This window comes from Diospyros lotus, chromosome 4 (assembly GCF_014633365.1).
Source record: "Diospyros lotus cultivar Yz01 chromosome 4, ASM1463336v1, whole genome shotgun sequence".
Taxonomy (NCBI): domain Eukaryota; kingdom Viridiplantae; phylum Streptophyta; class Magnoliopsida; order Ericales; family Ebenaceae; genus Diospyros; species Diospyros lotus.
This window is the reverse complement of record NC_068341.1, coordinates 34583512-34727690: the sequence shown is the minus strand read 5'-3', so window position 1 is coordinate 34727690 and position 144179 is coordinate 34583512. Positions and strand designations below refer to the sequence as shown.

The window sequence follows — 144179 nt, the reverse complement described above, 5'->3', positions numbered from 1 at the left end:
TAAATTTATTTTTATCCAATGGTTTAGTGAAGATATCATCTATTCGGTGATTTGTATCTATAAATTCAAGTTTTATATCTCCTTTTTGGACATGGTCTCCAATAAAATGATACTTAATTTCAATGTGTTTGGTCCTAGCATGGAAGACGAGATTTTTAATTAAAGTAATAGCACTCGTATCATCACATTTTATGGATATGTTGTCAAGTTTAATGCCATATTTTTTCTATTTGATGTTTAATCCAAAGAATTTGAGCATAACAACTACTATCAGCCACATATTTGGCTTTAGTAGATGATAGTGTAAAAGGTGTTTTGCTTCTTATTAAACCGAGATACTAAGCAATTTCCTAAGAATTGACATGAACTAGAAGTGTTTTTTCTATCTATTTTACATTCTTCATAATCTGCATCTGTGTAAGAATTAGATCCAAAATATTGAATTTTGGAAAATATAGCTCAATATTGGGTGAAGATTTCAAATATCTGAAGATTCTCTTTACAGCTTTAAGATGAGATTCTTTAGGATTGAATTGAAATCTAGCACACAAGCAAACACTAAACATGATGTCCGATTTAGTTGTGGTCAAATAGAGAAAAGCTCAAATCATACTTCTATACAATTTAATATCCACAGATTTTTCTAGTTCATCTTTGTTAAGATAAGATGAACTACTCATTGGTGTAGCAATAGGCTTGCAATCTTGCATTTCAAATCTTTTTACAAGATATTTGGTATATTTTTGTTGACTTATGAATATGTCTTTATGTTTCAAAGGATGAGGAAGACCAACTTCTGCCTCCTCCTCCTTTTTTTCATTCGAGTTGCCTCGATCCCCATTGCCTGTTCCATCATCTCAGCCCTTGGATAACTCTTTGCAGCATCAAAATGATCTTCAACTCCTCCTGCACGACATGGTAGACCTCAAGTCTAAGGTCAACAATCTTCAATGAGAAATTAGGGATATTTGCAGCCGGCAAGATGAGATGTCGGCTCAAATAGTGCAATTCATAACATCCATTCTATCTCGCCTGCCACTACCTGTATCATCCTCTTCTCCACAGCCGCCAGCTGAGTCTTAGATATTTGCTCAATTACATGTTCACACATTTTGTACCATTGCATGTTCTTGCTTTTTGATGGTTGTGTTTCTTATGTATTACTCTCGTGACTCATGTATTGGACTCATGTTGTTTCGAATTACATTGCCTTGTTCATCTCTTATCCACAAATGTTTGTTTATTTGTATTTTTAAGGACAAGTCATATTAAGAGGAAGTTTATATTAAGGGGGAGTTTTGGTAGTATTCTTTTTTTTTAAAGGCGCCATTTCTTTTAAATCTTTTTTGAATCATGACAAAAAATGGGAGAAATTGATGTGTTGATAACTTTTATCATCATCAAAAAGGAGAAGATTGTTATTTTTCTCTTTGATATTGTTTTGATGATGAAAAAGCTCATTTGATATTATGCGTCAATCTTTTATAGGTACAACTATATTATTTTATTAAACACCATACAGAAAATTATTCAATGCCAAAATACGTTTTCAATATCCTTGATGGCATTTTGAAAAACAAGTTTTTATTATTAAAAAAATCTTTTACATTTGATTTATCAAACTTAGCCATAGAGCGCACTTGAACATTAAAACCATGTTTTTAAAATTGAATGCCAAATTGTCGATCATTTTTCTTCATTAATGATATTTTAACATGAGGGATTTTCTTCCTTATGCTCTAAGGAGAGTTTTTCAAGATTTTGATTTAACTCATCATTGCATTCTTCATTTGGCTTTGGTAGACATATAGTAGTTTAAATCATCAACAACACATGGATTGATTCTTCTACTACTAATATTCTTTTGTTAAATGCTCTATAAGCCTTACTTTGAGAGGAATAACCTAGAAAGATGTCTTCATCACTCTTGGCATCAAATTTTTCTAAGACATCTTTTCTATTGTTTAAAATAAAATAATTGCTTCCAAAGATGTGAAAATAGGTTATGTTTGGTCTTTTATTTTTGTATAACTCGTAGGGGGTTTTCTTTAAAATAGGTCTTATGGAAACCCTATTTAGAATATAACAAAATGTATTTACGACTTCTGCACAAAAATATTTAGGAAGATTTTTGTCAACAAGTATGGTCCTAGCCATTTCTTATAATGATCTATTTTTCCTTTCAACAATCCCATTTTACTGAGGTGTTCTAACACATGAGGAATTGTGTTCCAGACTATTTTCTTCACAAAAACATTTGAATTGTTCATTTTCAAACTCTCCTCCATAATCACTTCTAATTTTGGAAATAGTTAGACCTTTATCATTTTGAACTGTTTTGAAAAAAAAAATGATTTAAATGTTTCACTCTTACAAGCAAGAAATATCACCCAAGTGAACCTAGTGTAATAATCTCCTATAACAATTACATATTGTTTGTCACCTAGACTTTGAGTTCTCATCGAACAAAAAAGATCTAAATGAAGTAGTGTTAGTGGCTTAGTGGTGTATGAAGATAAATATTTGCTGACGGGATCCATTGGTCTTTGGCATGATGTGAACATCCTATGCGGTCTCAGTTAGCTATGCCATGGTGTGCACGATCAAAAATGAGTTCTGATGTGTTATCTTGATAACACCATATTGGATCTTGGCATAGCTATCAAGTCTTATGAGTTTGATCAGTCCATGACTCTCACTTAGTCAGGATATTAGTTAGTGGATGAATTATAGTGTACAGTAATCGAAAGCCTTTATAGGTTTACTTGAAATATTGACTTCATTGCCATTAGGATCGTCCTGACATTATGCTAGAGGTCATTTAGGACCTTCCAGGGTGTTATGAGAAAATAAAGAGTTTCTCATAGTAAATCAAAGTGTTTGATCAGTATCAAAGAGTTTAATGTGTCTTGATTGTTATATGGTTGTGAACCTAGAAGTTCACACACAAAATACGTAATGCATTAAATTACTGATTTCTAGTTGTCTTATGTTCTCAATCATCATTAAGAGTTAATGGTGATAATGGATGTTTTTGTTAAGAGTTAACAAATGGATCAACAAATTGTTAAAAGTTAACAGATGAAGAGCATTAAGAGTGTTGAGTAATCTGTTAATTTGTTAAAGTTTTTATTTGATGAGGAAATAAGAAAATTTATGTTAAGTGATGATGATCAAAACAATGTACTAAACTTAATGAACGATTGTAAAAATAATCGAGTAGTATATAAAGATCAATCAAGTAAATCACGGTTCTTAATTGAGTACTAATGTGTGTTACTCGACTAATAAAGACATATCTCATATTATGTCAGAATATTGGTTCTTTTAATTGAGTAAATTGCTTTATGTAATCGAATAATTCTATGATCTAATTTTTGTATTTGAGTAAAAATCTTTTATACCCGAATAATTTTCTTATTAGAAAAGACTTAAGACTAATTCAAAGTGGGCATATTATTTTAATTGAGTATATCTTGTGCGTAATCTAGTAAGCATAAACTATATAATAGATAATCAATTATAAATCTTAATATATGCGAGTAAAGATCAAATATATTCAACTAAATAGGCATTTGTATTCAAGTAAACAATACATGTTTCTAGCAATGCAAAATTAATTGAGTATTTAGTTTGTGTAATTAAGTAATGATTCATTTACTATCAAGTAAATATTTTTTGTAATCGAGTATATATTCTCAAAGAATTTGTCAAGTTTTTGGATCATTTTTGTAATCAAGTACTTAACATCATTCTTTTAATCAAGTACATATTTATGAGAAATATGCCAAGTCTTTGGACCATTAATATAATCGAGTACTAAAATTTTTAATTGAGTAAAGATCTTAGTGTACTCGAGTAAATATAGCTTTCTAATTGAGTGTGTATTAATTTTTTTTGTGCTAAAAATTTAATCGAGTAAAAGGCAGTTTATAATCGAGTAAGTAATAAAAATAGTCGATTACAAAACATATCTATTCGAATAAAAATTAAACTTAATCGATTAAACACCATTTTGTACTTGAGTAATACTCTATAGAATTTGAAAATTATAACCGTTACAAAGCATTAAATGCAATCTGTTTTTAATTTTCAGAACATTAAATACTTTTAGACAAATTGTATATGGATTTTTATGTTTAATTCTAACTGAATTTTGAAATATTGTAGAGACAAAAAGTAGCATTTAAAACATAAAGAACATTCTCTCACCTTAGTAGATAGGTTCACAGATGCATTAAGTGACAGAAAAATACATAAAGGGGCTAAAGCCTAAAGAACAAGAAGAATGCTATGAACCTAAAATCTCGAGTATTCAAAAGCTTTCAAGAAATGCCCTACTGTTCACATTCATCAAAAAAAAAAAAAAAAACGATTGAGCTTACTCTTTTACATTCTTTCATCTCTTTGTAAACACAAGAGAAGAGTTTGTAAATCATGTTCATTCTATACCTTCTCTTATATCCCTTATTCACATTTTATTGTGATCTTGCAAAGGTTAAACCTGATCCTATTAAAAGACATTGGTTGTGACTAATCCTATTGAAAAATCCATTGGTTGTAAATGTTTGTAGCTGAGTTTGTTTCAAAAGCTACTCAAAGTAAGTTTGTTGAACAAAATCCTTAATGAAGAGCAAAGGTAGTGGAGTAGGCATAGCCAAACCACTGTATATCTTGTGTGTATCTTGTGTGTTGTATTGTTTCAGTTTTTTTTTACTTTAAGCTTCAAGTTATTTATTTTTTAAGGGTGAAAAAACTTAATTCACCCCCTCTTAAATTAACAAGTTCCATAAAGAGTTAATGATAAGAGTTAACGGGCATGCCATTAAGAGTTATTAGCCAGCCTTGATGCAATGAAAGGCATGAAACAATCGACAGACTTCTTGAACAGTCGACCATTTAGTTGAAATGGCCGATCGATTGTCTCAAAAAGTCGACGATTTCTTTGAGTGAGATTTGATTTCGCATTCCATTCTTCCATCGTTTTCAACGATAGAGCATTAAATGCTCTACTGGGGGTGTAATCATGAGTCTCTTAAACTCATTTATGAAGAAGAAAGAAAAGGAAAACAAAAAGGGTGGAAGAATTGCTTGCTCCATTCCTTCTTTCATATGTCCCCAAGCAAATAAGAAAAATAGAGGCTCTCTGCTCCTTTTTGTTCTTCATCTTCTTCCTCCTGCTCCATACCACTTCTCCTTTCATTGCTTCATTTTACTTGTTAATCTAAAGGTTGTGAGACGACCATCTTCATCTGAGGAAAACTAAGCATAACTTGGCGTCACCTTCAACCTCGCTTGTCTAGCACGTGGGTGAGGTAAAGGGTTCCATTGTAGCCTAAGTGTGGACTACCTTGGCCTCTTATAGCTATGGAGGTTGGCGTAGTCAGCCAAAGAGCAGGTATTGGAGCTAATGAGACTTGGAGCAAACTTGTTTGTGGGAGCTTGTTCGTGACCGAAGGTTTTGGGTCCAGGTGCATTAGTAAAGCAACCAGTAACATCTTAATGGCATGAGGCCACTGTTACTTCTGTGCTTTTCATTTTAATGCTTTATATTTGCATATGGCTATCAAAATCGAGTCTTGCAAAGGTCGTTTTTGTTCCATTTCCACTATGCTTAATGTGTGTTTTTTGAAAAAGTTTTGAAAATTACCCTAACCCCTTACTTGATACACTAAACATTGGTGCATTCTAATAACTAGGTTGTGTTTAACCACTATAAATCTTATGTGTTATTTGTTTTAATTCTCTTATATTTAATTTTCACATTTCAAGTACTTTCGTTTTATATTCACAACATTATTTTCAAAGCTATCAAAAAGCAAACAACAGTTTTTGTGCAAAACTTACATCAAACATAAAAGTTTTGAAATACTCAATTCACCCCTCTCTTAATTGTATACTCTTATATTACAGTTTCATCTATGATGCATCAAAATATATTTTTGGCATTGGGCATGATTATATTTAGCAAATGTACATCATATGTTGTTATTAAGTCATGATGGGGATAGGTAAAGCCTTGGAAGGTCATTGCATGAGAATTTTTCCCATAATGAATAGGACTACCAAGTGTAACTTGCATCTCAAACAAGCTTTGAAACAGGTCATTTAAGGAATTCATGCCTGACAATTTGACCTTTAGGCCTAAGATGATCATATTCATGCATTATGCAAGAAAAACATTTTGAACCCTCACTAAATGGGTTTAACACCTATCGGGTATTCAACATGTCAGGCAACTCAAGCACTAATAGGGGAAAAGAAAAGGTGTTTGATTAGACTTCTCGTGATATTACTTAGTTATTTTGGAATGCCTTGATGATCTGTAATAATTCTTTTATTGTATGTGAAACATTTCAAGGCCTAATTTTTTATTTTATGTTATTTTAAAAGATGTGATGTATTAGATCGCTATTTTTTTATTATGTGAAAATATATTGCTTAGGTTAGGATCAACTTTATTTTGATTATACAAAAAATATGTATATATATATATATATTGTTGTGATCATGAAATTGAGAAGGGTAAAAAGGAAAATTTGGATCCAAGACAAAAAAAAATCATAATTCTACTATAGTAACACGCTCTCAAAGGACTAGGGTATTGACTTGATTTTGATGTATATCTTAACACAAAATTTTAAAAAGTGTTGATGATATTAGACTTAAAGGTTTTGGATTTGAAGGTTTTGATCTTAAACAACTTTTTAAAATAGTTTTAAACTAATCTTTTAAATCAATTAAATCTCAAAAATTCTAAGATATAATTGAAGTTTTAAAAGTTAAAGAAAGTAGCCTCAAAATAGAAGAAAAAATCATCTAAACAATTAATTTAGTAGCAAAATTGTCAACTTATTTTCTAAGATTGTCAAGTGATTTTTCAGAGTTAACATAAATTGTTAACTTTTTTTCTAAGATTATCGACTAGTTAAAAAAAACTGTGGACTACTTCCAAAATCAAGTCGATTGATTTAGTGCATACCATTTACATCAATGTTTCAACGTTAAAACTGTTAACTAGTTTTTCAAATTTTAAAACAAAATATCGTCAATTTTAGTTCGAGAAATTATTAACAACTACATTTTTGCAAACTAATTTTTTGCAATACTAATGGTTAGAAATTGGTAAGAGATGTTCCAATTTATAAATACAAGCTAATATGATGCTCAAAGGCATTCAAGAAGAGTGAAAAGAAAGACATTGAGCTTACAAAGTCTTTGATTTCTTTATTCTAGAAAATGATCAAAGAGATTTCTCACTTTCTTCTTAAAGGATCAAAGAGATTTCTATTATTGAGAGTTGCATATCTCACTTTTTTTTTTATTTTTATATCTTGTAAATTTTCTAATGAGTGTGTTAGAAGGATAGCGTGCATTGCTAGCAAATGTATTTTTTGAATTTATTTTTAATGGATTTGAAAATCTTTAATAAGGAATTATAATAGTAGATATAGGTTCAAGATAGTCGAACCACTCTAGAATATTCTTGTCCTATGCTTTTACTTTTCATTAAATTACACTTTAAACACAAAATTTTCAACATTCATATTACTCATTATTTTTTCAAAAACACTTTTCAAATAGATTTTTAAAATACCTAATTTACTTCACTATTGGGTGTGTAGTGCCATACAAGTAAAAGTTGTCTAATAATATATAATATATAATATATAATATTTGATTTAAATATATAAATAAAATCAATTATATATTTGTTGTTACCTAATTACAACAATTGAATTTATTTATCTTAAAAATAACTAGAGTAGAGTTCTTTGAGAAAATTGAGGGGGCTGCCAAGGTTCACAGAGCCTGGTGACCCGATTAGAGGACTGAGAGAACGAAGGCTTCGGGGTCCCCGAAGGGTCTTAAGAGTATTCGGAGGAGATCGATCCTAAGAGTCCTCGGGTATTAGCCTCCAAAATGGTTCGGAAAATCTTTGGGATATAGTCTTCTGGGTCTTCAGGGATATATGCCTCACAAAAATAGTCAAAAGGCACACAAGGATCCTCCCCATACAAGTCCTTCGATGCCTAAGTTAAATGCTGATATCTAAAAAATAGGATGCAGATATATATATATGTACGTAGTGTTCCCGATTTGGGTTTTCATGGGAGTAGGCTCTCACTGAGTCAAGGTATAATATTAAGTTTCCAAGACAGAGAGAAGACTCAAGAGAAGATTTGGGAAAAAAGTCACCCAAAAAGGTCTTTAATATGTTCTAAGAGGTTCGAGAGATCTGAAAAATGTCTCAAAGGAATCCATTTGCCTTGCAGCAAGCTGGTATTTATAGACACTTGGTGAGATCCACAGACAAAAGTCTCAAGACTTTTTTAGGAGAATGCATCGGGTGAGGCTAGAAGTCCTGAAGGTTTTTTTGGGGTAAGACACCCCGATGGGTATCCTCTAGGTGGGTTTAAAGACTTTTTGGACCCACCGGGTGAATTGGGCTAGGAAGATTCTGAAGGAGTCTTCGAACTATGCAATGCTAAGTCTCGACCTCCCATAGACTCTTCGAGCTCATCCAAGTCTTATGCGAAATATTTTTCAAAACTTAAGAGCTTGTTCTTTTTGTTGTTTTGGGGTTATTTTCTGTTTTCAGTTTTTTAAAACATTTAAAATTGATTTACTTACCCATTTTCAAAAATGCATTTTTCAAAATACAAAAAAAAAAAAAAAAATTACACACAAAACTCAAAACACCAAAAATGCGTTTTGGTCATTTTCAGCCAAAACACGTTAAAACTCAAAACACAAAAAACACCCCTGCTTTTTCTATATTCTCTTCTCTCTCTTTCTCTGTATCTCTTCTGTATTCTCTTATCATCTTCTAGATAACACCATCATCGTTGACCAGCAACTGAGACCAACCCTTTCTGATCACCACCTTTCATCCTTCTTCAGCCATAATCAGTGTTCGTCTTCCACACCTACCACGCCCAAATCTGCCATCATGCCCGCCACCTCTGGTCGTTTCTTCCTTCTACCCTTCTACCATTCTACCATTTTTTTCTTTTGCCATTTCTTCATTCAACCATCGCCTTCTCTTCATGCTCAAATTGAATATGTAATATAGTTTTTTAATTAATATTTTTTTCAATGATATTTTTAAAATTTTGGATAAATCAATATTTTGTTATTTTATGATTTATAATTTTTTAATATTCATGTTGTGAGTAATCTAAATCTCAAAATTAATGTCAGATTTCAATTTGTAGGTAAAAACAAATTTATCATGGAATTAATAGTTGAGTCAAATTAAAAATAGTTTTAGAAAGCACTTTTTAATTTAATGTATTATATACGGTTAGATTATCAATTATCTCATGTATTATATTTTTAATTATTTGAATTAAATTTATAATTTATTAATAAATATTTACAACTTTGAATCAAATTTATTGAATAAAATATTATAAAATAATTTTTCTAAAATTTTAAAGTAAACAAATTTTTTAATTTTCTATTTTGAGAAATAATTCTCCAGAATGATAAAAAAATATATATTTTTAATAATCTCAAAACAGATACTCAAAACAAAAAATTGAAAATGAATTCAAAACTTAAAAATGAAAGTTGAAATATAAAGAGAACACCATCTAAGATTTTTAAAATTTGTTAGGGCACTCCACAACAATATCATTTTTTTTTTGTCATTGAATGAATTTTTATTCAATTATATTAAATTATATATATTTTTTAGCTCTATGAAAATAAAAGTTTTCAATAATTAGTGAACCTTTTGAGTTAAATAACAATAAAAATATTATTTATTCACACCTAATAAAACAGAAGATTTTATTGTTTTTATAGAATAAAAATATTTTCATCATTTGATTATTTTTTTTTCTATTTCTTCAAAAGTATTGCATACTAAACATAAAATAAAATGAAAAAGATATTTTCTTTATTAATTATACCGAATATGATAATAAAATAAAATGATTGTTGCATTTAATTTCGTGTTTCTTTAAAAATCATTCAACAATAACTTAAAAATTTAACAACTAAAGTTAGAGACAAGAGGAATGGTTGGGAGGGAAAAAATAAAATGAAATAAAAAAACACAAAAACAATTATTTATTTTAATTTTTAGATTTTATAAAATTTTAAAATGTATTTTGTTTTCAAAATAAGAAAAAAAAAAAAAAAGGGAAATCAAATAAAACCAAAGCAAGATGTGGGCCGCGGACTGAACCTGAGGCCCGTAAAGAAACCCCCAATAAGAGAAATCCAAGTCCAACCCTAAAACGCCGTGGAAAAGGAATTCACAGAGAGACGAGACGACGTTTCACTTCGAACGCGTGGGGGCTGCGCCGCACGTGTTGCTTGGTGGCGGTGGAGCGTTCGGCTGATACGAAACCCCCCTCCCCTTCGCCACCTCGTTCCCAACACACGCCATTTCGCTGGAAGCTAGGGTTTGCGCCTCTCGTGTGTTCTCATACTGTATGCTTCTCTCATCAACTCATATCCTTTACTGATTGTTTTTTTCCTGTTCTAATTTCGTCTTTGTTTTTGTTTTGCTTCGTCTGATTTCGTCTTTGCTTGATGCAGGAAGGGAGGGGTCTAGGCTTTATTTGTTTGGCTGCGATTCGATCTTATATTTTAAGTGTCGAGGCAAGGAGTGGGAGAGAAGGGGAGAGATGGCGGATCGATTGACGCGTATAGCAATTGTCAGCTCCGACCGTTGCAAGCCCAAAAAGTGCCGTCAGGAATGCAAAAAGAGCTGTCCAGTTGTCAAAACCGGTAAGTCTTTTAAGACAAGTTTGCCTGATTTCGGTTTTCTATGGCTTCTCGGACATTCTTGTTGATCCATTTATTCTCATAGTTTGGATGCGTCCCTCTCCTGTTAATGGACCTTTTATGAACTTAATTTTTGGTGTCCTTTTGGTTTGCAATTGCTTAATTTCCTCAACTTGTTGTAAACTTGAAGGGTGGTAGACGGCTCAACTAAATCTTTTCCAAACTGTTAAGGGGTCAAAGTAGATGCCTCCTTTTTCATTATTTTTTGAAGTAAGGTTGCTATGCATAAATTGTTTGATTATCATACCCTACAACTGGATTTTCATCTTGAAACATGCACTTTTGGTGGCAGTGTCTGATTTTGTATACGGTAACTAATTTCAGCTAAACCTGTTTCCAATTACGCCCCTATTTCAGATCTATCCGTAGTTGTCAAAGGTGCACATCACTGAGGCAGAGCACCATGCTTGAGGCGCTGCCTAGGTGGGCTCCTCATGCAAGTCCCAAGGGCTCATGAGACACACGCCTTGTATATATATGTGTATTGAAACCCTATAATTCTTGTCCGTTTGTCATCTTGGATCTTATTTCTTGTTGATTTGATTGCATATTCTTGTATATCAGTGATAAGTGAACCTAGGCGTGTAAGCTGGAGGTGTGCTGGATCTCCCACTCGCTGGAATCCTTTAGCAGTGATGACTCACTAGAGAACTAGTTTCACGTCTGCATTCTGCTTTATTTTTCTTTCTTTCTTCTAGTTTCTTTTGCAATTTAGAAGAAACTAATTATTTGTTGTAATTGTTTTTCGCTGTGTGCTTTACTCTATTTTTTTTTACTTCTAATTTTTGTTGCAATTTGGAAGAAACTAATTGCAAAGAAACAAATGCTTTTCATTGTGTGCTCTAGTGATTTTTTTCTTTGCTCTCATCTAATTTCTTTTGCAATTTAAAAGAAACTAATTGTTTTTCTATAACTGTTTTTGTTGTGTGTTCTGCTATAATTTTTTTCTTTCTTCTAATTGCAAAAGAAATTAGAAAAAACTAGTTGTTTTCTTATAATTGTTTTTGCAGTGTGTTCTGCTATATTTTTTCTTTCCTCTAATCTCTTTTGCAGTTAGAAGAAACTAATTGCAAAAGAAACTATTTTTTTTCTGCAATAATATTAGTTGTTATTATATGGTTGGTTATTTGTCATTTATGATGAGTTGCAATAGGTACATATTGAAAAGAATAATGTATAAGTATCTTATAAGCATTTTGAATAAATGTGTGCCTCATGTGCATGAGGCTCACGCTTCTACTTGCTTCTAACGCCTGGGCCCCAAACACTAATTTGTGCCTCAGTGCACCTCGTGCCTTTGAAAAATATGGATCCATCCCTCAAACATGGGCTTTTTTACAAGTTATACGTCTCTATCACTGTGAAGTAATACTATGGTGTTTCAGGTTTACCTTTTTTGCAAAATTGGTCATTGTACTCTGGCTCACAACCTATCCATAGGTGTGCGCTGCAGGGAATGGGGATTGGCCAATTTTATTTCTCTTGGGGGGACATTATCATTTTGTAATGGCAGTGACAATTGTTGCATCATGCACCTCATGTAGTACACTGAAGTAAGGTAGTCTTGTTTAAGCCAGAGGCTGCTCTTGTAATTTCACGTGTCCATGCTGTATTTATCTGGTCATTCTCTTGTTTTGTTCAATTTATTATGAGGTTTTTGTGATAATCATCTCTTATATATCTGTTGATACATTTATGTTGAATTAATTTGAAACCATGATTTGTGGCATACCACCTTATCCTATCATCATATGAGTCAGAAGCTATATTAAATGATGAGCCTTTCGAAATCCCCACCTTTTGACAACAAATAAGTTGGTTATCTACTTTGTTTATGTTCCTTGCACAAACAATCCAATTTGGAATAATTTTTCCTCACAAGCTATCTTCTTGCTTGGGAAAAGATAGTTTTTACTTTGAACATTTTTAATCAATTATTTTTAGAATCTAAGAGAACCTAAAGGACATCTGTAAGCGTGTTTTTTCTCCCCTCCATTCATAAAATAATTTGGTTGAGTTGGTGATAGAAGTTCATGATGCAGGTGGTTGCATGATATTTGAATTTTATTTAATTATTGTCATATATAATGCATGTATTTGATCAAGTTGTGTGAAGATGGGAATGGTTAAAAATTCTAATCACATATGTGCTTTTTGGCTTATCTCATTTTGTAACTCGATTTGAGTATGTTTGTATGTTGCTTGAGATATGACTGGTTTTCAATTCTGTTGCCAACTCTTCTGGAATGAAAAAGTCAACATGTGACCTTTTTTGTGATTTAGAAATTTCATCTAATTTTTAAGTGTGTTAATAGAGCTTGCTTCCAGGCCTTAGCTTCTACAAGTCTCACATTTTCCTCATTTTCACCTCATTGCTCTATAGGATAAGTTTCTATGTAATCTTCAAGTTATTGCCAAAAAAGATCTTTTACATTTTTTTCAATTTCTATTTTTTAAGTAACTACAAGATAATAAAAGGAACATCCGAAGAGTGGTGAACCTTTTGCATATAGAAGGGTATTAAATTTGTTGGTGGTCATCACCATTTTATGCCCTTCGAATCTCTTTTTGTGACTTTCCATCACTTGTACATAGTTTGGACATTCTCATCATGGTAATCATGCTTGGCATTGTCTACCATGTGAAGTAATTGTCACTTCAATTTTGTCGGTATGCTTTGTCATGTCTCTAGGAGGATTAGAAGGGTAATATTGTGATAGGGATATAATAAAGGGGTAATATTGTAATAGGCTTATATTAGTTTGTTAGGAGATATTTGGTTGTTTGTTAGGAACACATGGGTGTGTCATGAACCTAGGGTTCATAACAGGTTTAAGGGTAATTGGGGAGGAATTGGGGAAGTTAGATCGGAAGAGATATGAGGGAAGTTAGGGAAGAATAGAACAAAGAGGGAAAGAACGAGAGTGATTAGAGAGAAATTGGAGGGAGATTGAGAGATTTCAATTATCAATTCAAAGATGATTCTTCTCCTACAGCAGTGGCTTATTTATAGCCTCACAACCATTGCACCCATGTGCAATACAACCACCCATGTGCAATATAATTGTAATCCTAGCAAGTATTATATCTTTGTTGCCCTCTATTGCCCTAGGAACATGACAGGGTGCTGTTAGAAATTAGTTAAGAAGCTAGTTATGCTTATAAAAAGGCCCATTGTAAGAGGAGATGGATATGTTTGATTTAATTAATGAAACTCTCATTCTCTCTTTAAGAATTCTCTCTCAAATCTCCCTCTCATTTCTCTCTACTGCTCTCCCTCAATTCTCTCTAATTTCTCCCCCATTTCTGCCCCATCTCCTTCTTGAATCATTCTGTTTCAGTCCTATTCAATCGGATCCTTCCGATTCCCAATTCCAACCTTGTTATGAACCCTAGTTTCATGACATGCGTACAAAACAATATAACCTAAATATGTATCTATTGGCTACAATTGGAAATGGACCTGGATGAACTTCTCAAAGTTAAAAATTGAAAAAATTGATGTTGAAATATGTTTATGCAATTTTCAGAAATAATAGTTTCAAGTTGTTAGAATTGGGAGCACTGACAGCCTTGTAATTCTCACAAGAAATCGATCAAACACCACTGAACACACTCTCAACTCATCTTGCCAACATACAACCAACACAACAGTCAATAAAGAACAGAAATAAAAGCATAAACAGAACAAGAAATACAATCAAACCACATAAGGAGACACCAGTTTTTATCTTGGTTCATGCCACGTAAATGGCACTACCTCCAGCCTTAGAACCACCTTTGAGAGCAGTCTTTATTTACAACAATTTGATCAATACACAGTGGCCCTTTTCTCCTTTCTATTCAGAGCACCCCAATTGTTTTCCCCCAAGATTACAAAGCTAACAACACCTAGCCTTCCTCTTAGAAACAATCAGCATTCGCAAACCATAGAATGAGAAAAGTCTATTGCACACACATCCCTTGCCCTCTATTTATAGAGTAGGGCGGATATTCCAATGAAGACATAAATATATTTACAATTTAACCCCCCAACTATCACTAATTACAGATTGGGGTATAAACTTCTATTTAATTCTTCATTGGCCCTCAAGTGCACTGCTTTCACTAATCTTCTTATCCTATACTTGAGACAACACTTTAACACAAGCCTTGAGTTGTGCTCTTAAATTATGCCTTCAAATGAAGAAAAAGAAAAAATAATAGAAAAATCAAACATAAATGTAGTTCAAGAAAATCTTCCCACACAACCCAAAATAAGCCATTGCATGCATACATAAATTATTGGAATTTACTTGGTCTCCTCGGAGAATGTTACAAGAACCTTAGCTTAGCTAATAATCGCTTCATAAACAAGTAACCATTGTTGTCAAAAGGTACACCTAGGCTGAAAGCTCTACTAAAGGCAACTCACTCCATGAGGCATGTGCCTAGGCTATATAAGGTCCTGAGGAGCAAGCTGCATGCCTTTTGCACCTTTATCATATATATATATTTTTAATTTTTGATGGACTTGCTAAAATCTAACCAATATAACTAGGGAAAAAATGAAGGTTGCGTTTGGATGTAGGTATTTCAAATCATGTCATTTGAAATTATGTTATTAGATATAGTGTTATTAAAGGCCCTAGACACACTAAGGCGCAAAAGGGTGTTAGAGCCTGAAGCGCAAGGCAAGGTGCACGCTTGGTGGAACTAGGCGCGCGCTAATTAAAAATAAATACAAATATGTATTTTAGTTGAAGAATAAGGTGTAAAATAGGTCCTAACTCTTAATAACATATTCATAAGCATGTTATCAAGAAAATTAAAAAATTCAACATATACTAACTAAAAAAAATATTAAAACAAGTTATATACCTGAAAATTTCAACAAAGCACATCCTATCGTATTTCAGCAACCCGCATATAAGCATCACAAAAGTTAAAAACCTTTTAAGAAATTTTAAAATCTATTGTTGGCATATATATATATAAAGAAAAGAACAATAAAAAATGTCAAAAGATGCAATTTAAATTTTTTTAAATCAAATTAAATTAAATCTTAAACATTTTATAGGTCTTAAATCTTAATTAAGATTAACTAAATATGCATTGTAAATAATCTAAAAATCATCTCGATCATCAAGATTAAACATTTTCATATTTTCATCATTAGAAGTATCATCTCCAATATCCTCTTCTTCCACATCATCTCTCTCTGTATCTTCATCAAGTTCAAATTCAATTGGAGCATTTGAAGTAATAGCCCTTTTACTCATTGTCAAATTTGGAGTTGGAGCAATAAGTATAAACCCTAAACAGTAACAAATTAAATAAAGTAATAAATAGTAAAATATAAACCCTAAAAACAATTAAAAAAGCCAGGCACGCCTAAGCCTAAGGTTGTGCGTCAGGGCCTAGCGTGCCTGCTTGGGAGCATTCCAGGCATCAAAGGTGCGCCTAGGTGTGCTTTGCACCTAGGTGCGCCTTTAATAACACTGTTTGAATAACTATTATTATACTTGAGAATTTCAAATTCAATCATTCTAATATATATGTATATATGTAAATACATTTGCACGAACATATGCAATACATTTGCATACATATAGTATATAGTTATAATATGTCTATATATATGTGTACTTATGTAAATATATATCTATATATAAAATAGTACATATATATACTAATATGTATGCATCGCAGATATATATACGTACATAAGTTTATAAATATGTACATATGTAAATATATATACATAATGCATATGTGCTTATATATATGTCTATATATACCTACATGTATAAATATATATATACATATACATGCATACGTATAATTATATGTATATGCATATGCAAATATGTTCATAAATATTTTATAATTAGCGTGTAACGAAATATTTTAGTTCAAATAAGCCCCCTTGTGGAGTCCTTTGAAATTCTCCCATTTTAAGTCCAAATCAATGATAGATTTGGAGCAAATCCAAATTCTTCCTATCAAATGGTAGCCAAACAGTAGATTTGGGATTTGAATCCCAAATTCCAAATGATGGGGTCAAATGACCACATCCAACGCAACTTAAAAAAATTTGAGAGCACAATAAAAACCACTCTATTCACTATCTATAAATGTGCACCTCACCATAGTTCTGAAAGGCGCGAGGCGCAAAGGGTCCTGAAGCCTGAGACGCAAGGCGCATGAGGCAAGGCTCGCCTTTGCGAAGCAAGGGGCACCTTTTAGAAAAAAAAACTCAAAATATTGTAAAATCATAAACAACTATCAAATTATCAATAATAACACATGCATATCATTCATGATTCATCATCTTCAAATTCTAAACTAACAACATCAAAGTTGATTCATTCATCATGTAAATTCTAAACTAAAAATATCATTAAAGTTCAAACTCAAACAAGTACCAATTATCATGCAAAGTTCTAAACAAACACATAAACACTACAAGTCCACAATTAATAAACATTACAAGTCCACAATCAAGAAAATGTTTTCATTTTGAAAAATACTATTTTTCTAAGTCTGAAAGATTAGCGCATTATAAGCACACATATAAGAAAATATTTTTCATTTTGAAAAACCATCTTCCGGTATTTTGATAGTTGATATTCATTGTTGTTAAAATGATTTTTAATGAATTTTTCAAAAAATAGTAGGTATTTATTTTGGGGGTGGTAAAATTGCTAAATCCTGAGTTTGTACTAAAATCAAAATTCTATTTTCTTATTTGAGAGGATTTTGATTTTTTAGATATTTTTATTGAATTCAAATGGGGGGTAATTTCTTATTTACATGTATGTATTAAAGTAAATGTCCACATTTTCTTTAAATGGAAGGTAAAATATAAATTAAAGAAAATATGGACATTTACTTAAATTAAAGAAATGTAAATATGTTGTAATGTAAAGGGGAGGCTAGAGAAGAGAGGATGCAGGCGTGGCTGGAGTCGGGAAGAAGATGGAGTGAGGAGCGAATTGGGCTGCCCAAGTTTTAATTAAAACCTAGGTTTCATGAGGCGCGCCTCTCTCCTCCGCGTCTCACCGTGCAAGGCGAGGGTCTCACTGAAATTGTCTCGCCTCACTTAGGCGAGGTGCTGAACTTGTGCCTTAAGGTGCCTTGTGCCTAGGCGCGCCTTTAACAACTATGCACCTCACATCTGAAAGGCTTGTGCCTAGGCTTCAATCACTCATGTGCCTCTATGCACCTTGAGTCTTTGACAACTATGCAAGTAACTTATTCCTCAAATAACATAGCAATTATTTGAGAGTCTAAATTAAACATATAGTCCCACATTGGAAGAAAATATATGGATGCTTGTCTCATCCTTGACTTGACAAAAATGAATAAAAAGTTCAAACTTAAATGTGCTAAGCTACAATAAATCATTTCTCCCCCTAGTCAAAAGAAGCTTTTTTTTTTTTTTTGGTGTGCTCGCAAAACATAATTCCTTTGGATTGAGTGTATTTCATCTTGTTAATGAAAGTGAAGTCTCTTATTTTATGCATGTGAAACAGCAATTATTGATGCCTATATGTAAAGACAGTTGGTTTGCATATGCTATGGTTAATTATAGCATTACTTTTCATGTATTTGTTTCTCTTTTTATATGTAGGGTTGTTTTTTTTTATTTTTTGATGATTTGGAATCTGAAGGTGTTTCTTGTTTATTGGCTTCTTATAGTTACTGGAGTTCTCATTGTACTTGTATGTTTTTTTTAGACATAAGAGCTTAGAGTTATGAGCAGGTTAATAATTTTCAAATGACACTAGTACCCATCTATCAAATGTAAATCACAGGAAGTAGGTAAACAAAAAATGTATTGAAGTATGCAACATCTTTTTATGCAGTATTTTTTCATACTGTATGTCTTTCTGGAAGTAGGGTTAGTTTTTCTGATCATATATGAATATGATTACTTGAAGCAACATACTACAATATCATTCAATGGAGGAGAATTGCATGATTGGCATATTTTTTATTGGTGCCTTGCAAGAACTTTGGGTAATACGTATGATATTGTATGGTTGTAGTGAGGTTTAGACAGCTGGTGCTTCTACTTAAGTAATACTATCTTTACTTATCAAAAATACTGTTAAAAGACTTTATCATGGGGTGCTTCTAGTGCTCATGATCTAGATTGAGTTTTAAAATATCTGTATACTGTATGTGCAAGTTTACCAATTATTTTCTTTACCCTCTTCCATCCTCTCATGAAATTCGTTTTCCCCAGATATATAAAAAGGGGGGGGGGGGGGGGGACATTTTTAGTAGTCAATGGGCCTCTGTTTGTGGTTCTATCTTCATGTAGAAGGTTCCTTTTGTTTTATTGCAACTCTTCTGCAATGTAATTATGTGAGGCTTCACTCTTTTTGTGTATTGGTATAAGTATTTATTTATGGTTAACTATATTTTTTTTTCTATGCAGGTAAACTGTGTATCGAGGTCACTCCTGCATCCAAAATTGCGTTCATATCTGAGGAGTTGTGTATTGGATGTGGTATCTGTGTTAAAGTATGTAACTTAAAAATATGCAATTATGATGAATGTTCTATGGCTTATTATTTTTCCGTCCAAAAAATATTATGTGGCTTATTCTTAACTTCTTGCATTATCCCATCTTTTTTATCTGGTCATGCAGAAATGCCCATTTGAAGCAATTCAAATTATCAATCTACCAAAAGATTTGGATAAAGATACAACACATCGTTATGGCCCCAATACTTTTAAATTACACAGGTTAGTGAACCATTGCAATTCCTGTTGGTTAATGGTTTCTTCTTGTTTTTAGTTTGAGCAAATTTTAAATTTCAATTACAGGTTGCCAGTCCCAAGGCCAGGGCAAGTTCTTGGCTTGGTTGGAACAAATGGCATTGGGAAGTCAACTGCTCTTAAAGTTTTGGCTGGGAAATTGAAGCCTAATTTGGGCCGTTTCAATGTAAGTGCATGTTTATATTTTTGTATTTCTATTTTTACATACTTTGGATCATGTTCTTTACCTCTTGAATTCTCCTTTTGCAGAATCCTCCAGATTGGCAAGAAATCTTGACATATTTTCGAGGTTCTGAGCTGCAGAATTACTTCACCCGTATTTTGGAAGATAATTTAAAGGTCTCACTTTAATTAGAATGCCCTTTGGCATATGTTTTGCAGTTTTCTGTTTTTGTCTGCTTGAGCTGCTAATTTAATCTGTCTGAGCAGAAGTCATATTTAGGCTAGCAAACAAAATTGGTGTACTCATGTCCACCAGTTATGACAAGAGTTAGTGTATGAGCTACGTGTTTGGCACCCTACCCAATTGAGCACTTGGATCCTTAAGTTCATATTCATACTGAAGAAAGATTTCAAAACCCTATCATTGGAAGTTATGTAAATTTCATTTTACCTTTCAAGTTTCTGTTTGAATTATACTCCTAGACAATAATGTTATTTTATTTTAAGAAATTATTCAATGAAACTTAAATTCAATTGTTTGTAACTTGTGCACATACCCTAATCCAACTTCTGGATATGTATCTTAATATTCTAGCAATAAGGATTTAACAAGTTTTGATGTTTGGACATGTGCCTGGACATGATACTTTCTGGAGGCAATTTAATATATATATCGTTGGAACTCTTTCTGCATACTGTGTCTTGTTCATTAATTTATGTTTATGAAGTCATTGAATTTGTACAAAATTGGTCTTGTTTTCTTTTGTTTCTTAGACATCCTGATTATGGTTTTTATAGGCCATCATCAAGCCCCAATACGTTGATCACATTCCAAAAGCAGTGCAAGGCAATGTGGGGCAAGTGCTTGATCAGAAAGATGAGAGAGAGATGAAAGCTGAATTGTGTGCTGATCTGGAACTGAATCAGGTTCTGGATCGTAATGTTGGGGATTTATCTGGTGGAGAGCTTCAGAGATTTGCCATTGCTGTTGTTGCGATACAAAATGCAGAGATATATATGTTTGATGAACCATCAAGTTATCTTGATGTTAAACAGAGGCTTAAAGCTGCCCAAGTGGTCCGATCCCTACTCAGGCCTAACAGGTTTATTTTGTGTCCTTGTCTAATTGATATGGCCTTTCATAATTTTTCTTTCTTTTAGCTGAGGCTTAAAAGTAAAAATGCTGCACTTTTTACACTTCAAATTTCAGTTATGTAATCGTCGTGGAGCATGACCTTAGTGTCCTAGATTACCTATCAGATTTCATTTGCTGCCTGTATGGGAAGCCTGGTGCATATGGAGTTGTTACCCTTCCCTTCTCTGTCAGAGAAGGGATTAACATATTTTTGGCAGGATTTGTCCCCACAGAAAATCTACGTTTTCGGGATGAATCTCTTACTTTTAAGGTAAATTAGTCAGATTGTGGTGTTTTCGTGCCCTTAACATAGTAGCAGTTGTTTTACTCTGTTTATGTTTCAACAGGTTGCTGAGACTCCACAAGAAAGTGCTGAGGAAATTGAGACGTATGCGCGTTACAAGTATCCAACAATGAGTAAGACTCAGGGTAATTTCAAGCTTCGTGTGCTTGAGGGTGAGTTTACAGATTCTCAAATTATTGTTATGCTGGGTGAGAATGGTACCGGGAAGACAACATTCATCCGCATGCTGGTAAAACTTTGTTTCTGTTAGTTTGGTTATGTAATATATATGTCATGATAGGTTGTCTGACAAGTAATAAATGCAGGCTGGCTTGTTGAAACCTGATACTGTAGAAGATTCTGATGTGGAGATACCTGAGTTCAATGTCTCTTACAAACCTCAGAAGATCAGCCCAAAATTCCAATCTACTGTTAGGCACTTGCTGCATCAAAGGATACGTGATTCATATATGCATCCCCAGTTTGTGTCAGATGTGATGAAGCCTCTTCTGATTGAGCAACTAATGGACCAAGAAGTTGTCAATCTTTCTGGTGGAGAGTTGCAAAGAGTCGCGTTGTGTCTGTGCCTTGGGAAGGTAGATATTTCTCACTGTATAGGCTTCATTGCACTTGTATCTTTGTTCCATTATCTGTGGTTTATCTTCCATTTCTCCTTATTTATATTTAATTATTTATTATATCTATCTATTTACATATAGAGAAAGTTCGTGTGTTTGTTTTTATTGTTTTGAATTTTGCCAAGCAAGAATCATCCCTTGGGTAGCATTTTCATCTTTGGGTCTGTTTGGCATTGACATTTTTTAGCCTTTTTTTTTTTTGCCCGGGGGGGAGGCTTAAAAGGAGTTAAGAAAGTTGTTTGGTTGCTAGCTTTTTTTGCTTAATAAAGAAAGACTTTTGAACAACATATCACTGTAAACTCAAAAGTGAAAAAGCGCAAGCAATGATGCTCTTTCTTTATCCTTTTCACTATATTGAAAGAAATGTGACATATTTAATTACATGAAATACAATATTTTACTTTATTTGGGGGGTATTATTATTGTTTTATATGTTATTTTACCATATAACAATGGCTAACAGAAGGCAGCTTTGAAAAGCAGATGCTAAATACTTTATCGTAATTTTCCTTTACAACAACAACATATCTAGCTTTTTTCTTTTGGTTTTCTCAAGTCAGATTTTTTCACAGAAAAAGTTGATGTTTAGTGTCCATTTAGCCCTTTTTATCTATTTTTGTTTTGCTTGAAGAAAGCTAAAAAGCAAGGAACAGAAAACAAAAGCCATGAAGAATGATGATTCTATTTTTGCTATCGCTACACTGAAAAAGATTAAATATATTTCCATCACTATTTTTTGGTAAGGCGAACATTCTTTTCATACTAAGGGTGTTATTATGTTAAAATCATGTTAATGCTAAATTGTCTAATGAAAATGGCTTTTATAAGTGTTTTCTAAGCACTTCGTTGTAGTGTTTTTTGAGCTACTTTTTTAAGTTGTATTTTTAAGCTAGTTAGTTTCATCTTGACTCCCTGAGATTTTTCATATTAGCATCTAAGAGCTAAGATGCTATTTGGGAGAGAATAATGTAATGGGAAAAAAAGGTAGAATGAAATGCAAAATTTTTCCTTCTTTTGGAGAGTAGGGAATGGAAAATCATGTAAAATGCTGAGTGAAAATGGATGGAAAGAAAAAGAAGAAACAATAAATGATGATTAGACCTTAATAAATATATATAGTTCTGTTATCTCAAGAGAAAATTTTGAACTTTTATATAAACGTGAATGAAGTTTAATACATAAAAATAAAGTTTTTTGGTCCATTTTTAGTTTGTACATTCTTCCCAATTCAGGAGAGAAAAAATAAGGCTTTGGAGAAAAATGAATCAAAAGTATTGCTATCCATCTCCATTCTGTTCCATTATGGAAGTCTGTTCCAAAGAGAGAAATCTGTTTCACCTATTTTCAGTCCATCCCCTTCTCTGATGCCCTTGGCTACGAACAAAGACTACGCTTCTTGAACTAGACCTAATTTGATCACACTTAAGGGCTTAGAAAATAGGTGGAGTCCTCTGTCAAAGTTTAATCTATTGGCAGAGAGACAGCCTGCCATCAATGCCAATTTAACATTCCATATGCAACTGTGTTTTGACATTGTTGCCCATCATTTAAATAAAAATGATTTCTTAACACCTAAACCAATTTAAACAAGTTGTGTTCCACTTTAAAATTGAATATTTTTCAATAGGCCATTTAAGATTAGTCATGTTCCCAAAAAATGTTACAACTCCTACGGACACATAAACATGACCCTCACACTTCATTTCTCCAATGCATAAACGATTTAGGAAATTCTATTTACCCAAAATTTAAAATTTTGTCCTATTAACTCTTATTTCACATCATCTAAAAAAACTCAGACCCTAAGAAAATAAAAAGTGAACTGCTTTGATTAATCCTTTTTTGTTTTGTACTACATTCCAAAAACTCAAATCTCTAATAATTTTGCATGTTATTTGATAGAACCTTCAAGATTAGGGTTCAACAAAATTGGTTCACTGTTGGCCAGTAATCAGCCCTAAGCAGAAAAAGGAGGAAAAGAAATTCTCAGCAGGGAAGAGATGGAGGGAAAAAACTGGAATTTGATTCCATATTTCAAAAGTTAATACGACAACATTTAATTCTAGAATTTTGGAGGGAACTCTCCAACTAATTCCAACTATCGACTATTCTCCAACTAACCAACAGATTCTTTTCAACATTCAACAAATCAACAAACAGTTAACAACAATAGTTCATCTACAAAGAACTAACATAACTACTACAATGGCTAGGCATCTCTGCAAAAGTTATTTGTCACCTTGCTGCAATTCTTCCTTTTATTACAAATGCTTCTTGGTACTCCTGTAGCATTTGTATTGTTTCTGTTCTCTTCCAAAAATGACCCTTGCCGTCAAGGTTTAAGCTAGGATAGAGTTGAGAAAACTGCTGAAAATCTTTCCATGTTGCTTGTTCCATGGGTAAGCCTACCCACTGCACCAATACTTGCCTTTTGGAGGAACCCTTTTAGCCTCTAGTATCCTGTTGCTGAGAGTGGCTAATGGTGTGAGGGCTGATTTATTATTGACGCTCAGGATGGATGTGGAGTGTGAATTGCTTGCTGATCATACCTTTTATATGCATGAGCTGGGAAACATGTAAAACTGGGTGGTTCCAACTACTTTTTAGCAGTTTCAAGTTGTAAGCACAGTTGCAATCTGCGGTAGAGCTCTATAAGGCCCATAAGATCTTTAACGTAGTTTTTCAAACCTCTTATTTGAGACTCTTGGCTGTCTATATGGTTGTAATTTGAGCCATATTGAAATGTGGGTCTCTTCTACACAAATCAGCTTTACATTCTATCGCCAGCATCTTGTGAATTCTTCTTGAGCAGCTGAATAAGTTGATTCCTGTTTGTCAGCTTCTGTTCAGCAGGCCTCTGGAACCCATTGGGGAGTTTCTGGTGTCTTCTGGAGGAGGGGTAAAGAAGAAAAATGTAAAAACATCTTTTTTATTGTTTCATTTGTTCAGTAAGTTTAAAAAATTTTGAAAACAAAAGCAATCAATTGAATGTCATCTCATACTTTTTTTCCCAAATAAAGAAAACAGATAGAAGATTGAAAATGAAAGGTCTGTCAAATTGTCCCTAAACTTTCGGAATCTAGGTACCAATAAGGGAAATCTTAGGGGGAATTGAGTGAAGTGCACTTATGTGTAAAAGGTAATGTGCTATACAACTGTACATAATATCTAAATACCTTTATTCCCTCATATTATAATGGTTGTCAAGAAAGCTATTGGTAGGAGAATTCAGTTCCTGTAAGGATATTTTAGGTGAAATTAACCCCCCCCCCCCCCCCTCTCCCTCTCTCTCGGTAATAGGAGCTGGTAGAAAAGAGATCCTTAATAAAATTGTGCTACTTAGAATATCTTTATTTATTTTTTTATTATTTTTTTTGTAGAAATATGGATTTGATTATGTGCAATTCCATAAATGTACAAATCTTAAAATATCTTATAGGCTTGTACATCTAGACATAAGTGAGTTTGTGATTTTTGACATTTTGGCACATCTAGATACCAGCGTCTATATCACAATTCAAATAAAAGTGTGGCAGCTCCATGAATGGAAATATTGGATGATGATTAAGGAGCTGGTTTAGTAATATATTTGACATGGAATATTGGGATAATTCGGTATTTATGGACAGTATTTTTTCAGATGTCTTGGATAGGATAAATGGTAATCCTTGAATAGGAAAGAATAATTATCTTCTAAATAAAGAAAAAAAAATATGATGGTGATGATAATGGTCATCGCCATGTTACTGTAAATAATTTATGTTCACCATTCTTTTGATAGCTCCCCTTGTTTGTATGAGAGAGAAATTGTGTATCTTCCAGTGTGGCCTCAGACAGATGTCTGAATTCAAAACGTTACCAATGGTCATAGAGGCAGTATTTGAAGTCTCAAATGTGATGGAGTTGCAACAGATGCTATACCAATAGAACTGTTTTCCTTTTAGTTCTCATCTTTGTTTATCCTGTCACAGCTGACCATTTTTCAGAAATCATACCTTCACTCCCCTAGTCCACTGTCATCCTTGTCATATTTGCTCACTGCCATTACTTTTATTTCCTTGCTCCATCAGTTGATTGTAGACTAGTCATCAAGGCGCCCCCCCCGCCGCGCCCCCTGGGGTGTGGGGGCCTATTTTCTCCCTGTTTGCATCTTTAAAATCTACCCATCAGCACAGCCTAAACTCACTGCCATCACTGTCTTATTTTTTTGGCCAATTTTTTCTTTGCCCGCTGCCATGTCTATTATCTCTCTATTAAAGCATACTTTCTATCAAACAGTAATCTCAAGACTTTAGTGCCTGTTTGGTATTGCTATTAAATTTCTGTTCTTGTTTGAATTACTTCTGTAAAAATCACTTTTAAGGAAAAGCAGTTTAGAGTTTGGCCTGATCCAAGACATGTTTTTAATGTTGTGTTATCTTATATTTGTTTGGCCAATGATAGTGTTTTTAACAAAAAAATTACCCAAAAAAAAGGTATATACTATGTGATGAATGCAACATTTGCAATTTTAAATGTTGATTGGTGATAGTTTTGTCAAAAATATATTTTTTTTTTTACTTTACAACAAAAAAATAATTTTTGTTGTCAGTAAAAACACTATTATAATTTTGGCGAAACACCATAAAAAAACTCACAAAAGTGCTTTTGTTTTTTTTTTCCTTCTCACGATGTGGCCAGGCCAAAGAGGTCATTAATCCCACTTGCTAAACGAATTTTACATCTCTATCTATAACCATGTTCCTTATAAGGAAATTATATCCCTATGCTATGTCTAAGAGTTCTCTGCCAAATTTCCTTTGATCTCCATCTTCATTTTCTTCATTCCATCCACTTGCCTCACATGTACACTTATCGGTCTTCTCACATACTTAATTGTGACTCCCCCATTTTATCTTCAGTAGGTGCTACTCCAACCTCATTATGTACGATCATGTTTCTTATTTTATCTTCTCTTTACATAATTGATGCATCCACCATAACATTCTGATCTTTGCTATACTCATGTTTTGCACATCTTACTGTTTAATTGCCGAACATTTTAAGTCATACTATAGTTTTATAGTTGTCCAATGAAACTTGCCTTTTAGCTTTGAAGGGATTTTATGATCGCATCAAATGTTGGATGGACTTCTCCATTTTTAACCATTCTATCTTGATTCTGTGAGGAATATCATCAATATTCTCTCTTTAAACAATTGATCCAAGATATTGACATTGATCTTTTTTTTATGATAACTTTGATGTAGGAGGATCTAAAAAGAAATCTAGGACAAAGAAGTCTCTGTACCTGGGAGATTTAGTTTAATGTTTTAGAGTTTTGAACAATTTGTCTTAAGCCTTTAGTCTATTTAGTTTTACCATGGTTAGTGAGTTGTTATTTAATTTACGCTTTTTTTCTTGAATAGTCATGCAACATTTAAACAAGGTTGAAGGGTATAGATTAAATAACATCCTAATAGATCAAAGGTTGGGATTGTAGGGGTTTTGTAGCCCTAATATAAATTTATTCTAGGGTTCCCTATAAATGCCATTTTATGATTATTGTGTATTACAAATGTAATCCAAACCATAATTTCTTGCTAATAATTATTCCTAAGGATGACATAAAACTTGATCTTCAAATTTTAGAATAATAATTGGGGGGGGTGGGGGGGCACATTAATCCACTCAATTTTATTATTCACACCTCCTTTTGTCTCATCCATCAAGATAATATCATTCACAAGTGACATACTCACAAGGCACTTCTTGGTTGTGTTTTGTGAGTTCATCCATAACAAGAACACAGAGGCAAGGCCTTGTCTCGTTCCAAGGGTAGTATTTGTAATTTTCTTTTCCTTTTTGTATAGATATTTACCCTTAGCTATAGGTGGTTATGATTACAATTGTATTGCACATGGATGCATTGGTTGTGAGGCCAAATGATTGTACTACACATGGGTGCATCGGCTGTGAGGCTATAAATAAGCCACAACTATAGGAGGGCATGTGAAGGAATGAATTGAATATTTCTCTTATTTCTCTCTCAGCCTCTGTTATCTTTCTCTCCCTCTCTCTCGAATATTCTTCCTCTTCTTGTTGTTCCTTTCTCTTTCATCTAAACTCTCCCTCCAAATTCTTCTCACAATCTTCCCAATTCCCTTTCCATACCCTACCTAACTCTAGGATGTGACAATTGGTATCAGAGCCAGTGGTACTCTGACCATTGGACGGTGATTGGGTGAGATGAAGGTGTTGATTCCAACAAGAAAGGAAGTAGGTCTGGGGGTGGTGGTTGAACCATAGCGATCGCAAACAGAATCCGAGCGATCAAATCAACGGCAAGCAACAAATCTATTTGACGTTATTCAAAGCCAGGTGAACCCTGGCCATTTAGTTTTGAGTACTTCCAGCGAGCAACAAACTCCAAGCGATTGGAATTCAAAGCCATCACAATTGAAAATATCCACCGATCAAGTTTGGTGAGCTGGAGGTTGACTAAGCGAAGATTATCGAAAATTTTCATAAGTCCGATCAGATATCACCATTGATTGACTTAAACGAGTTGGGTGGCCAAGTGATCAAAGGTAACAGGTGAATCTAGTGATGGCAGAAGGGTCAAGGATGAAGGAACTAGAGATGGGCCTCCAACAGAATCAGGAGCAGATAGAGAGGTTGGAACTCAGCCTCCGTCAAACTCAAGAGGAAGTGAGTCGAGGCAGAGCTGAGAATATGGCAATGGAGAGAAATCTAAGAGAAGACTTCTCTACTCTCTGAGAAGAATTCTCTGGTTTTAGATAGCAGCTAAGCGCAGTTCTAAGTATGTTCTTCAGAATTCCTAACGCGAGCATGTTGGCAGACTTCCCTCCAAGGCCCACCTCAACTCCAATTCTGACTGAAATCAAGAATCTGGCAACATGCTCCTAATCCTCTAGAAGCTGAGGAATGACCGGAATTTGTACCGGGAAATTCCACTAGGGGAACAAATGCGAATTAGTATCACACCCGAATGCCGAGGCTAGACATTCTGGTATTCAAAGGAGACAAGCCAAGATGGTGTATAAAGACGTGTGAATGATTCTTTATCAATATAGAGTGGCAGAAGGGCAGAAGGTGAATTTTGCAGCCGCTTATCTCAATGACATAGCGGATGTATGGTTCCAAGGGTGTAGTAGGAGGAGAAGGGATTTGAGTTGGCTGGAGTTTGTGGAAGATTCTGTATGCAATTCGGGGAAAAAACTAGGACGGATGTCATCGAAGAATTCAATAAGCTAAGGTAGGAAGGTTTGGTAGAAGAGTATCAAACCAGGTTTGAGGAGCTGAAATCATTAGTGATCATATCTTATCCAACCTTGAATGGAGCATATTTTGTGTCTGGTTTCGTAAGTGGGTTGAATGACAAATTAAAACCAACTGTGAAGATGATGCAGCTTGTAACAGTGCAACAGGCAACAGGCAACTGAGAAAGTGAGAATGCAGGAGCTTGCATTGGAAGCTATTTTTAAAAGGCACAGAACTCTTACAAAAGGTTATCCTCTGAGCAGTCAGGAGGTGGGAGAAAATGCTTGGACAGCAACCTCAGGTCGGACTCAGGGAAAAGAACATCCTAATGCAGCCAAACCTCCTATTATAGAGCCAAGGAGAAGACTCGGATTATGCTTTAAATGTGGGGACAATTTCAGTCCGGGCTGCCAATGCAGAAAACGGTTGCTGAATCTGGAAGGCTTAGAGGAAAGAAAACAAAGTAGGAGAGCCAGCTGGAATTGGATAAAGGAACAATGGATTGACGGTAATAAGTGGTAATAAGTTTCTTGGGGACAAGAAACATTTCAGGCGGGGAAATTTGTTACATTCTAAGGGTAGTATTTGTAATTTTCTTTTCCTTTTTGTTATAGACATTTACCCTATAGGTGGTTATGATTACAGTTGTACTGCACATAGGTGCATGGGTTGTGAGGCCAAACAGTTGTACTGCACATGGGTGCATCAGCTGTGAGGCTATAAATAAGCCACAGCTATAGGATGGGAGGGCATGTGAAGGAATGAATTGAATATTTCTGTTATTTCTCTCTCTCTCTGTATTATCTTTCTCTCGAATATTCTTCCTCTTCTTGCTGTTCCTCTCTGTTTCATCTAAACTCTCCCTCCAAATTCTTCTCATAATCTTCCCAATTCCCTTTTCATACCCTAGCTCAACCCTAGGGTGTGACAGGCCTCACTACAGATTCTTGATGTAATCTGATGGTAATGGGGAAAGTCTTAGTATTTTCTCTTTATACTAGCGCTCATTTCTACTTGATGATGGATATACTTAATAATTTGTATACAAGCAATATGAATTCATTTCTTCTCAAACTTCTTCCATGAGAGTTCTCTAGGTGCTCTTTTATAGGCCTTTTCCAATTCTGTAAGTGCCATATGCAGATCTTCTTGTTTATCATTGGACCTTTCTGTTAGGCGATGTAATAAAGTAGATTGCTTCTATCATTAACTTTCCAGGCATAAAACCAAATTGGTTTTCAGGGCTCATTAGCTTGCTCGCTCTATAATCTTCATAGCTTTGAACTTACCTTCACTCTTATTAATAGGAACTAGATTGTTATTTCTCTACTCGTCTGATGTCGTTTTTGATTTAAGATCACATTAAATAATTTCATTAACCAAGAAACGCCTCCTTCTCTCCTACATTTCCATGCTTAGATTGAGATATTATCTGGTCCTACTGTTTTATTATTCATCATCATTTTCAGTGCTTCATTTATTTCGTTTGGACAAATAAGTGTATAGAAAATGTAATTCCTGTCTTCTTTAGAGTTACTAAAAGTTCCATATGTTATTGCTTTTTATTCCAGTCTCGGTAAGTACTTTATCGGCCCTGCCTACTCATGTCATCAGCCTTACTAGAGGTACCTTATTAGCCTTGCCTACTTTCTCTTATCGTTTTGTATTCCAGTCTTGGTAAGCAAGATATGGAGAAGGTCCAAAGAGATATTCTTTTGTCATTTTATGTACCATCATTAATTGTGTCTTTTGTTGGAACAAGGTAGCTTAGGTATTAGTTTGAGGATGTTCTTCAAGATCCAAAGAGATTTTTCTCCATTATTAGGAGGTAGATTCAATAACAGCCCTTTTTTGAATTCTCTGTGGACATTCTCCTAAGTAGATTGAAGATTGATTTATTCGGAGGCCCTCTCATGGAGAGTGTTCTTAGTTTTCCTATGGATTCTCTGTGATGGTGAACTTTTTCCTGCCCGTTAAAAAAAAAAAAGTTGATTTGGCGAATGTAGATCCCCCAAAATTGCTTTCTATGTTTGGTCAAATTATCATAGCTTATCTCACAATTGATAACCTGAGGAGATGTCAGTGCTTGGTAAAGTGGCTCTCCTAGTGCAAGATTTGTGAGATTATTCATAATTTGCTTCTGCATTGTTCGTTAGTCCTTTAGATTTGGTGTCTTTTTGCCATCAATTGAAGTTCAGATTCCACACATTTGGTTCAGTGACTTTTTTCAGTTCTTAATCATTTGGAGAGAGGGACGGTATAGCCTTTAAATGGTGGAGCACTCTATTCCCACTTTCAAGGATTCTATTCTTATTTCGCTTTTCCTTTTATGTGCCGGTTCAATTTTTTCTGTGTTCTTTTGCTTGTTTCCTTGATTAGCTTTTTTAGTTTTTAGTCCTTTTTGGGGTTTTGCTTGGTATTGGTACATGCCACCATTCTGGTGGTGGCTTCTGATTGCTTTTATGCTATACATGCTTGTTTCCATGATTTTAGCCTTTTGACTTCATAACCACCTGCCCCCATCCTTTTCAGATTGATGCTGTTTACTTCTCTTTCCCCTGCCCTCCATCACCTTTTTTACATTGTTGTTCTTTTTGAATGGAAATTTATTCTTAGTTCTAAAGTAAAAGACACATCTTATTTGCATGGCCGTACACTCATTCAATTTTCTACATTGCCCTTTTTGAGACGGTTTTTATTTTGCTTGCATTAAAAAAAAGTGGAAGAGTGGAAATTGCAAAAGCTGACCATTCTTTGTTTGTATGGAACAAAAGGAAGTTTTATTAACCTTCTTTGTTTGTATGCAACAAAAGGGAGTTTTTATTTAGCATCTTGTAACTGTGATTTGATCAGAATTAGTTAATCAGAAAGCTTATGCCTCGAATCCTAGTGTTAGGTTTTTCTATATGCTCTTGCTGAATATATTAATATATTTTGACTTGTGTTATGTTGGACCCTCGCAGCCTGCAGACATTTATCTGATAGATGAACCGAGTGCATATCTTGACTCCGAGCAGCGAATTGTTGCCTCAAAAGTTATAAAGAGATTCATCCTTCACGCAAAGAAAACTGCATTTGTGGTTGAGCATGATTTTATAATGGCAACTTATCTGGCAGACAGGGTCATTGTTTATGAGGGGAAGCCGTCTGTGGATTGTACTGCAAATGCTCCTCAGTCACTGTTGACTGGGATGAACCTTTTCTTATCGGTAAGCCTCACATATATATTGATTATTCATCATTGCTATTGGACAATTATACAGGAGAAAAATTTAAGTTTACTTTACACTGCAGAGTTAAGTAAATACCATAGAATGATGGGAACTGAGTAATCACATTTATAGTATTTTTGGTTGGGTTTGGGGGTACTAGAGAGAGCCTGAAGAAAAAAGGGGTGGCCTGGATGCATAATCAATCATCCCTTTTTGAGATTGTTTGCCATCAGACTATTTTGTGCTTGTCGTTTTGAGATTTGTTCCACAACTGGTCTCACACGCGCATTCTGTCTTGCACTTGGTGCAGCATCTGGACATCACTTTTAGGAGGGATCCAACGAATTTTCGCCCAAGAATCAACAAATTGGACTCTACCAAGGACAGAGAGCAAAAATCTGCCGGATCCTATTATTACCTGGATGACTAATTTATTAACACAGGTCGTGCTCTTCTCTCCCTCCCCGTGTATGTGTTTAGGGTTTAGGGTTAACACAATTTGTTTACTTTGCAGCTGGTGATTATTGAAGAGAAACGGGCGCAAACATCTGCTAGCTTTGGCCTGTGATTTTGATGATGTAATCAGAAAGACGCCCTCCGCATACCGCTAGTGTTGAGTGGAAGCAGAAGCAGATGAGATGTGCCTGGGAGTACTTTATTGATTTTTGCTCTCGTGTTTTTAGGCCCCCCTTCTTCCCCCACATTATTATTATGTTCTCTTTGACCCGTTTTGCCTGTCGAAAAGTTTCTTGATTTGATCCCCTTTTTTATATATACATCAGTTGTGTGGTAATGTTCAGCTATAGATTCATAAAAACCAGAAAGCAGGTAGGAACGTTGAAATAATTTGTTTGCTGGACAAGGCTTTCTATAGAGGATTCAAGTAAATCGGTCTCCATTTTTTATATTACCCTTAGCTGGTGCTGAGGATAAACTGTGTTTCCTTTCTGCATTCATAATGCTCCTTGTATACCTAATTGTGATGATTTTCTTATCTAATCTTCTTGTGGGGTGCTTGGAAAATCGAACAATGATTACAATTGTGTAAGTTGCTATTATCATATCAGGTAACATTAAAATGAGTAATATAAAATTGTACGAAGATAAGATTAGAATGTTTTTCAATCAAGATATGAAATGGTTATGATAAAGTTGAGAAATATTTTAAGATTTTTATTAAATTTTTTAAAATAAATTGATGGACATATGTTTTATTTTTATTTTTTTTTAGTTGTAAGATTCAACATATACTTATGTAAAAGTAAAAAGAGAGATAAGTATATTTGAAAAATATCGGATCAGAAGTTACATCATTTATTTTATAGAATTATCAAAAAAAATTAACAAATATATTAAAAATGATAAAAATTTAAAATATTTTTTTATATTTTAATTTTTGTTGTTCAATATCTTAGTTAAGAAAGAAAATGTGTTATCTGGTCTGGAAAATGGTAAAACAAGAAATTTAAGTTTGCCCCTGTAATTTGAAGGTTACAAGAAATTCAAGTTTAAGCGCCCCCTGTAATTTGAAAGTTACCATCTAAAGTTGTGTTTGTTCCATATTACTAGTGAGATAAGCATTTGTGAATGCCTTAAAACTTCCATTTTCATGGTATGGTATGGTATGGTGCCGGCTGTAGGGTAGATAATAATTAAGTATTTGGTTGGTAGTGTCATTATTATTATTGGAGACCTTAAAACATTACAATAGATGTACAGATAAAAATGTGAATGTATGAATTTATATGCTTTAATCTATACGTAATTTCATTCCCCACACTTAAAAAAGAAATTCATAAAATTTAGAATAAAGTGTGAAATTAGTCATTGCACTTAAAAAAGGGCCAAATAAACTTATTTTCAATTTTCTGGACATGTTAGGTATTAGAGCAAATGCCGAATTGGTTGTTTCATTTTGGCTTAGGGTTTAAATTGAGTTTTGTATTGTGAAAGGAGACAATTAAGCTTGTTATTATTTAGATATAACAATTAATTTGTAATTGGGAAGAGTATTTGTTTCGAGTTTTTAGTTTTTGAGAAATGAGAAATAGAAAATCAAGGAAGTGAGGTCATATAAAAATAATAGAAATATAGTTCAAATGGAACTATGGTCATCTTTTAATTATAGAAATCACTCTCTATTTATAAAGATCTAGATTGTCCAAGCATATAAGCATCCTAGTCTTTTGGGATTATTTATTGTAAATCTCTAAGAGAAAATCCTAAAGGCTAGTTAATGCATTCTTGTACTTTGGAAAAGTTCTCAAAAGGGTCTCCCAGGGTATCCAAGAATGGCCTCCGAGAGAGTTTACCAGGAATTGTTAAGGCCTGTACTCTTTGCCGTTTTCAATTTTCAGTTTTTCAAAACACTAAAAACACGTCTCTTTCTTGTTTTTAAAAACGCATTTTCGAAAACAAAGAAAAAATTTATAAAGAAAACCCAAACAAAAAATCAAAACACGGAAAACGCACACAGCGCCTCACCCCTAGCCTCCAATCTCGCATCTCGTCTCTCTCTTTCTCCTCTCTCAAGCCTCGACCAAACATCGCACGGTGCCATCTTCGTCGACCTCATCCACCATCGTCGAAAGCCGCCATCTCCGTCGTTGGTAGACCCCATCTCTTTTCTCTCTTTCCTCTCTTCTCTGAGTTCACTCCAAAACACCCAAAATCGCAAAAGCGAAAACACAACACCGCCTCTGCCATCGTCGTCAACCGCATCCGTCACTGCCATCACGACCACCGCTATCGACCGTGCCCGCCACCGGCCGTGCGAGCTCAGTCGATCGCCCACCGTCGCTCCCATTGCATCGCGTCAAAAATCATCGTCTTCTCTCTGTTCGACTACCGAACGACCAACCATCGCGCTCGCCACCACCCACCGCCGTCGCTTACTACCGTCAACCGACCACCCCAACCACTGTTGTCGTTCGAATCGTGGCTCCCCTTCACCGATCTTCATCTTCCTTTTGCTCATCATCTTCTCTGTGTTTGTCTTTTCTGTATTCATTTTTCATTTTAATACTAAATTTATTTTGATGCCTAATTTTCATTTTACTTCCTTCTTTGAATAGTAAATTTGATTTTTTATTTCTTTTTTTTTTGGATTTATAATTTATTAATAACTTATATAAATTACTTTAAATGAATTTTTTTAAATAAAATATCATAAAATAGCATTTTACAAAATTTTAAAGTAAATACGTTTTCTAGTTTTCTGTTTTAAGAAATAATTTTTCAGAATGACAAAAAGAACGCGTTTTCAAAAATTTCAAAATAGACACTCAAAACACAAAACTCAAAATGAATTCAAAACTCAAAATTCAAAACTGAAACACAAAGAGAATACCACCTTAGTCTCTCGAGCTTTCCTCTTTGGGCTTTCTCCTTTTGAGCCTATCTTGGGTTTAGACCCACTTTTTTTGATACAACAAAGCTATTTTTGTAACGACCCGTTAGTGGGTCTAGGTGTTATGGGTATTTTAGTTTGCACATTAGAGTTGTTGCCTTTATTAATTAATTGTTAAAAATATTATATGAGTTGGTAATGGGGGTAAATTAATGAAAATAATATTTGGTGTGAAAAAGTCTCAAAGTTGTGGGCTAAATGGGTTTGGGCCTTATTTGAATTAGACCATTGATAAATAATTAAATCTTAAGTGTAAATGAATTGGGTTGAACCCAAATCTCAAGAAAAGTGCATTGGGCCTTAAATTGGATTGGGCCATATATTTTGACTTGGGCTTGGGCTATATATTTTGACTTGGGCTTGGGCCATGGGCATAGAGAATGGTATCTTAATTAAAAAGAAAAAAAGATTAAGAAAATGGTAAAATGACCAAAATGGGTAAGGGATATGTGAATTGTGTGTGTTAGTATGAAGGGCAAATTAGAGAAAATTAAAAGGGAGATGGATTGAAAGGAGTTGGGAGACAAGTCTCCCACATTTTTTCCCTCCTTTTCTTCTTCTTACTTTCTTGTTCCCTTCTTCTTCTCCCTCTCCCGATTGTCTCTTCTTCCTCCATTGTTCTTCTTCATTGAAGCTTTAAGTGGAGACTATGGAATTTTCAATTTCAAGGGGGTGTCTTCATCTCTTTGGATTTGCAATCATCTAAGGCAAGTTCCCTTCCTTCTTGTTTCAAATTCAAGATCTTCTTCTTCTTCTTCTCCTTATGATTGTGTAAGTTCTTCTTCTCTTGATTATATTTTAATGCAAGTTCTTCAACCTTGTTTCCATCTTAGAAGGCTTGTTTCCTTCATTTTTAAGTTGTTGCTCTTAAATTCTTATTCTCGGATTCACTGACCATGTTATGTTCTTTGGTCTATAACTCCTTGTGTTTATATCCAAATTGAGATCCGTTTGTTGGGTTGTAAACTAGACATCTTAAGATTCATTCTAGACATAAGAATCGAATTTTTTGACTAAGATTTGATCATGTTATAGCCTTGTAAATCCCTGCTAAGATCTGGAAATTTTACTGCTTTCGAGTAAACTGACCTTGTTGTACTCTTTAGGGTATAACTCTCTGTGGTTATATCCGATTCAAGATCCGTTTGTTTCTGTATAAACTAGACTTGATAATCTTCATTTGGTAAATTTTTTAGAATTTTTGGCTGTGTTTTGAGCCTACAGTATCCTTGTAAATTCTTGCCCAGAATCTGGAAATTTTCTGCTCTGTTTTTGAATAATCTGTTCTTGCTTCGGTTTTTGGGGTATAATGCTCTGTGGTTATATCCAAATTGTGATCCATTTATTTTTTATATAAAATAGACTTCATGGGCTTCGATTCGGTATAAGATTTGAAATTTTTGGTTATGATTTGTACCCATAACAACCTTGTTGAATTCTATGTAGAATTCTGTAAATTACTGTTACAAATTCTGCCTTGTTTCAGTTTTTGTGGAATATCTCCTTGTGGTTATTTCCGATTTCAAATCCAGTTGATGTTCCAGAAACTAGACTCATTAGGCTTTGATTTGGTATATCGTTTGTGGTATTTGACCAAATATTGAGCCCAGATTGGATTTTTGAAAATATGCTTGAAATCTGGAAATTTCTGAAATATGTTGTTATTCAACTCTTCCTATGTAGTCTATCCTTCCTACGTTTAAAATTATGATTTTTGTATAGTTCTTCCATTGTTTTTTTGAATTATTCTTGATAACCCTCATTTTTGGATAAAAGGGTTTTATTTTCCTTATTTCGATAAATCTTGCAATATTAATTCGTTTTCTTGTTGAACATTGCAAAAATCTAAACAGGGTTTTGTGTCACCCTACATTTCTTAAGGAATGACATTTATTCATTAGGGTCTAGTGTCATGCAAGATTTAATGTTTCTTGCATGTATAAATTTTGATTCCTTGCGATTATCATTGGGGTAAAAATATACCGTAAATATTGGTTTGGGCATTTCTATAAGTATGAGTCAATAAATGTATTAAAATTTACCCTGTGATCATAAGATAGTGCACACTTTAATTTATGTAATTGTGCATGTTAAGCATGATTTGAGATTTTTCTTAATCATTGAGGATTGACATGAAATGGGGATATGCATATGTGATGCATGATTATACTGATTTGCGCACCTATTATTTTGCGCGACGGCTAAGTCCGTGGATGAGAAAGGATATCCTATGAGCGCTTGACGCGGGTGAGGTGGCCATCAACCCAGAAGGCGTGGCTCAAATTGTTATCATTTGTTGATGTATTTTCATGATGCATATATATTCATGAATGGATATATATATATATATAGGCCGTGAGAGCCTTGAGAATTATGCAGAAAAAAAATTCCCTACTATTGGTGCATATGCATGAGCATGGGAACGAGTGCATAATATATGTAATAATCACGGCATAGGAAATTAATGTAAACCGAGAACTTATGAGTCGCGTTATACTAATATCTCCTCATAGAGTTGTTTATTCTATCTTGATTATCCCTGCCTTTGATTCTATATCTCCATGCTTTATAAATACACTTGCTGAGCCTTGTGGCTCACCTTGTTTACTCTCATGTCATTCCAGGTACAAGTAGAGCAGTGGTTGAGGGCGAGCCCAGTGGGGCTAAAGCCCAGGGTTAGAAGTGTACAGAGACCTTCCAAATTAGATGGTCTATGTTAGCATTTGTGATGAGGGCAAGTGTGAGGAAATTTTATGTTGTAAAATTTGTTAGTGCCCTTGTATTTCATTTTGTTTAGACTATGGTCTAAGATGTTGTAAACCTTTATGTTAGCTTCCGCTGAGTTGATCTAAGGATAGTATTATGGTGTTGTATGTTATTGTTCTATATCACACTTGTGATGACCTCCTTTCGGATATCCTATGCTAGCGGGACTATCCGGTAGTGGGCCACTACAATTTTATTTTTAGTCTCAAAATTACGTTAGTTATTATAGTAAATATTGTCTTGATATCATTAGGTTACATTTAAATTATACAAATGATATTAACTATATCTCTAATTAATCCCTAATATAGAAATTACTTTGAAGATCACGTTCCAAACATTTGTGATTGCAATATAGAGTAATTATATTGTAAAGCAATTAAAATTATGATATTTTTCAAATATCGATTTAGGCTTTCATTTAATCACTTTACTCTTATTTGCTCTGAATATTAAAATAGTCACTCTTATCTCTCATTTTGTGGCTTACAATCTAATCACATCACAACCGCAATAACTTTAGATCACAATTACAAAAATTTAGAATGTGATTTTTTGTGTAATTTTTTAATTAGAATTTAATCGAGACTATAGTTGATATCACTAATAGCATTAAAATATCATCCAATGACATAAAAAAGCATCTACTACTTTGAAAAAATAGTAGTTTATTTGGCATTGAATTAAAATACATCGACCAATTTGGCATTTTACCTCAACGAAATTAAAACGTAGTTCAATCACATCAAAACGACATATATCATAATGATTAATATAGTTTTTAATCTAAAAGTACAATTGTTTATTTAATCCATTTTGTACAAAGACCAAATTGACTCCTGACCAAAATATACTAACACTTTGTCCTAAAATTTATTTTATATATATATATATATATGTATACATATCCCAACTTATAGCCTATTGGTTTAGGTTATTTAAGGTTTAGGGTATGTAATGTTAATTTGATTTTGATGATATTTTAATTATGAATATCTTAGAATAAAATTTTAATAAGTGTTGCTTAAATGATTGTAAAATAAGTGATGTGGGATTAAAGGCTTTGAACTTCAAGAATTTGGACACCAAACTTCGAGGTTTTGAACTTATAATATTTTGAATAATTATTAAAAATAGTTTTGAGTTTATCTTTTAAATCAATGAAATCTTATGAATTCTAAAATATTGTCAAAGTTTTAAAAGAAGAAGAAAATAACTCTAAAATAGAAGAAAAATTATTTAAATATTGAATCTAGTAAAAAAAAATTGTCAAACTTCTTTTTTAAAACTATTGATTGATTTTTCAAAGTTGAGACAAATTGTCGACTATGTCCCAAAATAAATAGACTAGTTTATTGCATACTTTCTAAATCAATGTTTCAAGATTAAATAGTTATTTTTTTTTTCAAACCTAGAAAACTTATCGATTGCTTTTTCAAATTTCAAAATAAATTGTCGACTGCCTATTAAAATTGTTAACAGTTTTTGTTTGAAAAATTATTAACTATTATTTTTCTACGTACTGATTCTTTGCCATTTTTGTCCACTAAGAGCTAGAAATCTACAAAGAACATTCAAAGCTATAATTACAAGTCATTTTAAAGATCAAATGAGCTATTGAAATGGTGGGCTTGTACATTTTTAAAGATCAAATGTTCATATTTCTTTTGAGCTTTATTGTTTCAATATTTTCTTTTTCAATACTTGTTCATATTCTGGAAAATCATTTTAGTCTTGTTGAAATAAGATTTCGTGTTGAGATTCTTGTGTTAAAAGTTGTGTTTCTTATACTTCTTTATAAGAGTTCCCTAGTAAGAATTGCTAACAGGCCAACACGATAGCTAGCGGTTATATTGAACTATAGTTTGTAGTTCAGATTTTATTTAGTAGATTTGAAAATCTCTAGCTGGATACTAGAGTATTAGATGTAGGCTAGAAAAGGCCTAACCACTATACATTTTTTATGTTTTTTGTGCATTCACTCTTTTCAAGCATTGCATATAACTTTTATTCAAAAACTCTTTTACATAATATTACACCTTGTTTATCATTTCAAAAATATTTTTAAGATCATTTAAATTTTTAATCATTCAATTCACCCATCTTAAATGTATGGTACCATACATATCAATGTTTGCCTAGATGTAAATCAATAGATTGTTATTAAAAATATAAACATTTATTCAGTCCATAAAAGGATAAATTAAAGCTAGTAGGTATATCGAGATCCTAGTAAGTTGCAATTAATTATTGTCAAGTTTGCAATTAAATTGTTTTTTATAAAGCATTAAAAAGCAATTTTTGAATAAAGAATTTAAGCATTTGTACTTTGTAACAATGTATAATATATTATCAATAATATATAATGAATTTGATATTTAAATTATAAATATTTGAAGCTATATATAAATCTATTTTTGTATATGGAAAATATATCAATACATATACAATTGCCTTTGTGGGATTATTGTAAACCCCATTGTGGGTGACCTAGTTCCCTTACTAGTGTGTTTGTTGATTAGAAAGAGAGGGATAGGTAAAATAGTGAGATTAGGAAAGATAAATGAGATGCATTAATAACAGGTAAAGGCCAATTAACGGTGAGTAGATGGGAGAGATAATCGCAAGTCTCACCTTAACTCGGAGGATTCCCTTAGGGGGATTCCTTCGGTGCCCATCTAATAGTTGCCATTGCCATGTCTTGACACGTGGCCATTACAAGATTCTCAAGGCTCACATATATAAATACATCACCTCTTGATAGTGAAAATGATCTTTCCACTTATGGGGCGTTTGGTACGGGAGAAGTTTTTAAATTTCTGGGATTCATGATTCTTGGGAATGCTCTTGGAAATCTTTGATTCCCAAGATTTATGCAATTCTATGTTTGGATAGATTTAAACATTCTCAAGAATGTTGAGTATTCTTTTCTAAGAATCTTACATTCTTATGTTTGGTTTAAATGTAACATTATTGGGAATTCATGTTCTTTTTCCAAAATTACCCTTATTTAATTTTTTATTTAAAAATGATAAATTTCATCTACTATATAAAATATTGGGACCCATAATATCTTTAGAAAATAAAAAAAATATTATTTTTTTACACATTATGTATATATATGCATGTGTATATATATATAATATATATACATAATATATATATGTTTGTATGAATATCTACTTTAATATATATAATATTTTATAATAAATAATATAAATATATTATAATATATTTTTATATTTAATATATAATATGTTTGTATGGGGTTATAAAAGGGTAAAGGGTGTTTTAGTCTTTTTATTTATTAAAAACATTCCCAAGTCCATAGGAAACTTGGATTCCCAACCCCCATGGAAATCTTTTTGTGGGAAAGTTGATTAAAAATCATTCCCGGGAATCCTATTTCTCAGGATTCTTTTTATAAAAAAGTTGTACCAAACATGAGAATACAAATTCCCAACCTAACATTCCCATGAATCTTAAAATTTCTCCTGTACCAAACGCCCCCTTAAGATAAACTGACCTTACTCACACTAAGTACAATCCACTACTTACTTCACATACTTTGCACACATTTCACTCGGAGGGATCTTAGTGTCCACTCGGAGTAATATCTTTCTCCCAATGCTAACTTAAGCATCAAAGGGCATACACGGGTAAGGAATCCCTTCATGCTTTCTAACATGTGTTTGTGATTTCAATTTCCACCCAAAAGATCCAAATCCCAACTTAGCAAAGGCCTCGCAAACCCTATCGGAGCCACATTTCTCCTAGAGTACCCATACTCCTAAAGTCGCTTTCCTCCTGAGCCACATTCTTCCTCGAGTACCCATCCTCCCGAAGTCACTTTCTTCCTGGGGCACCCATCCTCCAAGAGCCGCTTTCCTTATGAAGGACCCTTCATCTCAGAGTAATATTCCTCCTAGGAGACCCTTCCTCCCAATGCCGCTTTCCTCTTGGGGACCTTTCTTCCTGGAGCACTCTCCCTGAGCGAATCTAAAGGTTAGCACCAGACCTAGTCATAACCCAGTAGGTAGAAACAAGAGGCCTGATCATACGCTCTGCAAAGGTTTGGACACTTCTTCACTTCAAATATTAATTATTGTATTTTAGCAACAACAATTTGACACCGTATGTGAAAAACTGACAAAAGGTTAAACGCAATGGTGAGATTGACTAGGTCTACCTGCATGGGTAATCCACTCAACAATCCGTAAAGAAGCACAAGAACCAGAGCCATAGCTATCGGGTAGCATAACCGTGCCATCCTTCTGGAACACCACATTTCAAAGGTCAATGCCTATGAAAGAATCCCCTCAGGAATACCCCCTATGCAGAAGGAAATATAGCGATTGGAAGAGGAAGCACCAGAGTTGGGGGACCGTCTAAGCAAGGGGAAGTTCCCCCCGGAGGTGCTAAGGGACTTATCTATCCAATAAGCTAGATACCGCGAAGGTCATATGCAGAATCGCAACATGCAAAAAAATATAACCCTTCAGTGTCCCTCTTGAAGCGATGTCCTATTCCTCAAGACTACCTTACTCAACCTTGGCTCCGCTTGAAATAAACTCACATGGACAGTCTTTGGGCCCAAGGGGAAATCCTACAGTCACCCTAGGCCACTCCAATCATTCCATAAATGCACCACATATCATCTTGTTAGCCGAGTATGAACGACTCAAACAGAGTTATGATGACTTGAGGAAAAGTAACTACAAATTGAGAAGGAACAACGAGGAGAATGCCAGGGCAGTGCGGGGCCTGATCTCCTTACTCTAGGACCTAATACTTGATATTGAGTTGCCTTATACCAGGGTCCAGCCACTCGAGGGAAAAGGGTGGCCACCTCACCCCAAGAGACTCAGGACATAAAGACTTCTTTGCCCCATGCTCGAACACTAGCCCTGGAGAAGTCATTGGCCAAGCTTTGGATAAGAACTGGGAAAGCGGTAGCATATGAAGAGATCGTCGAAGTACCCCGATGAGGGGAAATGAGCGGCCAAATCAGGCCTTTTGCTTGTGCCCACTTTTGATGGAGATCACCACTCCAAATCCAATTAGGGCCATAAACGTTAAAATGATTATTGAAGAGGTTTTGGAATAGAAAAAAATGTTGATAGCCCGTAAGGAAGTACAAAGAAAGGGGTTCCCACTTTCCAATGAATTACTTAAACAACTAGTATAACCATGGTTCAAACTCCCCCAATTGTTGATGTACTTCGGGAGAAAGGACCTAGATCAATATGCGCAGTGGTCTAAGGTCGTTACCCTATATGTGCCAAGCGTTTCCCATCACCCTAGCTAAGCAAGCACACCAATGGTTCAATGAGTTGCCCGATGGACACATTAACTTTTTCAACCAAATGCAAAGGGAGTTTATAGTTGCATTCGCAATAAACGTCCTCAAAAAGAAAGACCCAACATACTTGCTAAGTATTCGACAAAAGTTGAACTAATCCTTGAAACAATACGTTGAACATTTTTGGAGTGCTACCCTAGAGGTACAAGATTTGCAAACCATCATAGCAATGGTTGCATTACTACAAGAGATAACATTTACTCCACTAAGAGAGTCTCTGACCTTTAATTAACCATCTTCTCTAGCAGATCTATTATCCCGAGTAAACAAATATGTTATGCAGATGGAGATATTGAATACCCTTGAAGCAAATAAAAGATAAAGACAATCATACGAGGAACCTAATAGACCTGAGAATGTGGCCCACCACGAGAAGGATTACCACAAGTTGCAGTTCAAAAATTACACACCCTTTCCTAAATCACATGTGGTTATCCTCTTATCCATAGCACATACTAGGTTGATCAACTGCCTACCTCGTTTGAACTAGCCTTTGGGGAAAGACCTCAAAACCTTCTGCAAATTCCATGAATGCCCAAGGCACTCCATTGAGTAGTGTAAGGAGCTGCACAACCAAATCGGACAATTGATTTGGGAGGGTAAATTGGATCGTTTCATATTGGAAAAGCCAAGATCGCAGCTTGATCAGCAATAGGGGCATAGACATGAAAATAAAGGACGTCCTTCTAAGCCTAGTCAAGGTAACTAGAAAGGTTGGGATAATCAACACTAGATGGGAAGAAAAGAACATATGAGCTAGAGAATAGATGAGATAGTTGTGATACCCAATAGAAATGATAATGAACCTACCATGGAAAAGATCCACATGATTTTGGGGGGCGAGACAATAGTAGGAGATTCCTCGGCAACCCAAAAAGCCTATGCCCACTAGAGGACCGAGGGGATATGCTAATACCCGATGATGACCTACGAGTGATATCGGTAGTGATCGCCAACACCTTATAAATCCTGATGGACAACGGTAGCTCGATCAACCTCTTGTATTGGAATTGATTTGAGAAGATGCATATTGCTCATGACCATCTAAAAACTGTCTCTTCCCCTTTTTAATATTTTATTGGCAAGACAGTGCTCGTAGTCGGGTTAGTATAATTGGCAATAGCCTTGGGAACACACCATCAAAGTGTCATTTGATAATTTAATCATAGTTGTCCAAACACACTCCCCCGCCTACAATGTGATCTTGGGAAGGTCCCTCATTAACAACATGAGGGCGGTAATCACGCCTTGGTATTTGTTGATGAAGTTCCCTACCCCCTAGGGAGTTGGACAAGTTAGAAGGGATCAAAAAAAGGCTTGGGTATGTTATGTAACCTCGATGAAGAGTGCCAAAGGCAAGGAGAAAGCAACCTCAAAGGAAACACTAATGATTAGCAGCTAAACCTTAGGCACCGCCAAACCTCAGCCTGTTAAAACCCTCAAGGCAGTGCAATTGAATGAAAATGACGGTGAAAGGCTAGTGTATGTGAGAAGCTAGCTAACACCGCAAGAAAAAGACGAGATCAGCAAGTGCCTTTGTTCTCAAGTAGATATTTTTGCATGGTCGCCTGTTGACAAGCCCGGAATAGACCTGAGAATTATCTTACACCACCTGAATGTCCAAGTGGATGTATGCCCTCCGCAAGAATGCCATTCATAAGGTGTGAACATGTGATAAATGCCAAAGACATGCCCTTTTTTTCACGATGCTGCCTTCGATTGTAAGGATCCCTAACCAGGCAACCCTCAGGCCAAGGAAGCCAAGGTGGAGTCCCCAAGAAAGAGATAAAAACATACTGAAACATAGTGGAAGCATAATATACATAGATAAGTTGTTAAGTACGGAGAAGACTATACACAATAAAAACCACTACCCAATCGCTAGGGTACTACCATACACAACGATAAAAAGAACAAAACGACATCCTTCTACACCAAAGAACAACAACCATTCTCCCAAGGGTCTTCGGTTGGGATTTCCTTATACACACTCTACTTTGTCGGATTAGACACTGCCCTCGATCTTCGCTTTTCCTCTACCTGGAATAATGGAGAGCAAGAGTGAGTCACAAAACTCAACAAGCATAAGGAAACAAAAAGGCTAGAGACTACCTTGCACTCATTCAGCACATATACCTTGCCATGAACCAAAACTCAAGTTACACAATAACACATGTAACAATGCACAAATAATGAACCGAGGGCCTACACATAAGACACATACCAGCATCCAATGTTCCATACAAATATGCATGTAACCATGAACTGGCTAGCATATCTCGAGCCCAAACCTCCCACAACAACCGAGCCGAAGCTCCCTCAGGATAGTCTTCCTGTCACTCGAGCCTGTGGATGTACATCCCATGGACAAATTTGTCACGTGCAATGGTAACCATGCAATGCAACATATAATGATGCAAGGCTATTGCAACATTAATGATGATACATAACTCCCATAAGCCACACATCAAGCTATGCTACGCCCACATAAGAATACGGATGCCATGTAGATGCTTCCTAAACGCACACCCTTGACACACTAGCATGCTCATGCCTTTGCATATTCAACACATGAACCCCCAAATGCCAACCACCCATAACCATGCAACAATAAAATAAAGCGCATACAAACACTACCCTAATACCATATAGGAACCTATTCCCGCATGGTTAAGCATCATTCCACAAAAGAATTATAAGACGATACAAACCCTATAAAATTAAGCAAGTGTCCAAGGATAAGGATTTTTAAGCATAAATCACAGATCGACTAAGAACCAATTGGTCAAAAAACAGAGAGTATAAGAACTTGCATGGAAAGAATGAGAACTTGTATAAAAGGATAAAGAGCTTGCCAAATGGAAAGAGGGTGATAGGAACTTGCAAGAAAAATAAAAGAACTTGCTTCTTAAGAGGAAAGATGAAGTAGAACTTGCCTTAGATATTTGCCTTTAAATTTCTCACAAAACCCGAGTTGCCGACGTCAAAGCACAAGGCTCTTCTAGCAAAATTTAAGCATAATAAGTAAGAAAAACTATTACAAAATAAGTGTTAGGCAATCGATTCCAACCCAACAACAAACCTTTATTATTTACCTTAAATCCTCAAACTTCCAACAAGCACGTAACCCCTTAAACCTTATTCAATTTCCTCAAATAATTCCATAGGCCAATTTGAAGCTTTGAGGGGCTTTTATACAAAAGAAAAATGCAGGCAGGGTGCTAAAATCGCAAGGTGGTAGCAAAGACACGTGGCAGTAGCTAGTGGTGGTAGATGGCAGTGGGTGGCAATCGCGTGGTGCGACAGGGTCACATAAGGCAACACGTGGCACAGTAAGGCCGCGCGAACAACACGTATGAAGCGCACCTGGCGCCTGCTTGAAACCACGCTATTTTGGCACCTAATGGATGGAAATAATTCCAACAAAAATCCACTCCCGTGCGCACCCTAGGCTCGAACCCGTGAACTATGAAGCACGAAAATGGCTCAGAGGCACCGTTTCGGCATTTCCGAACTGTTTCCCATTTCAGAAATGCGAAGACAGCTCAAGACGGTGTTCGAGTTGTTTATGTAAATTGCGAAACGTTCCCAGAGGGGTTTCGCAATTTATAGAAACATGTGGGAAATGCGTTTCCAGCGACCATAGTCGCCTGTAATGAGGAAGGTCACCAAGAGGCGAGGCGAGATATGGAGTGTTTGGTGGCGGCGAGGCGAGATATGGAGTGTTTGGCGATGGTCGACGGTGATGCGAGAGATGAAGTGTACTGCGATGGTTTGGCGATGAGAGTGAGAAGGGAACGATGGTGGTAGAGACATGTCAATTGTGATAGAGGCGAGATCGAAGGTGAGGGTGAGGGTAAGAAAGTCGTCGATGGCGAGAGAGGCGAGTGATAGTGGCAGAGACGCGTCAATTGTGAGAGAGGCGAGATCGAAGGCAAGGGTGAGGGCAAGAGACTCGTCGATAGCAAGAGAGGCAACGACGATGGCAGAGACGTGTCGACTGTGAGAGACGAGATCTACGACGAGGGTGAGGGAAAGAGATGTGTCGACGGCAAGAGAAGAAGTGACAGCGTTAAAGACGGATGAAGCGACGGTGGTCGGCCATTGATAATGAGTGGCGAGACAAGGCGACAGCGATGGTTTGCCATTGACAACGAACACTCATGCAATTTAGGGTTTACAAAATTAAACTTAATATTATTTATAGTATATAAATTATAAATTCATTTCACATACACCCCTATATTTTTTAAAATTATAGTTTACCCCTCATTTTCATTTCCTAACTTTTTTGAAAAATACCGTTTCCACATTTCCGTTTCGTATCAGAAATGTTTCCCGTTTTCATTTCCGTGCAACATAGCTCGCGACCACTGCCATGCCCTTGTACGCATGTGCCACCCAATCTATCAGCTTCCTAAACTAATAAGGTGCATATTTTATTTTTAAAATGATTCTACTACCAGTTTTAGAAATTATGCTTAGATCCCAAATTCTTTCAAAAATTAATAATTAGCTCATCACCACAAATATCATAAATTTCATTTTCCCCCATTAAATTCCCTAAAGCCACCAATCTTTAGTAAATCACCTTTAAAAAAAAAAATCACATTCTAATTACTAACCAATTTTTAAGAAAATATGACAAATTTGATATCTTCCCATAAATTCTTTAAATCAAATCCTCAAGTACCCAATAAATCATAGATAATCGGGTTGTTACATCGACTATCCAACCTATATTTTAAGCACTCTCATTCGTCTAATGGGGGCCAGACATCCATGAACCCTTCTCTTTAGCCTCAGCTTAATGAAAGTTTCTGTTAGTGGCCATCGATTATTTCGCCAAATTGATCAAAGTTGAGCCTCTAGCAACAATCATTGAGAGAAAAGTGGAAAACATGATTTGGAAGGACATAATATGTCGTTTCAACATCCCCCGCATCCTTAAATATTGATCACGACATGCAGTTTAACTCTAGGACATTCTGTGCATTCTGTCAACGGTGGGGGATTAGTCTCAAAATAACATTAGTGGCATATCCGCAAACAAATGGACAAGTTGAGGCCAACAATAAGACCATTCTATATGGATTAAAAACTTGGTTAGAGAAAGCCAAGGGCACCTAGGTCGATGAATTCCCAAGTATTTTGTGGGCATACAGCACTACCAGTCTGGTGTCAATTTGAGAAACTTCGTTTAATCATGTCTAAGGGATTGAGGCACTTATCCTTATTGAGGTAGACCTCCAATCCCCAAGAGTGATGACCTTTTAGGAACATGCTAACCTCAACAAGCTATGTGAGAATCTGGATTTGATCGACAAGTTGAGAGATAAGGTGTCTATGCAACTGGTGGCATATCAAGAAAAAATCTCTAGTTACTACAACTAATGAGTCCACAATAAGTCGTTATAGGAAAAAGACCTTGTTCTTAATAAATCAGTAGTAACCACAGTCCTTTGAGAAGAGGGGAGACATAGGTTAAATTGGGAGGGGCCTTGCAAGATCCAACATATGTTGGGGTTGAACACATGCATGCTATAAACACTACAAGGAAAGACTTTGGGCAAGACTTGGAATAAGATGTAGTTCAAGACATATTTTTTGTTTTCTTTTAATTGTAATTGTTGTTTTTGGACGTACTGCCCCCCATGAAATAAAAGTGTACGCACCATTTGGATTCCTATGGATGTAGGCAAAAATAAGCTAAACCACGTAAAAAAACTCTAGCATAATAGTTGATGGTGTGTGTGTGGGGGGGGGATGTGATGCTTCAGGTATGCATATGTTTTGTGTAGGAAATGTGTCTTGTGTAGACCATGAGATAAGGCACTACAATAGATCCCTCAGACTTTTAATAGATAAAAAAATAAAAAAAGGAAAGAAAAAAAATGGAGAAGAAAAAATGAATTGAGCAATACAATCTGTAAGACCGGCAACCTGTAAGATCGACAAATTATAAGACCGTCAGCCCAATCTTGTTTGGAAGTCACCTTGTAGCAATTTAGTGCCAAGCCTTTGGGCTAACCCGGATTCCCCATGACGATTTGGTGCCATGTCTCACGGCAAAGCTGGATCCCCTACAATAATCTAGTGTTAGGCCTGTAAGCTAACTTGGATTCCTTGTGATGATCCGGTGTTAAGCCTCCAGATAAACTTGGATCTATGGTCGTAATTCGGTGCTAAGCCCCCAGACCAACTTAGATTCTCTATGGCGACCAAGTTTGGGGTAAGATAAAAAGGGAAAAAAAGAAAGAAAAAGCTCGTTTATGTGTTACTTTGTAGCAATCTGGCACTAAGCCTTCAGGCTAACTTGGATTCCCTGTGATGATCTAGTGCCATGCCTTGAGTCAAACATGGATCTCTTGTAGTAATTCGATGCTAAGCTCTTAAGCTAACCCAAATTCCTTATGATGATCCAGTGCTAAGCCTCATGGCAAACCTGAATCCCTTGTCATAATCCGATGCTAAGCCTTCAAGCAAACTTAAATTCTCTATGGTGGCCAAATTTGAGATAGAGTTAGACACTATTTGAGCCATGAATTACAAGCCTTCACTCAGGGTTACCCTTGGATCCTATAGCCCAAAGCCAAGCTGAAGTTTGGGATATACCTGCAAGTAGCTAGCCCATATCTATCTAGAAGATACTGTGTAGCAGTAACACATCTGCGACAATAGGAGTGAGTTTGTATTTGCATTGCCCACGCCCCCTTAGTTGTTAGCATCGAGGCTAGCACTTGTATAGACTCAAGATCCAACACCTTTATAGGTGTATTAGTGTCGAGGGCACCATAAACTATCAAAGGTTAAAGAGCAATAGGTGCATGAAAGCAAGAGTCTTCTATTGCTCCTTGACAAACACGTAAAAAGAACCTTACACGCCCTTATTTCTACATGCCAAGAGAATGATTGTTATTTTGGTTTTTTTACTTGGTCTTCCTATGTACATTACATCCTTAGATGAATTAGATGTTTTTTGAGTTTATATATATATATATATGTCATCCTTAGATGAATTAGATGTTTTTTGAGTTTATATATATATATATATATATGACATATTAGATGAAACTCAGCATGGTTAGAAGTATATTAAAGATGTCAAATGCTTTTTTATCCTTGTCACACATGTTTCATCTTTTCAGATTGCTAAATGTTTGCATGTGTGTTTAATATTTACTAAAATATTGGATATTGACTGTTTATATAGTTGTTCTTTTCTAGATTGATGATTGTTAATATATTTGAACACGTTTTGTTTGAAAAGGCTATTAATTGTGAATACGTGTTTGGAGGATGTTTACATATTTTGTTCTAGGCTTAAGAAAAATCATTGTTGGTAGTAGCACATGCAAATTAATGTTATTGCCATGAACGAATTTGCCTCGCACGAGTAAGACAAATGAGTCGAGCAGGTATCGTTTTTGACAGTAGAAATACTCTACTAGTGAGATTGGCTTGACCAAGTTCCATGCAACAATCGTATTCTAACAAGGACTAATGAATTGAAACGTTTACAGTATTACGGTAACTAGTTTTAAAAGTGTATTATTTTTAAAATTTACTTTAAAAATTATAATATTTTCAAAATAAAATTCCCCTTAGCATTATACTTGTTGCATTAGAATGTCCCTAGGGCACGAGCTGATGGTAATGCTTCAAAATTCAAATTGGGCGCTTCAACCGCGAAAAAGGAAGCCCGAGACCAACCCCGAATCCATTTGATTGCTGTATTAATACAAGAAGTCGACAACAAAGAATTGATCAAACCCAGTTCGTGAGTTACCTTTTCTTCACATTTCGGCAAAGCTGTCAAGAATAGGGTTTTGCAGAAACTCGCTGCTGCAGCAACCATGGCGGACAAGAAGACGATACAACAGCCGATGAGTCTCAACGAGCGCCACAATCGCTTCCTCCAACAAACCGCTTCTGCATCCCAAACTCGCCTCGATGCCAAAAACCCTCCTCCTTCTGGTACATACATTACCCCCCCCCCCCCCCCCCCCCCCCCTCGTTTTCTTCCTCTCTCTATCCCTATGTATATATACGTGCGCGTAACAGTAAGGATTGCTGTATTTGAATGTCCCTGGAATGAATGTGTTGAATGGTTTTTGCGGAGGTAGTTGAGGAGTCGAAGATGAAGCTGATGGAAGGCCGAAGCCGTCTCTGCAAAGCTTCGTCTGGACGTAGCGGCGATGACCACGATGATGTTCCTTCATTCGGAATTGCTGATTTTGATTCTCCTTCACCTGGTATTGTGTTTATTCTTTTCTTCCTCCCCCCTAGAGTCTGTTTTTCCTTCTATTTGTCAATTTTGGTTTCTTTGTACTCGAGGGGTTAATCTTCGTCGATTTTCAGTTCAAATGAAGGCATCCAACTTCGACCTTGAAGGTAGTGCGGAAGTTTTCGCCAAGGGAGAGGATGACGATTCTGAAAACAGAAATGCACTTCAGGAACCCTATTTTTCTGGAATCAATTATTTCAAGTTTGATCCTGCTGGTCATTAGCCCTTACCCTCCCGCTCTCTCTCCTCCCTATATTATGTTTGATTTTTTGGGCTAATAGATGGACGTTGATTGTTTTGACTGCAGTAAAAGAAAAGCCACTGGCTATTGACATTGAGGGAAAATTTTATTCTAGAAATTATGTTGATTGTGAGGTGCACAGAGGCTGTCCAATTGACATACCAGAGACTCTTGGAACTACAACATCTAATTCTCATCTTGGTAATATTTCTTTTTCTTTTCATCCCAGAGTCTAGATTTTCTAACACTTAGATTTCTCTTATATGTATTAATCAATGGCCTGATGATTATTATAGAGAAAAAGAAACAATTGAAAATTAAGATGGCAGGAAGGCGTCGTCTCTGCAAAGTGTCATCCAAAGTCAATAAGGATGACCACCTTAAGAGTGTAACTGCAAATGATGATGCAGTATTTGCCGGACTTGTGGATTATGATTCACCTCCTCCATTAAAAAATGCTGTCGAGAGGGATTCTGGTGGAGGCAATGAAATTAGGGATATACTAAATGATTTAAGCTCTAGACTTGAGTATCTCTCGATTGAGAAAAAACGCCCCCTGAAAAAGGTTGATCCGAAACAGGAATCGGTTTTAATTGAAGATGAAGCATGTAGTCAAGAAATGGGAGAAGATTTGCCTGAGTTTGCAAGTGCAGCCTCTTCCCTGGCATCTGATCCATCCAATTCCTCTTTTGATGCGATTACTCAGTCTGGTTCAGGACATAGTTCTGTAAGAGGGTTAGATGAGTACCAGGAGAAATTTGATCTGGAAAATGAGCTTGACTGTGCTGCTGATGATTGTGAGATTCTGAGCGACCAAAAAATGGTTGAAGACATGGAGAGTCAACATGGTCAGTTCCAAGAAAGCTATGACAATTCTGATATTGTTAATATTGTGGACGACCACAGTGATGACTCTATTTCAGAGGATGATATTATTACTTTAAAGGGACCAAAAGCGACGTATGTGTTACCTGGTAATATAGCAAAAATGCTGTATCCTCATCAGCGAGATGGTTTGAAGTGGCTCTGGTCTCTTCATTGTCAGAGTAAGGGAGGCATCTTGGGAGATGATATGGGTTTGGGCAAAACAATGCAGGTAAAAGAAGGATAAATTCATGCTACTGAGATGTGCTTTTATTGCCCATAATGTTTGACTCTTGTAGGATGATTGATTGCTTTTCCTTCCCCAATCCCTTTTGTAGATCTGTGGCTTTTTGTCTGGATTATTCCATTCACGTTTGATAAAGAGGGCACTTGTTGTTGCTCCGAAGACACTGATACCCCATTGGATCAAAGAACTGTCGGTTGTAGGGCTCTCTGAGAAGACAAGAGAGTGGGGCCTTTTTGGCTTGTATTTTTGTAGTATTTGTGTTATGTGAAGCAAGATAAACCAAAATTAATCACATGGCATCTTATGTACAGATATTTTGGGACTTGCATCAAGACAAGACAGTATGAACTACAATATGTACTTCAGGTTTGAATCCTTTGATTTTTATTATCCATGCATCTTATTTGGAGTAGAAACAGAAAATTTACTCTCTCTCTCTCTCTCTCTCTCTCTCTCTCTCTCTCTCTGTTATTTGATTTTTATTATCTATGCATCTTACTGAATCCTTTGATTTTATCTATGAATCTTATTTGGAGTAGAAACAGTAAAATTTACTCTCCCCCCCCCCCCCCCCCCCCCTCTGTTATTTAAGTTTACTTGGCATGTGCTTTTGTGCTTAGCTACTAAATTATTTATTGATTTTTATTCTTTTCTATGCATCTTATTTGGAATAGAAACAGAAAAATTTACTTTCTTTCTCTCTCTGTTATTTGTGTTGACCTGGCATGTGCTTTTATGCTTAGCTTATGTAAGCACATTAGCACTTTTCAAAAGTAACTGAGCATATTTATGTTCATAATGAAATATCAATAGCAAGCAAAATGACAATTGGGCATAAAAGTTTATTCCTCATTTGAATTTAATTTTGTAAATAAGAAGCAGATTGTTTGTGCAAGTTCAAAGTTAAAATATTATTTGACTTGAGGATGATATCAAAATACTGCTCGTGTTCAATTATGGTGCTGTGGAAATTGGATTTTCCTTTATAAACATAATATCATGCATATAATAGCATTATATGGGCTTCTTTTGTGAACTAAATTTTGGATGAAGTGGTGGTATGTGGATATGAATAGTTCACTATTTTATTTTGCAGGTTAGTTCATCATTTCTACCGATCAAGATTTATTAGTGGTATGTTTGTTCACAATATTCATCTTTGTTGCAGGACAAAGGTGTTCTTCTCACAACTTATGACATTGTCCGAAACAATGTCAAATCTTTACGTGGGGACAATTACCTTCATAATGTGAGAAATGAGGATGACATGACATGGGATTATATGATACTTGATGAGGTACAAGGGCCAGTTAGATGTGGTTGTATGGATTTTCTTACCTGGAGCAATGCTATGCGGTTATTGTTCTCTGTTTCCATGCAGTTGTATGGACTTCAATTACCTTTGTGAACCATGAATATGTTTGTTTTTTGGTGACTTTACATAAAATTCTTTTAAGTGTTATCCTTGTTACAAAATGGGACTCTGAGGAAATGATTTCACACTAGCAAAATAAGTTTCTTGACCATTTTGATTGGATTTTATGTTATTTTATAGGCTAGTTCATTGAGATTAGACATGCTTACAAAGGTGTAAAAATTAAAGCAACCCTTGCTTAGATTGCCAATCATGTTCTTTTTTTCAAATTACTCTGCTAAATTTACCAAGTTGATCAAAGATTATACTATTTTGCAAAGGTTGGCAGTTATTACCTTTTGTCAAACTTCTTTCTCCTGAGGGTTTTCCATCTGATTCTTCATAGTCCTTCCATACCTAGAGTCTGTGAAGTTTCCAAATTTCAAAGAATGAAGCACCTAAGTAGTGGCCTGGAATCTAACTTGAGTTAGGGGGAACTCCCAAATTGATACTTATGAAGCATTTGTTTGATTTATACCTGCTGAAAAAAAAAAAAAAAAAAGAAGGAAAAGGAGAATGTGTCATGAAAGAAGTTGGCAGACTACAGTAGCTGACCTATAACAAATCTAAAACTGATGAGTGTTGAAACTGTTATTTCTTCTTCACGTCCTTCTTTTCTTAGCACTTATTGTTTGCCTTTTCTCCTGTCTTTTCTTTTCTAAGTTACGTTAGAGGTCAAATGCAGAATACTGAGGTAATGCATTATATTGTGACTTAAATAACTACCGTAGATGAATGACCTATTTGCTGAATAACATTTCAAGAAAGGTGTTGTTGAAGGAAATATATGGACAACATCTAGGGGTTGTTTAGTTATAGGAAATATTTCAGTTCTATTTCTTTTCCAATTTAACAAAAAAATTTGAAAAATGTTTTCAATTTTAATATAATGCCATAACTTGTTATTAATAATAATAATATTAAAATATTGATAATGATTTCTATCAATACAATATGATCATGATATTTCTAATAATTTTAGTGATAATAATTAGTTAGTAATATAATAATATTAAAAATATGAATTGGTTAAACTGATAATATTAATAGTATAATATCTGCGATATGCTAATACTATAATATTAATTATAAATTTTAATAATTTTCTACAATCTTAGAAATTATAATGATTCTTAAATTGTTGTTATTAATATTTTTACTATTTATTATTGAGCAATTTTACTATTTATTAATAATTTTGGTATTTATAACAGTAATATTGATGAAGTTAATTCTATAATTTTTTTGTTTCTAGTAAATTTTTAAAGTACAAAATTATTTATTATTAGTCAATTTTGGTATTAATCTTTTACCATTTACAATACTAATATTGTTGATGTTTATATTGTACTATTATTTATCATTAGTAAATTTTAAAATTAGTATTTTAACTATTTATGTTGACTTTAATATAAGTAAAATTAATATTGATTTTGTTTTGTGTTGAAATTCATGTTTTCTATTTGGAAAACACAAGGAACATGCCTGTCTTTTGTGAAGAAAATAGTGAAACAACCTAGAGATGTTTTTGTTTGGAAAATTAGAAAAGTTTCCTGCTTTCTAGTTTGCAAATTTTTTTCATTTGAACATGTTTTCCAGTTTTTTTTCACAGAAAAATTTGATAGAAAATTGATCTTGTTTTCCCCAACTGAACTCCCTATTAAACAAAATAATTGTAGCATGACTTGCATTGATCACATGCAATGTTATCTCCATACGAGTTATAGTGTTTGAGTTGCTGCTAGATTTTGACACTTGAACAGGAAGCTGCTCCTTATTAGAAGGTTTAGTACTCCTGCACCATTTTACTACCTTTTGAATTGAATTACTTGAATTACTAATGAAAATTAGAAGTTGCAGTTGCAAAAGATAGAATTCAGGTAATATCTAGATGTTTTATATTTTTCAATTAGAAAGTGCTTGTACCAGAGATGAAATGTGATCTAAGTGGGGAATGGTGTCATGTAGAATGTATTTAACTGTATTGATGGAATTTTTTCATATCACCAAATGTAATTATTGAATGTCGTTAGTTAAAATAAACTTCCTTTTGGAAAATTGCTAGAAGCAAACTGAGTGATGCAGTCTGAGCTGTTCCACAGGCCTTAGTTGGGAAGGAGTTTGCCTAACTGCACTGCCTGCCTTTTTGAGTTCAAACTTGAATTTTTTTACTAACCTTCTGTTCTCTTGACATTTTTAGTTTGATAAGTTTTCTCTTGTTCTTGTTCTTTTTTCTTTCTTTTTCCCCCCCCCCCTAAATATCTCTTGTTCTTTTGATTATACCCATTTTTCTGTTTATTTCCCAACAATACATAGTGATTGGTCAGTTTAGTGATTGAAAATTTTAGTTCCTTCTTGAAATTTTCCAGTTAGTGCACTTGTTTTTATAATGTAAAGTTAATATTGTTTAAGCTTCAAATATAATAAACTCTTTTCCTTTTTAGTCATGATTAGTTCAGTTTCCTTTTGTGCTTCCTATGCCTAGCACATAATTGCAAGTGGGGATTCTTGTTAAACACCATAAATTGCGTTAATTGGATTGATGGATTGTTCATTGTCCTTGTGAGATATTACAGTTTTCCTTTTTTGTTATCAATAAATTACCACTTTAGGGACATCTCATCAAGAATCCTGGTACACAAAGGGCCAAAAGTTTGCTTGAGATACCATCTGCTCATCGTATTATTATCAGTGGCACGCCAATACAAAACAATCTTAAGGTATTGTTTGTGTTCTCTCTGGCTTATTGTTTTCTCTGCATTTTCTGTACTTACTCCAGTTTTATTGCATGTGTAGCAAGTATTTGTTATATAGTGCTGCTTTTGGTTTCTTTCCCTATTACTTCTAAACAGGAATTGTGGGCCTTGTTCAACTTTTGCTATCCTGAGCTCTTGGGTGAAAAGAACTGGTAACAGCTACCTTTTGACTCTGTTTCACTTTGTTAGTGTCATTGACTCTTGATGATTTAATCTATGAGCTTTTCTCCAGGTTCAAGGAAAAATATGAGTCTGCCATTCTTCGTGGCAATGAGAAAAATGCATCTGATAGGGAAAAACGCATCGGTTCCACAGCTGCAAAGGTGATCATTTCTTACCAAGTAATTTTAGTTCTGCACATACATCAAGACACTGAAAAGTGAAAACATTTTGATGAGTCCTCTATACCTTGTTTGTAGTATTCCTTTATACCTTACTAGATTAGAAATGCTTCCTGGTGCCCTCATCTCTACGTAAATCATCTTGGTTGCTATAGCTTTCTTGTTCAAGTTGTAGGACCCGTATTGGCAACACATTGTCTTGGACCTGCCAATCACAAACATATGCTCATAATTGACTATTGCCAGCCTAGAAATTATTGTTGTTAAATGCTCTATATATTTTAGATACTTGGACAAAACTTGTTCTACTCTAACAAAAAATAATCATGCAAGTATAGTAAAATTGTTACGTAAGAGATTTTTTAGTGAATTTCTGTATGTAATGAATCAAATGCATAGCTACCAGGAACTATGTTGCACGGAAACGGAAACGGGAAACGTTTCCGATAGGAAACGGAAACGTAGAAACAAACGTTTTTATAAAAAAATAGACATAAATAGGGTCCGAAACGGGAATAAGAAACGTTTCCGAAACGTTTCAGAAATGGGAAAACGGCACCTCTAAGGTATTTCCGTGCAACATAGACCAGGAATGTGGTACAGTCTTGGTTGTGATATGGGACCAAGTGTGGCGTATGTTAGTATGTTAATTTTGTGTTATGGAAAGGGTAGGCTTAATTGGTTAGTTATTTTAGGCCATGGTACATTTAAAGTTGTACTCGAGTAAAAAATAGTTGAATTGATACTTTCCTATTATATAAGTTGGTCTCTTTTGTTTTATTTTGAATTCTTTTCCATGTTCTTGTACAACCTATGTGTCGTGAATCAAGACTATGATTGTGTGTGTGATTGGTCAAATATTTAAAGGCTGTAACAATCCCACAATTTATGGGATTGATTACCAATTCCAATTAATCCCTCAATCTATGGGATTGATTATAATCAATCTTATCTCACAATCTATGGGATTGATTATAATCAACTTTAACTGTTGGAATTTATTGATTAATGTAAATTAGTTATTGATGTAATTATGATTCTTTTTTTTTCCCCCTTAGTTATATGGATTTGATTGATTTCTTTTTCCTATATATATTGTGATCTAGTGAAAGCAGAAAATTATAACCAAACAAGACAATATGGAATACGATGATATCTTCACACACAATCTAATCTACATACAACATCTTATATACACACCAAAAGATAGAAAAGAAAAAACCATAAAACATGGATACATGTAACCCATGAAACATGGATACATGTTTCCTCAATTTGTGGGATCCCATAAAGTATGGATCCATTTTCCCAATTTCCTACATTTTTACACTCTCTCTCAAGTTGGCTTGAAGATATCTTCCATGGCAAGCTTGTTCACTAATTTTTCAAATTGATTTTTGTGTAACCCCTTTGTAAGAACATTGGCGACTTGATCAACTGTTGGAATGTAAGGCATATAAATTACCCCATTATCAATCTTCTCCTTAATAAAGTGTTTATTCACCTCTACATGTTTTGTCCTATCACGGAGTACTGGATTATGGATAATGGAAATTGCAGCTTTATTATCACAGTAAACCTTAGCTGGTAAGGGAGTGGAGACCTTTAAGTCCTCTAGAAATCTCTTTATCCACATGACCTCACAAATCCTGTGGGCAACTGAACAAAATTCAGCTTCAGCACTACTTCTGGCCACCACGTTTTGTTTATTGCTCCTCCAAGTGACGAGATTATCTCCCACAAAGGTGCAGTATCCTGATGTAGATCTTTTATCAATAACACTGCCTGCCCAGTCTACATCTGTATAAGTCTCTATGTGAAGATGTCCATGTTTTTTTGAAGAGCAAACCTTTCCCAGGAGCTCTCTTTAGGTACCTTAGAATTCTGTAGACAGCTTCAAAATGTTGTGAACCTGGTGAGTGCATAACTTGACTTACTACACTTACTGCAAATGCTATATCAGGTCGAGTGTGAGACAAATAGATGAGTTTGCCCACAAGCCTTTGATATTTCTCCCTTTCTACCACATCTTTTGCTTCGACAGGTTGTAGCTTCAAATTAGGTTCGATGGGAGTTTCAGCTATCTTACACCCGAGCATTCCTGTTTCAGTGAGTAAATCCAGGACATACTTACGTTTGTTGACAAAGATTTCATCCTTATATCTTGCAAACTCCATCCTAAGGAAGTACTTTAGGGGTCCCAAGTCTTTGGTCTCAAACTCATATGTTAGTTTCCTCTTAAGTTCTTCAATCTCTCCCTTGTCATCACCAATCATTATTATATCATCCACATAGACAATTAAAATAGCTTTCTTACCGTCACTAGAGTGCTTGAAGAACATTGTGTGCTCCACTTGGCTTTGAGTATAACCATAGCTTTTTACTGCCTTTCCAAACCTCACTCTTGGAGACTGTTTCAGACCATACAAGGATTTTTTTTAGATTGCATACCTTGTTGGTACCAAGGCTCTTCTCAAGTCCAAGTGGGAGGTCCATATACACACTTCTTCCTCCAAATCGCCATTTAGGAAGACATTCTTTACATCGAGTTGGTGTAGAGGCCAATATTGGGCCACTGCGAGAGGGAGGACTCAAATAGAGTTTATTTTTGCCACTGGATCAAATGTCTTTTGATAGTCGATGCCATATGTTTGGGTGAACCCCTTGGCAACAGGTCTTGCCTTATACCTCTCTATGCTTCCATCTGCCTTATATTTTACAGTTAAGACCCATTTACAACCTACAATTGTCTTGCCTTTTAGTAGCACCACAATCTCCCAAGTCCCATTCTTTTTAAGAGCATTCATCTCTTCCTTTACAGCTAGCTTTCAATTCGGATCACCTAGAGCATCCTAAATTGTTCTTGGTACATGCAAGTTAGAAATATTTGAAAGAAATGCCTTGTGGCTTTTGGACAGTTTTTGATAGGACAAGTATTTGGCAATAGGATGTTTAGTACAAGATCTTACTCGTTTTCTAGTGGCAATGGAGACATCAAGATTAGACAAATCAATTGAGGAAGAATTTAAATGATTTAAGTTTAGAATTATCCTGAGTGGAAGAAGGACCATCATTCGAAGATGCCAACTGCTCAGTTACTGGAAGGATATTTGGATCAATAGCATTTCTCTGAGATTTTTTTTTAATATAAAACTAAAACTTAGGTTTTAGATTGCTTTGATCCGTTTGTAGTAATTCTCCCCCTGGTTCTGACTCCATTATGCTTGGCACCTATGAACTAGACGCATCTTGTTTTTTATTGTTTTGAGCGCTAGTTTCCTTGGATCATTTATCAAAGTGGAGTCGAGTGGAGTGTTAATAATATCAAACATATTTGGAAGAGATTTAGAAATTTGTAAAAATTATCTTCTTCTACAAGTTTAAAAAAATTATATTTTGCTACAATATTCTCCCCTTGAAGATGATCTTTGATAAAATAGGGTTGATTCTCCATGAAAGACACATCCATGCTTATGTGAGTTTTTTTGGTCAAAGGATTAAAGTATTTGTACCCTTTTTTTCTGGGAGTATAACCAACAAAAACACATTTTTCATCCGTTGGATCTAATTTGGATCGAAAAATTTATGGAATGTAAACAAAGGAAATGCATCCAAAAATTTTTAAAGGTAGCTCAGAGTACAACCCGCACATAGGAAAAGTATTTTTTATGGAATTTAAAGGTGTCTCAAAGTTTAAGACTCAAGTGGGCATCCTATTGATTAAATAGCAAGCAGTTAAAACAGCATCTCCCCAGAGATATTTTGGGACATTCATAAAAAACATAATAGCTTTAGTTACCTCAAGTAAATATCTATTTTTTTCGTTCAACTATGCTATTCTGCTGAGGAGTTTCACGACATGTTGATTGATGTAAAATACCTTTCTCTTTCAAAAAACCCCCTAAATATTCATTGAAGTATTTTGTTTCATTATCAGATCGAAGAATACAAATTTTTGTTTAAAATTGGGCTTTGATCATGTAAAATAAATCTTTGAAAACACTTGCTTCATCGGATTTTTTATTAAGCAAGTAAACCCAATATAGTCTAGTATGATCATCGATAAAAGTTATAAATCATCTTTTACCAGATAAAGTGGTAACTTTTGAGGGTCTCCAAACATCGCTGTGAATTAAATAAAATGGTTTTGAAGGTCGATAAAGTTTGGGAACAAATTTAACACGATGATCTTTAGACAAATGACAGCTTTCACATTGAAACTTAGAACAATCCACCCCTTTAAACAATTTAGGAAATAAGTGTCTTAAATAAGGAAAACTAGGATGGCCTAGCCTGAGATGTAATTGCATTATTGAATCAGAAATAGAGATTGAACTATTACCACTTAATTCGTGAGTTTTTTTATTACTGAAGAAATCTTCATTGAAGTAGTAAAGTTCGTTTATCTCTCTATCACTACCAATTGTTTTCCCTGAGTTTTGGTCCTGAAATAGACAATAAGAATCAAAGAAAGTAATGCAACAGTTAGAATCTTTTGAGAGTTTATTGATAGATAAAAGATTACAAGTAAGTTTAGGAACATGAAGTACTGATTAAAGATCAATACTTTCAGAGATTTTAATGAGGCCTTTGCCAGCAATAGAAGAAAAATTGCCATCTGTTATCCTTACTTTTTCACTACCTGAACAAGGAGTATATGAATCGAAAAGATTGGGCAAGCTGGTCATGTGATCAGATGCCCCCGAATCAATGATCCATGGAGCAGATTTAAAGGAACTTGACAGAGCTAAAGTAGTTCTACCTTAATGCACCAAAGAACCATTAGGTATACCAGGTAACAAATTGGACAGTAACAATGTTGAGAGTTGATTGAACTGCTCTTTGTTGAAGGAACCAGATGTGGAGGGAATGTCCGGTATGGTGGCGGTAGGGATCGATGATCTATTGACTAATAAGTGATTGCAAATTGCAAATCCAATCATCCTTCGCCTTTTAATTTGAGTTGGTTGGGTTTGCTGGATTTGTTTGGTTGATCTGGTAGTTTGATTTGACCTAATGAGTCAACTCTAGTTGACCAAATCTGAAGCGGGTAGTTATTGGGCGGGTTGAATCTGACCCAGATTTGACAAGGATTTGGATTTGCTTAAAAGGTGGCCAGTATCAATGGAGAAATCCCACTAGCAGTCACGGTGGCTAGGCTCCGGGGTTTGGCCAATCAGAGGTCAACGACGGCGATGGCTATGCGAACTGACGACAACTCCCTTGAGAGAGCCTTTTCAGTTTAGTGAGATTGTTGATTCGAAGATCATCAACAATCGAGAGACTAGCAGATCCAGGGGCTTTGGGTTCGTAACATTCAAGGATCATCACTTAATGAAGGATGCCACCGTCAACAGGGCACAATCGCGCAGGAGTGGCGGTCGGGGGGGGGGGGGGGGGGTCTACAGCTGCGGTTGTTACAACTGTGGAGGCGGTGGTTATGGTGGTTTTGCTAGGCGAGGCTGACGATTGAGAGAGGACGAAGTTGTACAGTGGGTGACGGTGGTTGCACTAGGTCGGAAAGATGACAAGCGCTGGAACTTCTTTGTTCCTGACGTTTTGACAACAACAGTGGAACTTCTTTGTTCTTGGCATTTTGACACCAACAATTGACTTGTTTGTTAGAAGAATTGCAAATCGAAAGCAGCTGAGGGTGGCTTTGATACCATATAACCAAACAAGACAATATGGAATACAATGATATCTTCACACAATTTAATCTACATACAACATTTTATACACACACCAAAAGATAGAAAAGAAAAAACCATAAAACATGGATACATGTAACCCATGAAACATGGATACATGTTTCCTCAATTTGTGGGATCTCATAAAGTATGGATCCATTTTCCCCATTCCTTACATTTCTACAAAAATATACCAAGTTTTCAGTTTTCTTCTACATGGTATCAGAGCCTAAGAAACCCTAGTACTCTTATTTCCGAGCCTTCATCACTGACTATTCTTCTGTTGCTATCGATAGCCTATCACCAGCAACCTTCATTGTTGCTCAGCCTTATCCGTTACTACAACCATCACGAGTAGCCTTCATTGTTGTAATAGTACGTTATTTCCTATTCCTCCCTTGGCCCTTCTCATTAATTGGAGATGTTAGCCACCACTGATGAAGCTAGTTCCCATGATACTAGGGAAACACTGACACCCATGCTGCTTCAGCTGTTAGGAGAACTGCAACAAATCAATGGTGCCTGTTGGTTGGATAGAAAGAATTATCTTAAATGGTCCTAGTTGATTCGAACCATTTTGAAAAGGAAAGAGAAGATTAACCATATTATAGGAATCAGACCAAAGAAAAGAGATCCAGCCTATGCGGCATGGGGTGAAGAAGATTCCATGATCATTGCATGCCTATGGAGTTCCATGGTTCTCGAAATTAGTGATACTTGCATGTTTTTGTCAACAACAAAGGAGGTTTGGGAGTCTATCCAACAAACCTACTTGAGGGTGAAGGATGCAACCCAGATCTACGAGTTGAAGACCAAAATAGCTGCAACAAAGCAAGATAATAAAACTATCACCGAGTATACCAATTTCTTAAAGGGACTATGGCAAGAAATGGATCACTACAGGGTAATTGAGATGAAGAATAGTGATGATGTAGCCACCTTAAAGGCTTTTATAGACAAAGATCGCACCTACGATTTTCTTGCATGCCTTAATGTGGAGTATGATCAGGTGAGGGTTCAAATCCTAGGCAAAGATGACTTACCTTCACTTAATGAAGTGATTTCAATTATTATAGCTGAGGAAAGCAGGAAGGGTGTCATGTTGGACCCCAAACTAGTTGAGGCCTCAGCAATGGTGGCAAAAGGAGGAAATCGTGGGTTTAAGAAGGACCAATTGCTTGGAGAAAATGGAAAAACAGGTCTCAAATCCATAGGAAATGACAATCGTGAGAATATGTGGTGTTCTTTTTGTAAGAAACCATGACATACTAGGGAGATGTGCTAGAAGCTACATGGAAAGCCACCAAATAAGGAATGGGGAAATAAAGGTGGACAACATCAACATAGGTGCTAGGGGCAAGTTAATATCGCAACTCCACAGGAGGAAAAACAATCCCATGAACCAAAAGAAGTCAACAAGGAGGAGATTGAAAGGCTACGGTACTTTTTAAGTACCCTTGAGGCATCATCCTCTTCGGGTACATGCTCACTGCAATAATTAGGTAAAACCCCAATTTCACATGCTTTAAATGCCTTTGATACATCCCTTAAAGATTCATGAATTATTGACTTCGGAACCATAGACCATATGACTCCTTCTTCCTAGTTTTTTCTTTTATACTCACCCTATTCTAGCAATCGGAAAATTGCTACAGATGATGGTTCTTTGATCACAGTAGCTGGAATAGGAGAGATCAAAATCAGCCCTTCCTTGATCCTCAAAAATGTCTTTCATGTGCCTAAACTATCCACTAACTTAATCTCAATATCCAAGCTATCCTATGACACTAATTGCAAAGTGTTTTTTCTTCCTTCTTATTGTTGGTTTTAGGACTCGAGACTGATGATTGGACATGCTAAGGAACGAGATGGCCTATACCATCTTGAGAAGCCTGAGAAATTACTTGTTGGTAGGCGGAAACAACCCTTAACATGTCTTTAAGAACCACATAACCCCCCCCAAGGACACTATTTGGCTACATCATTACAGGCTGTGACACCCTATTTTTTCTACTCTTAAAATTTTGTTCCCTTCAATGTTTCAAAATCTTGATATTAGAGAATTTCATTGTGATGTCTGTGAGTTTGCTAAACATTGATGTGTTGTTTTTCCAACTAGTAATAACAGATATTTTACTCCTTTTGAATTGATTTATAGTGATATTTGGGGTTCATCAACCATTCCAAATGTTTCTGGGGCACGTTGGTTTGTTTCGTTCATTGATGATTGCACAAGGTTTACGTGGGTTTTTTTCTTAAATCTAAATCTGATGTGAGTGATATTCTTCCCAATTTATTTTCTATGATCCACAATCAATTTGGGGCACAAATCAAATGGTTTCGATCAGATAATGCAAGGGATTTTTTCACCCAAACCCTTTCCCACTATTTCCTTCAACGAAGAGTTATTCATGAATCCTCATGTGTTTCTACCCCTCAACAGAATGAGATTGCAGAACGAAAAAACAGCCATCTCCTAGATACTATTAGGGCATTGTTGTTTCACAAAAATGTTCCTAAACATTTTTTGGGAGAAGCTATCCTCACAACCACTTATATCATAAATTGATTACCCTCTCGATTGTTACATTTTCAAACTCTTATGGCAGTCTTATCCTGCTTCTATTATGCTCTTCCTATCACAAATCAGCTTAGTCTTAAAGTATTCGAGTGTGTTTCATTTGTTCATGTTCACAACCCTCATTGGGGAAAATTGGATTCTAGAGCTCTTAAGTGTGTCTTTGTGGGCTATTCTTCTACACAAAAAGGGTACAAATGCTATTATCATCCGACTAAAATTTTCTTTAGTTTCTACAGATGTTACCTTTGTTGAAATTGAACCCCATTTTACTCACCCTTCTCTTTATAGGGAAACTTCAAGTGTGGAAGATAAGGATGAGTTGCTCCTTCCTAACTTTCTACTGCTAGCTCTAGCTCCAGCTCCTAAACCTCTACTTGAACAACCTGCATTTGACTCTACCTCACAAGCTCATGAACCTAAATCCTTCCTCCAACATGTTATCCAAATTGTCGGGGAGGAGACCACCACTGACAAACGGTTTCTCCAAATTTACTCAAGAATAAATAATCCAGAACCTGAACCAAGGCTGCACCTATCATTAGTTCCAATGTCTGGAAATGAGGTAACATCTATTGACTCACCTTCTAATGTTGATTCCATGGTTGATATTAACATTCCTATAGCACCTAGGAAAGGAATTAGAGAGTGCACAAAATGTCCCTCATATCCACTCTCTCACTTTGTAAACTTTAAAAGATGCTCTCCATCTCATAGAAGCTTTCTTACAAACATAGACACAACATCCATTCCTACCACATTATCAGAGGCTTTAAATTCTAAAAATTGGAGGAATGTCACGAATGTTGAAATGCAGGCTCTTGAGAGAAATAACACATGGGAGATTGTGGATTTACCAAAAGGGAAGAAACTTGTTTGGTGTAAATGGGTCTTCACAATCAAGTATAAAGCAGATGTGATACTTGAAAGATACAAGGTTAGGTTGGTAGCTGAGGGTTATACCCAAACATATGGAATAGACTACCAAGAAACTTTTGCTCCGGTAGCCAAAATAAACGCAATGAGAATTCTTGTAATACCCAGGAAATTATTAAGGGTATAAACGGTATTTGATAAAGGATACAAGTGGAATTCTCGAAAAAACAAGACTATATGGTACACTAACGCAACTTTAGGCAACCGAATCAGTCGGAGGGAGTACCCCGAACCCTAGATAGCCAAGGAAAATGGTATAGTAACGACCAGTGATTCGAATTATGATTTTTAGTGGTGAAAGAAATTGGATCGAGAACAGTTTTCGGTACAACTGTTGATCGGGCTAAGAAAATCGAATCGATGTAGGAGACGTCTGAAAGGTTAACGAAGCATGCTAAGAACTAACATTTTATGTGTAGAACAACCCTTAAGCGAATTCGGGTTAAAACGAAGAGATTTAAGGTCAAAATGATCAACCGGGCCTAAGTGCAATTTTCTAAATTTCCTGAGGGAGGTCAAAACGGCAATTTTTTAGAAATTTTGAGGGTCAAATGAGATGTACTAAACTTGTGGGACTTAGTGGTATATTTGGATAGTTCGGGGTCACAAGGAAAATGGATGAAATGACAAAGGAAGAAGCAAAGGGGATATAATGCAATTTAACCAAACTTCATAGTGTGAACGCGAAGGAGAAGTCGGCCGCCGCAATCCATCACACATGGGGGCTTTTTCTGGCGATGGGACGGCCAAGGCAGACTTGGGGAAGGTGCTATACTGCTTGGGCTTGCTTGGGGGCCAAGCTCGGTCGGTGATTGGCCGAGAAATGGCCGGAATTCGGGTATAAATAGAAGCAAAGGGGTCGAGGGTTTTTGCAAAAATGGAGCTTCAAATCCCAAATGGAGACTTAGGGGAGAAAAACTATTGGATCGTAAAGACAAAATCCCTACTTGGAGATTTGGGGGATTGTCGGTTGAGGTCTTTAAGGTTATTAATTGGAGAATACTAGACCTTGCTAGGTGATAGAACGTCGGGTTGACTTAGCTATGAGAGATAGAGCCAACGATGTGGTTCGAATGTTAGATTGGTTCAATAAACCATAAACTGAGGATCCATGAGATTTGAAAAGTATAAATTGGAGATCATTAGGCAAAATTCTTTTTTGCTAAATGTTGAGATCTCTGGTGATTATTAAGAGTGAGCAAGTTATTGATGGTTCAACAATTGCTCCTAGGAATAAAATTGTGGAGTTTAGAAATCTGAAGTTAATGATGGGGATATTGAGACAAAGAATGCAGAATTGATGACAAAGGAAATAAGGAAAGATTATCTTAAGGGAATGGTAAGTGTTGGGTTTCATATGTTATTCAAGGGTAAAGAGGGTCAGGGTGTAGCCTTGAGTCTTGTGGGAATTTTAGGTAATGATAAAAGAAAGAACTGTATCGAGGATATTAGTTTAGGATCAGACGAGGAAATCAAATCAGGATTAATTAAGGATCGAATTCTTGTTTGAGGTGTTCTAGAAGTTTTTCTCGGTAGTAGTTGGTTTGAATAAAATGCTTTAGGTAATAGTGAGAATTTTCCTTTTGAGTGAAATCTTGGAGATTAGAAGGATTTTCGAATTTCGAACAGTGACTACGAGACAAAGAGGGAACGATCGTAAATTAGCTATTGTTAAGGTCAAGATGCAACCGAAAACCACTAGGTTACGAAACGTGAAGTTCGCATGTTTGGAGATTAGAATTTTCCCTTGGAAATTTAAAAGAATCTTTTGGCTTATAGAGGATTTACAAAATAAAACTTTACTTGATGATCTTGAGATTGTAAGGAACAATGATAGATTAGAGATTCGTGATTTAGGGCGAACCTTGGAAATTAGAAAATTTTGGGATAAGAAAAGTACGAATTTGATTTTGATGTTTCTATAGGAAATTTACGCGTACTATATACACTTGGAGATAATAAGATATTTCAACTTATGGAGACAATGCTATTTTAAGCTTGAAATGACCCTAGTCGATTTAGGAAGGTTCAAACTCAGAGGAAAATAATTGGCAAGGTGTGCGGTAGCCGGATCAAAAATTATATGCACTAAAGGTCGTATGAAAAGATAAGTTCTCATAAGTCACATAGTTAGCACGATAATTGTCAAGGACCAAGAGGTAATCATAAAAGTCTTGGCTTGAGTTGTAAGGCATCAAGCAATGAGATAGGACTTGCTAGAGTTTGGTTAAGCTCATAAAGATATCTTGGGACATGATTAGACCTTAACAAGTTGAAGTTGATCCTAATGGATTCAAGGAAAGAAATAGGATTGGTGATTCAAAAAGTGAGGTGTTAAGTTGAAATAGGATGTTAGAAACATATACATGAGGGCAGAGCTTTTAGAACTAGATTTGTGATAAACGAAGCACATGATTGCGACATAAGGAGTATAACTTTCTGATATGATAGTAGTGCTGGATGGATTTCAAGTAATTACGGAGGAAATGACTATTGTGCCTATGATGGTAACAACAAGGAGGTGAGGTTCCATTAGATACGAGGTACTGGGAATGGTAAGGACAAGGGTGCACCACTCAATTGAGTGATAATTTTGGAAAAGAAAATTAAGGAATCCAAGAGATCGTGGATTTGGACTAGTATTAACCACTATAGCTCTTGGTGATGGAACAAGGAGTTCTAGCATAGCGATAACACCATCGGTGTTTGGTTTGTAACAATGGATCTGAGCCTAGGGACCAAGGCAAAGGATTGGTGGTTGGCTCGCGGTTTGGGGTGTGATACCTACGAGTCGGAGCAACACAGTGAACTGTGGAGACGGTCAGGTGCCAAAGTTTGGGCAACACTGAGGATGTTATGTGTGGTTTAGAATCCAGGTTCCAAAGGATCGGAGCATCTTGGCAGGATCCCTAATCATTATGGAGAGGGGTAAAAGCTTAGAAGGTGACCTAAGCGGGATAATTGCTATGTGGATTACGATAGTCGATAGATAGAAGAAAGTTGAGCGATGAAATAATGTTTAGTGAGCTGTTACTAGAGATTTGTGAAGGATTCTTCTAGGATAATTGCACCCACAACAGAAATTCGTGAAATTAAGGTTACTAAGAAGTAATGAGTGCGCTCGGGAAATTCAGGAGTTGTGGTGAAATAGTAATTGTGTTCATAGGTCGAGGCAGGTCATAAGCAGGGATGGAATGAACCCTGATACAGGTGTGTGTTACGAACTTGTGTAGGAAAAAGTGTTTCCCGGATGTGGCATTTGGAAGAAATTTAACTCTAGTTATTGACTTAACTTTTAGTTTCGTGTGTCTATTAATACACATCCCAGAAATTGTGAGCAATTGACTTTGATTAAATTTTTTAATCTTATCTTTGGTGATATAAAAAGGTTAGAGCAATAGTAAGTATATCTTGGTACTCTCAAGAACATGAGTTGATCTTTAGAATGTGACGAAAATTAACATAAAGATGTAGTAAGCTATAAGTCGATAAGGAAACGAAAGTGTTGCTCTTTTCGAGAAACGTGTTATGATTTAAGAAAACATGTAATGAGATGCTATAAAGGAAAACGAGAGTTTCTAGTTCCACTATGGAAATTTTATTTGGGTTGTAAGATAGTAGGCTAAGCTATGAAAGTTATGCTAGAGACCCGGTAAGAATCAATAGTTGTTCAATAAGGTTTTCATTTAAGGAAAGTAGATTACCTAAGAAGGAATGAGATTAAATCTATTCCAAGAATTGAGGATAATAGGGATCTTGTTTAACTCAATAGAGAAACTGTTTCTCATGTGGAAGAATATAGAAAGCATCGTTTAGTTGAAATAAAGCATTTAGCGGTACTAGGTTGAGGAGTCACAAATGATGGACATGTATAAGAATGGAATGTTGTCGATAAATTGAAACAACACGAGAGTTTTGTGTTAAGATAAATTGATCTGATTGATGGATAGTGTTTGGAAGAGAAATAGTAACATGTCAGGATGTTAGGTTGCTGTAAGAGAAATTGTGCTTTTGAGAGACCTAAATGGATAATTTGCATGACCAGCCGTAAGAGGCTAAGAAATTATCTTTAAAGCTAATATGCAACCAAGGTATTGATAATTGAGAAAGATACATCGAGTAACATAAGCATGATCATGACATACGCATTATCAATTTCTGTGCAAACATGGCAGTCAAGTTAGTTCAATCTTTGCATGATCATGACATACGCATTAACATAAGTGTGGGTTGGGAGAATTACTAATCAAATAAAATGAGTTTTGAGGGCACGATTAGAAGTAATATTGGGTTTTATAAATTATTTTGGGATCCGTGTAGCCGTCGATATAAAGCTACAACGGGATATTCTGGAAAGAAGGAATGTGTCTGGTAAGCTTGGGCCATATAGAAACGTAAATGATTGCCAAGAATTAGGAATGATACATTTGAGACTTTTCAAATTAGGAGTCAGTAGCAATAGTAGTGATTCAATTATCACGAGCCAAATTTCGAGGACGAAATTTATTAAGGGGGGGAGAATGTAATACTTAGGAAATTATTAAGGGTATAAACGGTATTTGATAAAGGATACAAGTGGAATTCTCGGAAAAACGAGACTATAGGGTACACTAACGCAACTTTAGGCAACCGAATCAGTCGGAGGGAGTACCCTGAACCCTAGATAGGCAATGAAAATGGTATAGTATCGACAAGTGATTCGAATTATGATTTTTAGTGGTGAAAGAAATTGGATCGAGAACAGTTTTCGGTACAGCTGCCGACCAAGCTAAGAAAACTGAATCGACATAGGAGACGTCCAAAAGGTCAACGAAACATGCTAAGAACTAACATTTTATGTGTAGAACAACTCTTAAGCAAATTCGTGTTAAAACGAAGAGATTTAAGGTCAAAATGGTCAACCGGGCCTAAGTGTAATTTTCTAAATTTGCCCAAGGGGGGTCAAAACGGTAATTTTTCAGGAATTTCGAGGGTCAAATGAGATGTACTAAACTTGTGGGACTTAGTGGTATATTTGGATAGTTCGGGGGCACAAGGAAAATGGATGAAATGACAAAGGAAGAAGCAAGGGGGCTATAATGCAATTTAACAAAACTTCATAGTGTGAACGCGAAGGAGAAATCGGTGGCCGCAATCCGTCGCACATGGGGTTTTTTTCGGCGATGGGATGGCCAAGGCGGACCTAGGGAAGGTGCTATACGGCTTGGGCTTGCTTGGGGGCCAAGCTCGGCCGGTGATTGGCCGAGAAATGGCCGAAATTCGGGTATAAATAGAAGCAAAGGGGCTGAGGGTTTTTGCAAAAATGGAGCTTCAAATCGGAGGGGTTAGAGGTCGAATCGAAGAGAGTGAATAAGGGGCTATTGATCTTTGTATCACGGGGAAGGTATCTGGAGCGTTTGGAGAATTTTTAGCAACGTTTGAAGGCCGTTTGAAGCTCGGTCGAAGGTTTGAAGCGGTTCGCCTTGTCGGACCTGCAACTAGCCGTTTGGGCCACTTTCTGGTGGCCTTTCGGCCCGAAACCAATGCCATCCGGATCGAATTGCAAAGGGTTTCAAGGGGGTGCCCTTATTTCGGCCATCAGAGGAGTCGGCGGCGGCCGGATCTAAGGAAGAAGACGGTGGCATGTGGCTGCATGCGCCAGCTTCCACACGCACCCACGCGCCAGGCGCGTGAGGGTGCATGACAGGGGCATTTTTGGTATTTTCTTTTCCAGAATTTTTGTTGATTTATTTTAGGATTTATCATGTTGAAACATTTTGGAAAATGTCCGAGGAGATAATTATTTTTAAATTATCGAGGTGAAAAATGGGAGAAAAATAGAGGGAATTATGAAAAAATTGAGAAAATGGATTTTAATGCTTCCTTAATTAAATATGGTGTTTAGGAAGTGTAGTGACTCGAGGTTGAGTGTAAGTTCAAGTGATTACGGCTTGGCACGCAAATTGAGGCAGTGCGCGAGGATTGAGGCGATCCGAATACGTTTGAGGTGTGTGGTCTGGCTCTAGTTTTACCCTTGTTTTAGAAATGTTTTGGTGTAAGTGTAGTGAGTTCAGGTGAGCGGTCTTACCGAAACTTAGGATGCTATGTTTAAGCGTTTTATTTATGTATATATGGCATTGTTTGCATATTGATCATGTGGTATATTGCATCAACTGTTTTTACTTGCAAAAGAGTCTGTGCATGGCGTGTGATTTTCATATCATCGGGGTATTGGTTTTTGTGTCGTTGTTTGGTCCGTATGGGATGGGGTCTACTTGAGAATGAGATAAGATTAATCCAAGTGAACGAGTGACACGGTAGGGCACTCGAGAGATTAAGTATGTCGCAGCAAGGTCAACCTCAACGGTGTGTGGAATGGATTTTCCACGAGAGGTTGAGTATGTTAGGGAGATTTATCAAGTTAGACGTGTTGCATGTTGTCGTTTTGTCTGTATAAGCCATGCTCGTATGTCTTCATGCATTATTGTAAACTGTTTCATGCCATCACTTAGATGTTTTTTGATCTAACTTGGGTTATGCCCCTGGAACATTCAAACGTTCCAGCCATGGACTGTTGCGAGGACGAGGATGTGGCAAGTTGAGAGCAACGGTGTTTAACTTGCTAGTTATTGTATCATTTGGATGTGTATGAACAGTAGTATGATAATATTGTTATCATTTGGTAGTCTTGTAATAAGTGTTTCGGTGTTGGAACACCTTGTATAGAACTTGTGGTAGGCCACGGTATTAATGTTATTGTTTCCGCTGCATTATGATATGTCTCGTTTAGTTGTTAAGATTATTGATCTTGTCAGTTAAACGGGCAAGGCTGGGGTTTTCGGGATTCGTTATCTACATGTGAAGATTGTTTTTGAAATCATTGTGCGCGTGATGAACTTGAAAAAAAAAAAAAATGATTCCCGGAAATACCATTATAGTGACACGCCTGGCGAGGCGGGGTGTTACAATTCTCTTACTCCAAACAGTTAATTTTGATTGGCTTTTGTTACAGTTTGATGTGAAGAATGCTTTTTTGGACGGATACCTTGAAGAGGAAGTTTATATGGACATACCCCCAGGATTCAACAAAAACAAACTCGGGACTAAGGTTTGTAGACTTAAGAAGGCATTATATGGCCTAAAATAGTCACCTAGAGCTTGGTTTGAGAGATTTTCCAAAATAATGCAGGCCATGGGTTACAAATCGAGTCAAGGGGATCACACTCTATTCACAAAACACTCAAGTTTAGGTCTTGTCATAGCTCTTATTGTTTTTGTTGATAATATTATAGTAATGGGAAATGATGAAAATGAGCGGCAGAACTTGGGCAAATGTTTGGCTAAGGAGTTTGAGATCAAGGAATTAGAAAATTTGAAGTATTTCCTAGGTATTGATGTGGCACGGTCTAGACTGGGGATGTTTATATCCCAACACAAGTATGTCTTGGATCTTTTTATGAGACACAGGGAAAATGGCTTGCAAACCATCTAGCATTCCAATTGACCCTAATCCCAAACTTAGTGAAGCTAAGGGAGATAGAGACACAAACAAAGAGGCATATCAAAGGTTAGTTGGTAGGCTAATTTACCTTTCTCACACACTGCTAGATATAGCCTATGTTGTAAGTATAGTGAGTCAATTCATGCATGAATCCAAAGAACTTCACCTGCAAGCAGTCTATAAAATCTTACATTACCTCAAGGGTACTCTAGGAAAGGGAATTCTGTTCAAAAAAGGGGGCAAACTCACTCTAGAGGCCTATACTGATGCAGATTATGCAAGCTCAGTGATTGATAGAAAATCTAAGACTCAAGTGGGAAGGTCTTATGAAGCTCTATTGTGACAATAAGTCTGCCATCAGCATTTCACACAATCTTGTGCATCATGATCGGATAAAACACATTGAAGCGGATTGACATTTTATTAAAGAAAAATTAGATAGTGGTCTTATCCGCACGCCTTATATACCAAGTGAATCACAATTAATTGATGTTGTAACTAAGAGACTCAAGCTTATAGCCAAATTGAGAATAGACAATGTCTATTCACCAGGTTGAGAGGGAGTGTCGTGAATCAAGGCTGTGATTATGTGTGTGATTGATCAAATAGTTAACGACTGTAACAATCCCACAATCTATGGGATTGATTATAATCAATCTTAATTGTTGGGATTGATTGATTGATGTAAATTAGTAATTGATATAATTATGATTCTTTCTTTTTTCCTTAGTTATAGGGATTTGATTGATTTCTTTCTCTTATATATATTGTAATCAAGTGGAAGTGGAAAATATACCAAGTTTTCAGTTTTCTTCTACATTTTCAGTTTTCTTCTACACTATGGAATGAAAAATCCTATGCAAATGAAGTTAGATTTGGATATAACTCAAAATATAATAGAATATACAAGAAAGTGAGTTAGGCATGCTTCTAGTTCTCTAATTTTCTTCAGAAATTGTTCTAACTTTAAGTTTCTTCCCTATATTTAATTGTTTTAACTAAACTCATGCACCAAGATTTGGAATGTGTGAGCCAGATTGCGTTCTAGGGGGTAGGAGGGAACCTGGTAACTATGACGAGATATGTTTTATTCTTTGAAGTTTCAATCATCGTATTTTCACTCTCAAGCAACATTGAGATAGACGCCCCTACATTTCAATGGCCATGTAGTCTATGCTCTCAAACTTAATAGCTACAGACACAGCTACAGAGACAGTGGCTGCAGATTACAGGTTGATGTTGATGTTATCATTATACAACAGCATACTTAAGCTGGCATTTCTTACTTTTTTGTCTTCATGAAACTCTTGCACACTTTTGTGTAGGCTTTTCAAGGAAATGTGATACCATAACAGACTTGACTTAAGCTACTCTTGGATTTGTGTTGCGTATGATGCTGTTGATTCCTGAAAGCAGTAGAATTAATTTCAGATTGTTGGCCATTTTTTATATACAAAATCATATAATAGGACTTACAAGATTAGGGTATCTGAATTTGGGTTTAAGGTTAGGGCTACAGTGATATGGGTTCAAGGTTTTAGGGTTTCAAGGCTAGTGTTCAAAGAGTTGGTCACTGCTGGACGGGGATCAGCCCTAAACAGAATGAGGGAGGGAGAGAAATTCATGAGAGGAGAAAGAGATAGAAAGGAAACTGAAATCTGACTTCCTTTATTCCAGGAAAATGAATGTAGCAGTTTTTATACTAGGATATTGGAGGGATCTCTTTTAACGAATTCTTCAATTAACTATCTTTCAGGTAGATAAAAATAAAGTTGTTAAAATCGAGATTTTAAGTGGGATCGAAAAAGGGTCCATAAAATTGAATTGTAAACTCGGATTGTAAAATCATAACATTTTAAAAACAATTAAAAATACTCGTTAATTTATTTAAATATATGTTTATAATGACATAATTTTATAAAAAATGAATTAATATTACTTAATAACATAATTATTATAACCTTATTTCTTATTATGAATGAAACACATGTACCTATTTCAAAATAACTTCATCTATCAATTTCAAAAATACTAAATAATATGAAATTTCTAAATATTAAGTCCATTTATCATCATTCATCCATCCATAATAAAATTTCCGAATATGAGTTCATATAATGTAAATTCTCGTAAGTCATATAAGTCATAACCTAATATAAATGAAAACAATACACATTGTTAAACTTCTACATTACAATGACAAAATACAAACTAAAATAAATAATTAGTAGAAATATTTAAATCTTCATCCAAGTCCAAGCTATGACCACCTTCATCATCACCATCTTCTAAATCAATGTCATCTTCTAGTTCAAAATCACCAATATTAGTAAAAATATCAATACCACCCAATTCTGAACCCTCTAAAGGCTCTGATGGTCTTCACCATCATTGTTGTCTCGGTCATGATCCACATTATCTTCACCTTCATCTTCACGACTTTCCAAATCTTCACTAACTTCTTCATTTTCCCCACTTTCCATCCTTGTTGCACCATAAAAAATATCTAAACTATTTCCATTGGAGGAATCAATAAGGCTATACTCTATTATCCATTTATCATTTGAGGATAGCTCATCAAGGCCAAATAATGCTTCATCTCTTATGGATTGTCTATTTCTCAACTTTAAATTATACATTAAAAAAATCGAGTCATTCATCTTCTTTTGATGTAAACGATTTCTTCACTTTGTGTGAACTTGAAGCATAATTTATAAAGTTATCACAAATCAATTGTTAGTTTGCATAATTTATAAAGTTATCACAAACCTCTTGAATTGGTTTACTCAGACTTATGAGGTCCTTCTCCTACTTTGTCCATTGAAGGACATCAATATTATATCATTTTTGTAGATGCCTATACAAGATATACATGGCTATACCCCTTGAAACTCAAATTAGATGTCTTGTCCACTTTTGTAACATTTCACAAACTTTACAGGCTTTACAAACAGACAATGGGGGATAGTTTAAGGCATTTTACCCTATCTTCATAGCTGTGGCATTCAACCACGATTCACTTGTCTTTATAGTCATCAGCAACACGGTTTTGCTGAAAGGAAACATAGGCATATAGCCAAAATGGTGCTTACTTTGTTATCTCATGCTAACATGCCATTAGAATTTTGGGTTGAAGCCTTCCGGACAACTGTTCATATTATTAATTTGCTTCCCTCATCTTCTCTCAAATTTAAAATACCTTTTGAACTCCTCTACCACAAGCAGCCTAATTATATGCTGCTGCAACCTTTTGGCTATGCTTGCTTTCCTTTCCTACGTTCTTATAATGAGCACAAATTTGCTTTTTATTCAACCAAATGTATCTTCATTGGGTATAGTCATGTACATTCAAGTTATAAATGTTTGCATCCTTCTGGTCGGGTTTATATCTCTCGCTATGTGCAATTTAATCTAGATGAATTTCCTTTTAATCGATTATTTTCTTCTCCTGCTAGATCTCAGTCCTCTTCAAATGGATTTTCTACACTTTTCTTTGAGTCTCTTTCAGCTCCTACTTCCTTTAAAGTAGTACTCCTTGTGTCCTCCTTATCAAACACTACAACTTCCTCACACTCTCTAGATTCTTTTCCTATTAATTCTTCTACTCTGTCACCTGCTGCACTTGTTCCTTAGCCTTGTTCTAAACCTGTAGCACGTAACCCTAAGCATACTGTCGGACCTTTTCCTTCAATTCATCCTATGCTTACCAGGTCCAAGGCCAAGCAACTTCAATTTACTTCTCCTCATGCTCTAACCAGTTCCTTAGTGCCTAGTTTTGTGCATGAGGCATTTTTAGACTCACAATGGGTTAAAGCTATGGAGGAAGAGTTTATAGCTTTGCAGCAAAATCAAACTTGGGACTTAGTTTCCTTTTCTACAGACATGAACCTTATTGGCTACAAGTGGGTGTATCAAATAAATTATAATCTTGATGGAACAATTCTTAAACACAAGGCTAGGTTGGTAGCCAAGGGTTTTCTTCAAACATCGAGAGTTGATTATGCTGAAACTTTTAGTTCAGTTGTTAAGGCTTCAACTATTCAAGTTTTATTTACCTTGGTTGTTACATTTGGATGGGACATACAACAAGTAGACATTAATAATGCCTTTTTAAATGGAGATTTGACCAAGGATGTTTATGTCTCAACTTGAAGGGTTTATTGATTCTTGGTTTCCCTCTCATGTTTGTAAGCTCAGGAAATCTCTCTATGGCTTTAAATAGGCACCTTGGGCATGGTACACTAATTTGAGAGTTGTTTTGTAGTCATGGGGATTTATAAGAGCTGTTTCTGATGCCTCACTGTTCATTAAAAGAACATCTCAGTTTGTATTGTTTGCCCTGGTATATGTTGATGATATATTGATCACTGGTTCTAATTCAACTGCTCTTGGGGATTTTATTCGTGATTTAGACACAAACTTTGCTCTAAAAACTCTAGGATCGATTCATTATTTTCCCGGCTTTGAAGCTCATAGAAATAAAGTTGGAATTTATCTTACACAATCTAAATATGCTTTGGATTTATTGAAGAAAGCTGATATGCACGATTGTAAATCATGTGACACTCCTATGAATTTTGTTATGTCACTAATTGATGAAGGTGATTCTTTTGAAAATCCATCTCTATATCGTACAATCATTGGCTCTTTACAATACTTAACTTACACCAGACCAAATATCTCTTTTGTTGTCAATAAGCTTAGTCAATTCTTATCCTCTCCAAAACCACAGCATTGGACAGCTTGTCAGCGGTTGCTTAGATATCTAAAGGGCACTCTTGGTCTAGGTCTCTTTTTCTCACCAACACCTCTTGATTTATTGTTGGTTGTATATACTGATGCAGATTACGCCAAATGTAAAGTTAGCAGACGCTCTAGTAGTGGTGTTTGTGTATTTCTTGGGCACAATTTAATAGTTTGGAGTTCAAGAAAGCAATCAGTGGTTGCTCGATCAGTTGGAGAGGCTGAATATAGAGCTGTTGCACAAGGGGTGACTGAAATATTATGGCTGAAATCTCTATTTTCAGAGCTGGGTTATAAGAGTAAGAGATGGTTCAAAACCTATAGTGTGGAGTGATAACATGGCTGCAAAAAGTATTGCTGAAAATCCGGTATTTCATTTTCGTACTAAACATATTCAGATTGATGTCCATTTTGTGCGAGAAAAGGTTGAAAATGGTGAGGTTGAAATTTGGTATGTGCCTACTTTACATCAATTAGCTGATATTTTCACTAAGAGTTTGCCAAGAAGCAGGTTTCGGTTTTTGTGTGACAAAATCAGTTTAAAAGAATCACCTATTCAAGCAGCCTCAGCGTCCCAAGGTTTTACAGGAAAGCAGTTGGTTAGAAGGGAGTCTCAATTGAGGGGGAATGTGAAAGAAAATATTACATAAGCTGTGTTTGATGTTTCTGTTATTTAATTATATTGTGTATGTTGCTGTATGTTGTAGCAATTAGTTTTGAGCTTGCACTCATGACTGTTGCGTTTTATTATGTCGGTAGTTTAGGCTTTGGCTGAGTATATAATCAGCTTAGCCTTATTTTTCTGTAATTCATTCATTTCTTTCATCTATCGAGAAATACAGAACACTTTCCTCCTCATCATCTGTGTTCTACTTTCTGCCCTAATTCAATCATTACAGTTCTCACTTATCTTCCTCTGGTAAGTATGGCCATCTTCCTCCTTGCTCCTTGCTGCTTGCTGCGCCATCTTCGTCTTTGCTCGTTGTTGTGGTTTGCTGCAAGCAGCAGCGAGCAAGGACTTGCACCAACGAGCAAGGATGCTTGCTGTAGCAACAAGGAGGAAGTCCTTGCTCGTTGCTGCTTGCTGCAAGCAGCAAGCCAACTTCCTCCTTGGCAAGTGGCAAGTTACAATACTCAAAAAAAAAAAAAAAAAAAAAAAAAAAAAAGAAGAAGAAGAAAAAAATTGTTGTTCAGTACTCAGCAAGCAGCAAGTAAACAAATTTGTACATGTTTAATTTACATCAAAATGTTAAAATTAAAAAAGAAAAAAAAATTTCCGAGGTGTTAGGCCCCCATTTGGCGCCCGACTAGCGCTTAGTGCGTTTTAGAACACTGATCTGAGGACCTAAGACAAGTTAGCCAAGAATGCAGTGAAATTGTTACGATATGCACATAAGACTCTTTATACTAGTATTCCAGTTTCCAAGTTAGTTCAGGCATTTGTTCAATTTAAACTAACAGTGGCTGCTAGGTCTTTTATGAGTTCTCCTTTTATTGGTACTCATGGTATGATATGTGGTGAACCTTCCCTATGTACATTTTTTTGTCTATATTTGGTAAAGGTACTTGTATAACAACCATTATATACTGTATATTTACTTTCAGGCTTCTACACTTGTCTCTTGCTTGCCTTTGTTGTTGTGATTGCAAGAAGTAAGCTCCTTCAGAAAATGTAAATGCATTAATGTACACTTCTTTACTTAATGCAACAGGAGCTAAGAGAACGAATTCAACCATACTTCCTACGTCGCTTAAAAAGTGAGGTATTTGATGAAAATGATACCACGAAGACTGCAAAACTTTCTAAAAAGAATGAGATTATTGTGTGGCTCAGATTGACCAGATGCCAGGTGTAAATTTTCACTCATTCTACATTACTTTTTCATTAAAATTTTGGTTGAAGTAAATGGTTACATTGTGCTTTTTTATTTGATTGGTGCAGCGGCAACTCTATGAAGCTTTTTTGAAAAGTGAGCTGGTTCTTTCAGCTTTTGATGGGTCACCTCTCGCTGCATTAACGGTATAATTCATTATGAAGTTTTTTTTTCCCTCTTTCAATGGCTAGGTCTTTATGCATGTGCTATATATATATATATTATTTTTTTTGGCAAGAATTCTGAATTTTATTTGGATAATATATGTCCAGATACTTCATCATAAGATTTATATGTTCTTTTTTTTTTTCCCTTCTGTTCCCATGGGAAGGTTTGTGGTCTCAATGGTGATAGACAGCAAGATGTTAACTAAGAACTGTTTTCTTCTAATCTACTGCAAGTGTTAACAATTTTTTCCCCTCTTAATTGTATAAATAATCGCTAAAGAATTAAATTGTTTAAAATTGGGAAATTAGTCATAATTTACTTGTAGATGCCATAAAAGTTTTTGACAACTATCTTATATCTTCCTGTGATTACTAGAAAAATTCAAGCTTTAGTCCCACTAGGTAGGGTCAATTGCATGGATTCTAGCTTGCCAATCGTCTTTATGGCCACATCTTATATGAGGCCATTATAACTCATTTCATGCCTAAGAGTTTCCTACAAAGATTTTGTTCGTCTTCCTCTACCACCTCTTTTGCTAAAACTTATTCTATTTCATCACTCTTGCATTATATCAGTGTATCACTTGGGCATTTTCTTATTTTACTTATTGAGGTAGATAGGTGCTATGTGTTTGTTTGGCAAGAATACAATGTTCACATTGAAGAACTAGCTTTTCTTTATTGATAAATAAACTTGAATACAAACTTCTTAGATATGAAAAGCTTGGATGGCCAAGGCATTTGTGCCACTACAAAATTTTAGAATTAGAACTAACAGTAGCAAAAGAAGACTTATGTAGTAATTGATCTGTAGTAGAAGCCTTGTTCTCTAAAACCCAATAGAGCCCATCCTTTTCCTCAGCATTGCCAATCACCTTCCCCGGAGACCGGTCCTGAAAAACACAATGAGAGGAGGAAAATATTATGCTGCAATTCATGTCCTTGGTTAATTTGCTAACTAACAACAAATTACACTTTAAATTTGGCACATATAAGACAGATTTAAGTTGCAAACCAGAGACATATACATCCCCTTTCCGCCTAACTGAAGCCATAGTACCATCTGCCATTAGAACTTTCAACTCCTTATCATCGAGTTGGAGTTGATTGAACGTGGTTGTAGACCCGGTCATATGATCGGATGCACCTGTGTCTATCACCCAACAACTTCCCTTTAGTTTCTTAGACCACAAAGAGTATGCTAGATTACCTTTTTGGGCCACTGATGTTGTAGAGTTGTTGGCTGAGGTATCTAACTCTTTTGCAATCTGGGAATTGCTTAGAAGATTCTGCAAAAAAATCCACTTGTTCAGTAGTTAGGTTTAGATTTATACTTTTATTCATGTTAGGGGCTATTGCTAAGACATAAGTTGGTTTTTCCTTCTCCCTTTTACTCCTTGGCTTCCAGTTTGGTGGCTTCCCATGCAATTTCCAGCATTTATCTTTAGTGTGGTAGGGCCTATTACAGTGTTCACACCACTATTTTTCCTTATGAGGATCTTCACGTTTGGTTGAAATCAGTGCTGAACTTGCCCCTGGTTCAACTGCTGCCAGGAGCATCACTCACTTCCTGCTTTCCTCCCTTCGAACTTCAGCAAACACTTTCTGGAGAGATGGAAGTGGTTTAGTACCTAGTAATTGGCCTCAGACTTCATCTAGGTTAGCATTAAGGCCTTGGAGGAGGTCAAAAATCCTCTCCTTTTCCAGCATCTTGTTGTATTTTAGGTTGTCTGTAGAACATGCCCAACTTGGATCATAGAAGAGATCCATCTCTTGCCATAATTCCATCAATGCATAGTATTTAGTAACCCCAAGAGTACCTTGTTTAGTGATCCTTATGGCTGATCTGATCTCAAAACACTGGGCTGTGTTTTTAAGATCAGAATAAATCTCTTGAACAACATCCCATATTTCCTTGGCAGTCTGGTAGAATAGATAAGTGCGACCAATCTTTGACTCCATCGAGTTTATAAGCCATGCCATGATGATTGAGTTTTCTGCCTCTGATCTTTGATATTCAACCATATCTTTTCGTGGAGAAGAAATGTCCCCTGATAGATAGCCAAACTTACCTTTGCCTTTAATCACAGGGTTAACAGATTGAAACGATTCTCGGAAGTTTCTTCCATTCAATCTGTGTTGTGTGATTTGCAGGTTGTGACTATTGGTTGATAGAGGAATAGCTGAAATTGTTGTTGCAGCTGGAACTGCTACAGGTTGTGGGTTTGGAGTAAGGGAGGATTCTGCAGTTGCATGAACTGCATCCTTAGGATTGGAAGAAGCCATAATATCTTAATTCTCGGCTAATAGGAACCAAGCTCTGATACCATGAACAAAAAACAAATAAAACCTAAGCGTAACAGCCTTAGGTATGGATGGAGGATGGAATCAATCAAAAACTCACTGTTTGTATTGAATAAAGTCCTATATATACAGGTGAAGTCTACGGCCTTTAACTCCTAATCCTATGAGATATAGACAAAGTTTGAATAAGTTACAGATAAACTAGGATATAAAAGACTTAATCTTCAAATCAGACTTATCTTCTTCTTTATCAGCTTCTGATTTATTAGGCATATTGATCGGCTGTTTTATCCTTCTTTTATTCAAACACCAACACTCCTAATCCAACCCGGATCTCCAACACTTATTACTGACTTAACCCATCAAACTCTATGTGAACAATTATCAGACTGAAAACTGATCACATCTCATTAGACACATTCTACTGGGAATGTATGAACATGGGAATTGTAAAACCTTGCAACATTGTATTTCAACACTGCCACCTTGGATTAACCATTGCCTTCATAAATTTACACTGGTATGAAAGTTGATTTCTTAAGGCGTTATTTTTCATCTTTTTTTGGAATATGCACTGATGTGTTGTTCCTTGTGAAATAGATTCTGAAGAAAATATGTGACCATCCACTTCTCTTGACAAAAAGAGCTGCTGAAGATGTATTGGAAGGGATGGATTCAATGTTAAACCAGGAAGACAATGTTATTGCTGAAAAACTGGCAATGCACATAGCAGATGTCACTGAGGGATCCCACTTTGAAGAGGAGCATGACAATGTCTCCTGCAAGATCTCTTTTATATTATTACTATTGGTCAGATTTATCACTATTATCAAAGTTATGCTGTGGTTATATTGGTAGACTGTTTTAATCTAATGGCTCTGATGCTTCATCACAGGATAAGCTGATTTCAGAGGGTCATCATGTTCTTATCTTCTCTCAGACCCGCAAAATGCTTAATCTTATTCAAGTAAGTTTTAGTGCATGTAATTGGGGAAATTCCAAATTCTAGTGGTATTTATAGATCATAAGGTGTCATCAAATTAAATGGATAAAATCCTTGGTTTATGGATTGCTTCCTTTGCAGCCGTTTGACACTCCATGGCATTTTCCTTCACAATGTGTAAATCTTGCTTCATAATTAATGTCATCTGGCAATTAGTTCACTGAAGTCAAACACTTGGGTTGTATTTACAACATTGAAGATAAGCAATAAAGGTCATAGGCAATCCCATCCAAATGATTCGAAGAATTTCACTGCCACATATAAACTACTAAATCTCTTAGATCAATTTATTATCTTTTTCTTTATGAGTTGAAATCTTTTACCACCATGAGGAGTTCTGCTGAAAACTTGCAAACTATGATTTGATAGCAAGAATTCTCCTGCAATATCACAATGCATAAAGAAGCGAGGCATTTAAGAAGCAAACCAGTTAGTTAGAATTCTCCTGCAATATCACAATGCATAAAGAATTGAGAATTTAAGAAGCAAACCAGTTAGTAAGTTTCATGTTGAGCCCATTAAGAAATATTTGTAAACAAGCTTTCAGTGATTGCGAATTCTTGTTTGTGATTATTTAAATGAGGAATGGCTCTACCTATTTTTCTTATGTTCATTAATTTTTTGTTGGTTAAGGTATACTAATTTCTGAAATTTCATAAGTAAGGTGCTAAGTGCTTATTAGTGGTCTGAATAACTTTTTATCTAGCTTGAGTGAGTTTTGTGTAAAGTAAGTTGGAAAGACCGCCCCCCCTCCCTTTTTTTTTTTGGTTTACTCTGTCGTGCTACTCTATTCCTTGTGTCCTGAAAGGCTATGCCCATTACCAATCAGAAGGAAAAGATGTCTTGGCAGGGTAGATGTGCTTTTACTTGTTCATTTGTGAAAAGAATAAACAAACACATGATATAGTAGCCCAACCAAAGAAGAGAAAAAAAATGGTCTGGTGAAAGCAAATAATTGCCTTTGATTCATACGTGTTTGTAATTTTGATTGAGAAATTTACTGATTATGAATGTTACCCATTTGATTTGACTATGGTTTTCAGTTTTTAGGTTTTTTCTTTCACTGTTTTGAGAAAAGGAAATTAATGTGTGGTGTGTTGTTTTTGTTTTTAAAATAACGAAGGTAGTTTACATTTTTTTTAAAAGAAAGGAGAAACCAAAATTATGATTCTATGTTGATATTTTTATTTCCATTTGACTGATTAGCCACGCCTTCATCAGCGCAATCTCTAGTGACTGACCTATGACACCCTCTAAAACAACTGTCATTTTTTTTTTTTTTTTTGTGGGGGATGGGTTTTTTTGTCAACCTAAAATAATTTCTTACATATATTTAACCACTTGATAAAATATACAATATTTCTCTTTATCAAACATCATTTTTAGTTTTTATTTTGCAGAATTTTTAAAACGACAACATTATCAAATATGACATGAATGCATGAAAAATTGACAACAAAATCAAATAGGCATATGTAGCTAGATAATGTGTAATACCCAAATTTTCAATGGAAATGGCATTTTGGTAACTCTAGTGCACTTTGAAAGTATTTTAGCCCCACCTAGTGGGAAGGCTTGGGATTATTGTCATTATCGAGTGGTTTTTTGTTATTTTGACCCATGAAATTGGAAAAATAGGACAAAACCCAAATAAGGTTAAACACATAGGGCCAAAACCTCATTGGGAAATGTAAAATCAACATTTTTAACCAACCCAAGGCTTGATTTCAAAACTAGCTTGGGCTTGTTTTGAATCTGGCCTGTGCAGTGTCCAAGGTTTCAAATTCAAAACTAGAGGTCTTGGTTTCAAAACCAAGCTTCACTAATAAACTTGTTTTGAAAATTGACCTTTCTTGGTCTTTAAACAAGGCCCCTTTTTCCTTAAATAGAGTACTTGACAATTGGTTTAGAAACATCCATTGATTTCGAAATTAGCCTTTATTTTTGTTTAAGAAAGCTAACAATGATTTCTAAACCAGCTAGGCTAGGTTTGAATCCAATGCTTTTCTGGCCGTGAAATTCTTCAATCTTTTGTTCTTTTCTTGTTCAAACACCATTCTCGTGTTTAAAGGTGATCATTGAACCATTTTTAAACCAAATGATAGCCTCAAAAACATTTGATCACTTTAGAAACCTTAGTTTTGTTAAACTTCCATTAAAGTTTCCAAAACATAACCCGATGTTGCAACCATTGAAAAAGACATCCCTAAAACAGTAAAATGAATTAATGCTTCTAACTTGATCATAAAAATAGAGTATACATGACATCCCAACTTAATTCAACCCATACATCCATTCAAAATGACATTTAAATCATTCACACAACATGAACTCCTAGGCAAAAAAAAACATGCAATTGTAAGCCTCCTAACGTGCTTTATTATTCCCAACTGCCTCTAAGAAGGAAAATACAACAACATATCCAGCCTTTATCCCACTATATGGGGTCAGTTATATGAATTTTAGACTTTCATGTATTTCTGTCTTTTGTTGTATCTTCATTTAGGCCCATATATTTCATATCAAACTTTAATGTCTCTCCCAAAGTCTTCTTTGGTCTGCCTCTTTTTTTTTTTTGACTAATTGTTCCATTTCATCAACTCTCCTCACGGGAGCGTCTCTTGATCTTCTTCTCACATGACCAAACCATCTTAATCTAGTCTCTCTCATCTTCTCCTCGATTGACACTACTCATACCTTATTACAAATAATCTCATTTCTAATTTTATCTTTTTTTGTATGGCTACACATCCATCTTAGCATTCTCATCTCCGCTATACTCGTCTTTTGCTCATGTTGGTATTTGACTGCCCAACATTCTGAGCCATACAACAAAACTGGTCTTATAGCTGTCTTATAGAATTTTCCTTTCAGTTTTAATGGGATTTTACTATCACATAACACCCCCAATGCATTTCTCCATTTTAGCTAATCTATCTTAATTCTATGCGTGACATCCTCGTGAATTTCTCCATCTTTTTTAATCACTTATCCCAAATATTGAAAATGATATTTTCTTTGTATGAGTTGGTCTTCCAATTTTATTATAACACCCTCCACTCTTGCATTCTTACTAAATTTACATTCCATATATTATGCTTTCCTTTTACTTAATTAAACCCCTTAGATTCTAGATTGTTTCTCCATAACTCAAGCTTAGTGTTTACTCCCTCTTTTGTTTCATCCACCAACACTATGTCATCTGCAAATAGCATACACCATGACACCTCTGTTTGAATGTGTTTAGTGAGTTCATCCATTACTAAAGCAAATAAGTATGGACTTAGTGCAGAACCTTGATGTAGTCCCATTGTAATTTTAAACGGTTCAGTATCTGTTCCGCATGTTCTGACCCTTGTCTCTGCACTGTGATACATGTCCTTAAGGGCTTATATATAGGCTATTCGGACTCCTTTCTTCTCTAAAACCCTCCATAATACTTCTCTAGGGACTCTATCATAGGCCTTTTCTAGATCTATAAACACCATATGCAAGTTCTTCTGATGATCTCAATATCTTTCCATTAGGCGTCTCAGTAGGTATATAGCTTCTATTGTTGACCTACCAGGCATGAAACCAAATTGATTTTTCGAGACGTTTGTTTCATTTCTGAGCCTTTGCTCTATTACTCTCTCCCAGAGTTTCATGGTATGGCTCATTAACTTAATTCCTTTGTAATTTTCACAATTTTGAACATCTCCCTAGGATAGAAAATCTGAACAAAAAAAAAAAAAAATGTTTTTACATTTGGTATGAGCTTAATGTCCCAATAAGCCCCACTTGCAGCATGCAAAACATGAATGCAACCCATACTTATCCCAAGCCTCTCCAAGGCTTTTAACCCGAAGAAAAATCAGTTTTCCATCAAGATGAAAACCCCACACATTCTCATCTTGACATCCAACACTAGAACCTAGTCCCATGAAGGCGATGGCCCTTCTTCAGACATTTCTCTCCTTAAGATCCATATGCCCCCCTAGCATGGCATTCATCAAACAATATAACAACTCATTTATCATGCATGTCAAACTATGCCATTCTCTACTGATGTTATGCATATGAATGAAGGGGTGTGAGAACTTACAAATAATGAAAATTAAAGCCATAGTCTCCCAAATCAATACTTTTTTTGTGTGGCGCCCTGTCTCTATGACAAGGTATTCCTACTATTGACTTAACTTTTGAGTGTATTAGCGTGGTTGTGACCTACCACACCCCTTAGATTGACTTGGGTCACAAAGCGAAGGTACATCCTTGGCTTGTGATCAGTGATGACATGTAGAGTCTATACTTAATTTAGTAGGACTTGCTCTTATTGGATCCTCTTCCTTAGACGTGTTCCCTTCTTATTCTACTTGTTTCTAATTTTAGTTTCTAACCAACGTTACTCATAAGAGATAGTATTGACTTACCTTTGAGTGTATTAGCGTGGTTGTGACCTACCATGCCCTGTAGATTGACTTGGGTCACAAAGCCACGGTACATCCTTGGCTTGTGATGACATGTAGAGTCCTTACTTCATTTATTAGGACTTTTTCTTATTGTAAACTCCACCTTAGACCTGTTCCCCTCTTATTCTATTTGTTTATAACCAAACTTACTCATAAGAGATAGAGTAGTACAATTCCAAGCGTGATTCCAAAACATAGAATTTTATATCACATATCCAACTGAGTAGTACAATTCCAAGCATGGGTAAATGCATTGATTTCTTCGAATTTGGAATGGATAAAGCCCATTGATTTAAGTCCCCAATCCACTTGTTTTCAAAACGAATGTGGGGTTAACATCCATGAGCTATAAAGAAATTGTGATTTCAAGTACTTGTCTTAGGTGAGATGACATTTCCATCTAAAAGATTTCCCCATAATAACCATGAACAGTTACTATTAGAGTGGCTAAATAGGGCTTAGCTAATCATATAACTATAGAGTCAGCTTGAACAATTCTTTCTAAAGCCTTCCACCCATCCTTGCGTACCATTTTGATGTATAACATATAATTTGATTCATTTTTCCATGGTGTGGCTTCTAATGCTATATTTTTTTTTTTTTTTGATAATGCTACAGTGTTAACTTATTGAAGGGACAACTTGTTTGAAAATTAAAAATATGATTGTTGTCATATTCTTACTTTCTTTGAAGCTAGAAGCCTACAATGCTAAAATTTGAAATGGCATAACTTGTTGAAAGGAGTGTTGCTGTTCCCATTGTAACAACTAAAGAATGTGAAAGATCAACACTAAGAGGGAGAGGGAGGGGAGAGAGAGAGAGAGAGTTGCACCAGTATCGCTTTTCTGCTATTATTGTTTTTGACATTTTTCCCAAGTTAAATTTATTAACCATTTTTTGTATTCAGGAATCATTGGCCGCCAAAGGGTACAATTTTCTACGTATTGATGGTACCACTAAAGCTAGTGAAAGAGTAAAAATTGTCGATGTTAGTGTTCCTATTGATTGAAAAAAGTCAGTAATTTGTTTAATTTTTGTGAAACTTCCACAAATCTATTCTCCAATTTTGAGTTCATTCTCAGGATTTCCAAGAAGGAATTGGTGCTCCCATCTTTCTCTTGACAGCTCAAGTTGGTGGTTTGGGCCTAACTCTTACAAAAGCAGACCGTGTGATAGTGGTTGATCCAGCATGGAACCCAAGGTGCATGTTCTCAAATTTACTTTTTTCATGTGCAAGTCCAGCATGGTCCAAACATAGATTTGCAATTTTTCTTCACTCAAATTTCTTTCACCTTGCATGCACATTGTTGAATTGTTAACCACTATCTATTCTAAAAGGTTAAATTGTTAGATAACCCCCCCCCCCCTGAATATAACTTGTCAAACCACATGCAACAGTTTAAACATTGCGTTGGCGGCGGGATTTGAACTCAAGACCCTTGTCAATTGTTAACCACCATATGATCTAAAAGCTTAAGTTGTTAGATGAGGGTTAACTTTATCTTTTATACTATTATTTTACTCTCAACACATAAATATAATGATTTTGAAGCAAAAGTTATTATGTGTTTCTGAACTGATGGACATCATATAATTTTTCTTAGTTGGAAGAAGATATGTTTCCGAAACACGTCTATTTACCAATGGGCATTGATGAAGAAACTTGGGAGTTGTGACTGTGCACCTCTTATCTTACGCTTTTTTTGCTTGATGAGTTACATACTTCAACACAGCCCTACATAACTATCATTGAAATATTTGCTGTTTACATGTAATATGTCATTGAAATATGTGCTTATGGTGTCAGGTGGTAGTTGGTTGTGGTGCCATACTAACCTTTATTTTTAACCTTGTAGCACTGATAGTCAAAGTGTTGATCGTGCATATCGTATTGGGCAGAAGAAGGATGTTGTCGTTTACAGATTGATGACCTGTGGAACAATCGAAGAAAAGATATATAGAAAGCAGGTTTGCTACTTCTTGCTCTCTATTTGCAAACACTATGGTAGTTAATGTTCCTTTTCTTCTTTGCTTTCTATGTGTAACCTTACACCCTTCACTTCTAAAAGTGATACATTATTTGGAAGTTACAATCTTGGAAAAGCTCTGGGACTTCAGCAAATCAGAGAAGCTATAGAGCCTTATGTCCTAGAAACTGTATAAGTAATGTAGGATTCCCCTTCCATTAAGAGAAAACAGAGTGGTAGCTCTTAAAATAAAAAGAAGAAGAAAATTTCAAATTTCACAACTTATACCCAACTTCATTTGAGATAATCACAAGTTTGGTGTCCCCAGTGCATAAAAGCTCTTTGCTTTGCAAGGATCTGAGAAGGGTTTGTACTCATAAACAAGCCAATAGTATTTGTATTTGCCTCCAAAAATTGGTAGAGGATGTTAGCAGGTTGTTGCTTAGTTAATATAGGTCCTGGGCACATTTTTTGTCATGGGAAACCTCAGATCCATTCATGCATTAGGTGTTCTGCAATTCATCCTCTGATTTCTTTCTTTTTAAAACAGTTCTTTGGTTTATTTCACTCAAAATTTCAAGAATAATCTATCTATTGCCCAAGAAGGTCTGGCCTCCCGTAAAGTCTTGCATTGTCCAGTTACCTTAGCTTCCCAATGGTAGCAAGCTTGCTTTACTTGAACAACTTTACAATTAGTGGCATATTCCAAAAATATCAACAAATGGAGACAAATGATTGGCTGGTTCAGTGTTTTGTGCACAACACTGCATACAATTTACTGACTCCATCCCTTGTGCTGAATCTGTTTTCAGGAACCAACCATAGATTGAATTATCATTCACAACCCTGAACCATTTTTGATTTATCAGCCATAGATGGAATGAAGATATGAAACTGCAAGTACTGAACATGATGCAAGGAAGTTGAAATGTGTCATAGGTGTTCTCTGAGCATTCAGCAGTTCTTATTGTCCCTTGATCATTTTCCTTCAACAGTTAAAATTTATGGTGCAGTCTTCTTGATTACCAAAACTTCTCAAGCAACAAACCTTTAGATTTAATTGTTAGCTTGCATTTTCATTATTGGGAAAGGCACAATTAACCTAAGGCCATACTTGCATCTTATTGCGGCTGAGTGATTGAACCATAGAAAGATAAAATTTCCAGACATAATTTTCTAAAAAATTGAAGTATTAATATTTTGATCTATATTGAGTTGCTCATTACTCAAGGTCATGGTACAGATATTTAAGGGGGGATTATTCAAAACTGCAACTGAACACAAAGAACAAACACGGTACTTCAGTCAGCAGGTACTTGGAAGATGTGCTTTTTAACTTGCAATGTTAGTTTATTTTAATCCATCTACAGGGTGTGTTATTTGTATCTCACTGCAATTGAATCTTCCAGGATCTACAAGAGCTTTTTAGTCTTCCCAAACAGGGCTTTGATGTTTCTCTCACTCAGCAGCAATTGCATGAGGAGCATGACCATCAGCATAAAATGTATGTTGGTTATTGATTTTCGTACTTGTTTGGAATAGGGAATTCGCTTTATTTTCTTTTAGTTGAATTCCTCATTTTGCATGAATTTTGGTTTAAAGTTCAGTAAAAACATTTGCATGCGTAAACCAACACAACTATTTGTTTCATCATTGGCTTGAAATGTCTACTATCAACCATACATGACCAATTGAATTCTACACTTTCTTAATATGGGTTACTTCATGACCCCTCTGGGTTTGTGGAATTTCAGTCTCTTATATGTTTCCAGGATGGTTATTGGTTCTCATACTGATTAAACATATGTACTGTAAGATGCATGGAAAAAAGTCATAGCTGAATGAAAAATCTGAATAAGTTGCACTAAATGAAAATATAACCGACACTATCGGAATTGCCTGACGTTTTGTATGCATGAATATTGCGGGATGTTAATATCAATTGGTATGAATTATAGTGAGATAATATGTGATAATGCTTCTACAAGAAATCATCAAGTTTCTTTTTCAATTATCATTGCTCATAACTGGTTTGGTCTTGGATCCTGATTCTTTCTTTAAATTTTTTGTGTACCTTGATTGTATTACTGAACAGGGTTCAAGCTGGACTGACTGTTTTGAACCTATTCATCTTGGACCCATCCTAGTCCACTTGGGCTTTGGATTGACCTGATTTTTTTTACCCTTGGGCTCTCTGTTTCCTTCGATCACTAAGCCCTTTTTGCTAGGGTTTTGGGTCCATTCCCGTTTCTTTTTTCTTTTAAACTTGGTTCATTCTTGAATGTTTGGGCCTAATCTAGGTTTTCTCATTAGCCTATTTAATATTTCTTTCAGGTCCCTTATTTAAATGTTTTAGCCCATTATTCTCTAGGCACTATTTATGACCTTCCTCCAGCCAAAATTTCAAGCTGCCAAAATTTCAAGCTCATGTCCTTAGAATTTGACATTCTTATATTTCAATAGATAACCATGTCTATGTCCAATTCTTAGCCCATTTTTTGGCCCTATCCTAAACCTATTTTACGGCCCATGGGAAGACATTTTGCAGCCCCAATCAGTAAGCTTACTCCTCACTCCTAGACTAGCCATTCAAGCACTTCATTGGGCCATTTTGTGTAAAAAAAAATCGGTAGTGATTTTGGGATTATTTTGATACCAATTCAAGGCCCATTTTTACCTATTTCCCTTACCTGTTCTATTTTACTTTGATATTTCAAAGGGATCCTTTGAGCAGTCTTTACTCTATTTGTTCTCATTTTTCCTTCAATGAAGTAAGCAAATTTACATTCAAAATTTAGAGCCAAAGTCCATAAATGTAATTTAAACCCAAAGCATGTCATTTTGATTATTATATTCGTCACTTAGATATAATAATTTACAATATAAATATATCACAATATGCTTTAACATTTACAAGTACAAAGCCTCCAAAATGAGCCATATATTTTCATATAAAATTCACCAAAATCTCTTTTGTCACACATTTAAATTTAGAGAATTTGTAGCCTTTAACTTTCTCCTTGAGGCTTCTTCTCTATGTAGAAATCTTTAACAATTTTCATCAATATAAATACTCAATAAGAGTTCTCTCCTTTGTTGCACATCAATTTTCAAGACTTTTTGCCAAGAAATTCCTTTAAACTCTTTCAACATGAGTTGCCATTTACCTATAACAAAAGCCTAAAAGTTGAGGCACACATGGCCTAACCAAGAGACGGAAGGGTCTTTCCATTAAGGGTGATTTGTTGTATGCTTTTCATGCCACAAAAATCATATTTTTATGGAAACCAAGGGAAAGTGAAACCGAGGGAAAGTGTCAACAAGAATGGCAACTGTTGAAGATTTAGGATGGCGCATAACAACTCTTAACACTAAGCATAATCCACATCACAAAGTGGTACGACACCTCCTAAAAGAATATAGACAACATGGTCACAACTTTATATAAATACAAAGGACATGGTATAGGGAACATGAATAACACGTCCACTATTACACATAATAGCCTCACTCCCCCAAGATCTTTTAGCTGGAACCGCTCTATACACATCTAGCACCGAACTCAAACATTTCTAGGCTCACCCTCTTCTTTAGCCTTCCCTTTGCTTGGAATGACGTAAATAAAAGTGAGCTACGAAGCCCAACAAGTACATAAGAAAGAACAGGCAACGAGAGTAATAAAGTCAAGTCAATACGGAATAAAAGAAAGCAAGGAACATCCCATACCCATCTATAACAGGACAAGAATAATCAAGTAACCACATGCACGCTCACCATGCCATGTCCTGCAATCAAACATATACCTGTACCCATGGCATGCTTTATAAGATATTCATGTATAAGAGAAAAATCCAGATACAATTTCCCCCACTCCATCATCCTCACAACCATAAGCAAGAACTCTCGAGTTCGTCAACCCGAGTATGCCTCAAGATAGACTCGTTAGCCCACCCTAGTATGCCACCACTATTGTATAAGATATATTTGAGCAGATCTTGTCCGCAATGCGCTTTCCACCTCATACATCTTTTCCCCAAAATCATTTTCATGCATATGGAAATGATAACCATGAAAGAAACCATGCTTCAACACTCTATTAATTATATGCATCAAGCCACTCATGGCCATTTTAAAATATATTTTTCATGCACAAGTTTCATCCATGTATAGGGGATTCGAGTTTAGGCATTTTTACACAAAAAGAATAAGGGGGCAGCAACTGTTGACAGCTTGCAAGATAGCTGTCGACTGTCAACAGTCTTCCCTTCCCTGAAATCCCATTTCTCTCACTCGAATCCTTGGAAAAGTGGCTCAAAACCCTGCCAAGTCCTCAACCCAAGCCAAAAACACATCATCCCCAAGAAAGATAGGGTTAATAAGCCCTATTTGACGCACTTGAAAGAGGATTAAAAGTTGTTTTATCAAACAATTCTTCATAGTTTTACTTCGAACCCTTTAGCAGGGTTTTTTTTTTATATAAATTTCAGCTATAAGATGAGGAAATCAAAGCTTTTGAACTGCAACCAGGGATTAGAACTTGCCTCAAGCTCCTCTCCTTTCCCTTCTACCCTTTCGTAACCTCCTGTTTCAATCCGCTAGCTGTCATACATGAAGATTTATCAAGATTTTAGGTTCCAAAGCCGGGGTAACAGGGTTTCTAGGTGAAAATCAGCTATGTATTGACTCTTATTGCTTGCACAACCCAAGAATATGAAAAACATCTAGATGAGAAGCTGACCTAACTGCTGGGAGTTCTACCCGTTTGTCCACTGTCTCCAAATTTGCAACTGCCTTCTTGCTTTGTTTCTCCTATTTATATGGGTTATTTTTCCCCTTTTCTCTTTATTTTAATGTCCTACACCCTTTTCAGATTTCCAACAAATGAAATTCACATCAAAGAGACTTCTTTAGGGTTTATCTAGCTTACATTTCATTTACCACATCAAGCCCACAATTGTTGACTTTAATTTTCTCCTTTGAATTTTCCACCCACCATGTCCCTCTATTCTTCTTGTTCTTTAATCCTAAACACCTGAGACAAGCCAACAATGATGCTTATTACACACACACACAATACTTGATTCACTGACAATTTAAACCATTTGTTGGGGTGTTACACCATAACATGAGAGCAGTTTGAGCATCAAAACATTCTTGGCAAATTAGGAATATAATTTGACAAAATGAGCCTATTTGTCAGCTGAGAGGATAATGGGAAGGAAATAGGCACTTTAAGCAAAATTTTAGAGGAAAACTTTTACATAATTGATTCAAAGGTCTTCTCCAGCACATAGCTCCTCCAACATCCCTCCTTGGCTATCAAAAACAAACTAAAACTATCAAAAAGGTGAAAAATAATCCTTCAATCTATTCAAATCAATGGGATACATACTGTTAAATAATAGATCTTCCTGTCTAGTTAGAAAGTTCCTAAAAACTAAACAAGAAAGTTTCTAAATTTAAGTTTGGAAACTATACAATTTATGATAGAACTCAAAAGATGGAAAGATACAACAGTATTCATAAGATACATTCCTAATCTAGAGAAGGGAATCAATCAATAGAATAGGAAACTGGATTAATCAGTAGAATAGGAAACTTGGGATTGACGTTGACAGTTAATCCCAATCTTGCACGGATTGATTGATTGATATCACGGATTGTTGACACTCCCCCTCAAGATTGGGAGTAGATATCTTCCATTCCAATCTTATATACAAACCTTTGAAACACTGCTGAAAATAATCCCTTAGTTAGCATATCTGCCAGTTGATCATTTGAGGAGACATATGGAGTACAAATCAACCCTTTATCTAATTTTTCTTTAATGAAATATCTGTCCACTTCAACATGCTTGGTTTTGTCATGTTGAACTGGATTGTGAGCAATACTTATTGTTGACTTATTATCACAATAAAGCCTCATAGGACTTTGCTATTGAACCTTTAGATCATCCAACAAGATTTTTAACCACAATAATTCATACACTCCTAAGGCCATAGACTGGAATTCAACTTCTGCACTTGACCTAGCCACCACATTTTGTTTTTTGCTCCTCCATGTGACAAGATTACCCCCTAGAAAAGTGCAATACCCTGAGGTAGAAATCCTATCTACAACAGAACCTGCATAATCAGCATCAGTGTAGGCTTCAAGGGTCATAGTTCCTTCTCTCTTAAACAAAACTCCCTTCCCAGGTGTCCCCTTTAAGTAGTGAAGTATCCGATAGACTGCCTTTAAGTGAGTTTCTCTAGGGTTGTGCATGAATTGACTGACTACTCCCACTGTATAAGCTATGCCTGGCTGAGTATGAGCTAGATAGATAAACTTCCCAACCAGCCTTTGATAGGATCTCTTGTCAATCACATCATCTCCTAGAACTTCTCCCAACTTATGATTTAGGTCAATGGGGGTGTCTATTGCCTTACACCCTAGCATTCCTGTCTCACTTAGAAGGTCAATGATATATTTTTATTGGGAAATAAAAATACCTTCTATTGAGTGTGCTACTTCTATGCCCAAGAAAAACTTTAAACGCCCCAAATCTTTTATTTCAAACTCGCTAATTAAGCATTCCTTAAGTCTCTGCATGCTCTCCTCATCATTGCCTGTAACTACAATATCAACATAGACAATAAGTATGGTTACTCCCCTTGTGGCTGAATGTTTAACAAAGAGAATATGATCTCCTTGGCTTTGCTGATATCCTTGTCCAAACATTACCTATGTGAATTTGCCAAACCATGCCTGCGGGGATTGTTTTAAACCATATAGAGTTTTATTAAGCTTACACACCACCTTTCCCTGATTTTGGGAGTCATAATCGGGTGGTAGATCCATGTAAACCTCTTCTTCAAGATCCCTATGCAAAAATGCATTCTTGACATCATATTGATGCAATTGCCAGCCTAGGTTAGCAGCTAAGGATAGAAGGACACAAATTGTGTCAACTTAGCAACGAGGGCAAAAGTGTCCAAATAATTGACTCTGTATATTTGAGTATACCCTTTAGCTACTAACCGGGCCTTGTAACGATCCAAAGATCCATCAAATTTATATTTGACTATATACACCCAATGGCAACCTATTGGATGTTTCCCTTTGGGCAGTGGAACAAAGTCCCATGTCCGATTCTTCTCTAGGGTTGCCATCTCAGCTTCCATAGCATCTCTCCAATGCTTATTTCCTATAGCTTCAGAAAAATTGTGGAATAGGAATGGTATGAAGGTTGGTAAGAAAGGCTTTGTGAGGGGATGACAATCTAGAATAAGAGAGGAACAAATGTAAGGGGTGTTTAGTGCAAGCCCTAGTACCCTTCCTAAGGGCATTAGGCTAATCAAGATCATTGTTGAAGGATGTTGGTTCGGGTGTAGGGTTAACATAAGATTAGAGTTAGCATCATCAGGAATGAGAGGCTCAACAATGGGGTTACTTGATGTGTAAGATGAGCTGATGGTGTTGTTGGTGCTGTCAGATTCAAGAGTATGGTTTGAGTCAGATTTTGTGACCTGCATAGGAGTAGTAGTCGACCATTTCTTCCTTGAGTATACCTGTAATGGCCGAGGAGTACTTGGGACAGGCAATGTCATGCTCAATGAGTCTTTTCGACCAGTGTCTGGTAGAGGAAATAGCGACATATCATGATCGTTAGGAATAAAAGGTGGACTTTGATCCAAGGATTGGGACTTACTAAAAAAGGATTCGTCTTCTACAAAGGTGACATCGACTGACACATAGTATTTCTTTGTAAGGGGATGATAACACTGATAGCCTTTTTGAGTAGATAAATACCCAAGAAACATGCATTTTAAAGCTCGAGGATCTAACTTACCCCTATTAACAGTTGGAATATGGACAAATGAGACACACCCGAATACTTTAGGTTTCAACCCTTGACTAGGCACATTATAGTCAAGAAAGAACTTGGTTAACAGTTGAATTGGGCTGCAAGATCCAAGGATTTGAGAGGGCAGCTTGTTGATAAGAAATGTGGCTGTTAGGGCTGTTTCTTCCCAATAATGTTTGGGAACATTATGGTGGAATAGAAGCGCTCAAATAACATTAAGAAGATGCCCAATTTTCCTTTCGGCCACTCTATTCTGTTGAGGAGTGTAAGGGCAAGATGATTCATGGATGATACCCTTCTGTTGGAAAAAAACAGAGAAGGATTGATTGAAAAAATCCTTGGCATTGTTTGATCTAACCCTTTTGAAACCTATTGCAAATTGCTTTTTAATCATATTGTAAAATGTAAGGAAAATATTACTAACTTCAGCCTTAGCTTTCAAAAGATATAGCCATATTACTCTAGTATAATCATTAACAAAGACAACAAACCACCTTGCTCCAAAAATATTAGGAACTAATGAGAGCCCCAAATATCACTGTGAATTAAGGTAAATGGAGAACTAATCCTTTTATTAGATGAAGCAAAAGAAACTCTCTTATGTTTTGCAAACTCACATACACAATGGAAACTGTTGACACTTAGACCCCTAGAAAATTCTGGAAACATCTTTTTAATTGTAAAAAAGGAAGGATGACCAAATTTGTAATGGTGTAGCCATATTAGATCCTTGTTGGACTAAACTAAGCATGACACATGAGGAATTTTCCCTTGTGTGTCTTGTCCATCCGATACCTCAAGGTAGAACAACCGAGCCCTAGCTTTAGCAAGCCCAATCCTCTTCCTCGTTCCCTGTTCCTATATCTCACAATGGGTTGGATAAAACATAACATTGCAATTAGTGTTTAAGAGATGCTTTTGGATGGAGATCAATTTGGTAAATAGTTTGGGAGCATGGAGCACATTTCTGAGGGTGAGATGTTTATTAAGAATAACATCTCCTTGGCCAGTAACAATGGTTAAAGAACCATCAGTTAGGGTGATTTTTCGGGAACTAGAACAAGGGCTATAGGTAGTAAAGTTATGAGAAAAAAGGTGTCATATGATCTGTAGCCCCCGAGTCTAAAATCCAAGAGGTAGTGGGATTTTTTTCTAAAGCATATAGACCAAGAGAATTATAAGAGATACTTGTGAGAGCCAGAGAGCAAGCACCCCCTTTTGCAATCCCTTTTTCGAGAGATTCTAAGAAAATTTTCAATTTTTCAATCTCTACCCGATTAAACTTCAGGAGGTCTTCTTGTTTAGATCCCTTCTAGTCTGATTACTGGTGACCATTGGCGATGTACACTTGGCCATGATTTTTTAGTGACCCACTCTTGGGAGGCTTTCCATGGAGCTTCCAACACCTTTCTATGGTGTGCCTAGGTTTTTTACAGAAGGTACACCATAGAGTATCCTAATCCATAGCCTTCTTTTCCTCTCGTCCCTTACCTTGACCATGAGTATTCAAAGATACCAAGGTTGACGCTATAGAAGAGATTTTGTTGACATAGTATAGTTGTTATTGCTATACAATACTTTTGTGTAATTTCTTATGTTATTGATTGGTTGTACTACTAGTTGGTATTTGTAACTGTAGAGGATTAAGTTTATTTTAAAATGCTAATGTATAAGCTGTGTAAGAGGCGATTAAGGCTAGTATATAATCTAATCTCAGTTCTGTTTGTTGTGTGAGGTTGAATCAATTTAGTAATATTTCTTAGAATTCTCTCTTTGTTTCTCGATTTTTCTCTTTTTGTTTCATGGTATCAGAGCCTCGACTAACGTCAATGGCTTCCAGCGATTCAACCTCATCTTCTTCTTCGTTGTCCTCTACATCCTTGTCTGATTTTTCTTTAGTTGCTAAGAATCTTAGTTTCGTTCCTACAAAACTAGATTCAAGCAATTATTTGTATTGGAAGGCGCAAGTTCTAGCCACAATTAGAGCCTTTGATCTGTTGTCGTTTATCAACAAGACAAATGTTCCATTGAAATATATCTCTTCTGAGAATACCGAGCATGTTGTCAATTTGGAATTCCTAAATTGGATAAGATTTGATCTGCTCTTACTAGGATGGCTATTTTCAACTATAGACAAGGAGGTTCTTGGTCAGGTAATACATTGTGAGTTGACAGTTGAGGTACGGACTACTCTTGAAAGTCCTTATTTTTGACAAACAATTGCTAGATCTTTTCAATTGAAACAACAACTTAGATCTATTAAGAAACATGATATGTCAGTGAATGATTATATCTTAAAGATCAAAACTATAAGTCATTCTTTAGCAGCAATTGGAGAACCTCTAAATGATAAGGACCTGTTGATGTCTATTTTGTATGGATTAGATGAGGATTATGATGCTGTTGTCAGTTTAATTACGTATCAAATGGATGATATAAACCTAGAAAAGGTTCAGTATTTTCTTTTAAAGCACGAGCAACGATTAGCTACGAAAAATGTGGCTAATCTATCTTCTGTTAATACTTTTGATAATGTTGTTATGAATGTTAACTTTGCCTCACAAGTAAATAGAGATAATAATGGTAACACTGTTCGATGAGGTTTTTCTAGTAGGAATGGTGTAAATTCTTGAGATAACGATTCTAGAGGAAGTAGAGGGCAGAGGTCGATCTTATGGGAGAAGAGTTTGTTGTCAACTGTGTGGGAAACCTGGACACCTTGTTAACAGATGCTATCATAGGTTTGACAAAAATTTTCAAAGAAATCCTTTTGGTAGAGGTGGAAGTGATTTTCAATCTCAGACTTTGATGGCTTCTCATGAGGCTAATGGAGCTTTCTTGACAAACTTAGGGTTTGCTCCAGAGACTCATTATGGTTTCTCTGCTCAACCTGTGGACAATCAGTCACAACTTTCTTCTTCATCCTATCAGCTTGGTGATTTCTCCTGGTGTGTAGACTCTAGCGCTACGAACCATATCACCTCCAATTTGAATAATCTCTCTCTTCATATTCCCTATGGTGGCAGTGATAAAGTGGCAGTAGGCAATGGTAAGATGCTTCCTATTGCTAATGTTGGCCTCAGTAAAATACTTACACAAACTGATCCTACCTCCGTAATTTCTTTACCTCGAGTTCTTCATTTTCCTAAGATCACAATTAATTTAATTAGTGTATCTCAACTCACTCATGATCATAATGTCATTGTTGAATTTCACTCCAATTTTTGCTTGATTAAGGACAAGGATTCGGGCAAGGTGTTACTACGAGGAACTCTTAAAAATGGCCTGTATCCAGCATTTGTGCTTGTTGCATCATCAGTTGTTCTTGTTTCTTCTTTTGTTGTTTCCTCACCAAAATTTTCTAAATCATTTGTAATGAGCCTGAACAATTGTAATAGACAGGATTTGTCTTCTTTTGATAAACATAGCATGCAGTTAGCTTGTATTGATAAGGTCTATCAATAGTGGCATGCTAGGTTGGGACATTCTTCGTTTCGTGTATAACAACATATTCTAAATAAAATCAACATTCATTTTTCCTCTACTGATCTTTCTTTTTGTGATTCGTGTAAATTGGGAAAGATGCATCAACTTCCCTTTTCAAATTGTGAAATCATAGCTACACTTCCCTTGGAATTAGTATATTCAGATTTGTGGGGGCTTGCTCCTATTCTTTATGTTGAAGGTTATAGATATTACATTGGGTTTGTGGATGCTTTTACTAGATAGACATGGTTGTATCCAATGAAACTTAAGTCCGAAACCCTATCCATCTTTCAGACTTTTCATAAGTTTGCTGAATTGAAATATTAGTTTAAACTTAAGTGACGCAGCGTGTAGCGTGTGTGTGAAAAAAACACACCAAAATAAACCCTTGAAAGAGCAAACTTCAATGGCCGAAACTTGGCTTTCAAGAAGACGCAAAAACAAGACTGTTTTGCTAAAAAAATCCAAATAGATTGTTGAAATTTGATTAAGAAAAAATTTGATTACAAACTCTAGATCCTAGGCATATTTATAGTATTTGGCTAATCCAAATCCATCTAATATTTGTAAACAAAATCCAACTAAAATCCTACTAGAAATAAATTCTAATCCAATATGAAGTAGAATCCTAAATCAAGTAGAAACATGAAATTGAATTCTAAATCAAGTAGAATTCTAAAAACTTAAGAAGTATTAAAATATTATTCCGGCGTGGTCGGGTCGGCTTTGGGCCGGATCTTGATTGGTGACCGCATCATTCACCTCCACTTGAAAAGAATTCGTCCTTAAATTATGATCTGGATATGACAACTCAACGTCCGGCAAATACAAAGAAAGATCAGCAACATTGAATGTTTTGGAAATACCTATATGATTTGGCAAATCCACAACATAAGCATTATCATTGATCTTCTTTGTAATCTTGTAATGACCATACTTCTTTGGCTTGAGCTTGTTCTGTTGTCCTGTAGGAATCCGTTCCTTCTTCAAGAATATCATGACTTCATCTCCAATCGCAAATATCTTGTGCTTCCTATGCTTGTCAGCTGCTACCTTGTACTTCTTATTCGCCTCGTGCAACTTTTGCTTGACATTTTCCTGAACTGCTTGAACGTGTTCGGCTAAGTCACTAGCTGCAACACTGAAACTTGGTACCTTTGGCAATTTTACCAAATCCAATGCATGATTAGGAACTTTCATGTATACGATAGAGAATGGTGATCTTTTTGTTGAGCTATGCACAACATTGTTGTAGGCAAACTCCGCTTGAGCTATGACTAGGTCCCATTGTCTTGGCTTGTCTTTGCAAACACTGCGAATCAGATTTCCTAAGGTACGATTCACCACCTCTGTCTGTTCATCAGTCTGGGGATGTGCTGTGCTACTGAAATTCAAAGATGAATCGAACATTCTCCACAAGGTAATCCAGAAGTGACTCAAAAACCTTGTATCCGTAATAGTTTTAGGGACTCCATGTAGTCTAACAATCTCCTTGAAAAACAGTTTGGCTGTAGCTACTGCATCTGCCGTCTTGTTGTATGGGAGAAAGTGCGCCATCTTGGAAAACCTGTCAACCACTACAAAAACAGAATCCATACCTCATCGGGTTCGCGATAGACCAACACGAAGTCCATAGACAAATCTTCCCAAATAGCATTGGGAACAGGCAATGGCATGTAGAGACCAGCGTTAGAAGAGTGCCCCTTAGCTATTTGACATATATAACACCTCGCCACAATAATAGAAACATCTCTCCTTGCTCTTGGCCAATAATACCTTCCCATAACAGCTTCAATAGTCTTGTCTCTGCCAAGATGCCTTGCTAAGCCACTACCATGTAAATCCCGAATAATTTTCTCACGAAGAAATGTGCAAGGGATGCACAATTGATTTCCCTTCATGAGAAACCCATCATGCACACAGAAATCTCCTGATGGTTGCTGAGACATGCATTGTTCCCACACATGTTTGAAATTCTCGTATGTCGCATATAATTCCTTCAAGCACTCAAACCCAACAATCTCAACACTAAGGGTCTTGATCAAATCCACACGCCTACTCAAAGCGTCCGCCACTCGATTATGCTGTCCAACTTATGTACAATTTTATATGGAAATTTATCAATAAAAGCAGACCATCTAGCATACGTATCACTCTTCAATTGCCTTTGGCTACTCAAGTATTCAAGAGCTTGGTGATCCGTGTAAAGAACAAATTCTTTGGCAATCAAATAATGTTCCCATGTCTTAAGAGCCCTCACCACTGCATAAAACTCCTTATCATAAGTAGACCACTTTCTTCTGGTTTCACACAGCTTCTCACTGAAAAATGTAATTGGTTTCTTCTCTTGGGACAACACAACACCTATACCCACTCCACTCGCATCACACTCAACCTCAAACAATTTGTCAAAGCTTAGCAAAGCTAAGACATGAGCGGTACATAATTTCTCTTTTATCAAGGTGAAACTTTGCTCTTGTTCTTCACCCTAATGGAACTTTCCTTTTTTTTAAACACTCAGTAATTGGAGCCACAACACTACTAAAGTGTTTGATAAACTGCCTATAGAAAGTCACTAACCCATGGAAACTTCGCACATCACTGACATTTTTAGGGGTTGGCCACTCTCTAATAGCTCGCACTTTTTTCTCATCTACCTTTACGCCCTCTTTGCTTATAACAAAGCCCAAGAACAACAAGCTCTCACTCATAAAAGTACACTTCTTCAAATTAGCATAAAGTTTGTTTTCCCTCAACACACTCTAACACCTCTCGAATATGCCCCTCATGCTCATTAATAGACTTACTGTATATCAAAATACACCACAATGAATTTACCAATGAAAGGGCATAATACTTGGTTCATTAGTCTCATGAAAGTGCTTGGTGCATTGGTTAGTCCAAAGGGCATGACTAACCACTCAAACAACCCATCTCTCATCTTGAAAGCTGTCTTCCACTCATCTCCAGATCGAATTCTGATTTGATGATAACCACTTCTAAGATCAATTTTGGTAAAAATCACAGCCCCATCAAGTTGATCAAGCATGTCGTCGAGCCTACGAATTGGAAATTTGTACCCAATAGTAATTTTGTTGATGGCACTACTGTCAACACACATCTTTCAACTCCCATCTTTTTTTGGTGTCAATAATGCTGGCACTGCACACGGACTCATGCTAGTCTGAATGTGCCATTTTCTCAACAATTCCTCTACTTGCTCACACAAAATCTCATTCTCCCTAGGGCTCATCCTGTAGTGTGTTAGGTTAGGCAAGCTAGCACCAAGAACCAAGTCAATGTGGTGTTGAATATCTCTCATAGGAGGTAGCTCATTAGGCAACTCCTCAGGAACCACATCATGAAATTCCTCCAACAATCCCTGCACCTCCACTGGAATTTGATTCACCTTTAGTGGCTCACTCACACTCTCTCCCTTGATAACCAATAAGTGAACCTCTCGAGTATCCTTACACTCCCTCACAAACTCAATGTGTTTATGTGTAATGGTAAGAAAATTTCGCCCCTCCACTTTAGAAGCTTTGGTTTGATTCTTTTCCACTATGGGTAACAAAGTATAACACACACCTTCTTTCTCAAGTTGATATGTGTTCTTCCTACCCGAGCGCTTAGCATCCACATCAAATTGCCAAGGCCTCCCAAATAAAATATGGCAAGCATCCATATCAACAATATCACAATAGACTTCGTCAGAGTACTTACCAATAGAGAAAGGCACCCTGTAACGTTCATCCACATGTATGCCACCAACTTCTTTGATCCATCAAATCATGTAAGGGCTTGGATGTTTTTAAGGAGTTAACTGCATCTTTGCCACCACGTCTCTTCCTATAATGTTCTCCTCACTTCCACTATCAACAATAACTCAAAGATTTTTCCTTTCACCGTACACCTCGTGCTAAAAAGCTTATGCCGTTGAGTAGTATCTTCATTCTTTTGAGATAGCATTAACTTCCTCACTACACAGGTATATTCCCCATGTCCATAATCTTGTTCGTCATCCTCCCCATCAGGCTTGCAATATACTTCTTCTTCAGCAACATCTTCCTCTTCATTTTCTACAATGTTAATTGTTTTCCTCCTCGGACAATCACTAGATCAATGCCCAACCTCATTGCACTTGAAACATTTTAAAAGAATAGGCTTTGCATAAGGATTAGGGGATTTTGGAAGATTAAAAGTAGTACCTCGAATGTTTCCCCCCGTTGTAGCCTTATTAGGGTTGACTATATAGGGTGGATTGGAGGGTTGCGCTCCTTGAACCAACTTGCCTTTATCAAAAGCTGCTTGTTTATTTTCATTCCCACTATACCGACGATAGTTGTCATTACGAGATCTCTCACTCAACATTAATTTAGCCTTTAAAGCTAAGTTCCTTGCTTCTTGCACACTCAGAACCATCTGAACCCTAATTTTATCACGAATAGCAGGCTTCAATCCATTCAAGTAACGAGCTGTTTGTTGATTGTCACTTTTTGACAATTGGTTTTTCTCCGTCAATCGCAGAAACTCAGAGGTATATTCATTCACACTCTTCATTCCCTGTGCACATCTTTGATAAGCTTCAAACATATATTGTTCATAGTCAGGGAGCAAAAACCTACCTCTTAACAGCTGCTTCATTCGTCTCCATGTCTGAACTGGCTGTCGGCCTTCCCTCAATCTCGTTTCTCTTAATTGCTCCCACCAAACAGATGCACCCCCCTTTAACCTGTAAGCCACTAACTTTACTTGTCGTTCATCTGGGATCTCCATGTATTCGAAAAAACAGTCAACCTCAGTGATCCAATCCAAGAACCCCTCAATATCAAGATCTCCACTAAAGGTAGGAATATCAACTTTTAGTTTATACTCATCGTTGCCCCAATGGTTGTGCTGATGCGCATTCCTCCTAACCCTCTACCACTAGGGTTAGCTATTGCTCGACTAAAATCATCCTCTTCATCACTATCTTCAATCACTGGTCTTCTAGGATTAACAAGGACATGATTAATGGGTGGTCTTCCCGCTCCAGCTTGATTCACCCCATTATTCAGGTTCCTATCATCATCAACTCGTAGTAAGGTGCCCAATTGGTTGTTATGTTGCTCCAATTGCTGCTGGATAGTACGAGTTACTTCCCGCTGTTCTTCGATTGCTCTCCAAACTGCGGACAATCCCTGATCACCGTCACGAGGCTGGTTACTACCATTACCTTTAAGATTGGCCATTTGATTGGTTGATTAACCGCTCTGGTACCACCTAACGCAACGTGTAGCATGTGTGTGAAAAAAATACACCAAAATAAACCCTTGAAAGAGCAAACTTCAATGGCCGAAGCTTGGCTTTCAAGAAGACGCAAAAACAAGACTGTTTTGCTAAGAAAACCCAAATAAGTTGTTGAAATTTGATTAAGAAAAACTTGATTACAAACTCTAGATCCTAGGTATATTTATAGTATTTGGCTAATCCAAATCCATCTAATATTTGTAAACAAAATCCAACTAAAATCCTAATAGAAATAAATTCTAATCCAACATGAAGTAGAATCCTAAATCAAGTAGAAACATGAAATTGAATCCTAAATCAAGTAGAATTCTAAAAACTTAAGAAGTATTAAAATATTGTTCCGGCGTGGTCTGGTCGGCTTTGGGCCAGGTCTTGATTGGTGACCGCATCATTAAGGCCCTTCAAACCCAATGTTGAATAGTTTAAAGCTTTTTCACCCTATTTACACACCTATAGTATTCAACCTCGTTTTACTTGTCCCTATACACACTAACAAAATGGTGTTGCAGAGAGTAAACATCGACATATAGTTGAAATGGGACTCACTCTTTTAGCCCATGCTAATATGCCCTTAAAGTTCTGGGTAGAGGCTTTTCCAGCAGTCGTTTACACTATAAACTTTCTACTAGTCTCACCACTTAAATTTCTTTCTCTATTTGACAAACTTTATAACAAACAACCAAGTTATATGCAGTTGCAACCTTCTGGTTGTGTTTGTTTTCCCTACCTCAAACCCTATAACAAACACAAGTTCAATTTTTATTCAACAAAGTGTGTGTTTCTTGGTTACATCCATCTACAAGTTGGATACAAGTGTATGCATCCATTGGGTAGAATTTATGTGTCAAGACATGTTATTTTTAATCCTGAGGAGTTTCCTTTTCCACAGTTATTTTCAAAATCTCATACTCAGTCAGTGTCAAGCATAGGCTTGCCCACTACTATTTTGAATTCGTTTCCTTCAGTCAAATCTAGTCATTCACCTCAAGTAGCGCCAACTGATTCCTTAGTCTCTTTTGCCTCTAGTTCTAATTTTGTTGTTCCTGAGCAGTCTTCATCTTCTTCCTCCTCTATTCCTATTGCACCAGTTCCTTCATCACTTCCTGCATCTAACCCTACTTCAGCGAAGGTTGCTCCAACACCATCTACCTTTGTCAATTGATTTGCAATTCGGATCTTCACCAATTTTGAAGTTTGGTTCAACTAGTGTGCTTGTTGCTTTACCACCTAAAAGACCAGTTTCCAACAAATCTAAGACATACTTCATTTGAGAACAAAAGATGCCTTCTTTGGAGTATGCCTCCTCTATTCTCAAAAAATACTTCAACCTTCCCAATTCTTTAATCTCAAATTCCCTTGAAAGTCGTTCCTTTAGTCATTGTTCCACATTATTGTCTCCAATCACTATAATGTCATCAAAGTACACTAGAAGTGTTGTAACCTTTCCCTCAATAGAACATTTAATGAAAAGTGTATGGTCTCCTCTACTCTGCCAATATCTCATCTTTCTCATGGCTTTAGTGAACTTGTCAAACCATGCCTTGGGAGACTGTTCGTGCCCATATAATGCCTTTTTTTAGCATGCATACTCTATCTGTGGCAGCCTCATTAAACCCTGGTGCTTGCTCCATAAGGACCTCCTCCTCTAAGTCTCCATGGAGGAAAGCATTTTTTTACATCAAATTGTTACAAATCCCACCCAAAATATGTAGCCAAGGATGAAATCTGTACAATGGTCATTTATGCTACTGGTGCAAAATGTTTCCAAGTAATCTATCCCATATGTTTGAGTGTACCACTTAGCTACCAATCTGGCTTTATATCTCTTCAATGTACCATCAACCTTGTATTTTAGGTTAAACACCCATTTACATCCTATGAGTTTCACTCCTTTTGGTATAGGCACCATATCCTAAGTTCTATTTTTCTCTAATGCTCTCATCTCCTCTTCCATAGCCCATTCCCAATTCTTATCTCTTAATGCATCCTCAATTGTTTTAGGAATCTCAACGGAACTAAGGGATGTCAGGAAACTTTTATGTTTATGCGACAATCTATGGTATGAGATGTAATTGGCAAGTGGGTGTTGGGTACAACTTCTAGTTCATTTCCTAAGAGCAATGGGTAAATCCAAGTCACTAGATATAGGATTATCATAAGAACTTGAGTTAATGTTTTCAGTACCTGGATTAGAATAGAAGAGGCGGTCAGTACTTGCTATGGGTCCAAAATGGGCTGTGATCTCCTCTTGAAGACTGTGAGAGTGAGTGGAAGAGAAAACTTAGAGATTAACCTTTCAATTCTATTATTTATAGACTAATTACAATGAATGAGGCATGTTGAAGAAATAAAAACAGGACTGGGTCGGGCCTTGAAGATTCCAAGATAATCATCCATTATCATCTTCCTATTTATTTTGTTTATTTATTTCTTGCTTTGTATTGTCTTGTATTATTTCTTAGATTTATCTTTTAGTATTGGCCTACTCCTCTCAGTCTGTCTCTAAGCTTTTTGCTATATGGCTTCATCATTTTAGATTAGGACATCCCTTATTTATTGTGTTAAAACAAATGTTTCCATCTTTATTCAATTCCTTAGATCCTAGCAATTTTCAATGTGATAAATGTATTATTGCAAAATATCATCAAGTTTCTTATTCTATTAGCAATAAATTGGCTTCTATGCCATTCCATTTGGTTCATTTAATGTTTGGGGGCCATCCAAAATACTTAATTATTCTGGGGCAAAGTGGTTCATTACATTTATTGATGATTGCATGCGCATGTGTTGGGTGTTTCTTTTAAAAGAAAAGGCCGCTGTAGGATCAATGGTACCCTCATTTTGTAAAATGATCCATACCCAATTTGGCACTCCTATCAAATGATTTCGCACTGATAATGCCCGAGATTATTTTAACACCCACTCGCATAACTATTTTCAGAAGGAGGGCATTGTTCATGAGTCATCTTGTGTTTATACTCCCCAACAAAATGGAGTGGCAGAGAGAAAGATGAGGCATCTTCTCATTGTCACACAAAGCATCCGTCATCACCATCATGTGCCCAAATATTTCTGGGGGGAAGCAGTTCTGATAGCTACATATGTCATCAATAGGGTGCCTTCTAGGGTTTTTAATGGCCTCAATCCTTTTCAAAAGTTAATGACATTTTTTCCTGAAATAAATCATCATACACTATTGCCCCTAAAGGTGTTTGGGTGTGCTTGCTTTGTCCACATCCTTAAAATTCACAGGGATAAATTGGACCCTAGAGCTCTTAAATGTGTGTCTTGGGTATTCTCTTACTCAAAATGGGTATAAGTGTTATCATCTTGAATCTCAAAAATTATGTCTCTAAGATGTCACATTCAATGAATCCCAGCCTTTCTTTGAGTCTACCCTAGTCAGACTAGCCATCATTAACCCTACCTTTGGAACAACACCATTAGGCACTGATTTCTCTTACCCTTCAATTCCTGCCTCTCTAATCTTACCCAATTCTCCTAGGGAGGAGGAAGGTTTTGGATATGTTGATATTATTAGATACAAAGGCTCTCCCTATGTCTATAAGAGACGACAGCCCATTGGTGATCCTCAGCCACACTTGACATCAACTCTGAACCTGAGTTTGGATAACACACCAGGTGAGAACCCCACATCCAGCAATCCTAACCCAAACTCAACGTTCTTGGAATATACAAACCTCAACCTTCCCATTGCTATTCGAAAAGGGGTTAGGGCATGTACTAAACACCCAATGGCCAACTACTTATCCTACCATTGCCTATCACCTGCCCATAAAAGCTTCTTGACTTCTTTGGATGCAATTGCTATTCCCAAATCTGTAGAGGAAGCCGTGAGAGATGTCAACTGGGAAGCAGCCATGATAGAAGAGATGAAGGCACTATAAAAGAACCATACATGGGAATTGGTAACTAGACCAAAGGATATAAAACTGGTGGGATGTAGATGGATCTTCAATTTAAAGTACAAAGTTGATAGATCACTTGATAGGTATAAAGCACGATTGGTTGCCAAGGGCTATATTCAGTCCTATGGCATTGATTATTTGGAAACATTTGTCCCTGTTGCCCAGATGACAACTATTAGAAACCTCTTAGCATTGGCATCTACCTATGGATGGAAATTACAACAACCTGATGCCAAGAATGCATTCTTGCATGGCGATTTAGAAGAAGAAGTCTTCATGGATATACCACTCGATTCAAGCAAGAGCAAATAGGAACCAACCACGTGTGCAAACTCAAGAAGGCCTTGTATGGCCTCAAACAATTCCCACGTGCATGGTTTGATAGATTCTCAAAGGCCATGTTATCTATGGGGTATCACCAGAGTCGAGGGGACCACACTTTATTTATCAAACACACAGGAAATAAGGTGACAACACTATTAGTATATGTGGATGATATAGTGGTAACAGGGAATGATTTACATGAATAGGGATGTCTTAAGAAAAATCTAGCCCGGGAATTTGAAATAAAAGACCTTAGTCCATTGAGGTATTTCTTGGGCATTGAAGTAACGCACTCAAAGGAAGGTATCTTCTTATCCCAAAGAAAATATGTACTTGATCTACTTTTTGAAACATGATTGCTAGGAGGAAAAAGGGTCAAAAATTCTAGTTGATCCAAATATAAAATTGGGGGCTAATACTGGAAGCAACAAAGAAGTAGATAAAGGAAGATTTCAACGCCTAGTAGGGAGATTAATATATCTTTCACATACTAGGCCTGACATATCCTTTGCAGTCAACCTAGTAAGCCAATTTATGCATAGCCCTACTGAAGAACACATGCATGCTGTGAGAAAGATTTCGAGTTATCGTAAAGCTACTCCAGGCAAAGGGATTCTATTCACTTTAGGAGGAGACCGAAGGATCCAAGGGTATACCGATGTTGATTATGGGGGCTCTCTTGTGGACAGAAGATCGACAACTGGATATTGCATATTCCTAAGAGGAAATTTGGTTTCTTGGAGGAGTAAGAAGCAAGAGGTGGGATCAAGTGCAAAAGCTGAATTTCGAGGCATGGCTTTGGGTGTGTGTGAACTATTATGGCTTTGGATTATCCTAGAAGACTTGAAGATTCCAGTGACAAGGCCAATTGAATTGTTGGGAGATAATCAATCAGCTATTAGCATAGCTCTTAATCCTGTTCAATATGACAAAACTAAGCATATAGGGATTGACAGGCATTTCTTGAAAGAAAAGTTGGACTCAGGTATTCTGCAAATCACCTATGTTCCATCTAATCAACAACTGGTAGATGTCCTCACCAAAGGTCTTCATAGTACTCAGTTTGAAGCCTTAGTGAGCAAGCTGGGGATGATTGATATCCACTCCCCAGCTTGAGGGGGAGTGTTGAAGAAATAAAAACAAGACCGGGCCAGGCCTCGAAGATTCCAAAATAATCATCCATTATCATCTTCCTATTTATTTTGTTTTATTTATTTCTTGCTTTGTATTATTTCTTAGATTTGTCTTTTAGTGTTGTAAACTAGATAATAGGGATGCAATCTAGTCCTAAATCTTAGGAGAATTCTTAGGAAAGTACTTGTATAAATATTTTTTTATTCGTATTAATAAATCGTGTGGGAATATCGCTTCCCTTTCTCCCTTTCTACAAGGCCTAAAATTGAAGAGATTACTTGATACTAATTACCCTAATTATTTGCTAATTCCATTATTCCCTATTGACTATATACACTTTCTATATATGTCTAAATAGATCATAATAAATCTAATAATCCCTTTTAAGTTGGAGTATATATATCATATGTGCCAAGTTTGTTACAAATATAATTTATCCGAGAACCCCTGAGTGACTTTGTGAAAGCATCTGCTAGTTGATTGTTGGAGTTAATAAACTCAATGACAATAACACATTCAACTAGTTTTTCTCTGATAAAGTGACAATCAATCTCAATATGCTTGGTCCTTTCATGAAATACTGGATTGGAAGCGATATGGAAGGCAACCTGATTGTCACACAAAAGCTTCATTAGGGACCTTTCACACAACTTTAGTTCTTCTAGGAGTTGCTTGAGCCATATAAGCTCACATGTTGCATTAGTCATAGCTTGGTATTCTGCTTTAGCACTCGACCTTGGTACCACATTTTGTTTCTTGCTTTTTCAAGAAATCAAATTACCTCTAATCAAGACACAATACCCTGAAGTAGATCTCCGATCAGAAGGAGATCTTGCCCAGTCAACATTTGAATAGCAACAAATCTTTGAGTGTCCCTTATCCTCATAAGGCAATCCTTTCCTTGTCGCACTCTTAATATACTTCTGAATATGAAGAAGAACATCTCAGTATAAGTCGCATGGGGAGTTGAGAAACTAACTCTAAACAACATTTTAATAAGAAGAGCCAAGTACAACGACAAGAGTCGTCAGTAAAGGTAACAAAGTAAGAAAAAACCCAAAGTAGATGGAACACGACTAAGATCCCATGCACCTGTGTGAATAAGAGAGAAAGGGGACTTAACTCAATTGGGGGCTCGACATGGAAAATGATTGCGAGTGTGTTTTCCACGTTGACAGGATTTGCAATCTAAAGCAAATAAAGAGGATAAGGTTGGAACCAATTTCTTGAGTTCAGAGAGACTTGGGTGACCAAGGCGATGATGGAGGAGTTTGGGAGAGGTGATGCTAGTGCAAACTACCGGTGAACTAAGCGCAACAAGATAGTAGTGACCCCATTACTCATGCTCGACGCTAATCGTCTGCCCCGTACCCTGATCTTGTACACAAACAGAGTTATGAGTGAAGGTGACTAAGCAGTTAAGGGTTTTAGTGACCTAACTAACAAAAATTAAATAAAAAGGACTACCAGGAACATATAAAATAGAATTCAAGGATAAAGATGAGTTGGGTGTGGTTTGGCCTATCTCTTTAACTATAGTTTTGGTGCCATCAGCAAAGGTAACAGTGGGCAAAGTATTAGAATAGGTAAGTGAGGAGAAAAGAAGTTTATTACCACACATATGGTCAATGGTGCCATAATCTATAATCCAAGGACTAAGAGATTGACCTTTAGCAATGCAAGCAGTGGGGTTACTAGTTTGAGACTATTGTGCAGCTTGGAATTTTAGGAAAGCATCATAATCGGTTTCAAACATAGATATCAATTGTGAAACTGGTAGAGACGGGGCAAGACTAGGATCACTCTAAAACACATTAGTTGCATCGACAAATGGAAGCATGTGGAGCAGTTGGACGACCATGTTTCTTCTAGCATTTTTCCTTATGATCCATTTTCTTGCAAAAGGTGCAATGTGGACGTGGACGACCATTATTACATTCCTTGTTTCCTCCTGAGTTGGAAGCCTGAGATACAAGGGCTGAAGACTCGAATGGAGGGGCAGTAGTAGAAGAAGAGAGGACACATTGTGCAAATCTGTCATGTTTAGCAAGCTTTTGAAAGAATCCTTCATGGTATGATTAGTGGAGCTGATTAGGATTTGATGTCTGACGACATCAAATTCAGGATTTAGTCCAAAGAGAATGATGTATAATTTATGCACAATTAATTCGAGCAAGTGTACCCTAGTCAAATATGCATATAATGATGAAAGGAGTGTCAATCTCACGAGGACTAGATCACAATACTAAAACAATTTTAATTTAGCCTAAGTTGAACTTAATTAATTGGATGAGTAAAACGAAGAATAAAAACTAACAAGAAGAAATTAATGCAAAACTAAATTGTTTTATGAGAAAAATTAATAAGTGAATCCAACTAGGGTTTAGATTTCATTTAATCTAGGTTATGTAATTATCTTTTCAACCCGATTTAAACCCAAAAATACCTTTACAGTATTTTAAAATTATTTGCATGTGATGGTAGATTTCTTTTAATTAATTAATAAGTTTTCTCAAGTCATATTAATCCTTTATTAATTCAATTTCACCGTTATATTTATGATTGGGATGTCAAAAGAATAAATAAGCATTAATTTCTTTGAAACCTCTAATATCAGAAGGAGATTTGACTCACACATGAGCTAATCATCTCTCGATATCATAGTCAAGCATGTGATTTATATTACCTACGGATCTAATTTGTAGCAATTTTTTAGTCAGTCATGCATAAATCATTAACTCATTAAAAGATGGCCAATCTTTTAAACCATTAAGTACAACAATATATATTTCTCATGTAAATAATAGTGGGTTTTGAATTGGATTAAACAAATAATAACATAATCCCAAAATTAAAATCCATCCAAACCCTAGCTAAAACAATTTAGCTAGACATTAAAATAAAAATACAAATAAAAGTTGAATGGAGAATTGGAGAGAATCCTTCCTGCGACATTTCAGCTGCTGCTGTGTGATGGCTCTTCGCTCGTTCTCCTCCTCTTTCTCTTTTATGCTCTCCATTCATCTCCCTTTTATAATGTATTAGCTCCTTGATTTGTGCCGCTTCAATTTATCGGTTTCCTTCTTTTTCAATTGCGGCTGGCAAAATTCAATCCCATTACATCTTTTGGCTGTTGCGCGTGAGGTTGGCTGCTGCTCGCATTCTTCTATCTTCTCAATTCTTCCTTTCTAATATTTTATACATACACGCATGCAACTTCTCTTCTTTTCTCCAAATTATATATATATATAAATATATATAATTCAAACCATGGCCCAATGTCTACTTTTAATAAAATATATATATATATATAATCATGAGCATGCCATGTCCTTCCAATGCCAGGTCTTCAATTTCAATTCAATTGCTTGCTCCTTTCTCCTTTATATTCCATTCCTTTCCGTTTGTTTCCTCATTATAATATTATATAAATCCTCAATTCCATCTTCTATGAATTAATATTATAATACCAAGCGAGCCTCAATTTCTTCCTCCTTCCTCTAATAATAACAAAATATATAGTATGCATGCGAGTATCCAATTTTGATACACCAATTCCTTTACTAAGTGTTTCAATTTCTCAATTGATGTGCGCTATCTCCTTCTCTTTGTAGTTCTTTATTACTAATTTTTAATTAATTTATAATATCAAAATTAATATTATAAATTAATTAAAAATATCTTCTTTAAAACCATTTCTCCAATTTATTTTCCTTGCCTCATTCCTACAAAAAGATATTCAAATTATGTAAAATCCATATAACACACATTTTAAGTAGAAAAAATAACATAAGGTTAAGAAAAAAATTAGATAAAAATATATGTAAAATTAAGCTCTATTAGAGAACAATAATCATGAAAAACTTCTCTTTGTGTAGTACGTTCTGGGTGGGTAGTAGTAGGAGGGAGGAGCATCAATTTCCTGTATGAGTGCTTGACCCTGCCCCAAATAAGATTCCATGTAGGTCTCTTGGTTGAGGTTCTTGATATTGGAAACCACAATATATAGGCGTTGGATATCATTGGTATAACACTCTTCCACTTCCTTCCATACTTCAACACAAGTTTCAAAGGGATAAAAGAGTTGCAAGACCGATGAATCAATGGATTGCCATGGGATATTGCACAACTGGGCATCAATTTGTTCTCATTTAGCTCGGTTGGTTGTTGGCACACTTTCAATCTTTGTGGTTAGATGATCAACTTGGCCTTATCTTTTGAACCACATTTTGATTGAGGTTGTCCATGAGAGATAGTTGGCAGACCTTATCAATTTGATAGTGGTAATGTTGGGTGCCTCAAGGTTAGAGATGGCCAAGGTTTGGGAGGAGGCATCAAGTGTTGGAATGGGAGCATGGGCTAAGATGGTATTATAAAGGTTAGACATGGTGAAATTTCAGAGTAGGAAGGTTGGGAATAGAGGTTTGGGTAGGATAAGGCAAGGGATTTGAAGAAGTAGGTTGAGGGGGTGCCAGAGGTTCAATCTGTGGTGGCTAGAGGCAGGATGATGACAAACGCAGTGCCAGAGGCTCGATTAGAGGAAGGACGACGATGAACATGTAAGTGATAATATTGCTTGTACAAATAACAACAAACAATTACACGTCATGCCCATGAATTGAAGAAACTTATGTAAATCATATAATACGATAACTAAACTCATACCTGGATCCATTAGGACTTAAGCCGTAAGAGAATTACCGATTGATGATGAAACATCTGAAATCTAGTTTCTCCCGCTTAATCTCAACCTTAATGATGGATATAAAATATAATTGTAATTGCTTTTATATGTTGGATAGGGTGATGACAAAATCCCTATTTATAATAGAAGTAGTCTCCCATCAAGACTCTTTAAGAGTTATCTATATCTTTTAAACCAAATAGAATTTTAAAGTAATTAATTATCTTATTAAATTCTTTGATTATCTCGTCAGATTAATACCATCATATCTGATATTTAATTTGATTGTTTCATCAGATAAATGCCATAATATCTGATAAAATATTTATATCAATTATCTTGCTAGATACCAAATAATTGTTACTAATTTATTTGTTGAGATATTTCCTTTGATTATCATGTGAGCCATAAGATAATTCTTACTTCTCCCACTTGGCTCATATGATATTACCTTTATGATTTAATAAGAAAAATGTAATGTGCACAAAGAATCACACTTAAAATTCTATTATTTTGGCTATTGTTATGTCATTATTAAGTTAAAATATTAATGCGGGTCATGACAGTTGTGTGTCAATTTTTTCTGACACAATCCCTTCCATGTACCACAAACACTAATTCTCAACTTAATGTGACCTTTAATGAAGAATCATAACAATCCAACTTTCCATGTACCACAACACTAACTCTCAATTTAACATGACCTTTAATAAAGATAATCATAGCGATCCAACTTTAATTATCCCTGTCAACTTTATTCTAAACATTTATGCAAACAAATAGAAAAAAAGAATATCATAAACACGTAAATGAGCTCAAAGTGTCAAATGAATGAACTTTAATAGAGTCAAAGTAAATGAGCTCTGGATGCAGGGTATTTCATAATACATGATTTGACTTGAGGATCTTCTTTGTTGACTTCCTACTCTGTTGGATATTGTATTTCAGAGTTACTTTATTGAAATCTGGTAAGTTTTTCACTACTTCTGGTTAGTATTGCTAAAAGGTTTGTATCTTAAACATGGGTGAAAAGGTCACATTAGCTTAGCAGCATGAGTGCTCATTTTTTGCACTTAAAAGGAAAAGTAGCATTTAGAAACTGTTACTTGTGCTTGTTTAGGTTGTTACTCTTTTCTTTGTGGCAAGCTGCTATTATTGTTTTAGTTACCTTTTCTAATATATTCAAGGTACTTCAGATTTTACAATGGGATCCAAAGAGACTATAAAATCAAATTGTAAAGTCGGATCGTAAAATTATAAGATTTTACAAACAATTAAAAATACCCTTTAATATATGTAAATATATGTTCAGAATGACATAATTTTATAAAAAAATGAATTAATATTATTTAATAACATGATTATTACAATTTACAACCTTATTCCTTGTGAATGAAATACATGTATGTACCTATTTTTAAAATAATTTCATCTATTAATTTCAAAAATACTAAATAATATGAAATTTCTAAAAATTAAATCCATTTGTCATCATTCATCCATGATCCATCCATAATCAAAATTCCAAATATTAGTTTATATATAATGTAAATTCTCATAAGTCAATGATAACCTAATATAAATAAAAACAACACGAGTTAAAAATGTACATTACAAGAACAAAATGCAAACTAAAATAAATCATTAGCAGAAATATTTAAATCTTCATGACCACCTCCACCATCACCATCATCATCAGTTGCATCTTCTAAATCAGTATCATCGTCTAGTTTAAAACCGCCAATATTAGAAGTCCAAGTATAACCTCAAAGGAACACAATTTGGATGTTCCTTTTTTCTATCCTACTGTTGTATTTGCATATGTGAATGCTATTTCAGTTATACTGCTGATTTTCATGCAAATGTCTGATGAGAACCTTGCAAGTAACTTGAAAATTGGCTCAAAGTTAAACTCGGACCAGTTTATAGTATTGAATCGCGAGTGGACTCCAATTCTATGAAAATCCGAGTTTGTAAGCAAGTTGACTCGTTTAAAGTTTCGTGACTCGTATGAGTTGACTCGCGAATTTAATAACAATGAATATATTGGATTGGGTTGAACAAATGAAGTGATTGCTCTCTACAAAATACGCTTCTGTTATAGATTGTGTAATCTCCTATTTCCTGTTACTCAAATATGCAATGAAATGGTATGTCCCAGTTGAATTTCAAATAAACAACGAAAATTATATGAATTGTAGTTAAGATAAAATCCACATTCAACAGGACCTTCTTTATCAGTAGAGATCATGTTTTCACATTCTTGACAATGATGTCCAGCCATCAAGAGGATATCCTAGTGCATTAAGCTGACATTATCATGACATTTGAACCTCATCATGATCCAGTTAACTGCATAATATGTCAAGTTATTCAAATAAAATTCTGATTGAGGTAATTGCAATGCATCATAAAGAAAATCTTTATCCTTTCTCTTGTAAAATTGTTATCTGTAAACAACAATGATGATTGTTTATTCTGCATTGTTTCGTTTTAAGCAGATCTAATTATATAAATTGCAATGACCAAAAAAGGAAAAAAGAAAATGCTTAAAGTAATATTTTCTTGCCCTAACTATTGTGTTGTGTTCATAGGGATGAGTATCTAGAAGCCCATGTAAAGTTCCTGGAAAGTCGAGGTATAGCTGGAGTAAGTCACCACAGCCTGCTTTTTTCCAAGACAGCACCTGTGCCATCTGTCCAAGATGATGAGGAATTAAAAAGGTGAAACCCTTATGTCAAAGTTCAGTCTGGCTAACGTAGCTGGCTCATATGATATGCTGGAGCTCTCTTTCTGTTCCATTATAGAGAACATTTGTGATTAGCAGAGTTGAGAAATGAGTTACTACTATAAACCAATGCTTGAAGCTTTGCCAAATATGTTATTTTAGCAATAAGTTCATTCCTTTTCTGCATATTTCTATTGATATTGTAAGAAAATAAGTATTTCATCCTTTAGATTTTGATTCCATTAACTTCTTATTGGAGTTCAGGGTAAAAGGAACAACATTCAATTGGAAACCATCACCAAGCTCTCAGCTCAAATATGGTGTTGATGGGTATGATCTTTGAACAATTTTACCCCCCCGTGGGAGCCTTGATTCATATTTCATCATTTGGGATAATGTCTGACTTTTACCTTCCCTAGGGCTATGTATGCCTTCAAACCAAAGGATGCTCAAGTGCACAAAAACAGTAATTCCACAGGTAGCCCAAGTGAACGGACAGAGTCTGAAATCAGAGAGAGGATTAACCGGCTAGCTGGAATTTTAGCAAATAAGGTATCATTTTCTTCAATACAGATGAATATCCATTTTCCCGCTCATCCACTTTATTGAGCAAAAGTTTGTTCAAATTCTAGAATGCATTTCTGATAAAGCATACTTTTGGACAAAAATGTGTTCACTTCAACATGCTTTAGGTATCTGTGGCTAAGTTGCACAGAAATGGATATGATATGAAATGGAATGGGAAATGTCATTTTTCAAAGAACTAAGAAGCAGAAACATGGGATGTCATTTTTCAAAGAACTAAGAAGCAGAAACATGGGAGAAACACGTAAATAAAAAAAATATAGGGTTTTTTTTGTAAATATAATTTTTAATATAGAAAATTATAAAAAATAGTTATTTAATCTAAAAATAAACATAAATTTCATAATGCATTTAAAGATGATGGACAATTTGTGCACGTTACATCTTTATCTAGCTTATGTTGGAACATTTTGAGTATGATTGATTTGATAATGAACTTTTGTGCTTATCATTGCTTGCGTAATGATGTTTTTTATTTAGTTTATTCTTACAGCTGTTTATGTCTTTGGGCAGGTTATGATATCAAAGCTGCCAGATAAGGGAGGTAATATACACAAGCAAATATCTGAACTAAATTCAGAGCTGAATATGATTCAGATGGAAAAAAGAAAAGAAAAGGAAGTCATTGATGTGGATGATATAGCCGGGGACCTTCAGAGAGTAGTGTTGAATGTCTGAATATTGGCTTGGACTGGTAATAAACAGTTTTTGGTCATTTTTCAGGTAAATTGAAAGGTTATGCTGCAAATATGAAAAGTGTTAATTTTGCAGTTGCAAGCTCAACCAAGAATGTTTTCGTGCCATTCCCAGTAAATTATCAATATTGCAGTACATGCTACCCTTGTAGTAATATGATGTGTTCAACTAATATGATTTATGAATCTGCTTTGTTGTATATGATAGAGCCATTATCTGTCAAATAGTTTTAAACGTTATGGTCAGGATTTGAGTTGTGCAAACAACTTCTTTGTAGAACAAAGTTAAGGATGCATTAAAAAAGGACATGCTCGCAGATTCAAGTTGCAGATAAGTGACCGTTGGTCCATTAAAAAAGAAGTGTGTGTTGCAATCACCTCAGTGGTGGAGCAGGGTTTCATGCAGTGGATAAATCTTAACGCTATTGATTGTTCTTAAAGTAAACAATTGTTTGAAAGTGGTGAATTAGTCGGTTAGGTTTCGCTTCCCTACTACATACATAGTTTATATCTAGTTTTCCCTTATCATGTAAAATGATTGATTTCCCTCTTCCCGTTGTTGTTTACTCGAAGTGAAAAAAAATACGACATTCACTTAGGAGTGCGAAGGTTCTGAAATAATAATACAAGCAGCAGCTGATATGTTTTCATAGAACTATGTGCATTATCAAATGCTAGCAATGAGTAGTTGTGAATCGGATGTATATATAAAGAACTGAAGATGCTCGAATTGAATGTTCTAACAAGGACTCGTACTTGCAGGCTGCCAGCCAATCCACTGGAACGGCTATATTGCTGCTCATGGCGTCCCATCCAGGCACTCCTTTGAACAAGATTTTCCGGTTTGTCGTCTTTCGATTTTTGTAGTTTTCGTGTTTGTGGGGGCATGGCCCTACTGTTTCTTGTAATCGTTTTGTGTTTTTTTTTTTTTTTGTTTAATGTATTTTTATTTACAAAAGCAAAAAAAAAAAATATATCTGTTGAGAAAATTTAAATTATTTAATAGAATTCTATAGTTTTCCACATTGCAAAGAGAGGGTTCTAGTGTGGAAGTGAGGCAAGCAAACTTTGTTACGGGTAGTAGTGAGTTTTTATGAAATATGCTACTTCAACTTCCAGTAGTGAATTTTTTTTTTACCATACTTCAAGTTAAGTACGTTGCCTTTAAGGAAATGATCTTGTAAATTATTTAATTAAATACACTACTAGGAGTTGTGATTTAATAGAGAATTTAAACTTGGGATTTGCAAGGTATCCTTCACTTTTTCTCAAACTTCCAGTCTGACCAATTTAAGGAAAAGCTTGTTCAATTGTTTTTCTCGTCAACGAACGAAGGATGAGATCCCTTGCAGTGTGTTCGAAATCCCTTTTTCTGTTTGTTTATCTCATTCACTCTTGCTTCTTGACTCACTCTTGTTAGCAACCATCGTGGATTTGGGTGATTTGTTACAACTACATAACAGTTGTGAGTCTTTCTCTTTCTCTGTCATTTTTTTTGTCGTCGAATTCATGTATCTTCACGTGTCTCTGCCCTACAAACATTGATTTGGGATTTGCATTTAGGTTTATTTGATTTGGGGTTGGATGCAATTTAGGATTGTTTAATTTAGGGTTGGATGTGAATTGTGGATGTATAAATTAGGGTTTAATTTGGGCTTTTTGATTTAGAGTTGTTTGATTTGAGGATTTGATGTAAGGTTGTTTGATTTGTGGAATTAATTTAGGGTTGTTTGATTAGAGATTTGGTTTATTGTTTAGTTGATTGTGAATTAGGGATTTGTTGGTTAGAAATTGTTTTAAAAACTCTCTAAATGTATCTATTTATGGGAATCTGATTGATTTTAAAAATTAAACGTCTAGAAGTCATCTAAGTACCTCAAAGAGTCAAACCTATGATCGAATCTTTCCTTTCAGCGTGGATTTGAAAATAGTTGTATGATGGGTTGAGACAAAGGAGGCTGGCTATCAGTGGTGCGTTGTTTTCCTGTACCTGTGTTCTTAGTCCTTGTCATGGTCAAAAGATGAAGATGAACAATTGAAGATAAAAAATCAAAAGATGTTTTCCTTTACCTGTGTTCTTAGTCCTTGCCATGATCAAAAGATGAAGATGAACAATCGAAGATGAAAAATCAAAAGAAAGAGGTCGGATCAAAGCAACCAGTTGACCTCTTTTTGCAATTGGTCGAATGTGGATGCAACTTTAGGAATCCCTTTGAATCGATTGGAATAGGTTGAAAAATGAGAAAGAAATTGACTTAGATTTATGGAATGGCTCGGTCGATTGACAAGGGGAAGAGAAAATGAAGGATTAGGGTTTGAGAAATCAAATAGGGGTTGATATGTTCTGAAATTTGACTTTTATATCTTTGGAATCGATAAAAATGATCAACATTATTGAGCAAAAGTTGACTTTTTAATCGAACATTAACAATCTTATGAAAACAGTTGATAGTTTTATGTTATTTATGTTATTTTTGACAAAAGTGAAAAATGGTCGACAATTAAATTGACAGTTCTTCTGAGTCTTTTAAAGACTTGAAAGCATTCTTCACAAAAAAAATGATTTCAATTAAATTCATACAAATACACATTCCAACAATATATCACATAAGGTGATGATATCTAATATGTGTGCCCTCAAAAAGCAATCATTCCTAATTTGTTCCTAAAGAATTCAAATTTGGTCTTATTTAATGGTTTTGTGAAAATGTTGGCTATTTAATAATTTGTCTCTGTGAATTTGAGTTTGATATCTTCTTTTTGAACATGATCTCTAATAAAGTGATATTTTACCTCAACATGTTTTGTTCTTACATGAAATACAAGATTTTTTATTAAAGTTATAACACTTGTATTATCACACTTGATTGAAATATTTATAAGTTTTATGCCAAAATCATTTAATTGTTATATGTTCAGTTTCAATAGAACAAAGTGCAACGGAAAGTGGTTGGTGATGCAATTTCATAATTAAAAATTTTTATGTTATTAAATCAATTTTTTAAACTGTTATATACATATTTTTATTTATTTATTTACTTATTTTCTCACTTAGATTATTTAGAGAACCTTAAAGACTCCCTATTCTTGGTTGGGAGAGATAGGGCGAAACAATTACAACTATGCATTGTTTTAAGGCAAGAGCGAGTAAATATTGATTTGGTGTTTGAGGTTGTTCAAGAAATAGCTAAAGGTATAAAAGTAAGTATTTTTAAGTTTTTTTTTTTCTTAATTTTCAAGTTTAAAATATTTTCTTTTGAATTTTGATATTTGGAATAATTATCTATCATCAATTTTATTTATAATTCAATAATGAAACTATAAAGAGTCATAAGCTATGGAGCTGTTAGATTTATCATTCGCAGTAACGTTTCCAATATGTTGCTTTTCAATTTACCTAACTGCACTTTAGCCCAACGAAATTATACCTTACGACGAAAATCTTTGTCTCAAGTAACTAAGTGTTAGAGATGGAATCTTCGAGTTGATAAATCTGGTGGTCGAAGTGACAAATCTTTAGGTGGTGGGCATTGCATGGATTGGAAAGGAGGAAGAAGAAGAGGAATCAAAGGGGTAGGAGTAAAGGAAAAAGCATTCGTTTGGCAGCCATTAATTAATTGTTCTAGAGATCTGAACTCAAAACAAATACGTATTTGTGTGCGACAAACACTTACACCTTTGTTTGAAAAGATCTATCCAGATTTGAATATGATATCAATAGGATTCCAAAATCCAAACAGAATTTGGTTTCTAAATCCATTTATAAGAATAGATTTGTTTGAAGAGATATGTCCAAATTTAAATACAATATCAGTAGGATTCCAAAATCCAACACAAATAGGATACGTTGGTGTTGGTCTCACCATTTGGGTTGATTTATAAAGTTATTTCTCAAGCAAATTTATTTTATTATTATTATTATTATTATTGTTGTTGTTGTTGTAATTTTTTCTATTTTTATATTATTTGTTTATTAAAGAAATTGACCAAATAATTGAAGAAGATTCTAAATTTTTTTATTATTATTTTAATGTATTGGGTTACAAAGTCCTATTAATAAAATGATTATTTTTTGAATATTTTATTTAAGAAAACAAAATAAAACTAAAATTCAACATCCCAATTCATTCAAGCATAAAATGAGAAACAGGGTTACTAAACATGATGCTGCCTCTTCTAAATAACCTAAATGAAGATTCCAGAAATTATGCTAACACATTATTATGGTCACATCACATTTCATAACATCTCTAAGGCTATTACGGGACATGCAGGCGTAGAGAACCGAGTGACCAAAAGCACAACAGATACAGGCGAAAGGATCACAGGTTTGCCAATCCATCATCCATACACAAATATACATACCCTCTCAATAATCTCTATTCATAAATTTAGTCTATAAAAGACATAAATTAACATAATAGGATTGAAAAATTTCCGATTTCTACTTACATTATTAAATTATACTATCAAATGGACAAATTAACGTAATATAGAGTTGAGAGGACTTTGTATGATTTGATCGATGGCATCTAAGCTTGTGGTTTTTTTTTTAATTAATTATGAAATGAAAAATAGAATAATAAAATTTGAAAATTAAAAAAAAAAAAAAGCCAAATTAGGCCCATCAAGAATTAGGGGTATTAATATAATTTTAAAAAATTATTAATCACCTTTTCTGTAAAAAAATATTAAAAAAATTATTCAAATTTTGAGAACCGAAAAGCCCACCGAATTGATACAAAAATCAAGGTGTGAATTTGTAAAAACAAATTCAAAATATACATTACATCCTATTTTGAAAATAAAACCATATTATATTTAAATATGGAAAGCTGACTCGTATATGAATCTCTTCAAATAAAAGTTTGAAATTTAAAAACTTATCTTATAATTAGATTTAAAACCAACTTATGGAATCCAAAATCATATTTTTGGTGGGTTTTTGTTTGTGTCATATCTTTCCCTATATATTCACTACTCTAATGCACATATGTGCATTGTTAAATGACATACTATCTATTATGCAACGGTACTTGCAATTTTAGTTGTTTGCAATAACTAATAATAATTACTACCAAGTGAACCCTTTTTGTCTTGCTTATGATTGTTTGTTATTTTTTCTTCTTTCTTTCTCACTTGTGAAATGCCCATCCCCTCAAAATTTGTGAGTTGGACCAAATTTATCAACTCAAAGATTCCATCTCTGACACTGGCAATTTGATCCATGAGCCTATCGGGACTATCACTCCCTTTGCCAAACTTTCATATGAGAAAACTTCTTCAATAACGCAACTGGCTATTGTTCCAACAGTTTGCTCATGATTAATTATATCGATACATAATTTATAACTTTGAGTTTATTGAACTCTTTCTCTCTCTCTCTCTCTCACTCACACACACAATTATTTTTAATTAAATAGTGCAAGAATTTTGGAGTATGGTCATTGACAATAATAATTTAACATTAACTACTTTTGTTAATTACTTATATTAAATATTAATCTTATTTTTTTTAACCAAAGCGAATAGACTCTCACTTCTCAACCCTTATAAGAACATTGAGTCCAAATTCAAAGATGGAGTGAACTTTGTTGTTGTGGGCTCATTAACAGTAGAGAATCTTGCCAACGAAAAGATTTGTGTCTTCATTAACTACAAGTTCTCTTAATGTATAACCTGATTGGATGTTTTCTCATTTTAGTTCTACTTGCTACACAAAAAGAGGTTGATGATACAATTTAATTTAAACATAATTAAAGTATGTTCTATTATCAAGCAATCTTTTAACCTATTATAGTCTTTACAGATGACATGTTTTTACTCATCTATCTACTTATTTTTTGATTGACAAATTATTTGAAAAAGCTTCAAGACTCTCTATTCATGGTTGGAGATATGAAAAAATGATTATAATTATGTGTTGCTTCAAGGTAAGAGTATTGAGCAAGTAAAGACTAATTTGATGTCCGAGGTTGTCCAAGAAATAGTTAAAGCCGTAAGAGAGTATTTTAAAGTCTTTTTTCTCCTCTTAATTTTCATATTTGCTATATTTTTTTTTTAATTTCATTAATCATCCATTCTTATTATAATTCCACAATGTGGTTCTAGAGAGTTATATACTATGAAGCTATTAGAGTTGTTGTTCCTAGTAATTTTTCAATAAGTTGTCTTCCAATTTACCTAACTGCATTTGAGACCAATACCACTTTAGCTTATGACGAAAATCGATGTCTCAAGCAATTAAATGATTTTGTAAAGTATCACAATAATCTTTTACCAAAAATCATCAAAGAGTTGAAAAGAGAATTTCCTAAGGTGATCATTGGGTAGAGTGACTATTACCACATATATGAATGGGTTCTCAAAAATGCTATTGCTCTTGGTAAGGTTTTTTTCACGTCTTGACAATAGAAAAATAAGTTGCATATATAAGTGTTGGTAACTATATAGTATTTAATCATGCATGTTAGCCTAATTTGCTTTCTTATCTTAATTTGTCTTATGTAGGATTTGACCCAATGTCAACATAAAAGTTTTGTTGTGAAATCGAAAGAAATTATAATTTCGACCTCAACGATATGTGTCGACTAGATGGTTCAACTTACTCAAATCCAAATTCAATATATTAGTTGGGATAGCATTCACTCGACACAAGAACGAAAAACTTGAAAATATGTACTCTTACGACTCAAATTATTTCTTAAAGAATCTTGAACACTAAATTAGTCTTTACATGTTTGAGTTTCAAAATAAGATACAATGGTAATCTTTTTTCTTTCTTTTTTTCTCTATCCACTGTAAATAGAGAGTTGCTACAAGTTGTATCATCCATACACATTTTTTATTTTGTTTTCAAAAAAATTAAGAAATAATTAATGATTTTAAAAAAACTACATCAATATTCTTCAAAGAGTTATTTATATTTATTTTTAGATCAGATGCGTAATATCTTTTTTTTATTTAAATAATTTTATCAATTGGTTAAATTGTTCAAAATGCGATACATTTATTATTAAATAATAGAATTGTTTAAATATTAAAAATATAATGCAATGGATATATTTTATTTGAAATAAAGTATATTTATTATAGTTTAATAAAATAATAGAATTGTTTAAGTATAACGGTTTTGTTAAGGAGTAAACATTTGTTAAGGCACATTTAATAAATTTTATTTTTAATATTTAAACACTTTTATAGTAATAAATATTTATATTTGTTATTAATTAGTAAAAATATTTAAAATACTGAAAATAAAATATATTAAATACCCCTCAATCGCGATCAACAAAACCGCAAGTAAAATATTAATTTTGAAGTAAAGCTATTCATTCCTGGCGGTCTCTCTGTGTTGTAACGGTCGAAAACAGCCTCTAAAAATGCGTCTCGCTCGCTTCTTCTTCTTCTAGGGTTCGAGGCTCTCGATGATCGATCGGGCTCCGGTGCCAATTGACGGGCTTACAGTTTCGCATCATCATCATCATCATGTAAACAACTTCTTCTTAATTTATTCCTTGATTACAATCTTGAAATAGTTACTGATGGCTTCATCTTTTTGTTTTTGTTTTTCCTTTTACGCATCTGTTTCTTGCAGATTTGCCTTTGCGATTGATTGATTGTTGTGAATGGGTCAAAGACCGAAGAATAATCGCTATCTTTCTTCTTCATGCTTGTGGCGGAGAGAGAATCTTGAATCCCAATACATACGGTCCATCGCGCCTTATGGCAGAGAGAATCCTGAATCCCCAATTTGTCTCGTCCTATTCGATGCTTCTTCATGCTTATGGCGGATAAAGAATCTTGAATCCCAACATATATGGTCCACCGCGCCTTACAATACAGGTCAGTCGCTGTCTTCTTCAATCTCATACAAAGTTTCCCCAATTCTATTGTGTTAATTTGTTGCGTTGAATCCGTTGATGCAAAAGATTAACAACGTATGTAGGAATAGGGACTATTGTCAGCTCTGTTATGTTAATTATGGCTTGGTGGAATAAACTTATTAGCACAGATTATTGAAAAGGTATGAATGTGAATTGATATCAATTGGCTTTCTGTTAAGTTATTCTGCTAATAAAGCAGTATACAGGTTATAGGGAAAGGCCTGGTGGTGATTGTGTAACAGTGATATGGCATGCCTTACAATATAGGTCAGCCGCTATCTTCTTCAGTGTCATTCAAAGTTTCCCCAATTCTATCGTGTTAATTTGTTGCTTTGATGCAAAAGATTAATAACGTATGTAGGAATCGGGACTATTGTCAGCTCTGTTATGTTAATTATGCCTTTGATGGAATGCACTTATTAGCACAGATTTTTGAAAAGGTATGCATGCGAATTGATATCAATAAGCTTTCTGGTAACTCCAGTTATTCTACTAATAACGCAGTATACAGGTTATATAGCAAGGAATAGTGGTGATTGTGTAACAGTGATATGGCTTGCCTTTTGTTTTCTTTCCTTTGTTAAGTATTCCATTTTGTTCCCTTGTAACCAGTTGTATATAAATATTCATTAAAAGGATGCGACCCATTGATGCACAAAATCTCAAATAGAACCAAGTTACTCATTGATAGATCCATTGAAATGACAAAAATTGAAAAATGACTTATAATTGTAGAAATGCCACTATAATTGACCCATAACCCACATACGATTTTATCTAAATTTTTATGCCCATTTACTTTTTTTTTAAACCAGCATCATCTTTTGTTGTTCGTTGGGCTTAGGTGATTGGGTTTAGCTCAAGAAACAAACACAAATTAAGGAATATTCTAATATTATTCCATAGATATTAAAAATATTTGATCTAGTAAAGTTTTAAAAAATTGTAGGAAATGTAGTGGTTACGTAGTGATGGGGGACATTGGAAGCAACCTCTAAATACATGCAAGAAGCATCTCAAAATTGGTTCTAAGGCCCAAGCATTGATTTGGGATGTTTTGGATGAAGAGAAGCCCTCATAGAAGCATTTTTAGGCTTAATTTTGATATCACCGATCATATCTATAAGACTTTGCATCTTATATTTAAATAATAAAATATTTTTTCAAAGATTCTCAATGCAAGAGTTCTCATATGAGCTAATTCATTTTAATGGATTATTCTTTCCACCATATTTTAAGGCCATGCCATAGTTCCGAGAAGGATATGAGATCATAATTTAAGGAAGATCGGAATTCTAATTTCTCCCTCATTTCACTCTGTTTCTCCCTACTTTCTGTCTATCTATCTATCTATCCCTCATTTCTATCAGTTTACCCCTATTATTCTATCTGTTTCTCCCTCATTTTTTTCTACTTGTCCCTCACTTCCAATTTTATTTTCAAACCTTTGGTTAGGACTCCTCCTGACAGGGTATATGGATTTTGGCTTGCAAAAGATCCTCTCCATCTATGCATGAATGTTGCCTTAAGTAGGATTGTGTAGGATCATGATCCTTTAAGAGCATACTAAAAAATCTTGAATGTGATATGGAATTCTTCTAAGGATCTGATTCTTCTGTTTTGGCACTTGCAGATTGACAGCCATAACCCAGTTGGCACATCATGATATGGCATTTGTCCCTCTTGACAATTTAAGGTATATATATGTTGTGTATGAAAATTCTTAAAATCATGGACAGATCTACATTCTTGATTTGCAGTTAATTATGTCTGCATTCTCAATTTGGTGTAGATGTAATGGCAATGGGAATCAAACTGAGATGGGCGATGGATCAGATGGGTCTCCAAAGGTTACAAAGGGTGGCTCAGAATTGTTTGAATATTCAGGTTTTTATTTTTGATAATTTTATCTTAATCTCTGCAATTTATCTGGAATGCAGACCTCTCTTTTCTTTTTGTTTACTATGCCTCAATCAGCTAGAATTTATCTTTGCAGTTTTTTATTTACTGTGCTTCAAACTGCATTTATTTATTTAGATGACTATCTTTGAACTTACTGTTTTGTTGATATGTAGATATAAAAACACCATTACAGGCAAAAGACAAATTTAAATTTTATTATGAACATCAAAACAGAAATATTGTAGAGTCAAATTCTTAAACTATATGCTAACCACATACTTGAACTTAATGTAAGAGAAACCCAACATGAAACACTGCAATGAAAACTTAATCCAAGAAAAGACCAACTAAACACTGCAATGAAAAACAACTTAATCTACTTTGAAAAGAAAAAGAAAAAGAAAAGAACTTAATCTACTTGGAAAAGAAAGAGAAAAAGAACTTAATCTAAAGATAGAACAACTAAATGCTACAATGAAGTTGAGGGAAAGAAAAAGAAAAAGAACTTAATCTAAAGATAGAACAACTAAATGCTACAATGAAGTTGCGGGAAGATCTTTTGGAGAAGCCTTTCAGCCATGATTCGATATGCCTCTTGTGTAGAGTGAATCCCATCCTAGCTTATATATTGGCTTGGATTCGGGCAAACTGAAACATCTTGTTCGCACATTTTATTGAGATTGAAATTATAGTTTCCTTCAGTTCCAAAACATGACTTCTGTGTTGACATTGAGTCATATCTTATACGAAACAAATTTAGAAAAAAAAAGGTCAGTATGTACAATTAAAAACTTCTAACTTCTTAGCAAAACAGTGTTCTAAAATGCGCTAGGCGCTAGGCACTAGTAGGGCACCAGACTGATTTTTTTTTGGTAGTTTTTAAAGTAATTTCATGTTATTTTTAGATAGATCAAAGTTAAAAAGACAAATGAAACTTATAAATATATAAATCAGAAACTTATATATTTATATATATATATATAAACAATATTTAGATAAAATATTTTGGTAACATTTCTATCGGCACCCAAGGCAGGAAGTAGCAACGCTTGCTGCTTGCTACTTGCTTATTGCTTACCGGAGGCTGAGGAAGACAAAAGAAAGAATTGAAACTAGAGAGTGGAACGACGGTCGACGGCGGCGAGTCCACCGTCCACAAGAGATGGCAACGGCTGTAATGACGCAAATTTAGATACTCTTGTGCCATGTATGGAGGATTGAGTTGGTTAGCCTTGATGTTTAAAATGTTGTTTTGGTGATAATTTTTCAAGTGTTAAATAAGGGTTAAGTATGTAAGCTAAGTGATTAAGCTAGATTTTTGGTGTTATAACTGAAGGTATGTGAAAATTGTAGTTTAGATATCCGAATGTAAGCTAAGATATTTGAATGAGAGCTTAAGCATTTGGATGTGTGAGTCTTAGGCATTCTCCGAATGAGTTTTGTGAATTTTAGTGAAGTGATTCGAATGCTATGGGGAGCCATTCGAATGGGGGGCCAAGCAATTCGAATAGCCTATGCTCCTGTGTGCGTGTTGTCTTTGCAACTCGATTTCGACCATGATTCAGTTTGAATCTCTCAAAACTCAAAATATAAAAATTTGTAGATCTTTCTATTTTCATTTCATAGCATCTTGAATCATCTCAATCGGAGTTCGAACGAGAGAGTTATGACCAAAGTTCGAACGGGTGTCAGAACTGTCTAGAATCCGATTTTGTAAATTAAACCCTCACATTCGAATGACTAGCCTTCCATTTGAATGAGCCAAGCGAAAGTTGAGAAATTCATCAGTATGAGGCCACTGTTGCATTCGAATGACCTTCCAATTTCTTCAGCAATCCACCTAACTATTTAAAATTCATTCGAATGCCCCATTGCATCATTCGAATGTCACACTTATAACTTGAAATTTCTCTCTAATTCATTCGAATATGAGCCAAATCATCTGAATGTCTTTGCATGGAAACCTCATATCTTTAAGAGAGACATCCAAATGGCCTAGGATTCATTCAAATGACTCTCACATCTTTTGAATTTTGACTCCTTGACATTCGAATGCCTCATAACACATTCAGATGTCCCTCTCAACGATACATACATATATACATTCTAAGTCATTGTTAACTCTGGAAAGACGTAGAAAATTCTAGAATTATGACATAAGGAGGAGAGTTTAGAGAAATTATGGAAATAATCGGATGGATAAGTATCACTTTTGGAGAAAATATAAAAGAGGGAAATTTTAGGGGAAAAAATACCAACGTATCAGATGTGCAACTCGAAACTTCTCTCGAAAGTTTCTTCTTCTTTGCAAACCCTCCTCCTCCTCCCCAACCTCAAGTCAAATACTATTATCCAAGGGGTTTCTAGCTGCTATTGAGCATCACAGGAAGCTTAAGAAGGCAAATTCTCTTCCTTCCTTCCTATCTTTTGAATTATAATTCACTGTAAACGTGGTATTGGGTTTGGGAAACTTTGGATAGAATTTTGATATATGCACTTGGGGGTGAAGAGAGGAGTATTGTGAGAGTGGTTTAGGAACTTAAGGGTGTTGTTGAGGTTGAATATAGGGGAAATAAATAAAAACTACTACATAAACAGGGGTGTGAGTTTTATACGGTTGATTCTTATGGATTAATGGATTACAACTTGGGGAACGTTTTGACAGCTATGTGGGGCTTGTTCTTCCGCACTTATTTTAAGGAATGGTGAATTTGTTACGATTTTGCTAGGGAAGCTTGTCCCTTCCTCTTGCCCTGCCAATGTTTCAAATATTAACCAATTTACTCTGATTTACTCTTGAAACCTAAGAGTAAAGCCTTCCATACCCTCAATGTTATTTACTGTCATTGATGGACACAATATGAAATGGAAAAAATTTAAAATTCAAATATTACTCCCGGCCATGGCATGTATGGTTTGAGCCCCGTTACCACTTTGCACGCCCAAAGATATTTTCTCTTACTTTTTATGGTCCTGTGAGTTGAGCATGAAATTCCTTACTTCTGGTGCTATTCAATAATTGTGATGTCCATGATTATGAGATGAGAATAATTGCAACTAAGAATGTTACCCCCTGTCATGACATGTTTGGATAGTGTGGTAATTGTGCATCATGGGCATGGACTGGCGTGAATATTATCACCATGTAACATGAGTGGAAGCATAACATATTGCCACTGCATCACATGCATTTGTATGTGGTCATCCTACGTGTTGCATACACATTGGCAAGATCAGAGACGGTTATGCGCGCTGCGGTTGTGTACCGTTGGGATATATCCCCCAAAATCAGTAGGCACTAGTCTGACTGGGGTTACGCTCATGTGGTGACGACTGAGGGACGCACCCAGAGGTGACGACCCTGTGCGAGATTATATATATATATGTATGACTATAGCCGAGTATATGAGATAGGACCTATGACCCATATATTATCACAGTTTCTCTGGTTACAGGTATCAGTTATAGGCTGGTATGTATTTTGGTGCATTTTATATTATTATGTGAGGTCGTTGGCTAATTATGTGTTTACCGGATTTCCTGTGTGTTATGCATGACATTATTATCATGGGTGGGTGTGTGGTCCATGCTTTGTAATCTATCATCCACATCTAGATGTTTTTCAGATACCACTCACCTTACCTCTGTCACATTACTATCTACCATGTTTTTCCTTCATGTTTCTTATACTTACTGAGCTTTGTAGCTCACCTTATACTCTTCACCATTTCAGGTAAAGTAAAGCAATAGCTGGCTAGAAGTCGAGTAGGAAGGATGGCTAGTAAGATGTGTGTGCGGGTCTACTCTCAAATCAAAGGTCTTGGGAAAATATGTCTAAAGATTGCATAGGTGTTATCTTATAACATGTAACCTAACTTAGAATTGGGTTTGTAACCCCTAAAGTTTTCTATGTACATTTTGGGTCTAGATGTATTATTTGTTTGTTGGCAGTTGTCGCATCTTTTCTTGATTCACGACGCTCTCTCTTCTAGGTTGCCCAGGGATTAGGGTAGCTAGGGAGAGGAGGTGTTACAAAGGTAGTATCAGAGCAAGTTTGAGAAGTGACCCCGCACACATAGGATAGATGGGTAGAAGTTAGGAGTTTATTTGGCAATTCGGGATAAGATTAGATGATGACTTAAAATTCTAGCATGGTGGACGGGTGTGTATGAAGCCGAGTGCCCGCCCCCCACATATGAGAATTCAAGGAATTTGAAGGGTAAAAGGGATTTAAGAAAAAGGGGAATCGAGTGACCGTAAACTAGCTGTCGGCTGGTGGTAAGGAACAGTCAATCGATGGCCAACGATTGCTCGCTTCCTTCTAGTCTGTCGGCCATTCGGCTATGGGACCCGATTTCCCCAATGCATTAATGGGGCATGAAAGGATGAAAGAATTGGAAATAAGGTCTAACCAACTGAAGATCTTCTGGAGAAAAATATGTGTTAGCGTATTACACCATTGGCAATGGATGGAATAGGTTTGAAAGGTTTAACCACACCATTGTGATGTGACATGCAGAATAGGGAGAATCTATTTCCAGTACGGTCCAGACGAGTGTGCAATTAAAACACATATATATACAAGTATCTCCACTTAAAATATGGAATTGGAGAGTTAGAAATTTGAGAATTTTCTCAAAGGCAAGAGATCATTTATGTTAAGGAAAATTGGTAGGATGTTGTATAACACGGTTGAGTCATACTACCTGTCTGGGCTGGTGCGAGGATGATATTATGTGTTGAGTGTATGTTTATGAGGAGTATATGTACCCAAGGGGGGGAAGTATGCATGATATAAGCGGGTATAACAAAGATAAAAGTTTTGAGTTGCGATAATTCGAGGGTGATAAAAGAACATATTGATTAGCGTGCACATGATATAGACAGTGAATTATGATGTTGAGAGGTATGTAGACGGGATAGTTAGTAAAGAAGTATAGTGGTGTGAAGTGTCTCAGAATACTCCTAAAGAAGAACTAGCAGGTTGAAAGATACTAAAACACAGGTTTAAAGTGGAGATGTGACTCATGTACGTAAGAGAATGCATGTATATATGCAAGGGATAAAGATGTATAATGTGCATAATTATGGTCGAAATGGGAATTTTATGCCGCGATGGTCTTGTTGCGATTATATGTTATACAGAAAATAACTTCCTAGGGTGCACATTTGAGGGAATCAATGTTAGGCAAAGATTAAATGTGTAAGATATCTATCGTTATAAGAGTTACGGGGGAAAATTTGATTCATAAATTCTCAAGAAGTATACTCTTTATGTCAAGACCTTCCCTTAGATGGTTTAGTAAATGAATTGTGAAATTTGGTAATGTGAAGTTAGAATCGAGAAGAGGGCTCCTTGAATTGGAGAGTAAATCGACACAGTGGGAAAAGTCGTGTGTTTAACAAGAAATGGGAAGATGATAATTTGTGGAAAGGGGCTTGAGATTGACATTAATTTGTCGTTCAAGCTATTAGTTATTGATTTTTTTGAAATGATGGGTGTGTCCCTGGCTATGATAGTGCAAGTATGGTAAGCCTGAGTTAAGTTGTGATACTGAAAATGAAGATGGTTTACAACATAGTTGGGTTTTATTATTAGAATGACCGTAGTCTTGCTTTTTCCGTGAGCACAAGTTGATGTGACATAATGTATTTATAAAAGAACAGGAGGAAAGTTTTGTATCGTCTCAACCTAAGTATACTTGATAAGGATTTATAAAATGAATCGTATGAATATATAAGGAAGGAAACCTAAACTATTTATCAAAGTGAGGAGTCAAACGTAGATTTAATGGCTTGAAACTACTGGAGACTTAGAATTTATATACATATACTTCTAGGTTTGAGGTTACTATTTAAGGGCTCAACACCGCGTGTGGTACTATGGTTTACAACACAATTGGGTTTTATAGTTAGAATGACTGTAGTCTTGCTTTTTCCGTAAGCACAAGTTGATGTGACATAATGTATTTATAAAAGAACAGGAGGAAAGTTTTGTATCGTCTCAACCTAAGTATACTTGATAGGGATTTATAAAATGAGTCATATGAATATATAAGGAAGGAAACCTAGACGATTTATCAAAGTGAGGAGTCAAACATAGATTTAATGGCTTGAAACTACTAGAGACTTAAAATTTATATACATATACTTCTAGGTTTGAGATTACTATTTAAGGGCTCAACACCACGTGTGGTTTGATTATGGAACAAATAGAGGAACTGGTTAAGCTTAGTAGGTAGTAAAGACGTTTACAGGTGTATAGTTGAGCAGCATGCAATAGATTTAAATTCATCTAGTGCAATCCACTTCGAGTAAAAGGGTTTAATTGGCCATTGGTTAACATACGAGATTGTTGGTCACATAATTATTTGAGGCCTTGAATGGTGCAACTGTGTGGAAGATGAATGGAAGTTTTTGAATATTGAATGAAGTGATTTGGGAAGTGTATAGGACTTACAATAGATTAGTTGGCAAACAATAGATGTAATGATACGAGGAGTAGTTTGGTAGTTAAAGGAGCTTAGTGTAAAAAAAAAGAAAAAGAAACTTGAAGTGCAATAGGAGGGTTGGTGAAAATGAGCTAAGTATTGAGAAGGTGAGTGAATAACTGTGTATGAATGGAATGACCATGGGAAATAGTTATGCCTTACCTTGGGATAGAGACTAGTCCAAATTGGTTGTAGTAAGGGGAATAATTTTAAAAGTTAGTTTATGGTTAGGGTATTACTCGTTGGAAGTAACCATGGTAGTGAGTGTAGTATGAACCTAGATGAAAATCTCTATGTAAAAGATTTAGTGGTTCAAGAAAAGATACAGGATTTATGAAAGCAAATGAGGGGTACACCCAAGTTGCGACCATAAAAGGTTTGTTTTGGAATGAGCTAGGAAGTGACATAAAATTATTTAAGAGATGTGGGTTTTAGTGTTCGAAATTTAATTAGAGGCACAATTTTTCTTGAATAGGTAAATTGATCCTGAAGTCTATGTGAATTGATTCATTATATGAGTAGTTTGATGGTTATCGTAGTGAAAGTTTTCTTAGTGGGAATTCCCAATCATGCTATAATGGTAAATACTAAGGTGATTATGTATGATATGCCATGGAACGAACTTGGAAAATGGTACGGATTTAATTAGGATAAGGGGATAGTTTATTCTGAGTAGCTACGTGATACTTGATCCGAAGATTATAGATATCTTACAAGGATTGTGGAAGATCAAATATTGAAGTGCCACACTCTAGAATTAGGCAAAGCCCAGAAATAAAGTAATGATAAAATTTGGGGATAATTCATGACAGGGGAATGCGAGAATCTTCTATTTTTAGTAAGTTAATAAGCGAATGATGAATTAAGGAATCATCTTAAATTCATACTTGAATGGGTTTTATGATACAAACAAGATATTGAGGCAAAATAAATTCCCCTTCACGATAATTAGGGATCATAATTTCGTAAGAACAAGCATCAGTAATATTTTTAAGAGACAAATGCACTAGAGGTAATGATATGGTCCAACTAACACCGAATTTTTAAGAGGGGACAATCAGGTTAATGAGATAAGTAGTAGGCAGAGTCTAATCCCCTAGTATCGAAATTGAAGTTATTCATGCTTTGACATTTGGGGGATTATTAATTTGATAACTGGAGTCAAAATTCCCAGCGTCAAATCAAAATTGGCAATAAAACCTAGGTGGTACTACTTAGAGATTTTGACATGAAGTGTTTTGCAGACGCCTTGCAAGCAGCTTAGGATAGATAGAAGCGGTACAATCAAAGGCAAGATTCGGAGTTTCAAGGAAGCTCAGCCCGCGTTGTACATGTCCTTTGGAGATCTTTGGACCTTTAGTGAATTGACGGGCCTTGCCTCCTTAGTTATTTAACGTGCATAATGTACTCTATGTTTCGAAAATATGTTCCAGCTCCTCGGCATGTAATTGCTTTTAGCCTCTAGAGCTAAGAGAAAACTTGTCCTATAAAGAGGGGTTCTTAATTGCATTATGGATCACAAAGGAAAAAGTATTGAGGAGCATAGTGATGTTTTGGTTTTCAAGATATTTGGAATAAGGAAATATTTACATTAAATGATTTTTCATACTCATCTCCATGAACATGGGATGATGTAACAAATTGTGGAAGGAACAGGGAAAGTAGTGTTGTTCAAAACCGATAAGTGGATTTATATATTCGGCATAATTACATTTTTGAATGGATTCTATGGTAATAAAAAGATAGCAAGATAAAATATATACCCCCCTAGCTTTTCAAATTACTAAACCCAAATTTGGGAGACCAAATTCTTTTAAGGGGGGGAGGATTTGTAATGACTCGAATTTAGATACTCTTGTGTCATGTCTGGAGGATTGAGTTGGTTAGCCTTTATGTTTAAAATGTTGTTTTGGTGATAATTTTCTATTGAATAAGGGTTAAGTGTGTAAGCTAAGTAATTAAGTTAGAATTTTGGTGTTATAACTGAAGGTATGTGAAAATTGTAGCTTAGATATCTAAATGTAAGCTAGGATATTCGAATGAGAGCTTAGGCATTCAGATGTGTGAGTCTTAGGCATCATTCAGATGAGTTTTGTGAATTTTAGTGAAGTGATTCGAATGCTATAGGGAGCCATTCGAATGGGGTGTGGAGCATTCGAACGGCCTATGCTCTTGTGTGCGTGTTGTCTTTACAACTCGATTTCGACCATGATTTAGTTCGAATCTTTCAAAACTAAAACATGAAAGTTGTAGATCTTTCACTTGTTGTTCCATATCATCTTGAATCACCTCAATCGGAATTCGAACGAGAGAGTTATGACCAAAGTTCGAACGGGTGTCAGAACTGCCTAGAATTCGATTTTGTAAATTAAACCCTCACATAATCACATTCGAATGACTAGCCTTCCAGTCGATTTTGTAAATTAAACCCTCACGGGGGTGACTAACTGCTAACGGCAAAGGGAAAGGCGTCGAAGGTGGAGGCGACATCGATGGCGACAAACTCAAGGGGTCTCTCTCAGCATCTCACGTCCATCTCAGTCCAGCCTTCCAATTCCAAGTGAGTGAGAGTCTTTACCTCGAGTGTTGCGGCGTCGACATCGGCATCAGAGGGGGTGATGGTGCTATTATGCCAGAGTATCGGAGACGACGGAGGGGAGATAGCAAAGCGAACAGAAGGATCGATTCAGTCCTTCCGCCTTCTGGGTTTTCTCTCATCTACCTTTGCGTGACTTCTGTTTGTCACTTGGGGATATTTTCACTTTGCTTTGTAAACCCAAAACTATGTCATTTTTGTAAGTTTGGTTCAGTTCGGTTATTTCGGTTATTTCAAGCAAAAAACCGAACCGAACACCGAAAATCGAACTTTCAAAAAAAATTAATCGAACCGAAATTTTGAAGAAAAAAAAAAAAAACCAAACCAAACCAACCGAACTTGTCGGTTCGGTTTGGTTACTTCGGTTTAACCGAAGTTGTGCTCACCCCTAGCGTGGAGTACCCAGTCAGCCCTCCTCAACCGATCCTTAGAGAGAAGGTCTAGGAGGTTCACTGAACCCCCACACAAGAGTTGGCGTTGCTCACCTTTATATTGCTCCCGAGGTCAAGAATAGACGCAGAAAGAATCGGCTTAGCCACTCTATCATCTGAACACCAACCCCGAGGAGAGCACCACCTGCTCAGTGGGGGATTCACGACAAACCAACGAGAATTAAAATAATGTGCCCTAGGTGGAATACCCTTGAATAAACAATCCTCGACGCGTTCCCTATAAAGTGTATACAAGTGATAGCGAGACTATCCTAGTCGGAAGCGATAAAAACAGAAAAGAAGATCAACGGTGGGGGGCACCCCCATTTCTTGACACAAAACAAAAAAACCCACCAACTGAGCCCATTCATTGGGATGTAGCTGGGCCGGAGCCAGACCACTTCAATAAAGAAATTCAACACCAAAGGGGTGGGAGCAGAAGATGGAATCCTAAGCGAAAACTTATTTCATGAACTGCCATACACCCCTCTAAAACAGTAGCGGCATAAGATTCGCCCAGCTCAGGTAATCTAGCACAATAAGAGGGGGGGAATACTATAGTTGCCCACCAATTGCTCAACCTCGTCAGCTGTTAGGGCAGAACGCTTGCCCATAAGAAATTAGCAGGCGCATCCCTCGAAATCCTGAGTACGAAAAATATACACCCCTAGATCCCATGTTATTGGAAGGCAAGAAGAAAGCCAAAATAAGAAAGAGGCAAGGCGTAGAAGAAAAAAAAGATAACCCCAAGAGTTTGGCACTAAAGAGACACGTTCCCCAAAGAAGAAAGGCAAGAAAAGAAGAAAAAGAAAAAACGAAAAAGTTAGCAGCAAGATAGCTAGAGGCAAGAAAGCTCGCGAAAAAAGCTTGCGGCGAGGAGGCTAGCAGCAAAGAGGCTTAAGGCGAGAAGGCTAGCGACAACGAGGCTTAAGGTGAGAAAGCTAGTGGCAACAAGGCTCAAGGCGAGAAGGCTAGCGGCAAGGGTGTATGGAGCTAACGGTAAAAGCTTGCGGCAGAGTGCATGAAGGCAAGAAGGCTAAGGGCACATAGCTCGCGGAAAGGATGTTTGCAGCAGGGGCCTTGTGGCAAGGCTCTCGGAATGTAGGAATAAAGGTAAGGAGGGTCGTGGCAAAGGCCATAAATCTAGGAGTCCTCGCGGAAAGCACTAGGATCCTCGCGACAAGACGTTGGCGCTAAGAAATATCCTAGCAGCAAGGAAAAAGGAGGGAGGGAACCCTCGCGAAAAGTACTAGGTATAAAAGTCTGAGGCAACACGAAAAGAAAAAGTGTTATGGCAAAAAATTACTTGGGTGTTCCCTTGCGACAGAGAGATTTTATGTTTGAGGTAGAAGCAAGGAAAATGATTGAGGTAAGTGGAATTTATAAGAGCATGCCGGAAGGCCAATGGGCAATGAAAAAATTACCCCGAGAGGTAATAACTAACCTCACGGCAGTGTGCCTCTACGTCACCCCCAAGTTGGCAATAAAATTCTGAAATTTTCCTACTCTTTCATTTTACCTAAAGGCAAAAAAGAAGTGGGGGGAAATTATTGTACCATAAGAATGGGGATGGAGAAAAATGAGGATTCTTTAAAGCAAAAATGGTATCCAAGCTTCCAGCAATGTGCGCTAAGCCTCACAAAGTGCCTTGCAACAAAGGGTAATGAGGCAAGGTGGCTTGCGACAACGACAGGCTCACTGCAAGAGGCCTTGCAGCAAAAGGCCTCACGACAAAGGCCTTGCTGCAAGGGGCCTTGTAGCACAAGGCCTTGCCTCAAGGGGCCTGACAGCAAAAGGCCTTGCCGCAAGCGGCCTTGCAACAAATGCCCTTTTGAATTGAATGCAAAGAAGCCATTCAAGAGATGAAGAATCTCTTGTCTGTTACCCAACAGAGAAACAAGAATTTTAATCGGATGCTTGAACAAGGATTGAGGTGTCGAGACAAAATCCTACTTTTGTTGGATGAAGAAACCACTATTTTCTCCGTTGTTTATTGTAATTTCTTAGCATTTTGCTCATTTTGAAGCTAAGGAAGATGGGTTCTTTCCTACTTTTCCATTGCTTAAAGCATTCTTTTATTTGATGGTTTTGAAAAGGGTTTTTCTATGCCTTGCTCTTATCATTAGAGCACTGGATAAGAAATATAATTTTCTTGCCTTCATCTAAATTATATTTAAGTTAATTAATTTCAAGGAAGAACTACACAAACTGAGTGATGGGAACCTTTTCTTCTAGGGTGGTTGATTCGTGTCACCCTAATTTGATGATGGAGGTTATCATAGCTAGGATGAAGATTTAAATATTTCTACTAATAATTTATTTTAGTTTATATTTTGTGCTTATAATGTAGGAGTTTAACAGTATGTTGTTTTTAGTTATATTAGGTTATGACTTACGACTTATGAGAATTTACATTATATAAACTAATATTTGAAATTTTTATTATGGATGGATGAATGATGATAAATGTTGGACTTAATATTTGAAAATTTCATATTATTTAGTATTTTTGAAATTAATAGATGAAGTTATTTTGAAATAGGCACATGTATTTCATTCATAAGGAAGAAGGTTGTAATAATCATGTTATTAAGCATTAATTCATTATTTATAAAATTATGTCATTATAAACATATATTTACTAATGGAATTCACGTATGGTGTTGCAGTTAAAATTAAAAATTTTATTTATATCAGACATATACAACAAAAGCTATAAATACACACACCATACATAGCTTGGATATTTAAACAATATGTTATTTCATTACATGAAATACAATAAAGACATACTTGAAGTTTAATGTCAGGATGAAGTAGAGAAATTGTTTATGTAATGAGACCGAAACCTCCTCACTATGTGGAGGGCCTAGTCTGTCCACACCTAACGTGCAATCTGGTACCGCTTCATGCACATTTTCCCATGCTAGCCTGAGGATTCTGAATCACTGGCACCTTTGTGTCTTTCTCCCACATGACACATGCTCAATAAAATTACTAAAGTAGAACAAAAATTGACAGAAGC

The 144179-nt window shown here is 35.6% G+C and overlaps 3 protein-coding genes across 8 annotated transcripts; all 3 read left to right on the top strand.

Annotated features, from left to right (window-relative positions):
- Window positions 1-10260: 10260 nt before the first annotated feature.
- On the top strand, window positions 10261-33173 carry LOC127799484 (ABC transporter E family member 2). The gene is made up of 13 exons (XM_052333554.1): window positions 10261-10446; window positions 10555-10746; window positions 19232-19317; window positions 19445-19542; window positions 19624-19741; window positions 19825-19914; window positions 20536-20840; window positions 20948-21143; window positions 21220-21405; window positions 21482-21751; window positions 32020-32265; window positions 32579-32711; window positions 32783-33173. Exons 2-12 carry the CDS (start codon window positions 10644-10646, stop codon window positions 32696-32698), a joined length of 1818 nt encoding a protein of 605 aa, XP_052189514.1. The 5' UTR covers window positions 10261-10446; window positions 10555-10643; the 3' UTR covers window positions 32699-32711; window positions 32783-33173.
- Window positions 33174-51452: 18279 nt separating this feature from the next.
- Window positions 51453-123040, top strand: LOC127800113 (protein CHROMATIN REMODELING 24). Of its 3 annotated transcripts, none has more exons than XM_052334549.1 (25): window positions 51453-51782; window positions 51928-52060; window positions 52167-52307; window positions 52400-52534; window positions 52630-53429; window positions 53536-53666; window positions 53756-53810; window positions 54613-54741; window positions 57471-57578; window positions 57711-57766; window positions 57847-57937; window positions 81095-81232; window positions 81325-81402; window positions 84328-84537; window positions 84623-84694; window positions 90089-90169; window positions 90264-90382; window positions 91038-91149; window positions 92392-92460; window positions 92558-92652; window positions 120435-120563; window positions 120833-120898; window positions 120988-121120; window positions 121667-121876; window positions 122611-123040. In XM_052334549.1, exons 1-24 carry the CDS (start codon window positions 51759-51761, stop codon window positions 121829-121831), a joined length of 3270 nt encoding a protein of 1089 aa, XP_052190509.1. In that variant the 5' UTR covers window positions 51453-51758; the 3' UTR covers window positions 121832-121876; window positions 122611-123040. The 3 variants fall into 3 exon arrangements, with proteins under 3 accessions (XP_052190509.1, XP_052190508.1, XP_052190510.1); XM_052334548.1 differs by having other exon boundaries at window positions 51932-52060; window positions 122611-123036; XM_052334550.1 differs by lacking the exons at window positions 92392-92460; window positions 92558-92652; window positions 120435-120563; ... (2 more) ...; window positions 121667-121876; window positions 122611-123040 and adding an exon at window positions 91961-92316 and having other exon boundaries at window positions 51932-52060.
- A 6407-nt stretch (window positions 123041-129447) lies between these two features.
- Window positions 129448-135481, top strand: LOC127798823 (uncharacterized). 4 transcript variants are annotated; one of them, XR_008022497.1, is made up of 6 exons: window positions 129448-129693; window positions 129797-129874; window positions 129941-130001; window positions 130096-130174; window positions 131368-131430; window positions 131527-132469. XR_008022497.1 is itself a non-coding variant. In XM_052332442.1 (5 exons), exons 1-5 carry the CDS (start codon window positions 129477-129479, stop codon window positions 135384-135386), a joined length of 453 nt encoding a protein of 150 aa, XP_052188402.1. In that variant the 5' UTR covers window positions 129448-129476; the 3' UTR covers window positions 135387-135481. The 4 variants fall into 4 exon arrangements, 1 of the variants encoding a protein (XP_052188402.1); XR_008022498.1 differs by lacking the exon at window positions 130096-130174; XM_052332442.1 differs by lacking the exons at window positions 129797-129874; window positions 130096-130174 and adding an exon at window positions 135370-135481 and having other exon boundaries at window positions 131527-131621.
- Window positions 135482-144179: the final 8698 nt, after the last annotated feature.

Coding starts and splice junctions, on each gene's coding strand:
- LOC127799484 (XM_052333554.1), top strand. CDS start 10,644: ATGGCGGATCGATTGACGCGTATAGCAATTGTCAGCTCCGACCGTTGC. Junction 10,747..19,231: donor CTGTCCAGTTGTCAAAACCG/GTAAGTCTTTTA, acceptor TTTTCTATGCAG/GTAAACTGTGTATCGAGGTC. Junction 19,915..20,535: donor TTTTGGAAGATAATTTAAAG/GTCTCACTTTAA, acceptor TGGTTTTTATAG/GCCATCATCAAGCCCCAATA.
- LOC127800113 (XM_052334548.1), top strand. CDS start 51,662: ATGGCGGACAAGAAGACGATACAACAGCCGATGAGTCTCAACGAGCGC. Junction 52,308..52,399: donor TTTCAAGTTTGATCCTGCTG/GTCATTAGCCCT, acceptor TTTTGACTGCAG/TAAAAGAAAAGCCACTGGCT. Junction 91,150..92,391: donor AAAAGATATATAGAAAGCAG/GTTTGCTACTTC, acceptor GTCATGGTACAG/ATATTTAAGGGGGGATTATT.
- LOC127798823 (XM_052332442.1), top strand. CDS start 129,477: ATGGGTCAAAGACCGAAGAATAATCGCTATCTTTCTTCTTCATGCTTG. Junction 129,694..129,940: donor CACCGCGCCTTACAATACAG/GTCAGTCGCTGT, acceptor AGCAGTATACAG/GTTATAGGGAAAGGCCTGGT. Junction 131,431..131,526: donor GTCCCTCTTGACAATTTAAG/GTATATATATGT, acceptor AATTTGGTGTAG/ATGTAATGGCAATGGGAATC.